Source organism: Halichoerus grypus, chromosome 7 (assembly GCF_964656455.1).
Source record: "Halichoerus grypus chromosome 7, mHalGry1.hap1.1, whole genome shotgun sequence".
NCBI classification, from domain to species: Eukaryota; Metazoa; Chordata; class Mammalia; order Carnivora; family Phocidae; genus Halichoerus; species Halichoerus grypus.
The window spans coordinates 87,441,610-87,549,605 of record NC_135718.1 but is presented as its reverse complement, the minus strand read 5'-3'; the positions used below and the strand labels follow the sequence as shown (position 1 = coordinate 87,549,605).

The following is a 107,996-nucleotide window of genomic DNA, read 5'->3' as shown; positions in this document are numbered from 1 at the left end:
ACCCTGGAGCTCTGCTGGTTTGGAGGTCTAAGGCCCTGAGGGAGAAATGTCTCCCCTTGGGGACAAACACTAGGTCTGCTGAATTGGAAGAAGAGGCCACCACCTGGCTGTCTGCGTTCCTTAGAGGCTGCTGTCCCCATGGCAGAGAAAGGGGGTTAGTCCACTGACCACCAAGGGGGAGGCTGTGTCATTGGGGTGAGCACCTCCTAGACTCAGGAGCACCACCTACACTTAGGACCACCTCCTAGACTCAGGACCATCTCCTAGACTCCGGAGCACCTCCTAGCACTCAGGACCACCTCCTAGCACTCAGGACCACCTCCTAGCACTCAGGACCACCTCCTAGACTCAGGACCACCTCCTAGCACTCAGGACCACCTCCTAGCACTCAGGATCACCTCCTAGACTCCATGGCACCTCCTAGCGCTCAGGACCACCTCCTAGCACTCAGGACCACCTCCTAGCACTCAGGATCTCCTCCTAGCACTCAGGATCTCTTCCTAGCACTCAGGAGCACCTCCTAGACTCAGGACCACCTCCTAGGCTTGGGAGCACCTCCTAGCACTCAGGACCACCTCCTATACTCAGGATCATCTCCTAGCACTCAGGACCACCTCCTAGGCTCAGGAGCACCTCCTAGCACTCAGAAGCACCTCCTAGACTCAGGACTACCTCCTAGCACTCAGGACCACCTCCTGGCACTCAGGACCACCTCCTAACACTCAGGACCACCTCCTAGACTCAGGACCACCTCCTAGACTCAGGACCACCGCCTAGACTCAGGACCACCTCCTAGCGCTCAGGAGCACCTCCTAGCGCTCAGGACTACCTGCTAGACTCAGGACCACCTCCTAGCGCTCAGGAGCACCTCCTAGCGCTCAGGACTACCTGCTAGACTCAGCACCACCTCCTAGCGCTCAGGAGCACCTCCTGGCACTCAGGAGCACGTCCTAGACTCAGGACCACCTCCTGACACTCACTCAGGACCACCTCCTAGCACTCAGGACCACCTCCTAGACTCAGGACCACCTCCTAGACTCAGGATCACCTCCTAGACTCAGGACCACCTCCTAGTGCTCAGGACCACCTCCAAGCACTCAGGACCACCTCCAAGCACTCAGGAGCAACTCCTAGACTCAGGAGCACCTCCTAGCACACAGGATCTCCTAGCACTCAGGATCTCCTCCTAGCACTCAGGAGCACCTCCTAGACTCAGGACCACCTCCTAGCGCTCAGGATTTCCTCCTAGACTCAGGACCACTCCCTAGCACTCAGGATCTCCTCCTAGCGCTCAGGAGTACCTCCTAGACTCAGGACCACCTCCTGGGCTTGGGAGCACCTCCTAGCACTCAGGACCACCCCCTATACTCAGGACCACCTCCTAGACTCGGGAGCACCTCCTAGCACTCAGGATCTCCTTCTAGCACTCAGGAGCACCTCCTAGCGCTCAGAAGCACCTCCTAGATTGAGGACCACCTCCTAGACTCAGGACCACCTCCTAGCACTCAGGACCACCTCCTAGCACTCAGGACCACCTCCTAGACTCGGGAGCACCTTCTAGCACTACTGTGTCCAATAGGAACCAGCCGCCCCCAGCAGTGACATGCAGGACCATTGAGGACTCGGGCCCTCAGCGGTGAAGGACAGATCAGTGGAAGTCCTGACCGAGGGCAAGGAAACAGGGAATTGATCGTGGGAAGGAGTTGTAGGCTAGCAGGTTCTCTGACCAGCTGTGGGAATGAGGACTGAAGCAGCCCATCGGGACCTGAGTCTGGCATGTGTGATAAAGGGTTCCAGTGGCTGCGAATATAAAACTGGACTCTTGTCTGTGGAATATCTATAAATGTCTAGGTTAGGGCACCTGGGGGGCTCAGTTGGTTACGGGTCTGCCTTCAGCTTGGGTCATGGTCTCAGGGTCCTGGGATCAGGTCCCACATCGGGCTCCCTGCTCCACAGGGAGTCTGTTTCTCCCTCTGCCCCTCCCCAGTCGTTCTTTCTCTCTCTCTCTCAAATAAATATTTTTAAAAATGTGTAGCTTATGGGTGCCTGGGTGGCTCAGTTGGTTAAGCAACTGCCTTCGGCTCGGGTCGTGATCCTTGAGTCCCAGGATCAAGTCCCACGTCGGGCTCCCCGCTCAGTGGGGAGTCTGCTTCTCCCTCTGACCCTTTTCCCTCTCATGCTCTCTCTCATTCTCTCTCTCTCAAATAAATAAATAAAATCTTAAAAAAAAAAGTGTGTAGCTTATGTGCATACCCCCAGATTGCTCCCATCCCAGCTCAGTGCATTCTGAACTTGGAGGGCTACTATTGCAGAACCAGTACTGCACTCTGCATGGGAGAAGAGGTCGGGGCCCAAAGCAGATGAGACCCATACCCCTGGGGTCTCCCGATCCCTGGCCCCTGTCTGGCCCTTTCAACCAGGCCTCTTCCTCATTGACCAAAAAGATGAATCGAGCCACTCAAAATCCCTGAAATCTTTTGGTACCTACCTCTTTGAGTTGTCTGTCTGTTTGAAGATTTTATTTTGAAGTCATCTCTACACCCAGTGTGGGGCTGGAACTCATAACCCCGAGATCAAGAGCCACGTGCTCTCCCGACTGAGCCAGCTGGGCGCCCCACTTTGAGTTGTTTTGAGAATGTGTGTGCTAATCCCTGCGAAATACTTCGTGTGGCCCCTGACCTTGATATGCCCTCAATAAATCTCAGCCATTACCGCTGAAGTCCCAGAAAACATTTAGCTGGGGTATGAGTCCAAAGAGGAAGCCCCAGATGAAAAAGGGGAGACCAAGAACCAGGACAAAGACACCAATCTTGTGCTTGGGACAGGGGAGCTGGATGGTCTCAGGAGGAAGAGTCCAAGGCTGAAAAGGGGCCACATACTCCCTGCAATCCCTCATGAGACCTCACCAGGACACTGGCCTTCCCGCTTAGTGTGGCCTCGTCCTCCCATGCCCTCCCCCCCGCCCTGTCATCCATTTGGCCCAAAGGGACCAGACTCCAGCGCTGCCCCCGCCAAGGCCCGGCCCCACTTCCAGGAGGGCCTGCTGGGGCTCAGAATAGCCCAGCTGCTGCCTCAGCAGATGGCCGGGCTAATTTTAGCCACGCGGTGCTCACCCAGGGACCAGGCTGGGCCTTTTAGATTTGAATAAGCTAGTGTGCAGCTTTGGTTTGGAGCCAACAACAAAGCTCTGAGCTGTTGTGATCTGTGTGTCTGCCTAGCACGTTACAGGCATTCCAGAAACACACTGCTTAGACGATTTCGTTTCTCTGAACCAGCAAGAGCCCAAACTACAGAGCTAGCAGGTGGTGAAGCCTGTGGGGGTGCCGGGGATGAACCGGGAGACGGAGTGCTGACGGGCAAGTGGCAGGTCCTCGGTGTTCCCGGGCATCCTGGCTCTCTTGCTGTCTTGGCCGAAATGAAAGAAGCAAGCCGGCTTCTTAGCTCCCCGGCTCCTTGTCGGGACCACTCCTGCATTTTGATGCTGGGGGAGGACAGATCCGGAAGTCATCAGCCACACGTGCCAGCAAGGACCTGGGGACAACCCAGTGTGAAGTCGGCAGATGTGGGACCTGAGGCTCACGGAAGCAGCAGACTCCACCCTAGGGCCCTACACAGGTTAGCATTGAGCTGGTCTGGGGACGCCTGGGTGGCTCAGTCGGTGAAGCGTCTGCCTTCGGGTCAGGTCATGATCCCAGGGTCCTGGGATCGAGCCCCGCATCGGGCTGCCTGCTCGGCGGGAAGCCTGCTTCTCCCTCTCCCACTCCCCCTGCTTGCATTCCCTCTCTTGCTGTGTCTCTGTCAAAAAAAATAATAAAAAATTAAATTAAATTAAATTTAAATTAAAAAATAAATAGTTCAGCGAGGGCATCTTTCTCCTGCCCCCATTAGAACATCTTTCTCCTGCCCCCAGGCAGGCCCTGTGCCTCTTCCATAAAGACAGATGGCCTTTCACACCCCACGATGACTCAGATATTCACACAGTTTCAACTTCTCTCCACGCACTGAGCCCGGACATGGCTGGAGGTTCTAAGAGTCATAGAACTCTTCTCAGACTGTTTCCTCTGCATGCCCGTAGTGTTGTGAAGTCTCCCTTGTAACTTCAATCCGACTGCACACCATTTAATTTTACCCTCACACCAATCCTGGGAAACTGAGGCACAGTGTGGTGGAGTGACTTGCCCAAGGCCATACAGCTAAGTACATGACTCGGCTAAGTTCTAGACATGACTTTCGTTGCCTGACCCCTACACAGATCCTGCTGGGTGGGGGACCAAGTGAGAACCCTCCTCACCCAACCCAAGGCCAGCAACGGATGACCACTGCTCAGTCACTTGTACAAAGAATATCACACCTGCAAGGAAGCTTCTGGGGGTGATGGAGACGCTACGGATCCTGGTTGTGGCATCATAATCACTGAGTTGCACACTTTATTTTTTTTTTTTTAAGATTTTATTTATCTATTTGACAGAGAGATAGAAGAGTACAAGCAGAAGGAATGGCAGAGGCAGAGGGAGAAGCAGGCTCCGCACTGAGCAGGGAGCCCAATGCGGGACTCGATCCCAGGACCCTGGGATCATGACCTGAGCCGAAGGCAGACACTCAACCATCCAAGCCACCCAGGCGCCCCTGAGTTGCACACTTTAAATAGATGCAGTTCATCGTAATTAAGTGACCCTTCAATACAGTTGATTTTTAATCTTTTTGATTTTTTTTTTAAGTAGGCTCCACACCCAGCATGGAGCCCAACGCGGGACTTGAACTCAGGACCCTGGGATCAAGACCTGAGTTCAGATCAAGAGTCAGACGCTCAATGGGCTGAGCACCCCCAGGCGCCCCTACAGTTGGTTTTTAAATACCAGTGGGTTAAGTAGTCATAATGGCCTCTGTCCTCAGTGGCAAAACCAGAGCGGCATCGGCGGCTGGACTGGACTCTGTGTGATGAGCTCGTGGGAGTCACCAAAGGGGACAGAGGTGTCTGGCAGATTTCCAGAGAAGCCACGTGACCCTCCCCAAGGGGGAGAGAAGCCCAGCTCCTGACCCTGCCTCCCCCTCCCTGTTTCCCACAGAGCCCGAGCCCCTCTGTTTCCTTCCCCGTGAACTCCCACACACTGGCTTTGAGCCCCCAAGCCGATGCCTGGGGCTGAGCGTGGTCCCCGCCGGCTGCCAGGGCTCAAATCCTGGCTCGACCATCTGTGAGCCCCAGGGCTGCTCACTGACCTCTGTGCACCCCCTCTTCTTCATCTGGAAAGTGGGGCCCGCGGCACCTGCTCACGGGGCTGTTCCAAGGACGGACAGGTCTCTTTTATCTCGTTTTCGCGAGTTAATGGGCGTGAAGTTCTTAGATCGGTGCCTGGTACACGCTTGTTGGCGTGTGGCCACGGCAGCGAGGACCACGTCCCCCCACACTCAGTGGCCACGGCACGATTCTGCCCCCCCCCGGAGGGGGTTCAAACATTTCTTTTTTTTTTTTAAACATTTTATTTATTTATTCAACAGAGAGAGAGACACAGCGAGAGAGGGAACACAAGCAGGGGGAGTGGGAGAAGGAGAAGCAGGCTTCCCGCTGAGCGGGGAGCCCGATGCAGGGCTCGATCCCAGGACGCTGGGGTCACAACCTGAGCCGAGGGCAGACGCCCCACCGACTGAGCCACCCAGGCGCCCCGGGTTCAAACATTTCAACCATTGCACTTGCTTATCACCCCATCGACGTGTATTAGTTTTATTAAAATTGAAATTTGTTTTAAAATTTCTTCGATGCTGTGTCTTACATTTTCGAAACCTGTATCATGCAGCATAATGCAATTCTGTGAGGGAAAAAAATTAAAAGATACACGCCTAGAAAAAATGCTTAAGAAGAAAACTGCAAGATGTAAAAGTAGTAGCGTCTCTAGGTGGTTGGCTCACGGGGGATTTTTCTCTTTTGGGTTTTTCACTTTTTTTTTTTTTCCCATAAGAAGCCTTTACAATCAGGTCATAGAAACGATGAATGTCTTTAATTCGGTTGGGGAGTCTCTGCTTTCCGGCCGCACTCTCCTTATCCCTGCTGCGGACCACAGATGAGCCCTGGTCCCGGGTGCACCCCACCCCTTATCTTTCCCGACTTTTCCCCGGGGGGCCGGCCCCAGAGAACTCACTGTTGGGGGGGCCTGTGGGCACCATGGCGGCTCTCTGCCGGGGTCCCCGGGCCTGGCCTCCACCTGCTGGCCCCCCAGGCGCCTCCGCACCGGTCAGGGCTCCCTGACTCCCCAGAGCACGTGCCTGAAGGCTGGCCGCCAAGCTCGGCGCCCCCAGAACACTTCCTCCGGCCTCACTGCCCACTGGGCAGATTTTCCCGCACTTCCACAGGACCGGTTGGCTTTTCTTTTTTTTTTTTCTTTTTAAAGATTTTATTTTTATTTTATTTTTTTCAAGATTTATTATTTATTTGAGAGAGCGAGAAAGAGAGAGAGAGAGTACATGAGGGGGGGAGGGTCAGAGGGAGAAGCAGGCTCCTCGCTGAGCAGGAAGCCCGACGCGGGACTCGATCCCGGGACTCCGGGATCATGACCTGAGCCGAAGGCAGTCGCTTAACCAACTGAGCCACCCAGGTGCCCCCCGGTTGGCTTTTCTGACTGGGAAGTTGGGTGGACCCCGAGGGGAGGGAATCGGTGAGCTCTTCGGCTGATTTGGGGCTAGGGACAGCTGAGCAGGGGCGGGGGCCCTGCTGTAAGACCTGGCGAGCTTCTGGGGCCGAGGGGACTTCCCCACATAGGCCCTGGCTGTCAATAGGGACCGCTCCCATAAGGATCAGCAGGACACTCGTGTGATGAAGAAGAAAGAGGGGAGCAGGCACGTCTGGGCTAACTCCTCAGCCCCCAAGGGGCCCTAGAGGAGTGGAGACAGGTGGAGGGCCCCAGCCTGGCCAAGGGTGTGCTGGGCCCGAGCAGTAGGGCATCCAGGATGGGGTCCCCAGCAGAGTCCCCGTCCTAAGTGCCCCCCGAGAAGGTGGTTTAAATCCCAGGCCGTCCCCCTTTAGGGGTGCTGCGTGTCCAGTGAGGCTGCCGGGCACGGGGTGCGTGCAGGGAGCGGTGGCTGAGCCCCGCAGTGAGGACACGGGGCTTTGGCTTCTGCTGTGAGAGACAGTATGGCACCTGCATCCCAGCGGTGGGCTCCTTGTCCGTTTTCCGCCGAAAAGGGAGGCCCGGCCACAGCCACACGGCTTTGCCAGCCCTCATGTGGATGCCGGCTCGCTGGGCGGTGCCTGAGCCCGTCCCTTCTCTCCACGGCCCCTGCTGGGGACAAAGGTGACCCGGCGGGCGGCAGACGGTCACCCTGGCACCATCTCCGGGCCAGGAAAGACACCGGGCCCAGTGTGCTTAAACACCTCTGCTCCGTGGGTATCTTGCCCCAGGTGCTCAGCTGAGGCGTTCCAAGGCAGGTAACCAACTCTCTTGGAGGGCTTTCCCCTTGGATCTCTCAAGCCACCAGACTGACAAAGCCTTGTTACCTCCTGAAGCCTCGAAGCACCTGCTTCTCGGTTTTCAAGAGAAAATCGTTAGTAAGAGGTAATTTCAGGTGCGCCCGGCTGCCTCAGTCGGTGGAGCGCGCGACTCTTGATCTCGGGGTCGTGAGTTCGAGCCCCCTGTCGGGTGTGGAGATGACCGAAAAATAAAATCTTTGAAAGAAGTAAAGAAATGATTTTGTAGAAAATCTTGAGGGGCGCCTGGGTGGCTCCATCGGTTAAACGTCTGCCTTCGGCTCAGGTCATGATCCCAGGGTCCTGGGATCGAGCCCCACGTCGGGCTCCCTGCTCTGCGGGGACTCTGCTTCTGCCTTTCCCACTCCCCCTGCTCGTGTCCTCTCTCTTTTCTCAACTAAATAAATAAAATCTTTTTTAAAAATCTTGAAAAACACCTGAGTCAAATATTTAAATATATTCTGTTCTTTGTTATTCCAAGAAACCCTCTTGGAATCACCACTTTGGAAATAGTTGGTATTTAATGGAAAGCAAATCAGTTACCGGGCTGAAATGAAATAAGGCATCAGAGGATGGGTGAGTGGCTCTGGGTCCAGACCCTGAGAACCGCCTCCTAGCCATAGGGGCAGGCCTGCTGGCCCCGTGTCAGCCCAGAGGGCTGTCTGGAAGCCTCAGCCCTCCATCCACAAACGTCAGGGGCTCAGCGCCTCTGCTCTGCTTTAGAAAGAACCCGAGCTATATGGTGAATGGCATGGATCTTGGATGGAAAACACAGAAGGCAGGGAGGGAAGGGAGGCGTGGAAGCCGGGGCCCCAGCTAAGGCTGGAGCCAAGCCCTCAGGTGTTGGTTTTGGTGGTGTTACCTGTCCCTGCAGATTTCCTGATCACAGGTGGTAAGAGCCCATCTGTTGCTGGAGCTGGACGGGGCCTCGGGGTACTTAACGCAGGGATCCCGGGCCATCTCAACTTTGACATGGAAACTTCTGTTGTATGTGGGAGTGTTGGTTTTAAAAGGCGTCCACAAATTCGTTGTGGATTTTCCCCTCGAACGAGAGCTAACTTGTCTTCCCTTCAACGTAGGCGGTATTCGGTGAATTGCTTCTAGAAAAATAGGGCCTAAAAGGCAGTGTGGCTGCCTCCTTGCCCTCTCTCTTAGTTCGCTCTGGGGGAAGCCAGCTGCCAGGTTGTGAGGACACAGGCAGCCTCGGCGGCCGCATGAGAAAACCTCTGAGAAGGAGATCCTCCGGACCCAGGCGGGCCTGTGGATCAGGGTTCTCAGCCTTGGCACTATAAACACTGGGGGCTGGATACTTTTTCTACAGGACAGAGGGTGGCTCTCCTGGGCCCTGCAGGGGGCTGAACAGCACTCCTGGCCTCCACTCACTGATGCCAAGAGCACCTATACACACCCCTCAGTGACAATCACAAATGTCCCCGGCGGGACAAAGTCACCCCCCGTTGAAAGCCACCGCAGCCCTGGTCAAGATCATGACTTCCTGCTCCGTGAATCACCCAGAATCATGAGCCAGAAGCACCCAGCTAACCTGCCCCACAGAAACTGTGAGGTAAGATACTATGTATAATACATAAAATATGTAATACATAATCTATACAATATATAGCATATATATAATATATAAAGTTCTTGGGGGCGGTTTATTGTGCCGCCATAAATAACCAACGGACATAGGAGTTTTTCAGAGGAAAAGAAGGGTCTTTACCTTTCTCCGGGTTCTCAGGGGGCACCTGACCCCAAAAGGTTTAAGGATCCTAGCTCTAGTCCAGCCTCCCCGCCGGTGTAAAAATCCTCTTCACTGCATGCCTTGAGCGCTGGTCAAACTTGGACTGCTCAAATGGTCCCAGTTTTCCTACCTCCTAAGGTCACTCAGCCCGTTGTTAACAAATCTGGCTGTGGCGTACCAAGCCAAAACCTGCTGCCTGAGCTCCGGCCTGGGAGGCCGGCCTGTTTATTCAGGTTTCCTCACCAGCTTCTCAATCCCTATCAAAACGTAGCTTCTCTGTGCCCTTCTATTCTCCTCCTCCTCCTCTCTCTCTCTTCAGACTCTTGTTAACTAGCGAACTAATTCTTGCTACTCGGAAAAGATCAGCTAGCAAGAGAGCGTGCATATCCTGTTTAGCACTCCTGGAAAGAAGAGTGTCAGACCAATCATTTCTGGGAGTGCTCCCTGCTGCGGGAGGTCCCCGCTTGTGTTCAGGGCTGCAATTGCTGGGCCTTTCTCTTCACATCCCCTGAGATCATGGATGTGCGGCAAACAGTTCCTTCCTGCCTGCAGACTTGGGCTGCGGCAATGTTTATGATCTCCTTCGCCGAGTCCGAGGACTCCGGCAGGCATTACTCCCGGACGGCCAGAGGGCCCTTTAGTTTCTGTTGCAATCCAACAGGATACTTCCCCTTTGTCACAGGTCCAGCCCCATGACTTCTAAAGCCAGCCGTTGTGGGTCAGAACCACTTGCCAGAAACAAAACAGATGCAGAAAGAGAAACCACAGAGCAGTGAACCTCTTTCCAGAACACATCCTGCCAAGGAGAATGCAGGATTTTCACTGGCTGAGAGCTCATGCCCATGCTCATTGGCTCAGGGGGCACAGCACGGCCGGCTCTGCTTGGCTAAAAATGCACGCAGGAAGGGGACTCTCGGAGCAGGGGAGAGAAAGTAATGCAATACTGTGAAAATGTGGGTGTGTGTTTGTAAAAGAAAAACATTTCTAAAGACAAGTAACTTTATATTGAGTGCTAGCAGGATGGCATTATGTACGAATATGCACATATATCTGCTCTCCTACTTAGACAATAGACTAACCAAATTAAAAGCATTTGTCTCCTGAAACGCTGTAACGATTTATTCTAATGGTAGAACTTTTAGATGCCCTGTTTTTACTTTGGCCACCTTGGATAAACTTGACAGACTCTCAAAAGCAGTTGGTATGCTTGCCTGTCTCTGTCTCTTTTATTTATTTATTTTTAAGATTTTATTATTTGACAGAGAGAGAGCACAAGTAGGCAGAGTGGCAGGCAGAGGGAGAGGGAGAAGCAGACCCCCCCGCCGAGCAGGGAGCCCAACGCAGGACTCGATCCCAGGACCCTGGGATCATGACCTGAGCCGAAGGCAGACACTTAACCGACTGAGCCATCCAGGCGCCTCTCTGTCTCTTTTAGACTGCGATCCTAGCAGGCACGACCCATGTTCTGTTTGTATTCTTCAGTCCTCCATGTACAGTTAATGAGTTTGTACACTGCACAAGGATGCCCAGCCAGGGCTGAAATCCAGTCTGCTTCTCTAATCAAGCTCCACAACTTGGGGTTGTGTCTGCCCAGAGGACTGTACTTCTCCTATTTTATCTGACCTATAGGTTTTCCTCATTCCCTAATAGTGTCCTTTGATTTCTCATCTCCTTAACATTGTGGGAACCCGATAAATGTTTGCTGAAAGAGGAAATGAATCAAAAAAATAAAAAATTAAAAAAATTAAAAAATTAAAAAAAAGAGGATATGAATCAATGAAAGAATGAATGGACATACTCTGCTTTCAGGGAGGTGATTTTTTTTTTTTTGAACAGTCCAACAATCATCCCCCACTTTCCCTGCCCCACTTTTTTCCCTGCTATCCACCCCTTTCCCATTCCTCTACCCCCATCCCGTACTCAGGGTGAATCCTGAGGAGTCTAAGGCAGTGGTACTGAATCTTGGCTACGCATTAGGGATTTTTACAATCCCTTTGCCCACGGCCCAGCCCAGCCCAGTTGAAGCGGACCGTGAGGAGGTGGGCATCAGGCCTCAGTGGTTTTAAAGCTCCCCAGGTGATTCCACGCACACGAGGCAGACACCACTGATCTAAGCCAGTCGTGGTGGTCCCATTCCCCTCGCTGGCACACAGGTAGGACAAAGCATGCAGCCCAATTCTGGCCCATGAGGCTTGAGGGGAGGCTGCTAGGCTTTCGGAAAAGAGGTCCTCACTGCGGTGGGCTGGAAGAGGTGGCTCCTTCCCTTGGGCTTTCTGCTGTCCGGGTGCGTAGACGCGGTAACCATCAGTCATGGTGAGAAGAGCTCTCTCATTCTCCAGGACAAGCCGATGTGCTGAGGAAGGCGGGCTGAGGAGACGGGAGGGGCCCAGGTCCCTGGTTATGGCCCCAAACTGCACGACCCCCAGCCTGAAGACACGCCATTTCTTTACCGTTCAAAGTCATTTGAGTGAGGTTGTTCTGTTACTTAGAAAGGTACAACTGAGACAGTTAAGAGCTCTCAATATATAAAGGATTTTATTTTATTTTTTTTAAAGATTTTATTTATTTATTTGACAGAGAGAGACACAGCGAGAGAGAGAACACAAGTAGGGGGAGTGGGAGAGGGAGAAGCAGGCTTCCTGCCGAGCTGGGAGCCCAGTGTGGGGCTCAATCCCAGGACCCTGGGATCATGACCTGAGCCAAAGGCAGACACTTAACGACTGAGCCACCCAGGCGCCCCTATATAAAGGACTTTAAAAGATTTATTTCATTGGAAGAAAAGTCCAGTGAGAGTGCGTGTGTCTATGAGAAAGAATGCGGAAGAGAAAGAGAGAGAGACAGAGGGAGAGATCGTGTGTGTGTGTGTGTGTGTGTGTGTGTGTGTGTGTGTGTCGCCCCGGAGGAGAGCACAGGTGAGGAGCAATTGAGACACAACATGAAAGCAGAGGGGGGAGGGAATAAAAAGCCAAGAGCTAAGGGCACCCAGCTGGCTCGGTTGGCACGGGACTCTTGATATCGGGGATGTGAGTTCAGGCCCCAAGTTGGGTGTAGAGATTACTTAAAAATAAAATCTTTAGAGGCGCCTGGGTGGTTCCGTCGGTTAAGGGTCTGCCTTCGGCTCAGGTCATGATCCCGGGGTCCTGGGTTTGAGCCCCGAGTCGGGTTCCCACCTGGCAGGGGGGTCTGCTTCTCCCGCTCTCTCTGCTTTTCCCCCAGCTCGTGCTCTCTCTCTCAAATAAATAAAATCTTAAAAAATAAAATCTTAAAAAAAAAAAAGAAAGCCAAGAGCTATATATAGACAAAAACCCATATACACAGTTTGGGAGGAAATTATGCTTTAAAAGAGGACCTAGAGGGACGCCTGGGTGGCTCAGTTGGTGAAGCTCTGCCTTTGGCTCAGGTCATGATCCCGGGGTCCTGGGATCGAGCCCCGCGTCAGGCTCCCTGCTTGGTGGGAAGCCTGCTTCTCCCTCTCCCACTCCCCTTGCTTGTGTTCCCTCTCTCGCTGTGTCTGTCTCTCTCTCTGTCGAATAAATAAATAAAATATTTAAAAAAAAAAAAGAATAGGAACTAGAATCATAGACGAAGAAGCTGGAGGAGGCGCTAAACAACATGAGGACGTAAAAATGCTGGTGATCAGTACAGTCGCAACATGGTTGCTGAACACATAGGTCCAGGGGGAGGGTTAGAGCCCAGGAGCTAAGGTCGTAGGAGAAAGAACGAGTTCCGGGACCGGGGGTGGGAGCCAGGGAATGCACCAACAGTTAGTTATTAACACCCACTCTGTGTACTCATGCAGCTGACACCACGAATCCAAGAACACTTGCAACCAACGTGCAAGGTTTCCTCTCAAGAAGGCCCTGGAGAGCACTCCATCCTGCACATAAGATGCATATAGTAAATATTAGTTGGGACACCTGGCCCCAGTGGGTTGAGCACCCAGCGCTTGGTTTTGGCTCAGGTCATGATCTCAGGGTCGTGAGATTGAGCCCCAGGTCGGGCTCCCTGCTGGGTGGGGAGTCTGCTTGAGATTCTCTTTCCCCCTGCTCTCTCTCCTCCCCACTCTTTCACCCTCTAAAATAAGTAAATCTTAAATAAATGTATATGGGTTGAATCAACCAGAGACAATATATGATCAAGCAGCAAATTGTTGGATCGAGGCTATTGTGTCTTTGGGATGCAGAGGAAGGGAAATTGGCAGACTCACTGGAGTGATTCTGGAAAGAACCATGGAACGTAGGAGCCCGGTCCTGACATGTACAGAGGCTTTACACGGGCAGAGAAAATGGGCAGAGGCTCGATGACATGAATTCTCAATCACGGATTCCTGGCAGTTGCTACAGGCCAAGTAATTCCTATCATTATGATCCAGAGACAAGTACGCTATCGAGGCAGTCGAATTTGATGTGTGACTAATTGTTTTTTTTAAAGATTTTATTTATTTGAGGGAGAAAGAATGAGACAGAGAGAGAGCATGAGAGCGGGAGGGTCAGAGGGAGAAGCAGACTCCCCGCTGAGCAGGGAGCCCAATGGGGGACTCGATCCCGGGACTCCAGGATCATGACCTGAGCTGAAGGCAGTCACCCAACCGAGCTACCCAGGCGCCCTAATTGTTTTTAATTTGAAAAGGGCAAAGTATTCCATTCAAACAGAAAACTGTATGAAAAAGCTGGGAGTAATTAATAAAATCCTTGTGCCACTCTTTTCAATGTTAGCGGTTTTTACATCTTTACATGAACAAACGGGCACCATGTAGAAGCTGTGCTGAAAGAGCCTTTGTGAAGCTTGGTCCTCCTTCTGTTGACAGACTGGACCCACCACTGTCACTCTGGGGCAAGGGACACCAGCTTACTGGCTGTGAGATCCTGGAAAGTTTCCTAAACTCCTGGAACGTCAGTAAAATGAGGGATAATCACGGTGCTTCTCCCAACAGGTTGTGAGATTAAGGGAGAAAATTGCAGGTAGTGTTACCTAGTGACTAATATGTTGTGGGTATTCTGTAAATGGTAACTACAAGCTATCATATAAATGCAAAATAACCACTACCACGGGCACACAGGTAGTCTAAGGCTTAAAATCGAAGGAAAAAAAATAACCAATAATTACCAAATAATCACCAAATAACCAAAGCGAGCTGCTATTAACATTTTGGCACATTTCCTTCTGGTCTGCTTTCTAGCTAAAATGTTTTGGTTGTAACCCTACAGTAAGGATAATTTTGCATCCTACTCTTCTGAAAGAAATTAAAATAAATAAAATCTTAAGAAAAAAACTAACCCAAAGGTTTTCAATTGAGACAAAACCCCAAAAGTCTGAAAACACGGTTTTTCTTCTAACAGGTTTATTGAGATATAATTTATATACCATGCATGTCACCTATTGAAAATGTACAATTCAGGGGCGCCTGGGTGGCTCAGTCGGTTAAGCATCTGCCTTCAGCTCAGGTCATGATCCCGGGGTCCTGGGATCGAGCCCCGCATTGGGCTCCCTGCTCAGCAGGAAGCCTGCTTCTCCCTCTCCCACTCTCCCCGCTTGTGTTCCCTCTCTCGCTATTTCTCTGTCAAATAAATAAAATAAAATCTTTTAAAATAAATAAATAAATAAATAAAATGTACAATTCAATGGCTTTAGTAGAGTTGTGCAAACATCACTGCAGTCAGGCAATTTTAGAACATTTTCATCCCTCCCAAAAGAAACCTTGTACTCTTCAGCAATCCCACACACCTGCCACACCCCAGCCAACCGACGGTCTACTTTCTGTCTCTATTTGCTTGTTCTGGACATTTCTTATAAATGGAATCATACAATATGTGGTCTTTTGTGACTGGCTTCTTTCACTTAGCATGTTTTCAAGGTTATCTCTGTTGTAGTATGTATTAGTACTTAATTTCTGAAGAATATTCTGTTATGTGGACATCGCTTTTTATTATTTTTTTAAGATTTTATTTATTTATTTGACGGGGGGGGGTGGATATCACAAGTAAGGAGACAGGCAGGCAGAGGGAGAGGGAGAAGCAGGCTCCCCACTGAGCAGGGAGCCCGATGCAGGGGCTCGATCCCAGGACCCTGAGATCATGACCTGAGCTGAAGGCAGATGCTTAACCGACTGAGCCACCCAGGAGTCCCTGGACGTTGCTTTTTAAGAAATAGCTCCTTTTAGGGGCACCTGGGTGGCTCAGTCGGTTGGGCGTCCGACTCTTGGTTTTGGTCAGGGTTGTGAGATCAAGCCCTACATCGGGCTCCACACTAAGTGCAGAGTCTGCTTGAGATCCTCTCTCTCCCTCTGCCCCCTCCCGTTCATGCTCACTCTCTCTAAAATAAATAAATCTCTCTAAAATAAATAAATCTTTTTTTTTTTAAAGATTTTATTTATTTATTTGACAGAGAGAGACACAGCGAGAGAGGGAAACACAGCAGGGGCAGAGGGAGAGGGAGAAGCAGGCTTCCCGCGGAGCAAGGAGCCTGATGTGGGGCTTGATCCCAGGACCCTGGGATCATGACCCGAGCCGAAGGCAGACGCTTAACCGACTGAGCCACCCAGGTGCCCCCATTTTAGCCATTTTTACAAAAGACTTTAAGTCATCTCTACACCGAACATGGGGCTTGAACTTACAACCCGCGAGGCCACAAGTTGCACATCCCACTGACTGAGCCAGCGGATGCCCCCATTTTAAGCATTTTTAAGGGTGGTGTTGGGTGGCATTATGTACATTCGCACTGCTGTGCAGCCACGACCGCCATCCGTCTCCAGAACTGCTCCGTCGTTCTAAACTGAGACTCAGCACCCACTACACACTGACTTCCCCAGGAGCCCTGTTCTATTTTCTGTCTCCATGAATGTGACCACTCTATGTACCTCATACAAGTGAAATCCTTACAATATTTGTCTTTTTGTAACTGGCTTATTTTATTCAGCATAATGTCTTCAAAGTTCATCCACGTTTGGGTGCATATTTCAGAGAATTTCCCTCCCCCCCCTTTTTTTTTGAGAGCGAGGGAGCACGAGAGTGGTGGGGGGAGGGGGAGGGAGAGAGAGAATCTCAAGCAGGCTCCACGCTCAGCACGAAGCCTGACACAGGGCTCGATCTCACAACACAGATCACAATCTGAGCCGAAACCAAGAGTCAGATGCTTAACCAACTGAGCCACCCAGGTGCCCCTCTTATATGTCATTTTAAATTGGAATACACAATTTAAGGGCCTGTGATGGATGTGTTATTGTCATACCACAGAGGGAGAAACTGAGGCAGGGAGAGGGGGCCAGGTTCCTGATTCTCTCACCTGGTCAATGTTGTCTTTGAACAAGTTTCCAGGTTGTTGGGAGAATCGAGTAAGCCAATGACTTAAATTCTCGCTCATAAATATCCAATAAAGAACCTCACTGAAGAGAATAGTTTAGTGCCTTGTTTGCGTTCCCACAGTTAATACATGGTCAATATGGGGCTGGGAGACAGCTTCAGGCTTCAGAGTGTGAGAAGTCTCACATTTAGGGTTTTTGTTTAAAATGCAGATTATCAACTATCTATTAGAAAACCTGAAAGACTCCACCCCAAAATGCTTCAATTGATAAATTCAGCAAAGTCACAGGATAAAAAATCAATGTGCAGAAAGCTGTTGCATTTCTGGACACTAACAAAGAAGCAGCATAAAGAGAAAGTAAGAAAACAATCCCATTTACAAACGCACCAAAAATAATAAAACACCTAGGAATAAACCTAACCAAAGAGGTGAAAGACCTGTGCTCTGAAAACTATAGAACACTGATGAAAGAAATTGAAGATGACACAAAGCAATGGAAAGACATTCCATGCTCATGGATTGGAAGAACAAATATTGTTAAAATGTCTCTACTACCCAAAGCAATCCACACATTAATGCAATCCCTATCAGAATACCAGAGTATTTTTCACAGAAATAGAAGAAACAATCCTAAAATTTGTTTGGAACCACAAAAGACCCCAAAGAGTGAAAGCAATCTTGGAAAAGCAAAGCTGGAGGCATCACGATTCCGGACTTCATGTTATATTACAAAGCTGTCATCATCAAGACAGCATGGTGCTGGCACAGAAACAGACACATAGATCAATGGAACAGAACAGAAAACCCAGAAATGAACCCACAACTCTATGGTCAACTAATCTTCGACAAAGCAGAAAAGAACATCCAATGGGGAAAAGACAGTCTCTTCAGTAAACGGTGTTGAGAAAACTGGGCAGCAACATGCAGAAGAATGAGTCTGGACCACTTTCTTACACCATACACAAAAATAGACTCAAAATGGATTCAAGACCTAAATGTGAGACCTGAAACCATAAAACTCCTAGAAGAGAACACATGGAGGAATGTCTCTGATGTGGACCATAGCAACTTCTTTCTAGATATGTCTCCCGAGGCAAGGGAAATAAAAGCAAAATAAACTGGGGCGCCTGGGTGGCTCAGTCGGTTAAGCGTCTGCCTTTGGCTCGGGTCATGATCCCTGGATCCTGGGATCGAGCCCCACATCCGGCTCCCTGCTCGGTGGAGAGCCTGCTTCTCCCTCTCTCTCTGCCTGCTGCTCTGCCTACTTGTGCTTTCTCTCTCTGTGTCAAATAAATAAATAAAATCTTTATAAAAAAAAGCAAAATAAACTATTGGGACTTCATCAAAATAAAAAGCTTCTGCACAGCAAAGGAAATAACCAACAAAACTAAAAGACAACCTACTAAATGGGAGAAGAGATTTGCAAATAACATATCTATTAAAGGGCTAGTAACCAAAATATATAAAGAACTCACACAACTCAACACCCCAAACCCAAATAATCCTATTAAAATGGGCAGAAGACATTAACAGACATTTCTCCAAAGATGGTCAACAGACACATGAAAACATGCTCAATATCATTCACCATCAGGGAAATGCAAATCAAAACCACAATGAGATATCACCCTACACCTGTCAGAATGGCTAAAATCAACAACAGGTGTTGGCGAGGATGTGGAGAAAGGGGAACCCTCGTGCACTGTTGCTGGGAATGAAAGCTGGTGCAGCCACTCTGGAAAACGGTATGGAGGTTCCTCAAAAAGTTAAAATAGAGGGGGAAAAAAAAGTTAAAATAGAACTAGCCTGCAATTCAGTAATTGCACTCCTGGGTATTTACCCAAAGAATACAAGAACACTAATTCAAAGAGACACATGCACCCCAATATTTACAGCAGCATCTACAATAGCCAAGATATGGAAGCAGCCCACATAATATATCCATTCCCATGTGTGATACATATACACGATGGATTATTATTCAGCCATAAAAAAGAATGAAATCTTGCCATTTGCAACAACATAGATGGACCTAGAGCGTATTATGCTAAGTGAAATAGGTCAGTCAGAGAAAGACAAATACCATATGATTTCACTCATATGTGGACTTTAAGAAACAAAACAAACAAAGGAAAAAAGAAAAAAAGACAAACGAAGAAACAGATTCTTAACTCTAGAGAACACACTGATGGTCACCACAGGGGAGGTTGGTGGGAGGATGGGAGAAACAGGTGATGAGGATGAAGGAGGGCACCTGTCCTGATGAGCACCGGGTGATGTATGGAAGTGCTGAATCACTCTATTGTACACCTGAAACTAATATTACACGGTGCTAACTATACTGGAATTTTTTAAAAAAATAATAAAGTTTAAAAAAACAACAAAAAATAAAAGACAGATTATCAGAAGAGCCTAAAATTACTTAAACAACAGACCTGCTGTTATGTGTGAAATCTGCGTTCAGATAAAAGCTGGTTTGCTTTGGCCTAATGATACTTTGACCACGGGCTACTTTGCCACACTTGACTTATCCCAGTCCTCTATTCTTCCATTCTCAGAGTTGACCTTTTCTGGAACTCTCCGTATTGGTATGACTTACCCCCCACCTGCTGACAGCAGCAGGGATGAGTTGTTTTCGGCTCCTTAGAAGGTAGATCAGGATGTGTCTAGAAGGCACAGGAGGGGTTAAATTAGTGAAGCAAGGGTTACTTTGTAAAACTTAAGTTTTCACCACACTGTTCCCCTTCCTACCTCGGCAAGTGGCACCTAGTTTCCAAGACAGAAGCTGGTGGCACCAGGGAGACCCCTATTGCAAAGTGGTGGCAGCAATAGCTAACATTTGGGCCCAATTGTGTGAGCAACTTTTTTTTTTTTAAGTTTTTTTTTTTAATTTATTTATTTGACAAACAGAGACAGCGAGAAAGGGAACACAAGCAGGGGGAGTGGGAGAGGGAGACGCAGGCTTCCCGCCGAGCAGGGAGCCCCATGCGGGGCTCGATGCGGGGCTCGATCCCAGGACCCTGGGATCATGACCTGAGCCGAAGGCAGACGCTTAACGACTGAGCCACCCAGGCGCCCCATGTGAGCAGCTATTACAAAACCTGTACATCTACCAACTCATCGCATCCTCAAAATCCTCTGTGATTATTTGCACTTTCCACGTGAGAATGTGAGGCACAGAGATTTAAGAAACAAACCTGCGAGGGGCCTTGGGTGGCCCAGTAAGTTAAGCGCCCCGACTCTCTCTCCTTTTCTGATCAGGCGGTGATCTCCTGGTGGTGAGATCGAGCCCCTAAACCCGCCCCACACTGGGCTTCTCGCTCAGCGCAGTCTGCTTGAGATTCTTTCTCCCTCTGCCCCTCCCGCTGGTACTCTCTCTCTAAAATAAATAAACCTTTTTAAAAAAGGAGAAACAAACCTGCATTATAGATTATACAATGGCAGCCAGAACCGCAACCAGGCCTTAGGGCCGTAGAGCGCGCCCTCCGACAGGTGCAGACGTCTCTCCCTTCTTTGGCCTGCCCGCCCCGAGGAGCTTCCCCGCCACCAACCATACGTGTTTCCAGGGCCCGTGGCACCGCAATCCACTGCCCACATTTTTGTTCTGGAGCACAGATGCAAGCAGGCCACCCTGTTATTCAGAACCCGCCTTCTGCCTCGCGCTCAGCAAGTCCCAGTGCTGAGCCCGGCCTCGGCTGCCTGCCCCGTCCGCGCTTCCAGTCCCTGGAATTCACCTGTGTTGTCCTGTCCTTGCCTCACTCTCCCCCCGACCCCCTAAATTCCCGAACAGGAAGGCTCGGGGCTCACTAACGTCTGTTACATGAACTGCTGACAGCCACGGCGGCTTTATCACGGGACAGGGCCATTTCTCCCGCAGCGGGACGAGCTGTCATCGCTGTTCCCGGAACACCTGGGGCAGGGGACCCGCCGCCCCGCCGCTGACTCCGGTCGCCGGGCCGGCAGTGCTCCCGTCCCCCCGTCGCAGCCGCAGCCGCAGCGCCGGCGGCGAGCCCCGGACGGCCGGGCGGGCCTCGGCCGCTCCCCGCGCGCTCCGGCGCCGGGCCTGGCGGCGCGGCCTCCTCCGCCTCGCTCCGGCCCGCGGCCGGCCGGGGGCCGGGGCGGGGGGAGCGGCGCCGGGCCCGCTCGGCCGCACCCCTCCCCGGCGGCCGCGGGCGGAGCCGGCCCGCCTCAGCCGGCCGCGGCGGGAGCGGAGCCGCGCCGCGGGCAGCGAGCTCCGCATTCGAACCTCCCTCGCAAAGACAGTCTCCGCCCCACAATGCACCGCGGCGGGCAGCCTTTGAAAAAGCGGCGCGGCTCGTTCAAGATGGCGGAGCTCGACCAGTTGCCTGACGAGAGTGAGTAGCACCTCAAAGCGCCCCCCGCCTGCCGCCGGCCGCCCGCCCCCGGGCTGCGCCGGCCGGGACGGGCAGCCGTGCTCTCTGCCGGGCGAGGGGGCCGGCTGCCAGCCCCGCCGCGCTCCCACGGTGCTCCCACTCCGGGGTTGCCGCCGCGTCGCCGCCTTTGTTATGGTGTCTGTGTGTTGGTTTCTGGGGTGGTGTGAGCGCCGGGGCCGGAAACCGAAAGCCCGGGGGCCCGGCGCGCGCCCGGCGGAGGCGGGGGCCGCTGTCCCGGCCCGACTCGGGCCCCCGGCCGGGTGGGGGAGGAGCGGCCCCGGGACCGCGGGGGCCGTCCGCGCCGCCTGCCCCGCTCGCCCGGCGCCGAGGGACGCCCGGCGGGGTTATGTAACCCGCCCGGCCGGGGCCGCGCGGGGCGGGGGCCGGGGAGGGGCTGCCTGGGCCCGGCGTAGCGTCCTGTCGCGGCTCCTGCCTCTGCAGGCGCTCGGGATCCCCGCTGTCCTCCCCCCACCCCCCCTCCGGTGTGTCCACCCCTGGAAGTGTTTCCGTGTCAAAGGGCTGGCCCCTTCTCCTGGGACCACAGGTGGCTGTGGACCTTTCCGGGGGGATCCAGGCTGGGCGCCCCAGTGTGCAGGTAGCCCCCAGCCCGCAGACTTCCTGGTGTGCGTTGGTGCCTTCAGAATCATGGGGGTACCTTTCTGCATGGCTGAGAGCATCGCAGCATGCACACACGGTGCCCTGCCTGACACCCACCCCTGCGATCGCCTGCCTTGACGGTGTTTGCTCACCCTGCCGCCTCTGACCTGCACACTCACCCGTGTTTAGTAAGTGCAAGCACCAGTTCCGTAGTTTAAGCACGACAGGGCGGAATTTTGTAATTTACAGTGTTGTATGAAATATGGAAGAAGGCAGGTATTTGAGTTAATTACAGAAGGGTCCTGATCCACACTCACTATTCGGTTTATGTGTGCCTATCGTTTGTGAGAGTCTTAGTGTAACAAAAACAAAAGTCTCAATCACCGCGAAATCCAACTGTGCAAGCTGGAGGCAAATAGACACTCTTAAAATGAGAGCTACATACAGCCAACTCTGTTTTCTTTGTGGGGTCATGTATCCTTAATGTGTTACAAAGTGAAGAGTTCAAGTTACGAAACTGGTGAAAAGAGTTTGTGTTTTAAATTTGTTCTAGACCAGAGCGAGGTTCCAGTAGAATTTTCTGGTTGATGGAAATACTTGATTTTGTAATGTCCAGGAGGGTAGCCACGAGGCACGCGGGGCTATGGAACTCTCCAGATGTGGCTAGAGTGACGGAGGAACAGAATTTTAAATTTTATTTTCATTAGTTGAAATTTACGGGGTCACAGGTGGCTAGTGGCTACGGCATTGGACTGGGCACATCCTTGGACCATCCATGAGTTTTGTTGTTTCTTGTTTGGAGAACACAGTTGTGATTTCAGATGCCCCCAAATAAGGGTGGGCCTACTAAACACAACATGCTTGTCATCTGAAAATCTGTGCTATCTTTAGAATTAAGATGTTTTATCGCAGCTTAGAAGTCACACCCACTAGACCTGTTATTTTGATTACTGTGGTCATTCTGTTGAGATGACAGGCGTTTTAAGTGGCTTTCTTTTAACTGTCATTTGGAATATTTGCTTGTCATCGTTAAACATTTATTGAGGACTTACTTTGGTTCTTTGTAGAGACTTGGGACTCACAGTAGGGTGCAAATTCCAGCTACACTCTCAAACTATATAACTGACATTTATATTACTTTGTGACATTTCTGGTCCATTGGGGTGTATATGGGCATACACCTGTGTTTGTGTGGTGTAGGTCTTGTTTAGCTAGACCACAACTTGTTGAAAGCAGGAATTGCCTTACTTCGTTGGTCACACAGAGCTACATATCGGGTATATATAAAAACTTGATTTATATGGAATCGAAGGTAGGATAAGAAGCATTCCTTATGAACCTGGAGCAGAGTCTTGGAAAGGAAAAGTGATTTCAGTTTGATACTGGAAATAGCTGCATGTTCCTCTGCCAATTTTAGTCAAAGGGGCTAGCTCATGCATTAGCCAATAGCCGGTATAACATTATCAATGATAAAAGTTACCATCTGAGTACTTACTGTGAACCAGATGCTGTGCAAAGCGTATGATACGCATTTGCTCACTGAGTGCTCATTTCAGTCAACTAAGTACTCTTACAAGCTGGATTGTGTGTATGAGGAATCGGAGGCTCTCTTCTGCCCAGGCCTTTCCTCTGACTCCCAGACTCAGTATCCCTTGCCTGTTTCACATCTCCTCTTAGATGCCTCAGCGGCCCCTCAGACTTCACGGGTTCAAGACCTACGTCATAATCCAGGGGTTCCTGTCTTAATGAACGGCTCCACTGTGCGTTCATTGAAACCTGAAGGCTAGCTTTGGCCCTTCCCTGTCTTCCATTGTCCCATATTGAAGCCTTTACTACATCTTGTAACTTTTACTTGCTCCATGTCTCGATCTGCCTACTTCTCACCATCTCCTGCCCCAGCCAGGGTGACGCTCCTGTGCACCAGTCACCATTAACCCACGGCCCGCCCCCACCCCCCAGCCTACATTCGGCCTGAGCCGTCCTTCCAGAATGTGTACATGTCATCCTGCTGCTTGGAACAGTTTAGTAGCCACAAGAGCCTTTGGACTCTGGCCACACTCCACCTCTCCGGCTTCAGTTTGTACCACTCTCATCCTGTCCCTTTGGGCTAAATTTGGCCTTTTTCATTCCCTATACTCCCCAGGCTTTCTTCTTCTTTTTTTTTTTTTTGCAAGGCCTTTGCACATGCTGCTCTCATTCTCTGGAGTGCGCTTCCTTCCCCTCGCTTGCAGTTGACAGCTACTTACCCTTCAGATCCCATTTTAAGCTTCTTTAGAAAGTTATTTTCTGTCCGTGACAAAGATTACATCTTCTTATTAAATCTTTTCCTACCACCATGGAACTCCTTGGTGGCACCTGTCACAGTTGCAGCTTTACATTTGTTCACGTGATTGGCTAGAAGCCTCCTGGAGAAGGTACCATTTCTGTTTTGCTTCATGCTTGCATTTCTTGTTCCATGCATAACACCTGGCTCGCTTCTCTGACCCTTTTCCATGGCCCTCTTCGTTTGCTAGCTACTCCCTAAGCACAGTGCCCTTTCTCCCTGTTCCTTGAATGTTCTAACTGTTCTATCTCAGGTTTTTTTTTTTTTACCTGTTAATTCTTCTGCCCAGACTCGTTGCTTTGACCTCCTGCTCCCTCAAGACTAGTCCTTTTTAGATGTTACCTCCTCAGAGAAGCCTTCCCTCACTCCCCTGTGTAAAATAACCACTGCCCCCACTGAGATCCCCTCATTTGTTTCCTTTATGACAACTGCTACGCATCATTGTCATTTCATGTACTTGTTTCTTGTGTGTCTCCTCCCACTGGAGTGTAAACGCTCAGAGAGCAGAGGCCTTTGTCTCTCTTGGCCTTCAGGTAATCCCAGCCCCTAGAATAGTGCAGTGGCAGGCGTTCAGTGGAGACTTTGTTGTTGTTGATTGATCAAAGTAATGGTAGCAATAAGCATGATCTAAAAGTTAGCCATGTGCTATGTGTACTGTTCTCGAAGCACTTTAACATATGGTAACTTGTCTAATCCCCATTTTACAGACGAAGAATCAGCAGCACAGAGAAGTGAAGTAAATTTCTTTCTTTCTTTTTTTTTTTTTTTAAATGTTTTATTTATTTATTCATGAGAGTCAGAGAGAGAGAGAGAGGCAGAGGCAGAGGGAGAAGCAGGCTCCCCGCTGAGCAGGGAGCCCGATGCGGAACTCGATCCCAGGACCCTGGGATCATGACCTGAGCCGAAGGCAGACGCTTAACCATCCGAGCCACCCAGGCGCCCGTGAAGTAAATTTCTTAAGTAACTCAGCAAAAAGTGGCCGAACAGGGATTCAAACACAGCTAGTCTCCATGTGTGCTTTTGACCGCTATGCTATACAGCCTCTCAGAGAAAGGGTTAAAAGTGGTGGGTCAAAATCCCCAGGACAGAGTCTGGCCTTCATGGAGCAGGAATGGAGATCCTTGCGGCTCACACCTCTTCCTTCAGATCTCTGCTCAAATATCACCTTCAGAGAAACTACTCATGAGCACCTCTTAGAAAAATAGTCTTCCCTCTCCCAGCCCCGGCCTACATTCCTGTTATCCTGCTTTATCCACCCCCCCCCCGCCCCCGCCCCGTGCCCCATAATCACTTGATGTGTGCATTTGTTTGTCTCCCTTCCCTAGAATGTAAACTCCATGGGTGTGGGCACTTTGGCTCTTTGCATGCTGTTGTCTCCCCCGTGCCTACAGCAGGGACTGGGGGTGCGGTCGGCACTCCACATATTCACTGGATGAGTGGATGCTACCACTTTTTCTAAAGTGAGCCGTATTTCTCTGGTAACTACGTGGCCATGTGCCCTGTCCACTAGCTGCTTCCCAGTTGTGTTCTATGTGAGGCCTTTTAGCTAGACTTTATGGCCTCTCTCCCCCACTTCACCCCCACAGTTCTACTTCCACTGGTCATTAAACCACTGTGCCATTTGGAGGCCGGTCAGATGTCCTGTTACCCAGTCTCCCACATCTATGCAAGAGTAGAGTGAGAGCAAGGGTGGCTTTGGTGTTGATGGCTTGTCTGTTCTATAAGCGTCTCGTCCTGCCCTGCAGAGGAAAAGTCAGCTGAAGTTTAGGGATCGGAATGGCATAAAAATATTTCATAGCCAGAACCGCAGTACATTTTCGTTTCTCCTTTAAAGTCTGTTGTCCATTTGTAGGAGTTGTAAATCATGGCTGCTTTTGTTGAACACCAAGGAGAACTAATATGTCTTCTCTGATTTTTTACCTGGTTCATATTCTTCTTTCTTACTTTATCTCCTGGAATCATCATTTATTTATATTTGTGTTTTTATGAAATGCCATGATGGATTGGCTCCTTAGAGTTATTTGCACACATTTTGAACTTGCCATTTAAAAATTTGTCTTTTCTCAGTGCAGGTAAATGACCAGCCTTTCAGATAACAACTACTGCCTGATCTTAGATTATACTCTGTCAAACATAAATGGATGTCACAGTAACTGAGATGAGAACTAGCTGGTTCTAAAATAAAGCAAATTACTTACTTACTTTATTTATTTATTTATTTTAAAGATTTTATTTATTTATTTGACACAGAGAGACACAGCAAGAGAGGGAACACAAGCATGGGGAGTGGGAGAGGGAGAAGCAGGCTTCCCGAGGAGCAGGGAGCCCGACTTGGGGCCTGATCCTAGGACGCTGGGATATGACCTGAGCCAAAGACAGACGCTTAACGACTGAGCCACCCAGGTGCCCCTAAAATAAAGCAACTTTAAAAAATGAGGAATGATACGTAATAATTTGACTATAATAAAAGAAAAAAGTGTTCTAAACTGTTTGGTTTTTTTTCTAAGTTAAAGAGGGAGATTTCACTCAGGTAGAAATCTGTGAATAATTTCTATTTTGAAGCGTAGAAAGGATTTTTTTTTTCTGTTAATTTTTGTTGTTGTTGAGCTATAATTGACATTTAACATTGTATTCGTTTTAGGTGTACAGCATAATGATTTGATGTGTGTGAAATGATTGCCTCACCTGGGTTAGTTAACACCCATCACCACACATGGTTACAATTTTTTTTTCTATGGTGAGCACTTTTTTAAGATCTACTTTCTTAGCACCTTTCATGTATACAATACGGTATTGTTAACTGTGGTCTCTGTGCTCCATGGCACATCTCCGGGATTTATTTATCTTGTAACTGGAAGTTTGTACCTTTTCACTGCTTTTACCCATTTTGTCCACGGCCCCAGCCTCCACCTCTGGCAACACCAGTCCATTCTCTGTATCTAGGAGTTCAGGTTTTGGGTTTTTGTTTTTGTCTTTGTTTTAAGATGCCACATGTAAATGAGAGACATCATCCTTTATTATTTTTCAAATGACTTGGGCTTCTTTGCAATATACATTTTCAATTCTGAGATTTTCAATTTAGTGCTCTCCCTGTCTCATAAAAATGTATTTTCCTGTATTTTCTCCTGCTTCCCCTCACCCCTAGATCCCATCCTTTATTCACACCAGAGCCTGTAGCCCAGTGTGTCTTCAGAGTGCACCTGAGGGCTACCTGCAATGGAACCCCCGAGGACCTTTATTAATAATACAGCTTCTGCATGCGTGAGGTGCTTCCTGGTTATTCTAATATACACTAAGGCTTGTTTTAGGCAGTGAATCCCTCCATCGGTATGCTAGCCCCTCTAGCTCTTCTGAACTCCCTTTTCCAGCTTGGGTCTTGAAGGGTTGCACACATCTGCATTCTAGACTTTCCGAGGCACTTTGTTGCCTGATACCCACAGCGCCCCTGGATGATTTTCACTTTCTCTTCTCTCTGCTCTATTACTGCTTCCGACCTTTGCTTCAATAAACATCAGTCCCTGTCTCTTTTCCTTCTCCAGCACCCGAATACTTCTGGATGTGGATGCAAAATCTCTCTGTGCCTACTCTCCCCCTTCCCTCTCTTGGAGAGGCCTCTGGTTCTCGCTTCAACAGGACTCCCAGGTCTCTCTCTCCAGCTCTTCCTTACCTTATGGGACCTCTGGCCGATAGCTTGAACGGCCCTCTGGTTATCTCTGATTGCACATCCCACCGTCACTTCAGCCTCAGCACCACTAAAACCAGACAGGTCACTCTCACCTGGTAGACAAGTTCTTTTTTTCTCACATTGATTATGAAATAATATTGATTTGTTTTAATTGCAGGCTCTTCAGCAAAAGCCCTTGTCAGTTTAAAAGGTAAGATCATAGCACGATTCTGTAGGTATGGCATAAGCTAGAAATTTAATTCATTAAATTGATTTGGGTATAGTCTTTTCTGTCTAAGTTAGGATTCAGTATAGCTTTTAAGTATTGGTTTTCACTGATGATAATTTTAAATTCATGGGCTGTTTTAGGAGAATTGGTCCTTGGTTGTTGGAAATTAAGAAAATTTTTCCCCGAGAATTATTATTATTATTATTTTTTTTTTTTTTAAGATTTTATTTATTTGACAGAGAGAGAGACAGCGAGAGAGGGAACACAAGTAGGGGGAGTGGGAGAGGGAGAAGCAGGCTTCCTGCTGAGCAGGGAGCCCGATGCGGGGCTCGATCCCAGGACCCTGGGATCATGACCTGAGCCAAAGGCAGACGCTTAACGACTGAGCCACCCAGGCGCCCCTCCCTGAGAATTATTGATTACAGAACTTTTTAAAAAATTTTTTAAGTAAGCTCTTTGCCCAGTGTGGGGCTTGAACTCTTCACCTGGAGATCAAGAGTCGCACGCTCCACCAACTGAGCCAGCCAGGTGCCCCAAGAACTTTTTGTTTTTTTTTTTTTAAGATTTTAAGTAATCGCCACACTGAATGTGGGGCTTGAACTCACCACCCTGAGATCAAGAGTCACACGCTCCCCATGAGCCAGCCAGGTGCCCCAAACCCCAGGAACTTTTTAATTTTTTTAAAGATTTTATTTATCTGTCAGAGAGAGAGAGTACCAGCGGGGAGAGCAGCAGGCAGAGCAGGCAGAGGGAGAAGCAGGCTCCCCGCTGAGCAAGGATCCCGATGTGGGACTCGATCCCAGGGCCCTGGGATCATGACCTGAGCCGAAGGCAGATGCTTCACTGACTGAGCCACCCAGGTGTCCCCCTCCAGGAACTTTTTAACTAAACATTGCAGACATCTTACTAGAGTGAAAGCATTTATTGAACAGCTGTGCTCAGCTATATTTTTGCTTAAGAGTTTATATTTTTAGGGCGCCTGGGTGGCTCAGTTGGTTAAGCGACTGCCTTCGGCTCAGGTCATGATCCTGGAGTCCCTGGATCGAGTCCCGCATCGGGCTCCCTGCTCGGCAGGGAGTCTGCTTCTCCCTCTGACCCTCCCCCCTCTCATGTACTCGCTCTCTCTCATTCTCTCTCTCTCAAATAAATAAATAAAATCTTTAAAAAAAAAAAAAAAAAAAAAAGAGTTTATATTTTTAGCGGGCACCTGGGTGGCTCAGTCAGTTAAGGGGCTGGCTCTTGACCTCAGCTCAGGTCTTAACCTCAGGGTCCTGAGTTTGAGCCCCGCATTGGGTTTCATGCTGGGTGTGGATCCTACTTAAAAAAAAAAAAAAAAAGAGTTTACATTTTTGGGAATTCTGCTTTCTAAGTAATAATGCAAGTCTCTTGATATAAAAGAATGACAGTACTTTTCTTTTCCTGAGAACAGGGTTATACATATTCCTTGATCTTGCTCTTTCTTTCTGCAAGTACATTAGACCAAGCCTCTTACTGTAGTTTGTTTTGATTTTTTGCTTGAGCAGGGTTCTGCTAAATAAGTAAGTCTGGAACCAAGCTATGCTCAAAAGTTCACTAGTACTTTTAGTTTTTAAAGCTACTGTGTTGTGCTTTGGATTGGTGATTTACCAAATCAAGTCCTGGCTTAAGAACACTTACCTTCCAGGACTACCCTAATTTATTTGCCTAGCAGGATCAACCCTGGTCCACCTCTTTTCTTTTGTACTTAAAACGTGCATCTGAAAACGTATTCCATTATTCTTTTCCTCCCAATATAAAAACTCTTTTTTTTAAAAAAAGACTTACACAAGTGATATATTTCTTACAGAAAAAAATTAGGAAATGCTGATGAGCAGCTAGAAGAAATGAAAATAACTATCTTGTGTGTATTCATCCCAGCTTTCTATGTCTTTCTCTACATAAACATACCCTTTTTATAAAAATTAAACTCACCGTTCTGTATTTTTATAATATGTCTAATCAATTACTTGATTGGATTTTTTCTGGTTGCATACAACTCTGAAGATATTTCTTTGAATCAAGGAAAACAGAAACACCCACACATTTTATTTTTGTATATCCACAGCTTCACTTATTGAAGCAGGAAACATTTAGAAATATACTCTAAATTCAAGGTTAGAAGCTTTTTCCATTTTTCCACTGCACTGTTTTCAATCAGATTGTACTTAAGCTCCTTAGCAAATTAGAATAAAGGAATTGCTAAAAACACAGAGAAAGAAACCACACATATTTTAATATGAGAATTTAATACTTTCACGATGCAGTGCCTTGTCAAATTATGTAGAGTTTGACCAAAAAAAATACAGAAGAGATTTTTCATTTGTAATAAATCAAAATTACTGTGGCCAGTATATTTTTTCCATATTCGTAAATATTTCAGATATATTGCTATAAATAAAAAGACAATGTTCATTGTATAAAATCCTTTGAACTAAACTTAAATCTTACTAGTAATAATTACTTATTACAGAGGGAAGTTTATCTAACACATGGAATGAAAAATACAGCTCTTTACAAAAAACACCTGTTTGGAAAGGCCGGAATACGGGCTCCGCTGTGGAGATGGTAAGGAATTAGTTTTTCTTACTCTTTAGAATACGATAGCTAAATTGTTTGTATGATTGTCACGTGCGCAGCTCTTACAGGACAGTAAGAGTTTCCCAAGGTTCTCCCCAACTACAAGCATTTGAGTCTTTTAAGTGTCACTGAGTGTAGTATACGATCATACTTAGTCTGTAGCCTTTGATAATCTGGTCACCAATAAGCATTTGTTAAGTAATTGCAGTTTCTTTAAATAGACAGGATAAAAAAAACTCTAACAACCCCAAATCATGCTTTATTTAGAATATAAAAAATTTCATATGGTTCTGGTCCCTGCAAAAAGATATATAAATAAGTGGTAAGATAATAAAATCTTGTATAGGTCAAGGGTAAGTACATGTAGGGTAGAAGGGTAGAAGGGACTTCTTTCAGGGCTGTGGAGTATTAAGACCCTTGGTTGGTTTAATTTCAAGGGTCAGTACCTCTAGCCTTGACCCGGTTGGATGCTGCCCATATGTTGTTAGCCCTGTGTACCTACCTCCCTTCCAGCTGGGCACGCAAGTCTGTCTGCAGTGATGGAGAAGGATTTGAAACAGGATGTTGGTAGGATTGGGATATTATTATTATTATTTTTTTTTTTTTTTTTTTAAAGATTTTATTTATTTGACACAGAGAGAGAGACAGCGAGAGAGGGAACACAAGCAGGGGGAGTGGGAGAGGGAGAAGCAGGCTCTCCGCCGAGCAGGGAGCCCGATATGGGGCTCGATCCCAGGACCCTGGGATCATGACCTGAGCCAAAGGCAGACGCTTAACGACTGAGCCACCCAGGCGCCCCTGGGATATTATTTCTGTTGTTCTTCTGCCTGAATGAGGCCTCTGAACCTAGGGTGGACTGTAAACTTGTTCATATTACAGACCCTTTAGTGAACAGTGTCCTTTGGGTACTTCAACAAAAGTTAGTTCTGGTTCAGCAGCCTAGTTTAGGCTACAGTCACTTACCAAATACCTGTGACAGGTGTCTTGTACTTTTATTCACAGATAGAAATTCAGTTAACAATTTTTGACAGGGCATCTAGTGCATTATTATACATTGAGATTGACTCTCTAGAGTGATCTAGTAACTTTGTCCAGCCCAGCCCCATGTGGCCAACACAGCATGTGATACACCCAAGTACTATTAATCCAAGCACTAACATAATGAGAACTGGAATTTCCAGAACTTGTTTTCCTCTCGTCACCATTCAAGGATGCTAAGGATACTTGGGTTCCAGTTTTAATCATCAGCTAGGTGTTTCATTTAGTCATCAGCTAGATGTTTTGATTGTAAACAAATTGCATAAATATGTACTACTTTGTAAATCTAAGATTCTTTGTATTCGACGTGTGGTGTACTTTGTATTACCCATCCTTATCCTTCCAGGCTGCTGATAGTCCAGCGTTAGCTGTGTCTCCCAAGTATAGAATTGTATTTTGGAATAAAAATGGGAAGTGTTCAGTCTTTTTATTAACTAAACAAATTTCTACCATAGCCTTTCAGAAATTCAAAACGAAGTCGACTCTTTTCTGATGAAGATGACAGACAGATAAATACAAGGTCACCCAAAAGAAACCAGAGAGTTGCAATGGTCCCACAGGTATGTGTGTCGCCAGCATTTTGTTCCATGTGAAAGGAAGTGAAAAATTGCTCAGCATAATAAGGTTTATTTTTTATTTTTTATTTATTTATTTTTTTAAAGATTTTATTTATTTATCTGACAGAGAGAGAGAGAGAACAAGTAGGCAGAGAGACAGGCAGAGGGAGAGGGAGAAGCAGGCTCCCCGCCAAGCAGGGAGCCCGATGCGGGGCTCGATCCCAGGACCCTGGGATCATGACCTGAGCCGAAGGCAGCCGCTTAACCGGCTGAGCCACCCAGGCGCCCCTATTTTTTATTTTTCTGTTACATTTTGAGTAACAAGTTCTTTTTCTTGAGTCAGTGCTCCAACTCAGCTCCTATATTAGTTACCTAGAAAGGCCATTATTTTATTGATGGACTTTTTCCGGGAGTAGAAAGCCGGTCCTCAGTCTTACAAATGCATACTTTTAAGCACGGAGAGGAGAGTGGACTTTAAGCAGATGGATTTGGCAATAGGGAATCAGTTTGGAGTTTTGCATGGAAATGAGACGGGGGGAAAACATTTTACTTTATCACTGAGGAAAGTGTGTTGAAGACTTCTTATCCAAAAGAAGAAACTATATAGCATGAAGTCATACCTTCTTTTTCATTTTTGGCATTTTTTTTTTTTTCAGTAAAAGATTCATTTATTTGATTTCCTCTCATTAGTTTTTTAACTTTTTTTTAAATTGAAGTATAATTAACAGACAGGGTTATGTTAGTTTCAGTTGTATGGTACAATGATTGAACAATTCTCAGTGCTCATCATGATAAGTGCACTCTTTTTTTTTTTTTAAGATTTATGTATTCATTTGAGAGAGAGAGAGAGAGAGCAGGGTGGGTAGGGACAGAGGGAGAGGGAGAATCTCAAGCAGACTCTGAGCTTAGCATGGAGCCCAACACGGGGGCTCAATCTCACAACCCTGAGATCACGACCTGAGCTGAAACCAAGAGTTGGACTCTTAACTTAGTGTGCCACCCAGGCGCCCCATGATAAGTGTACTCTTAATTCCCTTCACCTATTTCACCTATTCCACCTATTCCCCCACCCACCTTCCTGGTGAACACCTCTGTGTTCAAGAGTCTGGGTTTTTTTGGTCTATTTTTTTTTCTTTGTTTTGTTTCTTAACATCCATGTATGAGTGAAATCATATGGTATTTTTCTGACTAATTTCATTTAGCGTTATATTCTGTGCCATTACAAATGGCAAGATTTCATTCTTTTTTATGGCTGAATAATATTCCATTGTATATATACGCCACATCTTCTTTATCCATTCATCTATGGATGGACACTTGGGCTGCTTCCATATCTTGTCTGTTGTAAATAATGTTGCAGTGAACATAGGTATCTATCTTTTCGAATTAGTGTTTTTGTTTTCTTTGGGTAAATACCCAGTAGTAGGAATTTATTTATTTGTCAGAGAGAGAGAGCATGCAAGCAGGGGGAGCGGCAGGCAGAGGGAGAAGCAGAATCCCCGCTGAGCAGGGAGCTCAATGCGGGGCTCGATCCCAGGACCCTGGGATCATGACCTGAGCTGAAGGCAGACGCTTAACTGACTGAGCCACCCAGGAGCGCCTCCCCTCCAACTATTTATTAGGAAAATTTTCAAACCTACAGAAAACTTGTCTCTATGACTGTGAAACCATCCTGCCCCATCTCTGTCCATTCTCCTTCCCCCAGGCACGTCGTTCCTTCTAGAGCTAGTTTACAAAGTGCTTTCTACTTCTGAGCCATATGGAGCAGATATAAATAAGACAAACATGATATGAGACTCCTTCAAATATGTGAAAAGTTTTTATATCCTATGAGTTTTCTCTTTTCTTCTTTTAATATACCTATTTCTTTCCATTTTTCATTTATGCAACATGGCTTGTTCTGTTCCCCTTCTAGTCTCAATCTGTTGGATTCTCTGGGTTTCTTTAAGGAGCCCTGTCCCGAGCTGACTAATTGTAAAAACAACTTTTACTGAGTACTTAGTGTGTGCCAGATTCTGTTTTAAGCACTGTGTATACATGGCTTTGATTTGGTCTTCAGCAACCCTGATGACCTAGGCTACGGTCCTATTTCCCGTTTTTCAGCTGAAGAAGCAGACACAGGGAAGTATCCTGCTCGCAATCCAAAGCTAGCAAGTGAAGGCTGACACACAAATGACCTGCAGCCTGTCTCTGGGGCCTCCTTTTTTCTGTTGTCCTAACAGCTTTATTTTTATTTATTTATTTTTAAAGATTTATTTATTATAGAGCATGTGGGGGGTGGGGAGAGGCAGAGGGAGAGGGGAAGCAGACACCCCGCTGAGCATGGAGCCTGTTGCGGGGCCTCCATCTCACAACCCTGAGATCATGACCCCAGCCGAAAGCAAGAGACACCCAACTGATTGAGCCACCCAGGCATCCCCTAACAGCTTTATTGAGATATGATTCACATGCCATATGATTCAACTATTTAAAGCGTACCATTCAGTGGTTTTAATATATGTACAGACTTGTGCAACCAATTTTAGGACATCTTCATCACCCCAAAAGAAACCCTGTACCAGTGACTCTTCTGTTTTCCGTCTGTTGAAGAAACCCCTAAAGTGTGATTGCTACAACAAGGATATTTACATTTAAACTTTGGAAGATACTACTATATATTCATAGAAGGGGATCTTTAACACAGTTAAAGATCTTTAACTATATATTCATAGAAGGGGATCTTTAACACAGCGGGGTGTCTGCTTCCCCTCTCCCTCTGCCTCTCCCCACCCCCCACATGCTCTATAATAAATAAATCTTTAAAAATAAATAAATAAAAATAAAGCTGTTAGGACAACAGAAAAAAGGAGGCCCCAGAGACAGGCTGCAGGTCATTTGTGTGTCAGCCTTCACTTGCTAGCTTTGGATTGCGAGCAGGATACACTAATACCCTATTTAAATAAAATCTGGGTCAATAACTCAATAGAAAGAAAAATAGCACTTTTTTCTGATAATAATATTTTATAATAATTTGGTTGTTATTTATGCTACACAACTCCCAGCATACAAACTTTTTTTTTTTTTTTTACATTAAAAAGTTAATTTTTTAAAGTAGCATGTGCTGTCCTGAATTGGATTCTGGGACAGAAAAAGCACGTTAATGGAACAACTGAAGAAATGCACATAAAGTCTGTAATTTAGTTAATGGTATTGTACCAGTGTTGGTTTCTTAGTTTTGACAAACCATGGTTTTTTAAGATGTTTGCATTAGGGAAAGCTGGGTGAAGGGCATATGGGAACTCAGTACTATCTTTGCAACTTTACTATAAATTTAAAATTTTTCCAAAGTTAAAGGCTTTTAATAAAAAAATAAAAAGTTAATTTTTACCTCTACCAATTCTCCACATCTACCTCCCTCATTAACTGGTAACTACTGGAATTAGTTTGATTAGCCTTTTAGATCTTTATAGACCTTTCTTAAAATTTTATATGTGTATTCATAGAAATCATTCTGTAATTCAGTTTTTCATTTAAAAGTCTGGTTTTGAGATTTGGCCATTCTGATTGATTCAGATCGATGACAGATAGACAGACTTCAATATTTTGTTTCTTTTTACTGTTATATATTATTCAGCCTTATGGTACTGTAGTTTATACATTCTTCTACTTATGGGCATTTAAGTGGTGTCTAAGTTTTTACTATTACAGACAATGCTGTAGTGAACACCCCAAGCATGTTTATATAAATTTGCAAGTGTTTTTCTAGGACAAATGCCTGAAGTGTGGAATTGCTGGATCATAGGATATACACATTTAAACATTTTAAATTATTCTCCAAGGACATTGTACTGGTCTATATTTTCTTCCTTTTTTTTTTTTAAAGATTTTGTTTATTTATTTGTCAGAGAGAGGGAACACAAGCAGGGAAAGCGTCAGGCAGAGGGAGAAGCAGGCTCCCTGCTAAGCGTGGAGCCCGATTCAGGACTTGATCCCAGGATCCTGGGATCATCACCTGAGCTAAAGGCAGACGACTAACCGACTGAGCCACCCAGGCATCCCTGGTCCAAATTTTCTACCAGCATTACATCATAGTGCCTGTTTTCCCAAATGCTTGCCAGCTCAGTATATAAACAAACATCTAGATTGTTGCCAATCTGATAATAGCATCACGCTGGTTCTGGGTGGCATTTCATCTATGAGTGACGTTGAGGTACTTTTCATGTATGTTTAAAAACGATTTCTTTCCTGTAAACTGTTTGTCTTTTTTTCTTATTTTCTGTTAGATTCTTGGTCATTTTCTTATTCATTTGTAAGAATTTTATAATATTCTATAATTAAGAATATTAGCCCTTTGACTACTTAAATTGGTTGTTATTTTTTTCAGTTTGTAGTTTGTCTTTTGACTTTATTTCTGTATTTTTACTATGTAGGATTGAAAAGAAATTAAGGGTCAGATAAAACTGTCTTTCCTTTTATGACTTCTTGGGTTTATACTTACTCAGAGAGATCTTCCCTAGTCTAAAATTTATACTTTTTGAATTCACTCAAATTTATTTCTTAATACTTAAATTTTCTATCCATACTGAATTTATTCTGGAATAAGGACTGAGGTAATACTGCAACCTTGTGTCTCCCCCACCCCCCGAAGACTATTTAGTTGTCCTGATAACATTGAGTGAGTAATGCTTTTTTTTTTTTTAAGATTTTATTTATTTATTTGACAGACAGAGAGAGATCACAAGTAGGCAGACAGGCAGGCAGAGGGAGAGGGAGAAGCAGGCTCCCTGCTGAGCACAGAGCCCGATGTGGGGCTCGATCCCAGGACCCTGGGATCATGACCTGAGCCGAAGGCAGATGCTTAACCATCTGAGCCACCCAGGCGTCCCGAGTAATCCATCTTTTATACATTGATTTAAAATGCTGCCTGTATCACAAGCTAAATTCCTGTGCATATTTGGGGTTATTTCTAGACTTTCTATCTATCTATGTCTAATATGTCTCTGTATGTGCTAGTGTCAAATTGTTTTAACATGGCTTTATACAATGTTTTAATGTCTGGTAAGACATTATTACATATCCTTTTTTTAGGTTTTCCTAAGTATTCTTGCACATTTATTTTTCCGTGGGTACTTTAGAATCAACTTGACTAGGAAAAAAATGCTGTTGGGATTTTTCTTGGCATTGCACTAATATTATGAATAAATTTATGCTATGTGACATGTTTGTAGCATTGAGACTCTCTATCCAAGAACTGGTTTTAGTTCCACTTATTCAAGCCTCAGTGTCCCTCTGCAGACTTTAAAATATTTTCCCATGTTGATCTTGAACATTTGTTAAGTGTATTCCTGGGTATTTAATACTTTTGTGCTTGTCACTTTTGCTTTCATAAATAAACAGGATATTTCTTCTGTTTTATTGTCTGTAACTAGTTCCCACTTATACAGAGAAAAGTAGTGATTTTTTGGGCGCCTGGGTGGCTCATTTGGTTAAGCGACTGCCTTTGGCTCAGGTCATGATCCTGGAGTCTCGGGATCGAGTCCCACATCAGGCTCCCTGCTCAGCAGGGAGTCTTCTTCTCCTCTGACCCTCCTCCCTCTCATGCTCTCTGTCTCTCATCCTCTCTCTCGCAAATATATAAAATCTTAAAAAAAAAAAAAAAATTAAAAGTAGGGATTTTTTACGATACTGATTTTTGTATGTTAACTTTGTATTTGCCCACTTTATTAAATTCTGTACTATTTTAAATGGTTATAGTTGTTCTCTTGAGTTTTCGAGGACAGTCATATCACCTTCAAATAATGGTTTTGTTTCCTCCTTTACAGTTTTTATTCCTCTTATTGGATAATTCCATCAAAACGACGTTAAAAAATTGTGGTGATAGTCAACATCTTGGTCACATTCTTCACTTTAATGACAATGTTTTTAGTATTTTAACATTGAATATGATAATGACTTGGATTAGAATGAGGAGAAATAAATTTTACAGGTTAAGAAAGTATCCATCTAGGGGCGCCTGGGCGGCTCAGTCATTAAGTGTCTGCCTTTGGCTCAGGTCATGATCCCAGGGTTCTGGGATCGAGCCCCACATTGGGCTCCCTGCTCAGCAGGAAGCCTGCTTCTCCCTCTCGCACTCCCCCTGCTTGTGTTCCTGCTCTCGCTCTCTCTCTCTGTGAAATAAATAAATTTAAAAACTCTTTAAAAAAAAAAGAAAAGAAAAGAAAGTATCCATCTATTTTTGTTTTCTTGGTCAGTAGAGCTAAAGGTCCATCAGTTGATATTTGCAAAGAACTTTTGGGGGTGCCTGGGTGGCTCAGTCAGTTAAGCATCTGCCTTCAGCTCAGGTCATGATCCCAGGATCCTGGGATCAAGCCCCGTGTCAGGCTCCCTGCTCAGCGGGGCGTCTGCTTCTCCCTCTCCCTTTGCCCCTCCCCCTCCCCCTGCTCTCTCTCGTGCACTCTCGCTCTCTCATATGAATAAAATCTTTTAAAAAAAGAACTTTTGGTTTCATCATTTTGTCTCTCATTTTTCTGTTTCACTTATTTCTGCTTTAATTTTTATTTTCTTCTTTCTGCTTGCTTTGGGTTTTCTTTGCTCTTCTTTTTCTAGCTTAAGGTGGAGGAATAGGTTATTTATTTGAGATCTTTGTCCTTTCCTAATATAGACATTTACCTTATAAATTAACCCCTCTCCTGCCTCCCCTGCCCCAAACACTGCTTTAACTGTATCATTTAACTTTTGGTATATTGTGTACTTTCGGTCATTCTGTCTAATTCTATTGAGAGTTTTTGTTAATGAATATTGAATTTTATCCAGTATCTTTAGCACCAGTAGAGGTGACCACATGATTTTTATTCATTAATAATGACAGACTATATTAATAGTTTTTTTTTTTTTTAAGATTTTATTTATTTATTTGACAGAGAGAGAGCACAAGCAGGGGGAGCGCAGGCAGAGGGAGAGGGAGAAGCAGACTCCCCGCCAGAGCAGGGAGCCCGATACGGAGCTCGATCCCAGGACCCTGGGATCATGACCTGAGCCGAAGGCAGACACTTAACGACTGAGCCACCCAGGCGCCCCTATATTAATAGTTTTCTAATGCTGGACCACCCTTGCATTTTTGACACACATTCCACTTGATTGGGTGGTATTCTTTTGATGGTCCGATGATGTTTATCTGGTACCTTTTTTTTTTTTTTAAAGATTTTATTTACTTATTTGAGGGAGAGAGGGAGAGAGTGTACACGAGAGGAGGTAGGGTCAGAGGGAGAAGTAGACTCCCCACTGAGCAGGGAGCCTGATGTGGGACTTGATCCCAGGACTCCAGGATCATGACCTGAGCCGAACGCAGATGCTTAACTGACTGAGCCCCACAGGTGCCCTGGTACCTTTTTTTTAAGCTTTTAAAAAATTGAGATAATATTGACATATAACATTATATAAGTTTCAGGTGCACAACCTAATGATTTGATATTTGTGTACATGGTGAAATGATCACCACATTAAGTATATAGTTAGCATCTGTCACCACAGTTACAAATTTTTTTTCTTGTGATAAGAACTTTTAAAATCTATTCTGAAAAAAATAAAAAATAAAATCTAGGGGCGCCTGGGTGGCTCAGTCGGTTAAGCGGCTGCCTTCGGCTCGGGTCGTGATCCCAGGGTCCTGGGATCGAGCCCCGCATCGGGCTCCCTGCTCGGCGGAGAGCCTGCTTCTCCCTCTCCCTCTGTCTGCAGCTCTGCCTACTTGTGCTCTCTCTCTCTGTTAAATAAATAAATAAAAATCTTTTAAAAAAAGAATTCTTTAAAAAAAATAAAATAAAATCTATTCTGTTAGCAACTTTTAAATATGCAATACAATATATACTATAGTCACCATGCTGTACATTACGTCCCCACGACATACTGATTTTATAACTGTAAGTCTGTACCTTTTGACCCCTTTCAACCCATTTTACTCCCCCCTTCCCAGCAACCACCAGTCTGCTCTCTCTGTTTGTGTATGCTTTTTTTTTTTTTTGGTCTGTTTTGTTTTTCAGAGGAGTTTTTTTAGATTTCACATTTAGGTGAGATCATTTGGTGTTTGACTTTCTCTGACTTATTTCACTTACCATAATGCCCTCAAGGCCTATCCATGTTATCACAAATGGCAAGATTTCATTCTTTTTTTATAGCTGAATGATATTCCTGTGTGTGTGTGTGTGTGTGTGTGTGTATGAATGTATATATATGTATATATACACCACGTTTTCTTTATCCATTTGTCCATTGATGAACACTTAGGTTGCTTCCATGTCTTGGCTATTATAAATTATACTTCAGTGAACTTTGGGGTGCAGATATCTTTTCAAGTTAGTGTTTTTGTTTGCTTCAGATAAATACCCAGCAGTGGAATTATTGAATTATAAGGTAGTTCTGTTTTAAAAATTTTTTTGAAAAACCTCCATACTGTTGTCCACAGTGGCTGCACCAATTTACATGCCCACCAGTAGTGCATAGGGCTCCCTTTTTTCCACATTTTCACCAACACTTGTTATTTCTTATCTTTTTGATTCTAGTCATTCTAAAAGGTATGAGGTGATAATCCTATTGTGAATTTGCATTTCCCTGATTATGAGTGATGTTGAGCACCTTTTCATGCACCTGTTGGCCATCTATCTGTAGATCTTTGGGAAGATGTCTCTTCAGATCCTCTGCCCATTTTTTAATTGGGTTGGTTTTTTTGCCATTCAGTTGCATGAGTTTTTATATATTTTGGGTATTAACTCTTTATCAAATATACAGTTTGCAAATATTTTCACCTATTCTGTAGATTGCCTTTTCATTTTGTTGATTTCCTTTGCTGTGCAGAAGGATTTTAGTTTGATGTAGCCCCACTTGTTAATTGTTTCTCTCTTTTTTTGATGCCTTTGCTTTTTTTTTTTTTTTTTTTTTTTAAAGATTTTATTTTTATTTATTTGACAGAGAGAGACACAGCGAGAGAGGGAACAGAAGCAGGGGGAGTAGGAGAGGGAGAGGCAGGCTTCCCGTCGAGCAGGGAGCCCGATGCGGGGCTCGATCCCAGGACCCTGGGATCATGACCTGAGCCGAAGGCAGACGCTTAACGACTGAGCCACCCAGGTGCCCCTGATGCCTTTGCTTTTGGTGTCAAATTCAAAAACATCATCACCAAGACCAGTGTCTAGGAGCTTACCACTTACATTTTTTCCTAGGAATTTTATGGTTTCAGGTCTTACATTCGAGTCTTTAATCTATTTTTTTAAATTTATTCTTTTATTACGTTTTTTTAGAGAGGGGGAGGAGCAGAGGGAGAGAGAGAATCTTGTCTTAAGCAGGCTCTGTGCCCAGCATGGAGCCCGATGTAGCACTCGATGTCAATGCCCTGAGATCATGATCTGAGCCAGAATCAAGAGTTGGATGCTTAAGTGACTCATCCACCCAGGGGCCCCAAGTCTTTAATCTATTTTGAGCTAGTTTTCATGTATGGTGTAAGATAGTGGTCCAGTTCATTCTTTTGTATGTGACTGTCCAGTTTTCCCAACACCATTTTTTTTTTAAATGCTGAGATTTTTTTTTTAAATTTTATTTATTTGAGAGAGAGAGTGAGAGAGAGAGAGCACAAGAAGGGGGGAGGGTCAGAGGGAGAAGCAGACTCCCCGCTGAGCAGGGAGCCCGATGCGGGACTCAATCCCGGTACTCCGGGATCATGACCTGAGCGAAGGCAGTCGCTTAACCGACTGAGCCACTCAGGCACCCAACACCATTTTTTGAAGAGACTGTCCTTTCTCCATTGTATATTCTTGCCTCCTTTGTTGTAAATTAATTGACCATATATGCATGCATTTATTTCTGGGCTCTCTATTCTGTTTTATTGACCTGTGTATCTGTTTTTATGCCAATATGATACTATTTTGATTACTATAGTTTATAATATAGTTTGAAATTAGGGAGCTTGATGCCTCCAGCTTTGTTCTTCTTTCTCAACATTCTTTGGCTATTCAGGATCTTTTGTGATTCCATACAAATTTTAGGATTGTTCTACTTCTGTGAAAAATGCCACTGGAATTTTCATAGGGATTGCATTGAATTTTAGATTGTTTTAGATAGTATGGATATTTTTAACAGTATTAATTCTTACAATCCATGAGCACGGAGAATCTTTCCAAGCATTTTCTAAAATTCATGCAGCGGGGCCTGGGTGTGAGGTTCAGTCGGTTAAGTGTCTGACTTCAGCTCAGATCACGACCTCGGGGTCCTGGGATTGAGCCTCTTGTTGGACTCCTTGCTCAGCAGGAAGTCTGCTCCTCCCTCTCCCTCTGCCCCCACCCCCACTCATAGGCGCTCTCGCTCTCTTTCAAACAAAATCTTTAAAAAATAAAAAATAAAATTCATGCAAATGAGTGTTTTTTTGAGATTTTCTTTTATTATACTTTGGTAGATTTTATGTGCTTATGCTGTCTTTATAAAAATAATTGTGAAGCTCTTTTTTTCATTGAATTAAAACATTTTAATAGCATTGGTGCTGTGATTGATACAGAATTCACTGGTGAAACCTCCTGGGCCTAGTGCTTGTTTGCTTGCATTTTCTCTCTCTCTCTCTCTCACAGTTTTCTTCCTACATACCTAAATTGAAATTGTACCTCAGTACAAACATGGAGGCAAATGTTTTCACTTTCCTTGTCAGAATATCTTATGAAACTGGAGACTTTAACTTCGTAAGAAATAATCAGAATGTTTATTTTGTTAAATAATGACAAAAAAATTTTGTGGTATTGAATCTTTTTGAGTACTTAACCATAATCTACCTTTTTACAAATTTATTCGATGTTATAGATGTTCATTTTTGCATGATGGACCTGTAACTAATCTCTATTTTTTTATTGTATAGAAATTTACGGCAACAATGTCTACACCAGATAAGAAAGCCTCACAGAAGATTGGTTTTCGATTACGTAACCTACTCAAGCTTCCCAAAGCACATAAATGGTGCATATACGAATGGTTCTACTCAAATATAGATAAGTATGTATCATGGCTTACATTGCGGATATCACTTGAGCCAGAAATTTAAGTTTTTCAAACATTATAAGCTATTTTCTTTTCTGTAGGTCTGTTTTGATTCTTTTTTTTCCTGATTTCTTTTTTCTGTTCTTCATTCTACTTTGATCCATTTCCATTCCTCATAGTTTGCTTTTCCCCTTCCTCCTTTCAGAAGTGGTTATACATTTTTGTGAAAACTCAAATGAAAGTATAATCTGTATTATAATTTACAAAGACCGTGGAGTGGAGATGCCCTAGAACAAAGCTCCCTTATTTGTAATAAACGAGACATGTTTTTCTCTTTTATTTTTTTTAAGATTTTTATTTATTTATTTTAGAGATAGCATGAGCGGGAAGAGAGGGAGAGGGAGAAGTAGACTCCCCGCTGAGCAGGGAGCCCGATGCCGGGACCCTGGGATCATGACCTAACGCTCTAGAGTCTTCCAATTTTCTTTTTTCTTTTTTTAAGATTTTATTTATTTATTTGACAGAGAGAGAGATAGCGAGAGCAGGAACACAAGCAGGGGGAGTGGGAGAGGGGGAAGCAGCCTTCCCGCTGAGCAGGGGCCCCGACGCAGGGCTCGATCCCAGGACCCTGAGATCATGATCTGAGCCGAAGGCAGCCGCTTAACTGGCTGAGCCACCCAGGTGCCCCGAGTCTTCCAGTTTTCTAAAACTGATTTAATCTGAGGGCGCCTGGGTAGCTCAGTTGGTTAAGCGACTGCCTTCGGCTCAGGTCATGATCCTGGAGTCCCTGGATCGGGTCCCGCATAGGGCTCCCTGCTTGGCAGGGAGTCTGCTTCGCCCTCTGACCCTCCCCCCTCTCATGTGCTCTCTCTCTCATTCTCTCTCTCTCAAATAAATAAATAAATAAAATCTTTAAAAATAAAAAAATAAAAATAAATAAAACTGATTTAATCTGAAAGAGGACTCCTTGGTGTTGGGACAAAGATACATTGTAGCTAACATTGTTCATCCTCACTGGATACAATGACAGTGCTAGGATATACTAGGATATACTCATACATGAGATTTAACAAAAATCAGTGTCTCCTTGAATCTCTAGCACAGACAATATTTCTTGAGTAACTTATACACATTGGTTGTTTCACAAATGCTACTTTTAGTTTTAGCACTTTGAATTTGTGCCTCTTTTGTATATGTTCTGGGTAGAAGTGAAAGAACATTTGATGATTAGTATAATGTTGAAAATTGGAAAGCATATTTTGAAATTTATGCCTCTAAAGTAACTCATTGTGTCTTAACCATTAAAATACCATTTCTGTTTTACAGACCACTTTTTGAAGGCGATAATGACTTCTGTGTATGTCTGAAGGAATCCTTTCCTAATTTAAAAACAAGAAAGTTAACAAGAGTAGAATGGGGAAAAATCAGGCGACTTATGGGAAAACCACGGAGGTAAAAATAATATTTTTATTTAAAATAAAATCAGTAAGTTAATTGTATAATTACCACATTGATTCTTTTTCATCTTCACAAAGACTAGTCCTGAAAGATAACTTTTCAGAATAATTATATGTTAAATATATCCAGTTAACTAGCGTTAATGTAGGTCCTTTTTATACCTATGCATCTTACAATTAAATGTACAGTTCCATTTTTGTTCAAATTACAGGCTTTGCATATAATTTTCTTACATTATCTATGCCCCACTATGTTCCAAAAAATATTTAAGAATGCACTAGAAAATATAGCTGATCCTTTAACAACATGGGGGTTAGGGACACCAACCCTGCACAAAAATCTACATATAACTTTTGACACCCCCAAAACCTAACTACTAGTAGTTTACTATTGACTGGAAGCCTTACTGATAACAGAAACCGTCAATAACACATATTTTGTATGTCATGTGTATTATATACTGTGTTCTTACAATAAAGTAAGCTAGAGAATAGAAAATGGTATTGAGAAAATCATAAGGAATGGAAGATATGTTTACAGTACCGTACTGCATTTGTCAAAAAAAAAAAAAACATACAAGTGGATGTGGGCGGTCATATCCATGTTTTTCAGGAATCAGCTGTATTTAATGAAGCTCTCAGGATATCCCTACATTGTTATTATCTTTTTAAAAGCCGTTTATTACTGCAAAAGCCTTCTTAGAAGTGCGTATTTTACTTTATATAAAAACGGGATAAGGGGGTAGGCGAAATGGGTGAAGGGCATCAAAAGGTACAAACTTGCATTTATAAAGTAAGTCCTGGTGTGTTGCGGATAGTGTGATGACTATAGTTAATAATACTATAGTTGCTGACAGTGGATCTTAAAAGTTCTCATCCCAAGAAAAAAAATGTTTTATCTATATGTGGTGTCAGATGTTAACTAGACTTAGTGTGGTGATCATTTCACAATATATACAAATATTGAATCACACTGTTGTACACCTGAGGGTTACAAAGTGTGTTATATGTCTATTATACTTCAATAAAATAAAAACACACGCTATCTCAGAAAAACAAAACCCCAGAAAGAAAAATCAAGTGAATCTATCCAATGTGTTGTTTTCTGAAAATTACTTTTCATGTGAAATGACTTTTCCTTTTGCAGTGTTATCTTGCTTTCTAACACATTGGAAAACCTTATATTACTCTTGAGTGAAGTTTTGAAATCTGTTAGATTATTTTCATATTATGTCTCTGCCTAGTAAAAGCATATACAAAAATTTTTCACTTTAGATGGTGGGAAAATCCAGGAAAGGCATGGAAATATAGTGACTTGGGCAAGTAGAAACAGAATTTAATTTTAATGATTTCTGTAGATAGTGATGAAATGCAAGGAGAACTTTTAATTGAACTGGTAATATTTTATTTCTCTATTAAAAGATGATGTTGCTGATGATGTTTTGAATATTTCCCTCATTTATAAGAACACTTGCACACACGCGCATGCACACACACACACACACACACATATACAATGAAATACTACTCAGCCATAAAAAAGAGTGAAATCTTGCCATTTGCAACAACATGGATGGACCTCGAGCATATTATGCTAAGTGAAATAAATCAAAGAAAGACAAATACCATATGATTCACTCATGTATGGAAACTAAAAAAAGAAAAAAAAGAGGCACCTGGGTGGCTCAGTTGGTTGAGCGTCTGCCTTCGACTCAGATCCTGGGGTCCTGGGATCAAGCCCCGCATCGGGCTCCCTGCTCAGCGGGGAGCCTGCTTCTCCCTCTCCCTCTGCTCCTCCCCCTGCTTGTGCTCTCTCACTCTCTCTCTGTCAAATAGGTAGATAAAATCTTTAAAAAAAAAAAAGGACAAAAACCCAAAAAAACTCTTAAATACAGAGAACAAACTGGTGGTTACCAGAGGGGAGGTGGGTGAAATAAGTATAGTGAATTAAGAGGTACAGATTTCTAGTTATAAAAAGAACAAGTCATGGAGATGAAAAAAAAAAGTACAGAATAGGGAATATAGTCAATGATATTGTAGTAACGTGGTGACAGGTGTTGAATATACTTATTGTGGTCAACATTGAATAGTGTATAAAATTGTCAGCTCATTATGTTGTACACCTGAAACTAATATAACACTGTATGTCATTTTCATGTCAATGAAAAAAATGCAAAAAAAAAACCCAATTAATAAATTGCTAGATGATTTCAATAGATGCTTCACCAAAGATACAAGGATGTCAAAGAAATACTAGAGAAGATATTCAACATATTAGTCAATAGAAAAATGCAAATGAACCCATAGTGTCTAGAATTTACATGATTAAGCATACCAAGTGTTGGTGAGGCTATGGGGAAACTTGGAATCCTATGTGCTGCTGAGGGGAATTATAAAATGGTGTAACTGCTTTGGAAAACTGATGATTTCTCTCTCTCTTTTTTTTAAGACTATTTTTTTTTTTTAGAGAATTTAGGTTTAGAGCAAAATTGAGAGGAAGATAGATTTCCCATATACTCCCTCCCCCCCCAGATACACAGTGTTCCCCGTAACAATATCTTGTTAAGACAGTGATACATTGTGGTGAGTCTATATCAACACATCATAATCCCCCAAGTCCATAGTTTACATTAGGGTTTACTCTGTGGGTTTTGAAAAATGTGTAATGACATATATTTATCATTATAATGTCATACACAGTATTTTTATTGCTCTAGTAATCTTTTGCGCTCCACTTATTCCTTCCTCTCCCCATGGCCCCAATTCGTGGCAACTGCTGATCTTTTTACTGTCTCCAGAGTTTTGCATTTTCCAGAATGTCATATGTTGGAATCATACCATATGTAGCCTTTTCAGATTGGCTTCTTTCACTTAGTAATATGCATTTCAGGTTCCCCTGTATCTTTTCATGGTTCGATAGTTCATCCTTTTAATGCTGAATAATATTCCATTGTCTGAATATACTACTATATTTTTTATCCTTTTACTTACTAAGGGACATCTTGGTTGCTTCCAAGTTTTGGCAATTATGAGTAAAACTGATGTAAACATCCATGTTAAGGTTTTGGTGTGGACATAAGTTTTCAGCTCATCTGGGTAAATACCAAGGAGTGTGGTTGCTGGATTGTATGATAAGACTTGTTTAGTTTTGTAAGAAACCACCAAACTATCTTCCAAAGTGTCCATGCCATTTTTACATTCCCACCAGAATGAACGAGAGTTTCTGTTGTTCCACATCTTGCCAGCATTTGGTGTTGTCTGTGTTCTAGATTTTGGTCATTCTAATAGATGTTAGTAGTGTCTCACTTAATTTGCATTTCCCTGATGACATATGATATGGAGCATCAAAGTGGCTTATTTGTCATCTGTATATCTTCTTTGGTAATATTTGGCTTCTTTGGTTTCTTAAAAGGTTAAATATACACTGATCATATGACCCAGCCATTCTATTCCTAGGTATTTAGTTAAGAGAAATTAAAGCATAGATTATACAAAAACATTTCTATACAGAAATGTTCGTATCAACTTTGTTGTAATAACCCCAAACTGGAAACAATGCAAATGTCCACCAATAGGTGAATGGATAAACAAATTACAACACATTCAAAGAAAAGGATACTGTTCTCCAATAAAAAGAATGATCCATTGAGGGACGCCTGGTGGCTCAGTCGGTTAAGCATCTGCCTTCAGCTCAGGTCATGATCCCAGGGTCCTGGGGTTGAGTCCCGCATTGGGCTCCCTGTTCAGTGGGGAGTCTGCTTCCCCCTCTCCTTCCCGCTTGTGCTCTCTCTCACTGTCTCACTATCTCATTCTTAAATACATTATTCAAGAGAAAGAGGAAAAGAGGGAACGGTGAGATGGATCGTCTGATTTCAAGTTGTTTTTTTTTTTTTTAATGTTTATTTGAGAGAGAGAGCATGAGCAGGGGAGGAGCAGAGGGAAAGAGAGAAGCAGACGCCCCACTGAGCAGGGAGCCAGACGTGGGCCTCAATCCTCTGTCACTATCTCTGTCTCTCTCTCTCAAATAAATAAATAAAATCTTAAAAAAAAAAAAAAAAAGAACCATTGATACATGTAACAACATGGATTAATCTTGGCATAATTATGCTGAGTGAAAGAAGCCTGACAGAAGAATTCATACTAGATGATCTCGTTTATATAAAATTTTAGAAGATAGAAACTATAATGACAGAAAGCAACTTAGTGATTGCTTGAGAAGTGGGGGTACGGAAGTGGGAGGGATGCAAAGGAGGGATAATCGAGTGCCACAAGGAAACTCTGGGGAGTGATTGATGTCTTCAGATGTTCATTATCTTGTCTGTGATGGTGGTTTTATGGATATATATTTTGTGGCACGAAAGCTATGTTTAAGTTACTTTGGTTCATCCCAGTATTTGAAAATAGAAGTAAGATAGGCCCTAAAGATAAGGGTAAATTCAGTATTTATGCTTTAAGGCAGGAAGTATGATTAAACATTTACACAGTGGTAAGCCTTGTCTTTAGTTCTATATTGGCGTGCTCTCTGGGTCACAGGGAAAATATCATGTTCTTCTAAATAGAATATTATAGTTGAACTTTGTCCCAGGAGGAGACCTGGCATCCAGATGCAGTGTTGTCAAAGGATGGTGAACAAATCCTCCTGCTTTGTAGGGAAGGATAATGTAGACTTGCTTATAACCCTTTAAGTCTTGCAAAGTCCTATTTTTAAAAAGATATAATTTACTTTGAAGAGAAACAATTATTATTTCTAAGAACTCAAATACATTATTCAAGAGAAAGAGGAAAAGAGGGAATGGTAAGATAGATGGTCTGATTTCAAGGTTTTTTTTTAAATTTATTTTTTAAAAATGTTTTATTTATTTATTTGAGAGAGAGAGCATGAGCAGGGGGAGGAGCAGACGGAGAGAGAGAAGCAGACTCCCCACTGAGCAGGGAGCCAGACGTGGGGCTCAATCCTGGGACTCCAGGATCACGACCTGAGCCAAAGGTAGACGCTCAACCGACTGAGCCACCCAGGCACCCCTGTTTGTTTTGATTTTAAAGATTTATTCACTTGAGAGAGAGAGTGTGAGTGAGCATCGGATAGGGCAGAGGGAGAGGGAGAGAGAAACTTTAGCAGACTCCTTGCTGAGCTTAAGCACAACCTGGGCCTTGATCTCAGGACCCTGAGATCATGACCTGAGCCGAAACTAAAAGTCAGATGCTCAACTGACTGTGCCACCTAGGGGCCCCGTGATTTCAAGTTTTTGTATAGGATAGTTATCAGTTTATATGATTTTTATAATTTATTCTAGATGTTCTTCTGCATTTTTTGAGGAAGAGAGATCAGCATTAAAACAGAAACGACAGAAAATAAGGCTCTTACAACAAAGGAAAGTTGCAGATGTTTCCCAGTTCAAAGATCTCCCAGATGAAATTCCTTTGCCCCTGGTTATTGGAACCAAAGTTACAGGTAAGTAAGTGAACATAAGCTCATTCATTTTGCTTTATAATTTTTCACCAAGATAACTACTAGGTAACCACTAGACAAATGGCTTTTAAATTTTAAAAGCTTAAACTCTAGTTCTACAGCAATGTACTACAGAAGTTATTATTTGTTCTTCTGTGGCATCTGGTTTTTAAACTACTTGGGAAAAAGTGTAGTAGTTCAAAGCAATGTCTACTACAACATAAACTAAAGTAAACTGCCACAAAGATGAAATTTAAAATTCACTGGAATAAGCATAGCTAGACATTGTTTAAATTTCTAAAATTTTAAATTGTTCTGTCTTTTGCTTTCACATCATTTATTTTCCTTCCTAACCAATCTTAAATGGTTAGTTCACAAGTACCATTGTTTTTGTGCTCTTTGGGTTTGGGATAGTCCATTTCTAATGACTGAATAGTAGGTAGTTTGCTCAGAATTTTATTTTAAGGGTGTAAATTCTGTCAACTCATAGGTGTGAGTCTGTGTGTTCTGTTCAGTTATGACATGGAAGGAAAGTACCACCAAAACCTCAAGTTTAAATTAATCCTTAATAATTTGGTAAACTAAAATTACAATTTATGTAACACAGGAAATAATAAGGTGTTAAGTGAGTAGGTAAATTAGTAACTGTATTGAAAGGGATTAAAAAATGGTTGGATTAAAAAAATGGATTTATCAAAGAATATTTTCTGGAGGAAAGGTAACCTTGAGTTACATATTAATATCACTTTTTCTGGTTATAAAAGTGGTACATGTTTCCATTATATTATTAAAAATGGGTAATTAAACGGAAAGGTAGATTAGAGAGAGGAGACTGTATCGTGCGTATAAAATGCAGGTAGAAAAGAGAAGAGTTGATTTGGTCATAACTTACCATGACAACTTAACCATGTACAGAAGTTATAGATGATCTCTCTCTCAACAAAATTAGTCTGCGGGTGAGATTGGAGATGAAGTGAGGGGGAGATTGTAGTCTTGAAAAAATACATTAGTTCTAAAACACCATATAAATAAGTACAGATATAAAGTCTGCAGTACCACTACAAATCAGAGAAGTGTTGGAATGCATAGAGTGACATAAAAGTTAATTGTTTCAAAATTTTAAGGACTGGCAGTTTTATGGAGGGTCTATAAGTAGGTTATTCTTGTTACAATGGAGAATAGGTTGGACAGGATGTATCAAGATATGAGAAAAGGGGGTGCCTGGGTGGCTCAGTCGGTTAAGCATCTGCCTTTGGCTCAGGTCATGATCCTGGAGTCCCAGGATCGAGCCCTGCGTCTGGCTCCCCACTCGGTGGAGAGCCTGCTTCTTCTTCTGCCCCTTACCTGGCTTGTTGCTCTCTCTCTCTCTCTCTCTCTCTCGTGCTCTCTCAAATAAAATCTTTAAAAAAAAATATGAGAAAAGTTTGGGGTGCCTGGGTGGCTCAGTCGGTTAAGCGTCTGCCTTTGGCTTGGGTCATGCTCTCAGGGTCCTGAGATTGAGCCTCACATTGGGCTCCCTGCTCAGTGGGGAGCCTGCTTCTCCCTCTCCCTCTGCCCCACCCCCTGCTCATGCACACACACGCTCTCTCAAATAAATAAATAAAATCTTTAAAAAAAAATGATTTTTACATTTTAATTTTTATTTTAAAGATTTTATTTATTTATTTAGAGAGAGAGCATGAGCAGGGAGGAGAGGGAGAAGCAGGTTCCCTGCGAGCAGGGAGCCCAACTTGGGCCTCGATCCAGACCCTGAGATCATGACCTGAGCCGAAGGCAAACGCTTAACCAACTGAGCCACCGAGGTACCCTGAGTTTTACATCTTTAAATGGCTGAAAAAAATCCCAGTAATAATATTTTGTGACACATGAAAATTATATGAAATTCAAAGACTTCATTAAGGAGGAAAGATGGTTCATAACTGAAACACTAATAAGAGGAAGCAGGGCAGGGCCAAAAAAAGTCTGCCAATAATTTTTTGTTTACCATACTGTCCAGTATGCAATAACAAAATTACTAAACCTATGAAGAAACATGAACACCGGTTCTGTAGTCAAAAGAAAAAGCCATCAGTAGAATTAGCTGAGATGGCTTAGATACTGGAATTAGCAGTGGCTTCAAAATGTTTGTTATAAACTTAATGTAAATGTCATAATGAGTGGGGAAATCTGAGAGATAAAGAGGAATTATTTAGGTCTAACAAATTTAGAAGTAAAAAGTACAGTATCTGAAAAGAAAAAAAATTTTTTTTTTTTTTAGAGATTTTATTTATTTATTTGACAGAGAGTGAGAGAGCAGGAAAGAGTGAGCATGAGCAGCAGAGGGAGAGGGAGAAGCAGGCTCTCTGCTGAGCAAGGAGCCCAATGCGGGACTCGATCCCAGGACCCTGGGATTATGAACTGAGCTGAAGGCAGACGCTTAACTGACTGAGCCACCAGGCGCCCCAATAATGAACTTTCTATAGAAAATGGCAAATATGGGGGCGCCTGGGTGGCTCAGTCGTTGGGCATCTGCCTTCGGCTCGGGTCATGGTCCCGGGGCCCTGGGATCGAGCCCCGCATCGGGCTCCCTGCTCCGCGGGAAGCCTGCTTCTCCCTCTCCCGCCCCCCCTGCTTGTGTTCTCTCTCTCGTTGTGTCTCTCTCTGTCAAATAAATAAATAAAATCTTTAAAAAAAAAAAAAAAGAAAATGGCAAATATGTGTAAAATGGAACAATCATGTTGCAAGCTTCTTGAATTTGTTATGAGAGCATACGATGTTGACTATGAGTAGATTGTAGTAAGTAAAGCTTGGGTATTCTGATCTGTAGAGTATTGAGGTTCAAAACCTTCCGGGTGCATCAGAATTACCTGGAGGGCTGGATGAAACAAATTGCCAGACTCCCTTCCACCCTCTGAGTTCTGATTCAGAAGGTCAGGGGTAGGGCCTAAGAATTTGCATTTTAACAAGATTCCAAGTGATGTTAGGGCGCCTGGGTGGCTCAGTCATTAAGCGTCTGCCTTCATTTAGCGGTTAAGCGTCTGCCTTTAGCTCAGGTCATGATCCCAGGGTCCCTGCTCTGCGGGAAGCCTGCTTCTCCCCCCTCACACTCCCCCTGCTTGTGTTCCTGCTCTCACTGTCTCTTTGTCAAATAAATAAATAAAATCTTAAAAAAAAAAAAAAAGATTACAAGTGATGATGCTGCTAGTGTGGGGCTATACTTTGAGAACTAGTAGAAGGACCTACTTTTTTTTTTTTTTTTTTTTTTTTAGAGAGAGAGAGAGTGGGGCGGGGAGGGGCAGAGGGAGAGGGAGAAACAGACTCCCTGCTGAGGGCAGAGCCTGAGGCAGGGCTGGATCTCACAACCCTGAGATCGTGACCTGAGCCAAAATCAAGAGTCTGACGCTTAACCAACTGAGCCATCCAGGCACACCAGGACCTACTTTTTAAAAAATGCTGAGAGGCGCATACCTAAAAAACCAACAGAGAAGTTAATTTTGAAATTCTAGCAAATAATTAAGTGAAAAGATGATGGGAAATAAAGGACAGGGGAACAAAAACCATGGGATAAATAGAAAATAAACAGCAAGATGGTAGACTCAAGTCTGGTCCTATTTTCATTATATTAAATGTCAATGAACTAAGTACAATACTGAAAAAGTAGAGATTATCAGACTGGATTAAAAAAAAAAAAAAAGAAATGTCTGGTGCGTCCGGGTGGCTCAGTCTGTTAAGCATCTGCCTTTGGCACAGGTCATGATCCCGGGGTCCTGGGATCCAGTCCTGCATCAGGTTCTCTGTTCAGCGGGGAGTCTGCTTCTCCCTCTCCCTGCCGCTCCCCCAGCTTATGCTCTCTCTCTGTTAAATAAGTAAATAAAATCTTTTTTAAAAAATGCCTAACAGTATGCTATCTTTAAGAATTATACTTAAAATATAAAATCACCAATAGATTAAAAGCAAAAGGGTGAAAAAGATATGCCATGCAGCTATTGACCATAGAGAGTTGAAGTGGCTGTATTAACATTAGACAAAATAGATTTCAAGACAAGGAGTATTACCAGAGAGAGAGAGAGGAATGTTTGATAATGATGAAAAGGTCAATTCAGCAGAAGAATGCAACAATCCTAATATACATTCATTAGTAAGTCCTTCATAACAGAACTTTAAAATACTTAAAGCAAACACTGAGACAACTAAAGGAAGCATATACAAATCAACAGTCATAGCTGTAGATTTTAACACCTCTCTACCAGTAACTGAGAAGAAAAAAATCAGTACAAATATAGAGAATCTGAAAAACACTGTCAATTATGATGATCCAATTGATATATTTTTTAAAGATTTTATTTATTTGAGAGAGAGAGAGAGGAGGGACAGAGGGACCCTGAGATCATGACCCGAGTTGAAGTCAGAAGCTTAACCAACTGAGCCATCCAGATGCCCAGATCCAATTGATATTTTTTTTTTTTTTTTAAAGATTTTATTTATTTATTTGACAGAGAGAGACATAGCGAGAGCAGGAACACAAGCAGGGGGAGTGGGAGAGGGAGAAGCAGGCTTCCCGCAGAGCGGGGAGCCCGACGTGGGGCTCGATCCCAGGACCCTGGGATCATGACCTGAGCCGAAGGCAGACACTTAACGACTGAGCCACCCAGGCGCCCCCAATTGATATTTTTGAACGCTAAGCCCCAAAACTATAGAATACATATTCCTTGCACATGCACATGATTTGTTTGTCGAAATAGACCATCTGATGGCAATGTCAATAAATTTTAAGAGATTGAAATCATACATAGAATGTCTCTGAACACAACAGAATTTAATTAGAAAGCAAAACAATAAGATCCTGAAGACATTCAAATATTTAGGAATTAAATATTCTACTTGTAAGTAACTCCTAAGTAAAAAGAGAAAGTTCAAGGGAAAATAGCAAATACTTATAATATAAAAATAATAAAAATATAACATAAAAATTTGTGGGGTGCAGCTAAAGCAGTAGTTACAGGAAAATTTAGTTTTAAATGCTTATATCAGAAAAAAATGCTTATATATTTTAAAAAACTGTTTAAATTTGCATTTTAAGAAACCAGAGAATAAACCCACAGCAAACATCATACTCAACAGGGAGTTGAACTAATAAAAACTATTGGAACTAATAAATTCAGTAAAGCTGCAAGGATATAAATTCAATATACAAAAATTGTTGCATTTCTGTATGCTAATGTTCAAAATACTTGAAAAAGAAAATAAGAAAACAATCCCATTTATGATGGCATCAAAAACACTAAAATACTTAGGAATAAAGTTAACCAAAGAAGTGAAAAATCTATACACTGAAAACTATAAGACATTGATGAAACAAACTGAAGACACAAATAAATGGAAAGATATCTCATGCTCATGGATTGGAATACTCAATATTGTTAAACTGTCCATACTTTCCAAAGCCATCTATAGACTCAGTGCAGTCCCTGTGAAAATTCCAGTGGTGGGTGCCTGGGTGGCTCAGTCAGTTAAGCGTCTGCCTTCAGCGCAGGCCATGATCCTGGGGTCCTGGGATCAAGTCCCGAGTTGGGCTTCCTGCTCAGTGGGGAGTCTGCTTCTCCTTCTCCCTCTGCCGCTCCCCCTGCTTGTGCTCTCTCTCTCTGTCAAATAAATAAATAAATGAAATCTAAAAAAAAAGTTCTGCCAAGATTAATCTGTTGAGTCCAAATCACAGCAGACATTTTCTTTTTTTTTAATTAAAATTGATATGCTTATTCTAATATTTATGTGGAAATGGGAAGGGTAGCCTAACTCAGAAGTGGATCCACACATATGTGCAGTTGACTTCCTAAAGGCATCAAAGCATTTCAATGGAAAGGAAGGGCATTCCAACAATGCTGGAGTGATTAGATATCCATATGAACCTTGATGCTTCCTCACACCTCACAAGAAAACTTTATCTAAGATGGACCAAAGGGCTAAACATAAAAGCTAAAATTATAAAGCTTCTATAAGTAAATATAAGAAAATAGCCTTGTGATTTGTAAGTAGGCAGATATTTCTTGGATCTGACAAAATAACAAAAGAAGATGATTTTTAGGTTTAACTTAAAAACTTTTGCTCATTAAAAGTGACCATTAAGGAAATAAATAGGCAGGCCACATATTGGGAATAAATATTTCCAAAATGTATATCTGAAAAAAGACCTGTATCTAGGGCGCCTGGGTGGCTCAGTTGGTTAAGCGACTGCCTTCGGCTCAGGTCATGATCCTGGAGTCCCTGGATCGAGTCCCGCATCGGGCTCCCTGCTCAGCAAGGAGTCTGCTTCTCCCTCTGACCCTCCCCCCTCTCATGTACTCGCTCTCATTCTCTCTCTCTCAAATAAATAAATAAAATCTTTAAAAAAAAAAAAAAAAAAGACCTGTATCTAGAAAATATAAAGAACTCTGTAAGTTAGTAATAAAAAGATAGTCTGTTTCAAATAACTAGATAAAACACTTGAGTAGACACTTCCCAAAGGAAGATATATGAATGGCGAATAAGCACATGAGAAAGTACTCAACATCATCAGTCATCAGGAAAATGCAAATTAAAAGCACAATGAAGTACCACTACACACGCCCCAGAATGGCTAACCCTGAAACAACTAGTAACACCAAGTGTTGCCAAGGATGTGGAGCTACCATAATTCCTGGACTTTTTTGGTGGCGTTGTGAAATGGTCTACTACTTTGGAGAAAAGTGTGCCAATGTTTTACAAAACTAAACTTATGCCTGCCCTATGATCCAGCTCTTCTCCTCCAAAGTATTTCCTTAAGAGAAGTGAAAACAGCTGTCCCAGAAGGATAGCTATGTATAGAATGTTCATAATTTTAAAGCCAAAACCTGGAATCAACAACAGGAAAATGGATAGACATAATATTTTCTTATGATGGAATACAAATTAGCAATTAAGAAAAACTACTGACATATAGATTAACTTCAGACAATATGTTGAGCAAAAGAAGCTGAAAGCTATAGAATGTATATCGTTAGGTTTTCATTTCTATGAAGTAGAACGAGCAAAATTAATTCATGGCAGAAAAATATCAGAAAAGTGGTTCTGCTGAAGAAGAGATTGATTGGGAAGGGGGAACTTTCTGGAATGATAGGAATATTCTGTGACTTGATAAAGGTTTGTTCTACATGGATATTTGCCATAATTTATAGAATTATACACTCACATTTAGATTTCACTATATGTAAATTTTACCTAAAAAAAAAAGTGCTATAAACAAAATTCCACATTCCTTACTGTGAAAAATTTTTTAGTAAACAAGTAGTAGTAGACCAGTTCTTCCCCCAAAACAATGACAAAATGGATTTTATTTTATTATTTTTAAAGATTTATTTATTTGACAGACACAACGAGAGAGGGAACACAAGCAGGGGGAGTGGGAGAGGGAGAAGCAGGCTTCCCGCTGAGCAGGGAGCCCGACACGGGGCTCGATCCCAGGACCCTGGGATCATGACCTAAGCCGAAGGCAGACACTTAACGACTGAACCACCCAGGCGCCCTGACAAAATGAATTCTAAACTATTGAATTCTAAACAATTGGGGGTTTTGCAGTAAGAGCAGAGCAGGCAGGTAAAAAGTGACTGGGCTTTGTAAATGGTTCGTCATGCAGTGGGAAGAGCAGAGGAGTTCTGACAAACACCAGGGTGCTCAAAGTGATGGGAAGTCTGAGTAGTGGAGAAGTTTGGGGGAAATGTCTAGAGAGCACAGTGTAGCCACACTGTACAGGAAAGTGTTCATTAGGTGTCCATTACTCCAAAGGGCTCTAGAGCTAGAACTCTGTGTAGTCAGAGAACTCAGGGTATGAAAAAAGATTTTGAAATCATTTGTTTGTTAGGAAATTGTAAGAATCTGAAGTGTCCCAAAGGTAATGTAGTTTGTCTAAGTCAAAGGGGTAAAGGGAAAGAGACCGCCACGAAGATAGGGAAGATGTGATTTATAGAAATAAATAGAGTTAAGATTTGACAGCTTCTTGTTAACCGAAACTCGAGTGCTAGCCCATAGCCGAGGCTCTGACCCATAATCTTTAAAGCTCCCTTGATGGCTAATGAAATTACTTTCTAGACTTTCGGGATGCCATTAGGTATATTCACCACATTACCAGCAAACCATCTGCTGTGCTTAAAGAACTGCCCCTTGGGGTGACTGGGTGGCTCAGTCGGTTGAGCATCTGCCTTCAGCTCAGGTCATGATCCCCCAGGGCATTGGGATCCAGCCCAGCATCGGGCTCTCTGCTCTGCAGGGAGTCTGCTTCTCCCTCTCCCTCTGCCCCTCCTCCCACTTGTGTGGTCGCTCGCTCTTTTTTAAAGATTTTATTTTTTTGAGAGAGAGAGGTGAGGGACAGAGGGACAAGCTGAGCAGGGAGCCAATGTGGGGATCCATCCTGAGACTCCGAGATCATGATCTGAGCCAAAGGCAGATGCTTAACCATCTAAGCCACCCAGGCACCCCTTTCTCTTAAATAAATAAATAAAATCTTAAAAAACAAAAACAAAAACAAAAACCCTGCATTTGGCCGTACACAAATCCAAAGGAGCAGAGTGACCATGTAATTTATTACCCGAATGGGCATACTTCTGAATGTTGTTAATAACTGAACTAGGATAACAGGTGTGAATGAACCAATGTTCAGGGCTAACCAGCTAATAGGGTCATTCTCCTTAAAGGATGTATTTGAAAATTTTTCTTATTATTAAATAATCTCAGAAGCCGTAGGATAATGCTGATAATCACAATAACATGTTTTTTCTTATATTCCTGAACTTGGCATTCTGACCTAGAGTCTACTTTTTCCCCTGAGTGATCATGTATACTAATGTAGGTTGCTGCTCTTGTTTTTTAATTTTTTAGCTTTGCATTGTCAGCACAGTGATCCCATACAGAAATGACTGTTAAGGGGGCCCCTGGGTGGCTCAGTCGGTTAAGTGTCCAACTCTTGGTTTCGGCTCAGGTCGTGATCACATGGTGGTGGGATCGAGCCCCGAGTCAGGCTGTGTACTCAATGCAGAGTCTGCTTGAGATTCTCTCTCCCTCTCTCTTGTTTGTGTGTGTGTGCTCTTTCTCTCTAAAATAAATAAATCTTAAATAAGAAATGACTGTTAAGGAGAAAGCTACATTAGAGACGAAGTTTATTTATTTATTTTTAAAAGATTTTATCTATTTTTTGACAGAGAGAGACAGCGAGAGAGGGAACACAAGCAAGGGGAGTGGGAGAGGGAGAAGCAGGCTTCCTGCCGAGCAGGGAGCCCGATGCAGGGCTCAATCCTAGGACCCCAGGATCATGACCTGAGCTGAAGGCAGACGCTTAACCGTCTGAGCCACCCAGGCGCCCCGAGACAGAGAAGTTTAAACCAAAATATTTTTTAAAGTTTTTGAACCAGTTAAGTAGAACTGAATAGAAGTTATCCATCGCTTGAACAGATAGGTACTCCTGTAATAATAGGGGAACCTGACTTGCACTTCAGATGTAGATCTGTGGAAGAGGGGCATAAAGTTCATCTGCAGGGCACCTGGGTGGCTCAATCGGTTAAGCATCTGCTTTAGGCTCAGGCCATGATCTCAGGGTCCTGGGATCGAGCCCCGCATTAGGCTCCCTGCTCAGTGGGGAGTCTGCTTCTTCCCTTTCCTCCCTGCTCGTGCTCTCTCTCACTATCTCTGTCTCTCTCAGATAAATAAATAAAATCTTAAAAAAAATAAATGTTATCTTCAGATAATATATTAAAAATGTGGCAATATCTTTTTTCTTGATTTATGAAAGTAATTAATACATACTCAAAAAAAAAAAAAAATCCCCAGAAGTGCAGAAGTGATACCCTCTTCCCCCAGTTTTATATTTCTCTAAAGTTTGGTGTATTTAGTCCTACAATATATGCCAAAATATAAGCTTGTCCTCCCTCCCAATTTTCCCTTGAGAAAAATATAGTTGCTTTATATTCAAATTCTTATATTTTTCATTTTACAAGTATTCTCTCAGATTATTTTACATACCCAAGCCCAAGGGCTTTTTGGTGAAGACTCACTGATTTCTAACATAATTTTGTTGTGGTTTGAGAATGTACTTTGTATGATTTCAGTTCCTTTAAAGTTATTGAGACTTAGGGACGCCTGGGTGGCTGAGTTGGTTAAGCGTTTGCCTTTGGCTCAGGTCATGATCTCAGGGTCCTGGGATCGAGTCCCACATCAGGCTTCCTGCTCAGCGGGGAGCCTCCTTCTCCCTATGCCTGCCGCTCCCCCTGCTTGTGCACTCACTCTCTCTGTCTCTGACAAATAAATAAAATCTTTAAAAAAATAAAAAATAAAGTTATTGAGACTTGCTTTATAGCCTAGCAGATGGTCTGTCTTACAGAATGTCCCATGTGTGTTTCAGAGGAATGTTTCAATGTTGGGTCGAGTGTTCCATATATGTTAGTTAGACATAGGGTTGAGAGTTTTGTTCATATCTTCTATACTGCACTCTGACCTTCCTTGTTTCTGATGAGATTGTTTCTGATGAGATGTACCTGTTGTGTTGCTGTTCTTCTATATGTCATTTTTCTCTTGATGCTTTCAATATTTTCTCTCTGTCCTTGGATTTTGGAAATTTCACTGTGATGTTTTAGGTATGATCCTCTTTGTATTTCATTGAGCTCCTTGAACATTCAAAGCTTCTTGGATTGGTAGGTTAATTTTTAAATCAAATATGGGAGATTTTTTTACCACTAATTCTTCAAATATTTTTTCTGCTTCTTTCTATCTTTTGGGACTTTCATTACAAGTATGTTGGTAACGTGATATCTTCCCATAGGTGTCTCTCTTCTTTTTCTTCCAATATTTTTTTCTCTCTGTTCTTTGGATTGAATAATTTCTGTTGGTCTCTTCTTAATAGATGATAATCCAGACTTCTACAATACATTATTTGAAACATTCAGTGATTCTTCTGCTATCTCAAATTTGCTCTTTACCTCTAGAGTTTTTCTTTTGTAGGTTCTGTTTGTTGAGATATCCTATCAAGTATTGTCATCTTTCTTTTAATTCTCTGAACATATTTATAGTATCTACTTCTGAAGTCTTTGCTAATCTATCATTTCTGACAATTTCTACTTAATACCTCTTTTATCCTGAGTAAGAGTCATGCCTTTTTATTTCATTACATGTCTAGTAATTTTTGGTAGAAAACTTGACATTTTAGATAATGATCATAGTAACTCTGCCTTCTAATTTTTTTGATAGTTGTGTTTGCTTCAATAACTTGTCTTGTGCAACCACTGATGTCTCTGCTCATTTTTTTTATTCTTATATTTTTAAGCTTGGCTTCCTAGGAGTTGCACCTGTGTCTGTATAACTTAGTGATCAACCAGTGACTTTGGCAGAGGTTGTGCTCAAGCATCTTAATAAGAAAGGCCTCCGATTAATCCTTGTGTGAGTTGGGAAATACAGACAAAGTTGCTGTCAGTTTTCAAGTGAACCTTAGCTTTTACTTTTTGCCAGGCTTGCTTACATCTTCTCTACCCATTCATGTAGTTTTCCAGTTAGCTAGAGATTTATGGAGAGCTTTCAGCCCTTTATGGCTCTTTAGTTTCCAGAATCTCCCTGTTCTGCCACGCCCCTTAGCCAGGACTACACTTTGGGCTTACAAAACTGTGGGCTTCTCTTATTCTCTCCTGATCAAGTTTACCACTTTTAACTGGCAGGGTCACAGGTTTCACCTGTTGGTCCACATTGAGTCTGCCCCCTCTGGCAATCACATTCCTGTTTTCATGACCAGCCATTCACTAGTAAAACAATTCTTACCAACCAAGGTATGGTGATGGCGGGGGTATAAATAGCCTCATGCAAAAGGCCACTGACTTCCCTTGTCCTTACCTGAAGCTTTAGCAGTTTTTTAACAGTAAATATTTATTTTTTCTTTAAATATTTACTTATTTATTTGAGGGAGAGCATGAGGGGAGGGGCAGAGGGAGAGAAGTAGACTCCATGCTGAGCATGGAGCCCGACGCAGGGCTTGATGCCACAACCCTGAGATCATGACCTGAGCCGAAATCAAGAGTTGGACACCCAACCAACTGAGCCACCCAGGCGCCCCAAAAGTAGACGTTTCGTAATTGTTTTTTTGCATTTGGTCCATTTCCAGAGCCCTGAATCGGTTGTCTTCGACAATCACAGTTCAGATGCAGTACATCACCTCTGTTAGTATGGGAACAGTGGGAGCACTCCTGAAATTCTTTTGATAGTTGCTTTGAAAGTCCTCGCAGGCAGCACTTTCTAAGGATCGCAGTCTTAGGCCTGCTGTATTAATCTTTTCTGAACATCATCCTGGTCTTTTTTTGGTAGTTGAACTGCTCCTAGTGTTTCACTTGACTATAATAACCAAAATTCTTCTGTTGACTTTTTTTTTTTTTTTTTTTCAATTTGGGGTTTAAAGCAATGATTTAAAAATATTTTCCCCTTGGGTGCCTACATGGCTCAGTCAGTTAAGTGTCTGCCTTCAGCTCAGGTCATGATCCCAGGGTCCTGGGATTGAGTCCCATGTCAGGCTCCCTGCTTAGCTGGAAGTCTTCTTCTCCTCTGCCCCTCCCCCCTGCTCATGCGCTCCCCCTCTCTCTCTCAAATAAATAAATAAAATCTTTAAAAATAAATTTTCCCCTGGTAGATATATGATTTCATTCGTATATCAAATTAGCAATCATCATTTTTTTTAAAGATTTTCTTTATTTGACAGAGAGAGAGCGAGCACAAGCAGAGGGAGCAGCAGAGGGAGAGAAGCAGGCTCCCTGCTGAGCAGGGAGCCCGATGTGGGGCTCCATCCCAGGACCCTGGGATCATGACCTGAGCCAAAGGCAGAGGCTTAACTGACTGAGCCATCCAAGCACCCCACAATCATCATTTATAGTTGTAGTTTAAAAATTTTGTTGTTTCTCTAAACCTAAAATGAAGTGCATGCTTTTTTTGAGACTAGAATAAACAATAATACTATACTTTCTACATTTTAAATTACATGCTTGGAGCAATTTTGACAATTTGTTATATCTTCCAAATATCTTAATGCCTTTTTGTTTCTTTTTCCCAGCTCGATTACGTGGTGTTCATGATGGTCTCTTCACTGGACAAATAGATGCTGTGGATACTTTTAATGCTACTTATAGAGTAACTTTTGATAGGGCAGGGCTTGGAACCCATACCATCCCTGACTATGAAGTTCTTGTAAGTATTTCATAATACACTTGTGTCTTATGCCTATTAAATATGTTACATGGGGCGCCCGGCTGGCTCAGTCAGTAGAGCATGGGACTCTGGATCTTGAGCTTGTGAGTTCAAGTCCCACGCTGGGTGTGGAGATTACTTAAAAATTAAAAAAAAAACTTTTTTTTTTTTTTTAAGATTTTATTTATTTGTGAGAGAGAGCATAAGCATGGGGAGCAGTAGGCAAAGGGAGGAGCAGGCTCCCCGCTGTGCAGGGAGCCCGATGTAGGGCTCAATCCCAAGACCCTGGAATCATGACCTGAGCCAAAGGCAGATACTTAACTGACTGAGCCACCTACATGCCTCAAAAATTTTAAAAATCTAAAAAAAGAAAAAACCACAAAGCAAAAAATAAAAAACAACTGTGTTGTGTAGAATTTTCTACAGACTGTATTTTGTGATAGAATCAAGACTTCAGGTCATGGAGGAAGAGATCCTTAGGAGTTCGCAGACCTGCCTCCTAGGCCCCTAGACCAGAACTCTACTCAAGTCTTCAACATTGTCTAGACGTGAACATCCCTCCATTGTACCTTACCCACACACCATTTTAGTGTGACAGAGCTGATCACTCCTCACTCAATTACCTTGGGGAATAAGCAAAATGACACTTTTATTCCAACTGTGTTGTTAAAGTATGGTCATCTTGCAAAATGATTTTAGAAGTATGAAGTAACATCTTGCACATTAGCATTTGTTCTCTTGTTTTATCCTCAGAATTATGCAGGGTGGCTTTTAATTACTCTCACTTTTTGCACGATGAAACTTAAGACATAATACATTAAGTGGCTCTAGAGCTGGTTTCCTGGCAGGCTGAGACCAGAATCCGGATATTCTGAATTCTTGAATCAGTCCTTTAAACTACTAGGCCATTATTTCACGATTTCATGTCTGATTTAGCAATGTCATGAGAGTTATGTACCTTTCCAATAAGTCAAAATAATTTTAAGAACTAAGACAACTCTGCAATCTAATAAAGTTTTTAAAAAGTTGAATGATGAACTTTCTTTTTTTTTAAGGTTTTAAAGTAATCTCTGCACCCAACGTGGGGCTCAAACTCACAACCCTGAGATCAAGAGTTGCACACTGTATTGACTGAGCTGGCCAGTGCCTCAATAATGAACTTTGTATTTTTTATTTTTATTTTTAAAATGTTTATTTTTATTTTTCAAAGATTTTATTTATTTGACAGAGAGAGAGAGCACAAGCAGGGGGAGCAGCAGAGGGAGAGGGAGAAGCAGGCTCTCTGTTGAGCAAGGAGCCCGATGCGGGACTCGATCCCAGGACCCTGGGATTATGAACTGAGCCTTTAAAAGTTCAAAAGAAAGATGCTTAACTGACTGAGCCACCCAGGTGCCCCAATAATGAACTTTTTATAACAGAATTGTTTGCCACTAAGCATTATGGAAATTAAATTGTTCGCTTTTAACGTCCCTTTTTTCATTTCTTTGTTATAAACTTGATTTTTAAGGTTTATGACCTTACAATTAAAAATCAAAATTTCTTGAGGCACCTGGGTGGCTCAGTTGGTTAAGTGTCTGCCTTCGGCTCGGGTCATGATGCCGGGGTCCTCGGATTGAGCCCCACATCGGGCTCCCTGCTCAGGGGGGAGCCTGCTTCTCCCTCTCCCTCTGCCTGCGCTCCCCCTGCTTGTGCGCTCTCTCTCTGTCAAATAATAAAATATTTTTTAAAAATAAAAATTTCTTTATCTCCTTAGTGGAAATATAGAAGAATTTTCTTTTTCTGATACATACTTTTTAAAAATTAAGGCTGTTTATTGTGAGGCTTTCCTTTTCAAACATACTTTTTAGAGAGGAGAAATAGAAGAGAAAGAAAATTTGGACTACATTTGTAGAGCAAAGTACACCAACCTTAAGTGTTTTTCCTTAAAGGATGCAACCTTTCAACCTCCCCTGTCAGAAAAGGAAAACTGCTTTTCCAGTTCATTAATGTAATTTCCTTTATGAGATCATCCAGATATTCCTCCCCGGCCAGGTAAGAGTGCACTGTAAGTGCAGTAGGTAATATTGAGCCAGCTTTTAGCACACAGCAAGCACCGGTAGTCCTAGGACACTTGAAGATTAATCTTTCAGGGCGCCTGGGTGGCTCAGTCCGGTAGGCGTCTGCCTTCAGCTCAGGTCATGATCCCAGGGTCCTGGGATGCAGCCCTGCACCGGGCTCCCTGCTCGGCGGGAAGCCTGCTTCTCCCTCTCCCTCTGCCCTTCCCTCCCACTCCTGCTTGTTCTCTCAAATAAATAAATAAAATCTTAAAAAAAAAAGATTAATCTTTGATTTCCTGTTTCGATCCAGTGGTCTTTTTCTTAATTCTTCTGTTTTGTGAGTTCAGCCTTTGATGGCGAAGTAGTATTTCCATATTCTGACTTATGTTTTAGGCCTTTGACCTTTGTAGGATAATAGATTCTGTGATAAATCATAGCTCGTGAGTGGGTACATGTTTCCAGCCTCAGTGTCATGTTTGTAAAGCTCAGATGGTCGGTAAAGTTCTTCAAGACTTGTGGGCTTTCCTCTTTTCTCAAAGAGTAATGAGCCTCATGAGACGATGCCAATTGCTGCCTTTGGACAAAAACAGCGGCCTTCTCGATTCTTCCTGACCCCACCACGGCTACATTACACTCCCCCTCTCCAGTCACCCATTACGGTAAGTGCCATTTTGTAAGTGTCGGCAGTAATGTAAATGAGTATTATGAGCGTGAGTAATGTTTTTATGAAATACACATCTATTACAGCAATTTCAGGAGGTAGCTACATTATTTTAAGTTGTCCGTTACTAAATAAAATAAGTAAATCGTTGTTGCAACTCTGGAAATATTTTCCTTTTTGTAAGATTTTTGATGTAATATTAATTATAATCGGATTTACTTTTTATCTAAAAATAAAATGCTTTCTTTTGAACAGTCAGTGGTTAAATGATTTCCCTCTTATTCCCATAGGATAATGATCCTTTACTAGGACAGTCACCTTGGAGAAGTAAAATTTCTGGCTCTGACACTGAAACGTTAGGTGGTTTTCCAGTAGAATTCCTTATCCAAGTGGTAAGAATTGCTCTATCTTGGCTTGCTTATGAAGAAAACTCAACATCTTTTGTGTTAATTAAAATTGAAAATTTTTCTGACCAAATATTTTTACTTTTTTTTTTTTTTTTAAATCATTGTGTTGGTTTTAAGAACCCTGTTATTTCCAGCAAAGCTTGAAAATAAAAGTCAGGGCGCCTGGGTGGCTCAGTCAGTTGAGCATCTGACTCTTGATTTCAGCTCAGGTCATGATCTCAGGGTTGTGAGATCAAGCCCTGTGTCAGGCTCAGCAAGGAATCTGTTTGATAGTCTCTCTCTCCCTCTGCCCCTCCCATCCACTTGTGCTCACTCACGCTCTCTCTAAAAAAAAAAAAATAATAAAGTAACCTTAAGGAAATAAAAGTTATAACAGCCAAAAAAGACTTAGAGGTCTTTTTCGTTGAGTTCTTCTTGGGTTTGGTTCTTATTTTGCTATGTTAAGGACTCTAACATTACACCATATGCTCTGTCAAACCTGAATGGTTAGCTGTTAATAACTTGTGTAAGTACAAAGGCCTTTATTTAGTGACCTCAGTGCATCCTGCAATTATCAGTCAACTGAGCAGTTACGATGTGTTGGCTTGCTAACTAGTGATAGACACTGAGAAATATAAGCCTCACCTGAAACAAGTGTAGAATTATTATGTAGAACAATATTCCTGAAAAGACTGACTCATCAGAATGTAATGAGCTGTTCACTTTGAAAATTAGATTAAATCAATCATTTACTTTGAATCATAGTCTAATAATGTTTGATTTCTTTTCCTGTTTTGAAGAGAAAAACTGCTTTGGCTTGGGGTAAGAGTATAAATAAAAATATTTCTAATATAATCCATTAAAATCTTCAGTGTTACCACTTGCAATTGATGTTATTTTAAGGAAACATTTTATCATTTAGTTGCAAATGTATAGCATTTTGTATTCCTTGATCATACCTTGGTGGTTATCCTTGCAATGCAGAATTTCTTTTGCCTTTTGGCTTTCAAAGATAGATAAGATATTTTTATACGAAAAGTTGAAATTATGAACAGAGCGAAGCTTTATCCTCTTCACAAATAGGACACTTGTTTTTTAAAGAAATATTTTCTTTTAAGTAATAGAGGTAAAAACAAAGCTAATATGACCTATTTGGGGCTGCGTGTGTGGGTGTGTGTGTGTGACAGAGAGAGGGAGAGAGAGGGCGAGAGGGAGAGAGACACCAGCAGAGGGAGCCAGAAGCTAAAATTACTACTACAGTACCTCTGAAGTACTGATATTTTTACCAATGCTGAAATATTTGGCTTCAGTGCTTAATTTTAACTTCAAAAACTAGGTATAAAGCCTAGTTAAAACACTACTTTCATTATTGTTTCATTGTTCATTAGCTATCTAAGAGGTAAAAATAAAAGTTCTTTTATGTACTTGTCTTTTATAATATGTAAGGTTTTATGAAGCTCAAGTTGCTCTTGTTAATATTAAGCTTTGAAGTAGATGTGTGTGTGTGGTTTATTTTTTTTTAAGTAAGCTCTATACCCAACATGGGACTTAAATTCACTTTTTCGGTTCTTAATATTTTTTTCTTATGACAAAAGAAGTATTAAAAATTTTTTGCAAGTTTCGGGGCGCCTGGGTGGCTGAGTCAGAGAAGTATCAGACTCTTGATTTCTGCTCAGGTCAGGATCTCAGGGTCTTGAGATTGAGCCCTGTGTCTGGCTCTGTGCTCAGCAGGGAGCCTGCTTAAGATTTTCTTCCTCTGCCCTCCCCCACTCCCCCACACCCCCACCCCGCCCCTGCTTGCCCTCAAAAAAAAAATTGCAAATTTCATAATTCATAGTTTACAATGAATTTTCTTTTTGAGGAAACTTTTTATTTCCTGGGATTAGGGATTTTGAGGAATCTAAAGAGACTGATCAGCTTTGTTCAAGACGACTCAGTTTTGAAAAGAATGAAAAGGAAACAGCTGAGATTTTTTATCAGAAACAAGCAACACCACACTTAATAGAAACAAAAAAAGAACAGTTGCCTTCATTCCATCTTTTACTGCTTCCATCTCTAAAGAATGACACATATTTCCATAAAAATCCAACAATTTATAAGAGAAGGGAGACCTGTCCCCAGCTCTGGGCCTGCTGAGCACTAGCTACAGTCTGTTCCATAACAAGTATGGGGCATATCTTACTAACTAGGCCCTCTGCCTGTATCAACTTAGGCCAATTCTTAGGGTTTTTTATTATTGAAAATTTAAAGCACATAAAAGCAGACAGAATTGTTTACTGCTCCTCTGTGTACCCATCATCGAGCTAGAACCTGTTCTCAGCAAACTCCTGGTCAGTCCTATTTCATCTATCCTACCACCTACTTTCTCCCTTTTCATTATTTGGAAGTAAATACCAGACATTGTATCACTTATTTGTAAATATTTTATTACATATCTCCAAGAGATAAGGGCTTTTTTTTTTTTTTTTTTTTTTTAAGAACCATAACTAAGGGATACCTTGCTGGCTCAGTCAGAGGAGCATGCGACTCTTGATCTCGTGTTGTGAGTTCGAGCCCCACGTTGGGTGTAGAGATTACTTAAAAAAAAGAAAAAGAAAAAAGAAACTATAATACCATTATTACATCTAAAAAGTAAACAGAATTGCCTTTTAATATCATCAAATGTTGAGTCAGCATTCAAATTTTCTAGTTGTCTCTTAACCATTGAATGCTCTTTTCCCTGTACAACTTACTTGTTTGAGAAACTGGATTATTTGTCCAAAGAGTCTCCCACAGTGGGTTTTACTGACCGAATCCTTGTGGTATCATTCAATGTGTTCTTTTGTCTTTTGTATTTTATGTAAATTGCTTATTGGATATAGAAGTTTGATTAGATTTGGGGTTTTTATTTTGTTGGTTCATTTATTTTATGTAACTACTTTTGTAGGAGGTTTTGTGTTCTGATAGACCCATGCTATTTTATATTTTTTATATAAACTTAGCTGCCACTGATTATCAGTGCCTAGATCCAGCCATTCATTAGGATTGCGAAATGGCACTGTTCTCGTTCTATCATTCCTCTTCATTTACTAACTGAAATAGTCTCTCTTTTTTTAAGATTTATTTATTTATTTAAATTTTTTTTTTTTTAGAGCGGGAGAGCGGGGGTTGGGGTGCAGAGGGAGAGAGAATCTCAAGCAGACTCTGCCCCGAGCACAGAGCCTGTCTCGGGACTTGATCCCATGACCCCGGCAGAAATCAAGAGTCGGACACTTAACCGACTGAGGCCCCAGGTGCCCCTGAAACAGTTTTATAAAGAAAAGCTTCCCCTAGCCTATTATCTGGTTACCTAATGGTATAGTTTGTGTAGGAAAGGCAGGATAAACACGTGATTCTTTCTCTTTGTCTTCCAGCTTATAAAATAATGAGTTTGGTCACTGGCATTCTCCAATAATGGTTAATTTTTATAAAGTATCTGTATGAACTCATAAATTTTGATATATTTGTACTTCGGTCCATCCCAGTGGTTATTCTTACTGGTCCCTGAATGGTCCCACGTGGGCCAGTGAAAGCTTGTTCAGACTGACTCCTGGGTCCTTTTGACATGTTCTGGTTAGAGTGGATTTTAAGAAAATATTTTTCTGTTAGCCAATCAGATTTATTTTTAAAAATGCATGTGCTATGTTTATTTATATTGAAACACTAAAATCTGCTAAAATATCTTAGTGAAAAATTGGTAATTTGATGTTTGTTATACCTAAAGGCCTCTATTCCAAAACATCTCTTTTTCTTTGTCTGTAGACCAAATTATCAAAAATTCTCATGATTAAAAAGGAACATATCAAAAAATTAAGGGAAATGAACACAGAAGCAGAAAAATTGGTAAGGACATTTCTCTTTTTTCTTTATTTGTCTACTTTTAAAATGGCAGGGACTTCTATATCTAAGGAATTAAAAATACTTTATGGACGAAAACCTTGAGATAAATGAGATAAATCTTATTTTTAAATCCTCATTTGCTATCTTTATCTCTTGTTATACCGAACACATGCTAAGTAAATTAGCAGCGCAGTGCAGTTCATTACCCCAGACCTCATTATGCCACTGACTCTCCGGTTGGATAGGATTAATGAGTGGGCTGGGTTCTTGACAGTTTGCATGAACGTAGAATCCCTAGCACTGGTGCCTTGACTAAGGGAGTCATGTTAACAGAGGTTATTAAAAGTGATTCAGAATAAATAAATCAAGAAATATATAAGTTGACATATTCGGGTTATCTTGACAGTGCTTTATATCCTATTCTATTAATCTAGTCAGTCCAAAAATATGAGCGTCAATTTTAGTCATTGGAGAGAATTATCAGAGTTTTTTTTTTTAATGTAGAAAATATTCACTAAGAAAGTTTTTGAATTGTACTGAAAGTCATAACTTGCTTATGGATTTGTAGGATGGCAAATAGATTTCATCCCAAGTACCGTCTCCAAGTGATTGCAAATGGCCACATGGAGATTTGAAAGTAAGAGAGAACTCAGTCGCTAGACACGGGCAAACGCTGTAGCTCATTACCAACATCTGCCTTGAGCGCAGGACTAGGGAGTCATAGCATCAGTCATCTCTAGTGCGTGTGGGCCAACAGGTGGATAAGGGATGCCTAGCTGAAAGAGGAACAGTCTTCTTTTAGGATGATGGAATTTTATCTGAACTTGACTTTGAATTTTCTAATTTGAACCTCCATTTTATGGAATTGGAAAGTGGAAGACCAAAGATGTCAAGGAATTTCAGTCTAAGATCATCCTGCTATTTAGTAGTACAGATACCAAAACAGCCTTCTTGGGGTGCCTGGGTGGCTCAGTTGGTTAAGCGCCTGACTCTTGATCTCAGGTCTTGATCTCAGAGTCGTGAGTTCAAGCCCCACATAGGGCTCCAAGCTGGGCATGGAGCCTGCTTAAAAACAAACAAAACAGGCTTCTTGGTCCCAGCTCAACTAATTTAGGCACAATATGAAAACAATATTGACAGATACACAGACTATCAAAGATAGCAAAAAGTTAGCCGTAATGTATTGCCATTATACACCCTAAACATAAAAATGTATATATTTGCTTCTTTCCTACTGGACTCTTAATTCCTTTCTTGATTTCCAGCAGTTCTACTTCTACCATTTTCTCTATGCCTTTTCATTGCTCCCCAGCAATGATCTCTTCTGATCATTTTATCATCTCTTTCATCTGTATGCATAGTCTAATTATGTCACTTTCGTATCACTAGCTAGGACTGCTCTGTGTCTGGGTTCCACACCTTAAAGTACTGGGCTTGCCTTAGCCTGGTTAGTATTACCTACTTTGAATAGAGGCCTGATTTGATGTTGGCTCGGCTCTTGGCATGTGAGAATTTTGTAGAAGTCTAGATGGCTTGATATGTTTTATTACTTGTTTTGTTTATGATTAAAAACAATTCCCATTATAAAAATTCAAATATTTTAAGACTGATGACAACAGTTCTTTATAGTGCCTTCCCCATAGATGAATGTTACTTAGCTTAGTATATGCTATAAATGTTTATGTGTTAAGCATATGGACTTCTTCTTCTATGCATGTACTGTCCTATATGGTTTTGAAAATTATTTTCTAAAAAAATTTAATTCTGTCATTATATTAACTTAATACAGTCTTTAAAAATTTCTGTATTGTGCCATAATTTAGTTTATTAATAGGTATTTGAGTTATTTTCATTATTTTTCTAAAATAGTGGTAAAGGGGCACCTGGGTGGCTTAGTTGGTTAAGTGTCTGCCTTTGGCTCGGGTCATGATCTCAGGGTCCTGGGATCAAGCCCTGCATTGGGCTCCCTGCTCAGCGGGGAACCTGCTTCTCCCTCTCCCTCTGCCGCTCCCCCCTGCTTGTGCTCTCTCGCTCTTACTCTCTCTCTCAAATAAATAAATGGAGTCTTAATAAATGAACGAATGAATGAAAGGAGGAAAGAAAAGAAAGAAAGAAACAAAGAGAGAGAAAGAAATAGTGCTAAAATAGGGCACCTGACTAGCTTGATCTCGGGGTCATGAATTTGAGCCCCACACTGGGTGTAGAAATTACTTAAATAAATAAATAAATATTAAAACTAATAAATAAAATGGTGCTATAGTAAATATCCTCATCTGTATAGTTTTGTGCATTTGTCTGTGTCTGTAAGATAGATTTTTTTTTTTTTTAAAGATTTTATTTAATTATTTGACAGAGAGAGACACAGCGAGAGAGGGAATACAAGCAGGGGGAATGGGAGAGGGAGAAGCAGGCTTCCCGCGGAGCAGGGAGCCCGATGCGGGGCTCGATCCCAGGACCCTGGGATCATGACCTGAGCCGAAGGCAGACGCTTAACGACTGAGCCACCCAGGCGCCCCTGTAAGATAGATTCTTAAAAAGTAGAATGGCTGGGTCAAAGTATATGAACATTTTAAAGATTTAATGAAACTTCTAGTTTAAGGTGGTAGGCTGAAAACATGTTTTCTTCCTATCCCCTACAATTTCACATAAAATAAGATGTACAAATAAATAAATAGAATAATGGAAGCAGACTGTTTAATAATGTATGCAAGATTTTAAAAATTGTCCATGTTGGGTGAAACACGGCTGAGATGGAACATGGCTGAGAGTCTGCATGTTGGAATCCTAAAGAGGCTCCAGGCCCAGAGTTGCACATTTGATGGAGGAATGCAGAAGTAAGGTGCACCACTTAGAGGAATTGATTCAATGTCTGTTTCCTCATTCCCCGTTTTCATCCTAATGACAGAACTGGGTAAATGTGACATTTACCCAATATGAAAAGAAGGGAACAGATGCTCCTGTAAAGAATTTGAATATGGAATTTGGGGGAAATTTAAGGCTTCTGCTTTTAGTAATGGTAGACTAGGTAATTTGGATTAACCTTTCTAATCCAAATAGTTGACAACAACTATTTCCTCTGGAATAAAATATAAAAATAACCTGTTTGAAGACACTAGAGCATTAACTAGATCTTAAAGAATTATAGATAGATAGAATCTGGGAAAAGAAGTAAACTCAGAAGGGGAAACCTGGCATTTAGCATTGCTTTTTTCTTGAGGGGCTTTCCACACTTCCAGAAAAGGTAGCTGAGAAACTGAGTGGCATTCCTGAAAGGTATACAAGGGGAGGGAGGACAAAAATTAGAGTCCAGAGACCACCAAGGGTTAGGGGAAGCTGGCAAACCTTCCATGCTCTGAGCTGGAACCCCAAAAGGCAACACTGGCCCACCTTCAAATTCTCTCATCTCTGAAATGGAATTAAGGTGATTATAGAACTTGAGACCCTTAAGTAGCCCACCAGAAGTAAATATTCCTCTTAGTGGAACATAATACTACGCTAGGCTTCAAATTATTTCTAAACTTCTTAATATACAGTGTCTAACACTCAATTTTATTTCTTTTTAAGATTTTATTTATTTGACAGAGAGACAGCAGGAGAGGGAATGCAAGCAGGGGGAATGGGAGAGGGAGAAGCAGGCTTCCTGCTGAGGAGGGAGCCCCCCAGGACCCTGGGATCATGACCCAAGCCGAAGGCAGATGCCCAACAACTGAGCCACCCAGGGCACCTCCTAACACTCAATTTTAAATCTCAGACACAAGAGGAGACAAGATAACCCTAACAAAAACCAAAAGAAAGTATAGACAATTGGCAGATTCTAGATAATGGAATTTTTTAGACATAGATTCTAAGTGCTTAATTTGTTTAAAGAAATGAGACAAAATTGAGAATTTTAGAAGTGAACTGGAAACAACAAAAAGGACCAAATGAAAGCTCTAGAAGTAAACTACAACAATCAAAATTAAGAACTCAGTTGGAAGGTATAACCACAGCAGATTAGGAACAGTTGAAGAGAGCTAGTCATTGAAAATAGATCAGAAAATATCCAGAATGAAGCATAGAGGAAAAACGGATGGAAAATACAGAAGAGAAGAGAAATAAGGGACATAATGAGAGGTCTAACATGTATAATGGAATAACAGAAGGAGAAAAGAGATGATGGGACAGAAGGAGTATTTAAAGGCATAATGACTGAAAACATTCCAAAACTGTCAAAAAATAATAGACCACAGATTCAAGAAGCCCTGTGAATCTCAATGGGATAAATAAAAAGATAAGGACTCTAAGGCGCACAATCGTAAAACTGCTAAAAACTAAACACAAAGTAAAAAATATTTAAAGTACCCAGAGCCAAGGGCACCTGGTTGGCTCAGTCAGTAGAGCATGCGATTCTTGATCATGGGGTCATGAGTTTGAGCTCCACATTGGATGCAGAGATTACTTAAATAAAAAATAAATAGGGACGCCTGGGTGGCTCAGTCGGTTGGGTGTCTGCCTTCGGCTCAGGTCATGATCCCAGGGTCCTGGGATTGAGTCCCACATGGGGCTCCCTGCTCAGCGGGGAGTCTGCTTCTCCCTCTGCCTGCCGCTCCCCCTGCTTGTGCTCTCTCTCTCTCTGTGACAAATAAATAAATAAAATCTTAAATAAATAAATAAATAAATAAAGTACCCAGAGCCAGATGGGTACTGGGCAACAATTTGTTTGACATCTGACTTCTCCACAGAAACAATAGAGAACAGAAAATGGAATGACATCTTCATGGGGCTGAAACAAAATTGCTACCAACCTAGATTTCTATACTCAATGAAAATTCCTTCAAGGTAAAGTAATATAAGGACTATTTGAAGACAAATTTATAGAATTTGTTACCAGAATAACTATACTAAAGGAAATAATAAAGCAAAAGAAAAAACTTGAGGGGCACCTGGGGAGCTCAGTCAAGCGTCTGCCTTGAGCTCAGGTCATGTTCCCAGGGTCCTGGGATGGAGTCCCACATCAGGCTCCCTGCTCAGCAGGGAGTCTGCATCTCCCTCCCTCCCGCCCCTCCCCCCTGTTTGTGTGCGATCTCTCTCTCTCTCTCTCTCTTACTTTATCTCAAATAAATAAATAAATAACTTGAAGTTTCAGAAGGAATGAAGAGAAACAAGGGATAAATATGTGGATTAATCTAAGTGATACTATATAAAATCATACCTCATGACATTTAAAATATAAAGAATTAAAAATACAATCCACCAGGGGCGCCTGGGTGGCTCAGATGGTTAAGCGTCTGCCTTTGGCTCAGGTCATGATCCCAGGGTCCTGGGATCAAGCCCTACATCGGGCTCTCTGCTCAGCGGGAAGCCTGCTTCTCCCTCTCCCACTCCCCCTGCTTACGTTCCCTCTCTTGCTGTGTCTCTGTCAAATAAATAAGTAAAATCTTTAAAAAAAAAAAAAAATCCACCAATTGCTTATTGGTCAGAGAGTGGGGGTGTGTGTATACGTATAGACTTTGATAAATCAAGGATGTACATTTTAATTTCTGAGGCACCTGTTAAAATAATAGTAAAAGATGCATAACTACCAAGCTAATCAGGGTGAGGTGGGTAGGGAAATGGAACAATAAAAATATTCAATCAGTCGGGGTGCCTGGGTGGCTCAGTCATTAAGCATCTGCCTTCGGCTCAGGTCATGATCCCAGGGTCCTGGGATCGAGCCCCACATCGGGCTCCCTGCTCGGCGGGAAGCCTGCTTCTCCCTCTCCCACTCCTCTTGCTTGTATTCCCTCTCTCGCTGTCTCTCTCTCTGTCAAATAATTAAATAAAATCTTTAAAAAAAAAAAATACTGAATCAGTCTTAAAAAAATGACACCAAATGGGGACAAATAGAAGGGAAATAGTAAGATGGTAGATTTAAATCTAAATATATCAGTAATAATATTAAATATAAGTGGACTAAATCTTCTGAATAAAAGGCAAAGATGGCCAAACTGAATGAAAAGTAAAACCCCAACTCTATGATGCATGTAAGAGACACATTTAATATTAAAGGATCCTGAAAATAAAAAATTTTAAATGTATGAAAAGGTATACAGTGCCAAGTTTTTAAAAAGCAGTAGAAGATCTGATAGCTATAGTAATACCTGACAGTGAAAGTCAGGGCAACAGATATTATTGGATATAAAGAAGTGTGCTCCTTAATGATGAAAGGTATCATTTCAAAATAATTTCAAAGTTATATGTACATAATTATGGCTTCCAAATTCATAAAGCAAAAATTGGCAAAATTCAAAGGAAAAAGGCATTTCCACTATATAGATAAAACAACTAGTCAAAAAAATCTAATAAGGAGGGGCTCCTGGCTGACTCTTGATCTTGGGGTCATGAGTTCAAGCCCCATTTTGGGCATAGAGCTTACTAAAAAAAAAAAAAATCAACTGGCTTTAGTAAAAATTTTTAAAAAATCAATGTTTTTTAAAATTTTATTTTATTGTTTAATATTTTATTTACTTATTTTACAGAGAGAGAGAGCACAAGCAGGGAGAGTGGCAGGCAGAGGGAGAGGGAGAAACAGACTCCCCGCAGAGCAGGGAGCCCAACATGGGGCTCGATCCCAGGACCCAGGGATCATGACCTGAGCCGAAGGCAGTTGCTCAACCAGCTGAGCCACCTAGGCGCCCCTGGATGAGTTCTTCAAACCAGTGAATTCAACCAAATAGTTACTATTTCAAAAACTTTCAAACATCCACTTTCAAAAACTTCTTCTAGAGAATGGGGGGGGAAAAAAAAGGAACACTTTCCAATTCATTTTATAATGCTTGAATAATTTATCAAAATCTAATGCATTGCAAGAATCCTAAATAAAATATTAACAAATGGGAATTTCTGTGTTTAGAAAGGTACCCCAGGGTGCCTGGCTGGCTCAGTCGGTTAAGCATCTGACTTCGACAAGATCATGATCCCAGGGTCCTGGGATCGAGTCTCACACCAGGCTCCTTGCTCAGCGGGGAGCCTGCTTCTCCCTCTGCCTGCTCTGCCTGCCGCTCTCCCCGCTGGTGCTCTCTCTCTCTCTCTGACAAATAAATAAAATCTTTTTTAAAAAAAAGAAAGAGGGGCGCCTGGATGGCTCAGTTCGTTGGGTGTCCACCTTTGGCTCAGGTCATGATCCCAGGGTCCTGGGATGGAGCCCCACATCGGGCTCCCTGCTCAGCGGAGAGCCTGCTTCTCCCTGCTTGTGGTCTCTCTCTGTCAAATAAATAAATAAAAAGAAAGATGAAACAGATAGCAATTGATTTTAGGGGATCTCCAGGTTGTCATAAATCAACAACCTTCTACTCATGTTAATATCTTGATTATTACAATGCAAAACATTCAAACATTTAACAAAAGAATTCCAGTTGGTAAACATAACCTGGTCATTGGTAATAAAATATTTAAAACACGCACCCTCACGACATCTGGCTGGCTCAGTTAGAAGAGTGTGCAACTCCTGATCTCAGGGTTGTGTGTTCGTGCCCCATGTTGGGTGTGGAGATTACTAAAAAATAAAGTCTTTTTTTTTTTAAAGATTTTATTTATTTATTTGTCAGAGAGAGAGAGAGCACACAAGCAGGAGGAGAAGCAGACTCCCTGCTGAGCAAGGAGCCCAATGCAGGACTCACTCCCAGGACCCCGAGATCAAACCTGACCCAAAGGCAGATGTTCAGTTGAGCCACTTCCTGCTCCGCGGGAAGCCTGCTTCTCCCTCTCCCACTCCCCCTGCTTGTGTTCCCTCTCTCGCTGTACCTCTCTCTGTCAAATAAATAAATAAAATCTTTAAAAAAAAAAAAATAAATAAATAAATAAATAAAGTAGCAGGTAAGGGGCACCTGGGTGGCTCAGTCGTTGGGTGTCTGCCTTCGGCTCAGGTCATGGTCCCAGGGTCCTGGGATCCAGCCCCTCATCCTCCTTGCTTGGCGGGGAGCCTGCTTCTCCCTCTCCTACTCCCCCTGTTTGTGTTCCCTCTCTCGCTGTCTCTCTCCCTCTCTCTGTCAAATAAATAAATAAAATCTTAAAAAAATAAAATAAAAAATAAAGTAGCAGGTAAAATGAATGCTGTTGCAAATTGTGTTGATTTTTGAAGAGATGCTAGCGACTAGTGGTATCAGAAGTATGTTCAGGAATGTTTTTGATACCTGTATTTATTACAAACAAATGGTGGAGCAGGATGGATTTATTTCAAAGTACCTCCTTTGTATTACATATAACAAACAAACCATACCTTTAAGTGGAATCCTCAAAAAGTAAACAGGTGTATGATCTGTGATTTGGGGATTAGTCTTGGAATGTAAACAAAATGTGGCAAATATCCTTAGAGACTGTGCCAGTTCTAATATATTGATGTAAAATATGTATAGCACCTTGTAGAGTGGTAAAAATCAAATGCTATCTTTTAATCTTTATTTTTAAGATTTTATTTATTTATTTATTTATTTGAAAGCACAAGCAGGGAGAGAGGGAGAGGAAGACTCCCCGCTGAGCAGAGAACCCGATGCGGGGCTCAATCCCAGGACCCTGAGATCATGACCTGAGCCGAAGGCAGACGCTTAACTGACTGAGCCACCCAGGGACCCCACTATCCTTTAATCTTAACATAGCTGTTACTCATCCTGTTTTGTACATTACTTGTGAATTGGAATTTTACAGAGTATTTCAGGGACAAATACAAATGATTCAGTTCCTTCTTTGCAGAAGAAAGAATCCCAGATATTATAATGTGAGATTTTATTTTTAATATTTACAGAACTATTATTTTAAAAAACCTTCAGAAATATAACAATTCTTTCAGATTTATGAATTATAAATTTTCTGGGTATACATTCCATTTATTCCTTATAACTTTCTTCCTTTTTTTTTTATGAAGCTTCAGGTTAATGACAGGAAACTAACTGAACATTTACACTGCTAACCCCTAGTGTTTTTAGCACCAAGGAGGAGTGATTTTATCTACCTTATCTCCACCCAGCCTCCACCCTAACAAATATTCAATTTTATTTAATTAATTTAATTTTGAAGTTGAAAGCTAAATTATGTTCTATTTTTACCAATGTCCTGATAAGTTTATTGTTTCTCGCCTCAAAGGACTGGGCATACCGCTTTGTTCAAAGTTTATTTTCTTATGGAATTTGCAAAGAAAATAAAATATTGGCCTGATGAAGTCTCCTTTGAATTTAGAAAGCTTAATTGTTTATCTTATACTTTACTCAGGAAAAGCAAACTAAAACCAAAGTAGTCAAAATATGAACTCAGATGTTCAAACTTTCTATTTGTAAAGTGAAAGGAGAAATTACGTTAGCTTATATTAAAATGCTTAGTCGGGGCGCCTGGGTGGCTCAGTTGTTAAGCGTCTGCCTTCGGCTCAGGTCATGATCCCGGGGTCCTGGGATCGAGCTCCGCATCGGGCTCCCTGCTCCGCAGGAAGCCTGCTTCTCCCTCTCCCACTCCCCCTGCTTGTGTTCCCTCTCTCGCTGTGTCTCTCTCTGTCAAATAAATAAATAAAAAATGTTTAAAAAATAAAAATAAAAATAAAATAAAATGCTTAGTCACTTTTATAATCCAAAAAAGACAAATTTCTCAATCATACACCTGAGACGTTTTTATGGAGTTCATTGAGAGTTGAAGCTTTGAGCAGACTTTTCTAGGGCAAATTATATAGTATATTAAAGTCAGTGAAAATTTGAGGTTATTCGTTTCAATATGCCAATATGAATATCTTAAAAATACACATACAGAGCATTCACAAACAAATTAATAGTGCATATGGTATTAATTAAAATAGGTTTGAATTGCTTTAGCACTATATAAAAGTAGATATTGAACCAGTAGTCTAATTACTTTCCCACTTTGAAAATATCTCTTGTCATACCTGGAAGTTAGTAATAATTCAAGAGTAGGAAAAAGGATCTGTCCCTGAGAATTCTGTCTTAACCATGTTTAAAACCTCGTATCAGTGGTTCTCTGGGTAATATGGTCTCTGTGCTTCTTCCCACTGTCCTGTCCACCACTTTGTAAGTTGGTTTTCTTGTCCAAAATGTGTTGTCAGAATTGTCCCTGTCATGTTCGGTCCCAGGACCCTGAGATCATGACCTGAGCCAAAGGCAGACGCTTAACTGACTGAGCCACCCAGGCGCCCCTCTAACAGCTTTATTGAGGTATTAGTCACATACCACACAATTCACCCATTTACAGAAAGTGAACCATTCAGTGGTTTTGAGTTTATAGTTCAATTGACGGGTTATACAGCCATCATCACAGTTAGTTTTAGAATATTATCATCATTCCCAAAAGAAACCGCATAGTTTTTAGCAGTCACTCCTCATTTCCCCTCTGACCCCCCACCCCATACCTAGGCAACCACTAATCTAATTTCTGTCCACCTATTCTGGATGTTTGCTGTGAACGAAGTCTTGCAGTACGTGGTCCTTTGTGACTGGGTCCTTCCCTGTGGCGTTGTGTGTGTATCGGTACTTTTCTTGACAAATAACGTGCCAGTGTGCAGACTCACCGCGTTTTTATCCATTCCTCCATCGATGGTGCTTGGGTTGCTTCCACTCATTGGCTCCTAGGAGTTAGGCTATGTGAACATGTGTATATAAGGTTTTATGGAGACATATGTTGTCAGTCCCGTTGGGTCCGTGCCTGAAAGTGGAGTTGCTAAATCATGCGGTAACTTGATGTGCCGGCCTTGGAGGGACTGCCAGGCTATTTCCCAAAAGAACACAGATTTGGATGTGATTTTCCTTTTATCTGTTTGTAAAGTGGACAAGCTTGTAAGAGTGTATTAACCTTTAAATTAACTACAAAAATGCCTTAGATATTTGTTTAAAAGGCTAGCAGGTAAGGGGCGCCTGGGTGGTTCAGTCGATTAAGCATTGACTCTTGATTTCGGCTCAGGTCATGATCTCGGGGTCATGAGATCGAGCCCTGCCTCGGGCTCTGGCCTGAGCATGGAGTCGCTTGAGATTCCCTCTCTCCCTCTGTCCCCCTCTCACACATGCTTTCTCTCTCTCTCTCTCAGAAAGTAAATAAATAAATAAATGACTCTCTCTCTCAAATAAGTAAATTTTTTTTTTAAAGATTTTATTTATTTACACAGCGAGAGAGGGAACACAAGCAGGGGGAGTGGGAGAGGGAGAAGCAGGCTTCCCGCCAAGCAGAGAGCCCGATGTGGGGCTTGATCCCAGGACCCCAGGATCATGACCTGAGCCAAAGGCAGACGCGTAACGACTGAGCCACCCAGGCGCCCCTCAAATAAGTAAATATTTTTTAAAAAGAAAGAAAAAGATAGTTAGCCTAATAGAAAACAGGAAAGAGAATTGAACAGATACATTTTAAAAAGAGGATATTCAGGAGCGTCTGGGTGGCTCAGTCAGTTGAGCATCTACCTTGGGCTCGTGTCATTGTCCCGGAGTCCCAGGATCGAGCCCTGCGTCAGGCTTCCTGCTCAGTGGGGAGTTTGCTTCTCCCTCTGCTCCTCCCCCGCTCGCTCACTCACTCTCTCTCTCAAATAAATAAAATCTTAAAAAAAAAAAAAAGAGGATATTCAGATGTACAAAAAATTTTTGATAAGGTACCCAGCCTCATTAGTAATAGAGAAAATGTGAATTAATACCACAAAGAGATATCGCTCACACCCTCTAAAGTGGCTAATATTCAAACACTTAAAATATCAAAGATCGGAAAATATGTCAAGCGGCCAGAACTTTTTTTTAAGACTTTATTTATTTGAGAGGGGGGGTGGGGGAGGGGCAGAGGGAGAGAGAGAATCCCAAGCAGAGATTGTGCTGAGCGTGGAGCCTGATGTGGGGCTTGATCTTGCCACCCTGAGATCATGACCTGAGCCGAAACCAGGAGTCGGACGTCTAACTGACTGAGCCACCCAGGCATCCCAGCCAGAACTTCCTTATTCCATCACTTTGGGGAACTCTTTGGCTCTGTCTACTAAAACTACACATGTGGGTACCTAAGTACAAAATGTTCTAGAGGCACTATTCATATTGACCAAGAACTAGGTGCAGCCCTATTATCCAATAACAAATGGAACCAATAGAATGGCTGATTATATCATATTTCTACAAAGGAATTTCTACACCACAGTGAATGAACTGTGGATATGCACAGCCATGTGGATGAACCCAAGCCCACCAATAAAGGATAGATTTAGCTTTTTTATTTATTTATTTTTTAAGATTTTTATTTATTTATTTGACAGAGAGAGGGAGCACATGCAGGGGGAGTGGGAGAGGGAGAAGCAGGCCTCCCGCGGAGCAGGGAGCCTGATGTGGGGCTTGATCCCAGGACCTTGGGATCATAACCTGAGCCAAAGGCAGCCGCTTAACAACTGAGCCACCCAGGCACCCCAGATTTAGCTTTTTTAGAGAAAAAAAAAAGTGAATGGTAGATGTCCCAATGCTCCTAAGAATAGTCTCCTAAATAACAATAATACTGTTTTCACACACAAGAAGTAGAACATTGAGGACAGACAACTTCAATAAACTTCTGTTGTTTTAGAATAGTCAGATCTCATGTTAGATCACTGAAAGTGCACTGCTCAAAAAAATCCTTATCGGGGCGCCTGGGTGGCTCAGTCGGTTGAGCATTGAACTCTTGATTTCAGCTCAGATCATGATCTCAGGGTCGTGAGATCGAGCCCCAAGTTGGGCTCCTCACTGAGCGTGGCGTTGGCTTGGGATTCTCCCGCTCCTTCTGCCCCTCCCCCCACCCCGTGTGTGCTGTCTCTAAAAAAAAAATCCTTATCAAAATCTGATTTTGGGGGCGCCTGGGTGGTCCAGTCGGTTAAGCGTCTGCCTTCAGCTCAGGTCAGGATCCCAGAGTCCTGGGATCGAGCCCCACGTCGGGCTCCCTGCTCAGCAGCGGAGTCTGCTTCTCCCCCTCCCCCTGCTCATGCTCTCCCTCTCGCTCACTCTCTCTCTCTTCCAAATAAATAAATAAATAAATCTTTATTTAAAAAATCAGATTTTTTTCCTTGCAGAAATCCTATTCCATGCCGATCGGCATTGAATTTCAGCGGAGATATGCAACAATCGTTCTGGAGCTTGAGCAGCTCAACAAGGACCTCAACAAAGTTTTGCATAAAGTTCAGCAGTACTGCTATGAGGTAGGTGATGTGTATAAATTTCCCCTGAGGGCCTGTGCCCCCCTCCCCCACTCTTTTATTTGAAGCTAAATACTGTTACTTACCTTCACATTTTAGAAAATTCAAACTACACCAACATCTCTATCAGGTCCTTTAGCAGAACCGTATTTTACGTACATTTTTACTCGTTTTAGCATTAGTGTCGAAGAGTGCTTTACACACAGTCAGCTCTCAATTCTGTTGATTTTTGTTTCAATTACAAATGGTACTGCTCTTGAAAAAAATATAGAAAAATCCAGAAAAATGATTACTCTTAAACTCTTAATTCCACAATCCCAAATACTGTATTTTGGTTTATTTCCCCTTAGTATTTTATATAGATAGATAGATAGATAGATAGATAGATAGATAGATAGATAGATATAATGCTTTTTCTCACAAAGTTATGATCATGCTGTGTATACAGTTTTGTTTCCTCTTGCTTTAAATTTTACATTAGAACTATGGATTCTTGAACTTTAAGTATGTAGAGCATAGGGTTATTTGTGAATTATTATCGTGTACATAAAATTATACATATGAAGGCAGTTCAGTGGTTTCACCTCAAATGTGATTTTCTTACAACAAGGTAAGAAGTGACAGATGAGTTTAGAATGCTCCAGCACTTGCATTTTTAGAGGTTTTATGTTTCCTGTGAGCCACGTCCATTTGTGACATGAGGTTCTTCAACAGTTAGCTCTTTATGACACTAACCTCCTAGTTAGTCCCGAAGATCTGCCGTAGGCCATGTTATCAACCTGTCCACCTGGAGCTGAAGGAAATGAACTGTGTTTGCCTGAAACTATACTCAGACTATTTTGCTCATTCCTCTAGCCATCATTATCATTTATTTTTATTTTCCCAGTAGTTGTCCCCTACATAGCAGTAAGCATTGTCCTAGCGATTAGATTTCTCCCTCCGGACCAGCTACTAACCCACGAGAGACACAAACCAAGCAGTCCGAGACCGCGCAGAACAAAGCTGACAACACGCGCAGAAGTGGACTGCTCATCACTCTTGTTGTATAATTTCAGTATGTACACAGGGCCTTTTGTGATAGGCCCATTTCCCCATGAAGTAAAATGATTTCATTTTCACAAAGCTCTTGGGGAAGTACAATATTGATTTGATTTGCTTTTTAAAGATAGATTGATTGATTGATTTGAGAGAGAGAGTACGTGTAAGTAGGGGCAGAGGAAGAGAGAATCTCAAGCAGACTCCCTCCTGAGCAGGGAGCCCAACACGGGGCTCGATCCCAGGACCCTGAGATCATGACCTGAGCCGAAGGCAGATGCTCAACCGACTGAGCCACCCAGGAGCCCCTACAATATTGATTTTAAAATGCGTAAACAGTATGATTAAGCAATTCTATTTCTGATATATACCAAACAGATTTGTGAACTTCTATTTACCACTAGAATGTTCATAGCACCTAAAACTAATAGAATTTTTTTAAAGCGTTAGAGAAAGGTGATTCATTGCAGCATTCCTGGTATTTGCAAAATATTAGAAAAAACATAAATGCCCATATATAGGGAATTGGCTAAGTAACTTATGGTACATCCACGCCGTGGAGTACCTTGCTGCTGTAAGAACGAACAAGGAAGCTCTCCATTTACTGATATGGAGTGATTTCCAGGATGTATTAAGTGAAAAAAATAAAGTACATGGAAGTATATATAGTAATTGTTTCCTTTGGAGTAAGCAGAAATATGTAAAAATAAAATACACATATATCCTCTTAGTTTTTCAAGAATAAACACAGGAAGGATAAACTAGAACTAATTTGGGGATGGGGCAGGGATCGGGGAGTGAGGGGAGTGACATTTCTCTGAATGTTTGTTTTCTCAATAAATACAGATGAACTCCAAAATGGAGTATAAATAGAAGTAAACAAACCTAACTCTGTGTCAAAGGAATAACATAAAGGAGACAAAAATGAATCCAAATAACCTGAACTTAGTATTTTGACCCTATACCCTTAGTCTGAAGATAAATCGAACTTTAAATAAATAATGAACTCTAGTTAGTAAGGTTTTCACTCCTGGTGGTATGGATTCGCAGTTCTGAAACTCTGCATTCTAGGATGGAGCACATGAGTAAGTATATCGCAGATCGGGGAGGCCTGCCCTCTCACCTCTGGAGAAGGCAGTTATGAAGATGGGAGACTACACCAAACCCTGTGGTGTTGGGTTAGAATAGGGAGAATCGGTCTGATTTCGTGATTCATTTTATTTTTATGACGTAGCTACGTGGGTGTGTGTGCGCGCGGGTGCACGCACACGCTGAGAGAGCCCAGAAGCCCAGAAGCACACACCTGACGGCACTGAGCACGCCCAGCACTCGATCGTGGTTTCCAAATGCTGCTCTCCAATAAAAGGAAGCAGGGCTCCTTGAAAAAGAGACTTGATTCCAGAGGCTGGACCGTCTCACTGTGCCCCCCAGCTTACAGGAGCGTGTCCAACAGGACCGGCTGGACACCATCCCCACTGACTAGATCTGGGGCAGTTTGGGTGTCAGCATAAGTGACTACACTCAGAGATTAGAACCCTTTGAGTAAAGTAAGAATCCATGAGTCCATACTAATATTAACCACTTAACCAATTAATTTTTAAGGGAAAGTTCTTAGAGTAAAATGCCAGCTAGCAACTGTAGGAGGAATGGTAGAGTGAGAGGAATGGCGCCTGGCAGCCATCACCGCAGAAACTGGTAAAGGCAGGGTGCTCAGTAAAACTTGAGGGTCAAAGGGTGAGGACGAGGAGCCTCCAAATCTCTCTTCACAAATTCTTACTCGTTCCAAAGGGGAAAATCCCATCCCGTGGGGAAATCTGGCCGACACCTGACTCCCTTAACCGAGTGATCAGAGATACCGCAACCAGTAATGGGACAGATCAGCATCAGGGGCCTCCTGACCAAGATGCCCTGAGCAAGAACTCAGCATCACTCTTGTATTCCTCCCCAAAATGCATGACTTCAGTCTAATCACAAGGAAACAGCCAAACCCATGTTGAAGGACAGTAGACAAAATAATTGGCTGGTACTCTTCCAGAATATCATGATATTTCATGAAAGAGGAGCTGTTCCAGAATAAAAGAATCTACAGAGACATGACAACCAGATGTCTCTGGCGGGGGGTGGGGCGTGGGGGGGACTTACGTGTTGGGATGGTTGATGGACTGTGCACATGCCCTTTTAGAAGAATATGGTCTCCTATCGGTGGGAAATTTCCCAGTTGTGACAGTTGCCCTGTGGGAATGTACTTCGGAAATGCAGACTAGAGTGTTTAGGGGGAAAGAGGCACAGTGTTTGCAGCTTATTGTCAAATAGTTAAGGGGAAAACATTATATCTGTTATACAGAGAGAGATCAAATGTTGCCACACGGAATAAACAAGAAACTGAATCTGGGTAAAAGATTTTTAGGAGTATTTTTTCTATTCCTTTTTAGCAGTTTGAAATTATATCAAAATTAAAAGTTGCCAAAAATATAAAATCAAGAAAAGAAAACCAAGAAGAAACATTTCTTCTGGTGTGAGGCCCATTTTCGTTATAAAGGCTAGTTTTGTAAACACCCACATCTGAAGACAGGGCACGAACACACAGACATCGTCTGGCCTGGTGACCGTCCATCTCATGTTGGAATCCTCTGTTTCCAGCTCGCTCCAGACCAGGGCCTGCAGCCTGCGGACCAGCCCACGGATATGAGACGGAGGTGTGAGGAGGAAGCCCAGGAGATTGTCCGGCACGCCAACTCCTCCACTGGACAGCCCTGTGTTGAGAACGAAAATCTCACAGACTTAATCTCCAGGCTCACCGCTATTTTATTACAAATTAAGGTACATCTCCGAGACAACATTCTCTTCATTTTGATACCTACACAAACTGCACTAATTTGTTGATAAATGATTATAATACACAGATTGTATCAGGTATTTTGTGTCTGTATTTGAACTATAATTCAATTAAAATTTGAAATATTTTTTCCTTTAGTGTCTGGCAGAAGGAGGAGACCTGAATTCCTTTGAGTTCAAATCACTTACAGATTCATTAAATGATATCAAGAGTACAATAGATGCTTCTAATATCAGGTAATTCGTTAGGTGGACTCTAATCATTTTTCTAAGTTCATGGGGATTTCCAGTAAAGTTTTAAGAATTATGCATATTTGTGAAGCATTCCTATAATTTTTACCCTGTAAATAAATTCCAAAAGAACTTTTCAGTTATATCCCGTCTATTGACAGAATAGAAAGTTCACATGGATTTGGTTTATGTAAAGGAATCCGAAGACCTACGGTATTTGGGTTTGGGTTGGTGTGGGGGCTCCACTGAGTAGTTTCCCCAGAGAGACACTCTCACCCTCGCCCGCACCCCCACAGCTCCTTTGCCCCCTCCAGCAGCCCTTCCCGTCACGGCTGCAGCCGGGGGGTAGCTGGTGTGATGGGGGGCTTTAGTCCTTCCTCGGGTCATTATCTTCGCTGCTTTTTGGACTAAAATTCGGCTCTTCCTTTGTTAACAAGTATTTTCCTAACGTCACGAAATAAGGGAGTGAACCGTGTTTCTTCTTCAGTTGCTTTCAGAATAACGTAGAAATCCACGTTGCACACATTCAGAGTGGCCTGAGCCAGATGGGAAACCTGCACGCCTTCGCAGCCAACGACACCAACAGGGACTGAGGGGGAGCCTCCACTGTTCGCGCTGCACAGGGCACGGCGCTCCCTGCACTGAGGCTTCCAGCACCAGATAACCAGATAACCCAAGCGCTGGAAAGCAAGGGAAATGTAAATCTCCAACTAGGGCGTTTTAATATACTATACTGCTTCGTAAACCAGCATTGCTGACCAGCATTCTATTTATTTTTCTTTTTATTATTCAGCTGCAGTAGCATCGCTTATGTTACATGTTTATAAGCAAGTATTTTTAAACTGAAACTGAACGTAATAGGCTTTCACGGAAGAGTATGCTGACCCTTTTTTGAACGTGCATGAATTCAGCCCAGCACGCGCAGACAGCTGCAGTGGGGGGGGGGGTGTGGGCACGCGCAGACACGGGCTCCTTGCGCTGCCAGGGGGCAGTCCGGAACTCCGGCCAGAGGACTGCGGCGCGGGCTCCGTTAGCTCCTCACCCTGCCAGTCTCTGGAAGAGAGCGCCCTCGAGAGATGGGCAGGCATGTGTGCAGGAAGCCTCTGGAATAGCAATGGGAGATGCGGACTTGACAAGTATGCGGGACGGATACTTGCAGTGTGACACGGCTTGAGAGATCATTTTATAATAATAACTATTTTAATTTATCATAATTTATAAAAGAAACCTTTGTTGTTTGTCTGTTGAAAGAAAATGAAGGAGCAGGAAAAAAATAAATTACTTGCAAAATGCTACATTTCAGCAAGTGGATTTGGCATGACTTTTCCCGTCAATTCAGGACAAAAAGTGCTATTGTTAGACTTATTTAAAAAGACTGATAACACACTATTTTCATATTTTGTTTATTTGCACAACTTTTGAACCAGATGACTGGTTAAAATCCAACCGTATACAATTTATAAAGTCAAAAGATTTTATAAGGAAAACAAATAAAATAACCAGTGCTGTGAAATGCAGAAAAAAAGGTTTGTATTTGGTTGTGGGGTTTTTTTGTTGTTTTTTGGTTTTTTAAAGGAAAAACCCTGCCTAAAATGTTAATCTTGTAAAAAGTGTGTATTTGGAATTTTCTTTGTTTTAATATAGAATATTATAAAGTCAAAATATAATAAAATTGTTTTCAGATTTGGAGTTTAAGATATAGCTGTAGAAGTGGCTTTGATTCTTTTAGATGTCTCATAAAATGGGACTTTTTATATGTTAATGTATTATAAAACTAAAACGAGATTATTTTCCATTTGAAATTTTTGTATAGTTTAAAAATGCTTCCATATTCTTTGTTGGTCTTGTGCCACTGCAGAACTTTAGTGCAGAGTTTATATTTAGCTAAACTGTTACGTTAATTAAGAAATGCATAAATCCTCTATTCTTAATATTTGTAATTCTAAATAAATTGATCTATGAAAAGTAATACTGCCTACCATTCTCATTTAATTAATACACTTGGTAAGTATTCCTTGTTTGAAAAGTTTTAAGGAACTGTAATTTCCACTGTATTTTATATATACATATGAATATATGTATATTTTAAGATTTTATTTATTAGAGAGAGAGAGTGTGTGAGCGAGAGAGCAGGAGCACGGGGGTGGAGAGGAGAGGCAGGAGCAGGCTCCTCGCCGAGCAGGGAGCCTGATGTGGGGCTCAATCCCAGGACCCCGGGATCACGACCTGAGCCGAAGGCAGATGCTCAACCAACTGAGCCACCCATGTGCCCCTTCCACTGATTTATATTTTTAGGGGAAACAATACAGATTAATCACCAAGTCATCTTGAATTACGATATCATCCAATATGACTTTAAGGGAGGGGGTTTTTCCATCTGTACAAATCACAGTGAAAAAACACTTCACCAGTTCTTGGCTTACTGTAGACCCAGTGAGAGGTTGGTTTTAATACAGTCCGCCTAGGGGCACCTGGGTCACCATGCTGCCACGGCCCAGCACATTTCGCAAGTTCTAAAGAGCCATCAATGCCACATGCTGTGTAGGTTTGGTTCTGAAAGACTTTCGCTAAGTCCCCCAAAACCAGATTCGCTTGCCACCGTTGAGAATCTACCAAAAGATTTGCCTGTTCAATTCTTTCTCTTAAATTCAGGCACTTTCTGAGCCTGTGTCGTTACCACCTCTCTCGCTCGGCCCGGCCACCATCCCCGCCAGTCTGGAAGTCTTCGGTCATCCCTACCTTCTCTGCAGTGTCCACTCTGCCCCCTCAACTGCAACATTCGGGGAGTGATAGTCTTAAACTGCAGAATAGGTCATGTTCTCTCCATCTAAGGCCTTAGGGCTCTCAGAACAAACTCAGAACGTTTCCACAAGACCCAGAAAGCCACGTATGGTCTGACATCCTCAATTTCTCCGTCCTGCTTCTTCCGCCACGGGGCCTTTGCACGTGCACTTTCCTCGCCTCACCTTGGTGACTCCTGACCATCCTACACGTCAGTTTCTCAGCTAAGCTTTCCTTGACCACACCACACCGTCTCCAGGTCCTCCTGTATCTCTCTGTGCAGCGCGCACCACATTTGCAATTTTACATTTCTTCTTGGGTCTGCCTGCTGGCCTCTCTACTCCTGGCTTGGCTCACCATTTTATCTCCAGGCTGTGATAGAGTGCCTGTTCATAGGCAGCAAATGTTTGTGCAGTGAGCAAACAAGAGTTTCAAAAGAGCTCGAACCAACATCAGTGTCACTAGAACCAGCATGGGGTTTTCCATGATGATTGCTTTGCAAGATGAGACTACTCCCTTGGATGCAGAAATTCTGCTTTGGGGGGTTGCCTTTAAGCATTATCACTCATCCTGGTCCTGACTAAAAAGGCCAGGCCAATACAGGAGGCATTATTTGCTGGTGGAGAGATGGGTGGACGGAGTCCCAGGTTTGAGTCACTTGTGATCTGAACCATACAGTTTCTTGTTCTTTAGAACAATAATAGCCCCTACCTTATACGGCATGGTAAGGATTAAACACACAGTGCCTGTAACACATTTAGCAGTTACGGTCTCTTGAGAGTTCAAGGGAGGTGCAGACTAATGTTCCTGGAGGGTCCCACAATTTTTTTAAAAATTAAAAATAAGATTTAAACATTTATAGATTTTGTAGGTATTCGCTAGGGAAAACACAATGTAAGGGCAATAATCCAATTAATTAATAAGCTCTTTGGGCGCCTGGGTGGCTCAGTTGGTTAAGCGACTGCCTTTGGCTCAGGTCATGATCCTGGAGTCCCTGGATCGAGTCCCGCATCGGGCTCCCTGCTCTGCAGGGAGTCTGCTTCTCCCTCTGACCCTCCCCCCTCTCATGTGCTCTCTCTCATTCTCTCTCTCTCAAATAAATAAATAAATAAATAAATCTTTAAAAAAAAAAAAAAAATTAATAAGCTCTTTGCAAGATTTACCTCTACGTGTGACCCTTAGTGGACTCTAAGTTCCGAGTGTCAGGTTTTCAGTCTTGTGGGTGTGAATGTCTGTAGTCTCGCACCTGTCCGGGTCACCTGTCCAAATGCAAAGGGACTGCGGAGCAGGACGCAGGGCACACCGCAAGCACTTCAATAACCGCAGCTAATGTTTACCATCTTGTGTTTGGTTTCAGACCATTTTCAAGGGTTCGGTAGCCAGGTCTGCCACTAAAGCCCGAACTGTCTCCCGCTGCTTCTCGCAATGCATTTGCTACGCTGAAAACTGCAAGTCACTTGAATAACACCTCTGCGAAAATGAGGGCAACCGGCCTGTGCGATCTCGAAGACATTCCAGGGCGCTCAGACTGTTCCAGTAACATCGGGACAGGAGTCCTGGCCTTAGCCACGGCTCCTGCGGGCCTCCTCCAAGGCGCCGCGTACAGAGACACCCCCCCTATGGCCACCCCCCGTAGACAAAAGTCTCCCTTGGCCCTCAGGAGTTTGAAAACCCTCAAAATATCAACACAGGATTTTAATGGATCTCAGGCTAACTTACACCCTAATTTGCATATATTCTAATGTGTACATTGGGAGAGAGAAATCGGAAGCCAGCACTCATGCGACTAATTTGAACAAGCTCTCAGCATAGCGGCCTAATGACCGAAGGCGAAGGACCACATTTGCAGAGACTGTTCTTTCACAAGCGGTGGAGGATGGCGCCGCACGACGTGCTGTCCAAAGGACCGAACTCATTTCAACAGAATGACAGTGGAGCATCTGTGGAAAGCATTTAATAACCCACTCAAGTTGCACCAAGTACAATTACAAGTGCTAAGGGTAATGTGGGAGTGACTGGAGTAAAAGGTACAAAATCAGGATTCGAGGAAGGTTCAGACTCCGGGGGAGGGGGACCTCAAGTGTCTGAGACAGAGTGGTATTCATTTGGTCCTCGACGATGGACAGGAGGGGCTCGGGGACAGGACCACGCTGTGCACGGGTGACCTCAAGAAGATTTGCATGGCCGCCCCTTTGGCTGGAGATGTTGGAAGGGTAACCCAAAGCTTTTTCCATCTGGTGGCCACGGGAGGCTACCACAGATTTCTAGAGAGCGATGTGTGAAAATCTGAGAAGCCAGAGGCAGGGGGTTCTAGAAATAATCTGCATGCAGAATCACCGCGACGAATGAGTGTAAAGACGATGGGCCACACACACAGAAAAGGAGTGGATCTCGGGGACAGGGTGAGGACTGCGTCCTGGTGAGTTCAAGGTCACACGAGCCTTGGAGGAAGGCGAGAAGCCGGCAGCTGGGGCGCGCAAGGGGAGGGTGAGCCTGGCCGCCGTGTTCTTGGGAAGGGGAGAGGGAGTTCTGACAAAGCAGTGCGGAAGGGAAGAGGGGGACCGGCCACATGGAGCGGGATGCAGATGGAATTGGAGGTGCGGGTTTGGAGGCACCCGGGTCAAAGGACCGTGAGACTCCCGGGGAGGGGCCCGCGGAGGGAGGAGAAGGGGTGAAAGGCTCACAGGCGAAGGGGAGGGAGCATCACAGGGGAGGGCACCGGCGACACCCTCACCGAAGTTAATGGGCGAGTGTCCCTCGCCCCGGAGCCAGAAAGGACAGCCTTCTGATGTGTGTGTCCTCGCCTTCAGGGGCACGGGGCTCCTCGGAGCTTACCCTGACCTCGCCCAGATTCCTCAAGAGTTACCAAAGGCAGAGAAGATGTGTTCCTCCCACGAGTCCAGCTTTGAACCAGTGTCCTCAGAGACGGGAGAGTAGGCTTTGAAGCGCTGACCCTGGCAGCTCGGGTGGGGGATGCCCTCCCCAACCCTGTTGGGATCGGGCAGGCAGTTCACGTCTACTTCAAGAGGCGACTGGGGCTTCAAACATTTCACTTCGGGTCCCCGCACGGCATGGTGGAGGAAAAGCTGGGATCTGGCCGAGGGCTGAAAGGCTTTCCCGCTCTGCCGCCTTGACTTGGCCCGCCGGTTCTGGAACCACACCTGGAAGAGGGCAGAGAAGCAGCTTTGGGTTGAAGTCCTTAACGCTAGTTCACCGTTCCCGAGTTCCCGGTCAACGTGCCCTGCTTCCCTGTCTGGAGCTTCCCCTTTCCAGAAAGCACTTGGGCCAATGGGCCGCCAGGAGTTCAGAGGCCCTGGCTCTCTCTGCCTTACCATTTCCAGGTGCCAAATGGGGAACCCGCCTTGTTCTACCTGGGCATCATATAGGGATATCTACAATGAAAAGTGGGGTGGCAGAATGAGAAGCACTTAGCATTTGAGGATAAAAGGCTTCTAGCCTTGGAGATGACAGGCGGCAAGAGAATTTAGAAAATCGATTTCTGGAAGTGTGGTCCCTTGTCAAATCAATCAAGAAGGGGTTTTTGCTCCGCGGACTTCACTTCTGTGAATACATTTTTCTGCTCACCGTCTCCCAACAAATAGCGAGGGTGTCCTGCTTAGGAAGCCTGTGCGCCACCGGTTGGGGCCGACGGAAGGATTCCACCAGGGACGCAGGTAAACAAGCCCGCTCCTCCCAGGGGTAAAGTGAGGGCTCCTACTTAAAACTGCATGTGGACGCAGACCATGTACAAAAAGGCAGGCTCTTCGTCACCAGCAAGCTCTCGAATTCCGATCTCAATCCCTTTGCAATAAACGCGCCTGGCACGGGGTTTTTCAAACTGTGACAAGAAGCCCCACGTGCTTCAGGCTTTACCCCGAGATGCTACACCCCTTCGAACCCAATACCCGCCAAGAAAGGGGCCTTAGGGGCGCTGGGGGCCACTCGGAGACTCAGCCAGCCCTGCTCTCTCCCAGAGACCGGGGTCCCACCGGTGGAAGCCTCAACCGTGCCTCATCTGTCCCTTCCTGGATCGAGAAAAAGTGTGAAAGTGCTCCTTCTCACCCTCCTGCTCGGGATGGACTTTCTGACCCTTTCAAGGGGCCGGCGGGCGTCCTCGGAGGGGCCCCGATCGTACTGGACGCCGACGGAGGGAAACGGCTGCGTGCGCCCCACCCCATCGCCCCAGCGACGGGTCCCGACACCACCGCCCGGGGGCAGCCCCTGCCCAGCGCGGGGCTCACCTGGATCCTGGACTCGGGCAGCAGGGTGAGCGCGGCCAGGCGTTCGCGCAGGTGGATGTCGGGGTACATGGTCCGGCGGAAGACGAGCTCCAGCAGCTGCAGCTGTTCAGCGCTGAACGACGTGCGCTTGCGGCGCTGGGACGCCGACGGGGCGGGCGCGCCTGCGGGGGGCGCGGGAGGCGCGCGGGGCGGCGCGGGGGGCGGCGCGGCGGGCCCGGGGCCCGCGCCCAGGAAGCCGGCGAAGGGGCCGGGGCCCGGGGCCGGCGGGGCGGCGGCGGGGCCGGGCGGGGGCGCGGGCGGCGCGGGCAGCGCGGGAGCGGCCCCGAAGCCGAGCTGCTGGGACCGAGCCGCGGCCATCGCTGCGCGAGCCAGTGCGCCACCCAAGGGGCGCGGGCCCCCGGTTATAGGGCGCGGGCCGAGGGAGGGGGGCGGCGCGCTCAAAGGGCCGGGCGCGCGGAGACCCGTGTCCCCTCCGGGGGCCGGCCCGCCCCCAGCTCCGCCAGACGCCGTGGGAACTGCCGCTTCCGCCGCCGGGGGCGAGAGGAGGGGAGGCGTGAACTTGGGCCGCACCCCCCCACACACACACCGCCCACCCTCGGCGACCCCCGCCCGCCCGGCCCGCCGGCCGCAATCCACATCCCCAGGCGGGCCTCCCGCTCGGCGGCGCGCCGGGCGGGGGCAGCGACCCTTGCCCGCGTCCTCGGAGCTATTTACTTACCCCCCCCGCCCGCCGGCTACGTGCCAGACCAGGTACCAGGTTGGTCAAACAGCCCGGCCCCTGCCCTCCGCGAGCCGCCGCCGCACATCCTGAATCGGAAGGGGGTGCAGATTAAGGGGCGGCAGAGGGAGGCAGCGGCCTCACCGGGAGCGAGGCGCGGACCCTTTGGAATGCCCGCGGGCGGAGGAACAAGGGTCCCCTGGGCGCGGCGGGCCTGAAAGCGCGCCCACGTTTACAGACGCGTGCCCGGGCCTTTCCGGGGGGTTCCAGCGATGTTCACGGGCCGTCTGACGGACGGGGCCCCGGGAAGTCTCCGCGCCGGCCTGCCTCTGCCCCGGGGGGCCCCATTCCAGGTTCCCGTTTGGTCCTGACGTGTGCTCTGGCCCTGGTTTGCGTCTCTGCCTCCCCTCCTAGACTGTAAGGTCTGAGAGCGCAGGCACCCATTTCTCCTTCTCCTTCAAGTCGGACATCCACTGTGCGTGAGGCACCGTGCCGGACCTTCCCTGCACGCCCCTTGCACTGGGTGCCTCTGAATTCACTTTATGGGGAGAGAAACGCAGGGTCCCGTGTGGGAACCGCTCCGCCCAAGAGAGGAGTCGGAGGCCCCGGGCTTCCTGCTCCCAGAACCTGAGCCCCGACTTGGCCAGGACGGTGCAAGGTTGCTCTCTGTCGGGAGGGTCCTTCAGGGCGGTGTCCCTGCCTGTCTGTCCATCCTGGAATACTGTAAGACCACCCCAGGAAGGCCTTGGATGTTTCCGTCCTGGAAGGACGTCCTGGGTGTCAAAGCAGAAAGCCTGCTGGGGACAGGAGCTCAGTGCTTGATTGGCTCCTGGTGGGTGGCTGGGGTGTCAGGGACTGTTTCAAACCCCTGAGGCTCTTCCGGACAGCCTGCTTCTCCATCTCCCCACCCTCACGCCTTCTCTCTCTCTCTCCTGCCCCCCTCCTCTCTCTCTTCCTTTGCTGGGTCATCAGAGTCTTCAAGCAGAAGGCATATGGGATGGGAGGTCAGACCCTCTATTTTGCTATGCTCCGTCATTCTTTCATTAACCCAAAAACCTTTTTTTTTTTTTTAAGACTTCATTTATTTATTTGAGAGAGACAGAGAACGAGAGAGAGAGCATGAGTGGGGAGAGGGGCAGAGGCAGAGGGAGAAGCAGACTCCCCGCTGAGCAGGAGCCCAACGCAGGGCTCCATCCCAGGACCCCGAGATCATGACCTGAGCCAAAGGCAGACACTTAACCCACTGAGCCACCCAGGCGCCCCCAGCCCCAAAACTGTGAAGCTTCTGTGGGCAAGGCCATGCTACACATGTGTTTCTATGAAGCGGGTACTCTCATCCCAGTCTTACAGGTCTGGGATAGTTCCACAATCCAGACGAGGCCCAGAGGTCAGAGCCACTGTGCCAAGCCGGCCTCCAGACGAAACTCCTGTGCTCACCGCTCACTTCCCCTGCACCCTCAGGAGGAGGCAAAACCCCTGTCCCCTCCATTCTTGCGGGTTGTCTTTCAGGCCCAGTGGGCTCATTAGGGTCCCAGCCGCAGGCAGCGGTGATAGAACCAGATCCATGCAGACCCAAGTTCCCTAGCTGTAGCTGAGCTACCGGAACCAGAAGGCCAGCCTCCGAGGGAGGCAGAGGTTTCCCGGCTGCTAGCCGCCACTTGAGGTTTAACAGCCGGAGACAGCCCAGGGAGCCAGAAACTGCCCAGGGCCAGGAGTCACAGGAATTCTCCGGCTGTGTGGACACCCCACCTCCCCCCACACACACACAGCCCTACATCCCAGCCCCGTTCCTCAGCGGGGGCCCGGCAGGCCAGCAGGGGGACCTGCCCTGAGGAATGAGGTGCCTGGTCATGGGTGCAACCGGGGAGGGTTTGATGAAGCCGCCTACACAGGCTGCTTTTGACCTGGCAGTGAGCGATGCCAGCACTCGGTGTGGCCACGTCACCCAGCAGACCGACTAAACACGCGTTATCCTTCCTGACTTTTCTGGAGAGCTTGTGGCATCATAATCCTCCGCAGTAGAGTAAGATTTCAGCCTTTCCCCCTCTCGACTCCTTTTGCTCTAAATGACGTTTTCACGGTGTGTGCCTGCGCGTACCGAAGGCATCACCTCGGTGGGGCCACGGCGGAAACCCAGGACTGCAATCCCGAGCGAGGGCTTGGAGAGGGAGACTTTATCTTACACTCACCGGGGCTGCTTTATTATGATTTTTTTAATCATGTGCCTGATGGTTCTGTGCAATGTGGTATTCTGGGTTGGATCTTTTTCTTTTTTTTTTTTTAAGTAAAGTCTACACCCAGTGGGGCTGGAACTCACGACCCAGAGATCAAGAGTCGCATGCCAGGCGCCCTGGGTTGGGTCCTTAGGAAAGAAAAAAGGACATGAGCGGGAACACTTAAAATTGAATGTTTTTATAAAACTAACGTTACAACACTGAGGCAGAGGATGCAAGTAATGTGTCTGGAAAGAGATACTGCTTTGCTGGGAATGGAATTCCCATGTCCGCGGTGCACGCGGACCCAGGTTAGGAAGTTCTAAGCTTCCACAGGTCTCTTCAGAAGCTCTCCTGTGTCCACTCACTCAAAATCACAGGTACTTTCCGCTCCTCTTGGGTGTGACAGACACCTCTAAAATCATAAGTGGTTTCCACAAAACCCAAGTTCTGGATGCCTTACTCCGTTATCCTGCTGTAAGCCTACAGCAAATATTTTTGTGAATTCTTCTATACCTGTTTCCTCAAATGGAAAACGGAAAGAGCCCGATCCTTGACAAGAGCTTAAAAAATAATTATGGCAAGTTATTTTCCCAAAATACACAATCTGTGAAATTTAAGTGCTTTTAAGAAATGTATTTATTTTTTTGATAGAGAGAGAGAGAATGAGCACGGAGAGAGCGGCAGAGGAAGAGGGAGAAGCAGGCTCTCCGCTGAGCAGGGAGCCCGATGCGGGGCTCGATCCCAGGACCCCGGGATCACGACCTGAGCCGAAGGCAGACGCTTAACCATCTGAGCCACCCAGGTGCCCCTGCTAAGTACATTTTTAATAGGCTCCAGAAGGTACTTTCCTGTACCAAAGCTAGTCAGGTTACCAGTTTCAGAATCCACACTGAAGTTCAGGGTTAGCCGAAGGCAAGGGTCACTGAGGTCAGCAACTCTTGTCCACACCTGGGCTCCGCTCACTCACCACCTGACTTGCTCAGGGCTTTGGTCCTTATTTGCATTTGTTCTGTTGGTAACAGCTGGTGAAAGAGATAGAAAGGGAGAGCAGGTGACCCAGAAGACAGTCCTCAGAGAGACACACCCTGTATCCTGCGGGAAGGCCGGTAGGGACGCGGTAGAAAAAGCAACAAGCTTAAAAAAAAAAAAAAGTATCATTTTTTGGAGCAGCCCCAGTGGGGAGGCGGGAGCCACTCGGGGTGACCGGTGACCGTCCTGCTCTGCATCCTCGACATTTCCCAGCAGGGCTCCCATCCCCCCCCCCCCCGGCTCCCCCAAACATCACAGACACCTGCCTTTCCTCACCAAGTGCTAAGTACCCTCTTCCCGGCTTTGTTGTTCAAGTCGGGCGTCCGACCTGTGACCTGCGCTGAGACCTGGCCCTCGCTCCGGGGCCGGGTGTTTATTGACCAGAGAACCAGGAAAAGGAGAGTTGATGGCTCCACTCCCACCCGGAGCCCCGAGCTGTTTGCCCCTTTGATCCTGCCTTTGACTTCCTCTCCTCTAACCCGGGCCTCCTGAGTTTCTGAAATGTATTCCAGAAGCAGAGGTTACAAGAGATTGAGAGGCGACATCCCCCAAAAGGTATTAATGCACCAGGAAAGTGATAAAAGGTGAAGGAGCCTCTTTTGTTGTTTGGTTAACACCAAATAAGTTCCAATAACAAACGCGAAATACATTTGGAACCCAACACAGTGAGTTTTTTAAAAGGCCGATTCCTTTTCTTCTTTCAGTTATTTCTTTCCAAAGCCTCTGGGCAGTGTCTTTCACCACCCAGACTCACACAAGCGAGGAAGTCAAAGGAACATCTCAACTTCAGAGAGAGAAAACCATAGAATCTCCAAGTTCGTGTCCACACGCTTGATAACCGAATCGACCAGCAATGGGGCTAGTGCCCCTGAACTGGGTTTTTGGGGGGTTTGTTTTCTTTTGTTTTTTTACTTTATTTCATGTTAACTGATTTAAATTTAAGCAGCTGAGTATGGCCAGTGGCCACGGGATTGCAACAGGAAAGCTCCGGGTCACCATCCAGCAAATTCCTCTTCTTTGATCGTTGCTTATATGCAGATCCAAGGAGGTATTTAGTCGGCTCAGATTCGTACACTAGATTTGAATTCTGCACTCTCGTTTTGAGTTGCTTAAACAGAGCTCTGGATCCTCAAAATGACGATCCCGCCTTCATACCGAACAGTCCCCCAGAGATGCGGCCACCCATCAGTGCGTTAAATGTTGCCGTGGTCTTTCTTCAAAGATGTCCATGCTGGTGAGAGCTTTGTGATGCTACGGGTTTCTTTAACATGGTCATTGGGCTCAAACCCCGAGTCGTTCTGATCATTTTGTTCTCTTCCAACCATAGCGTGAAACTTTGGTCGCCTACCCTGAGTGCGGCCACACTGGACAAGGACAAATAGAGAGGCATTGGGAGAACACAGAATCTGCCAACACCTGTCTTTTCTACTCCCAAATAATTTTTTCTAAAGATTTTATTTATTTATTTGACAGAATGAGAGAGGGGGAACACGAGCAGGGGGAGAGGGAGAAGGAAACTCCCCACTGAGCAGAAAGCCCGACGTGGGGACCCTGGGATCATGACCTGAGCTGAAGGCAGATGCTTAGTCAACTGAGCCACCCAGGCGCCCCTCTACTCCCAAATAATTTGTTAAAGCGTTAGCAGATGCCCAGGGTAACCTAAGATCAATTCCGGACTTGGAGTTCCGGCCAGCAAGTAGTGGGAGTGTATGTCCAAAATACTTCCTTTTACTGCATATTATTGCCCACAGTAGATGAGAGACATCTGAGCGAGTAAAATGCCACTCTAAGTTGGTCCCATCAGACGGAGACTCTCGGATATAGGAGAGAAGGCACTTCCAAGTAGATACTATTCCATTTTAATTTGCACCAGGATGTATGGTTTTCAATAAATGGTTCCACTCTGGGCCTCCTTCAGATTGCACTCAATGTGCTCTCAGGGCCAACTCCGTGCATGGCACCCGGCTCTGAGACCACGAAGGGGGTCCCCTTACCACTGGGCCTTCTGCTCAGCAGCCTGGCTTCTTGGGTGAGCGGCCATCCTGCATCTGTGGAGGCCCCCGCGCCCCCCGCCCATGCATCTGACCCATGACTCCGGGGAGCGGGCGGACGTAGACCCAGACTCAGCCCACTCCCTTGTGATGCCCCAAATACGCTTTCGCTTTGGGTGTATCGCTTGAACAATGCCAGAGAGGGCCCTGCTTTTAACTTGGTTGATTATTCTGGGATTATTTAAACTCGTTCACTGCAGACTGTGGTCTCTCCGCACCATTTCCAGTACAAAGGAGGGAAAAATGCTCCTTTGAGAAATGGCTCATTCTAGGTCAGGGGCAGCAAATGCATGAGTCTGGAGTATTCAGTCACATCTGCAGAGGACAAAACTATGAAACACCACTGAGCCAGCCTCTCAGGAAATAAGATGAAGAGGCTCCCACTGGCCAAACAGGACAATTTGAGCACCAATAAGAATAATGAAAGCAATAGGTTGAGACACATCAAATATATTAAAGTCGGGGTGCCTGGGTGGCTCAGTCGGTTAAGTGTCCGACTCTTGGGTTCCGCTCAGGTCTTGATCTCAGGGTCCTGAGATCCAGCCCCACATAGGGCTCTGTGCTGGGTGTGGCACCTGCTTGGGATTCTCGGATTTTCTCTTTCCCTCTCCCTCTGCCCACCTCCCTGCTCACATGTGCTCTCTCTCTCTCTCTCTCAAAAAAAAAAAAAAATATATATATATATATATAAATCCATTATTTCATAATGCTCATAAAAAACAAAAATTGATCACATTTGAACAGTTCTAGAGAACAAATCCTGTATACTAAGAACTGGAAAACGAAGAAGCAAATATTTATCCTGCCTTTTCTGTATGACTGTAGCGCCAGGTAAACAAATTGTTGATGAAGAAAAGTTTCTCCTTATGGACGTGTTCTGCTGATAAACGGAGAAGGAATGATAGAGTTAGAAGACCCTCATTTTGCAACGTCTGATGACGTAATGAGCCCTGTGATCGTCGCGGCTGCTAACTCTCCATCCTTGTAGAAACACACATCACCGCCGATGAATGAGTCGTTCTCCCCAAAATACAGAACCAGAATGTGAGCCCACGACTGGAACTCACTCCGGGTTCACAGAAGTGCAGGGAAGAGTAGGAGGGCGCGGGGCGCAACAGCGGTGCAATCAACGAAAGCCAGACCGCAGGGGAATTCAGGGCAAACGCCCGCTGCTTCATCAAATCGATGACGAGAGAGACAGGGAGACAGAGAGGGAACCATCTGTAGACTAAAAGGGACCAAAGAGCCCTATCAACTCGATGCGGTGTTTGGATCCTGATGAGAAAAAACCACCTGTGAAAATTCACTCCCGGGGCGCCTGGCTGGCCCGGTCGGTAGAGCATGTGACTCTTGATGTCTGGGGTTGTGAGTTCGAGCCCCATGTTGGACAAAGAGATAACGTAAAAAAAGAAAACTTCATTTCTTTTTTTCTTTTTAGGATTTTATTTATTTATTTGAGAAAGCTAGAGTACAGGTGGGGGTGGGCAGAGGGAAAAACAGACTCCCCGCTGAGCGCAGAGCCAGAAGTGGGCTTGAAGCAGAAGCTGGGCTCGATCCCAGGACCCCGAGATCATGACCTGAGCCCAAGTCGGATGCGTCACCGACTGAGCCACCCAGGCGCCTCAAGAAAAATTCATTTCTAAGACCAGTTGGGACCTTTGAACCTTAGCTATGAGATGATATTAGGGAACCGTGGTTAATTTTTTTTACTTATGATCGTGATTTTGTGCTATGTTTTTATTGTCTTTCAGAGATACATAGAAACGTTGGCAGATGAAATAATACAATGTTTGGGATTTGCTCCACAATAATCTAGTTTGGGGGCAGGGGGATACAGAAGAAGCAAGACTGGATATGAATTGACAACAGCTGAAGCTGGGTCGGGACCATGGACTATACCATTCTCTCTACTTTTGTGTGTGTTTGAGATTTTTCCAGAACGAAAAGTGAAAAAAAAAAGAAAGAAAAGCAAGAGTGAGTGTCTTTGAAATTCGTGGAAGAAGATACTGAACGTGAGGACAAGAGCATCACTCCGGGAAGGTAGGGTCTGCTGCTTTGTGAACCGGGCAGAGGAGGAGGGGAGCGACAGGTCAGTGTTGAGTGTGCACCGGGTACGCTCCCTGGACAAGGGGCAGAGGTGGGGTGTGGGTGCGCTGGAACAAAGCCATGGGGAGAAGAGCTTAGAAACAAAGGTACAAAGGCAGGAATATTGCAGGACTATGGGGGCCAAGGCAGTGGGGCCAGCAAAGGCCCTGAGTGCTGACCTGCACCTCATCCCTGGCTGCGCGCTTGGCCCTGGGCCTCTGGACCCACCAGAGGTGAGGTATGGGGCCTCTTCCGGCTGTGCGGGGCTGAGGAGCCCACTTCAGGAACTTTCCAGAAGAGGCAAGGCTGCCCTTGGTTCATGGCCGCCAGAGAACCTGTTGTAGGTTCTGCACGTGTTGCCCCCTGCAGGCCTCATGCTGCCCAGCATGGGGGTCCTGGGTGGGGCTCCCCTTCCCAGATTTGGGCTAAGGGTGCTGGGTTCCTCCTCCCAGGACTCAGGCTCCTTCCAAATCCGCCCGCCTTGCAGGCCCGGTTCCAGCCCTCCTTCCGTGAACCCAGTCTCTCCTGGGCCTTCCCTCTGCTGCCCACCCCCCCAGTTCCTGGTGTGAGTCCTCCTCCCTTAGAAATCAAATGCAGCCACAGGGAAAGGGAGAGACCCGTAACCTATCTGGGGGCGGCCGCTATCAGTCCTTTCGTGGAAAACTGTTTTCACGTGTGGGCGTGTGTAAGGTTTTCATACCTATAGCTCTACAAGAAAACCGTACATGCATAGTTTTTACACACACATCTTGTTTACCTAACCTGAGAATAATTTCTCTGTGAGCATGAAGGTGTGTTATTATTTTGTGCCTAGCACACCATCAAATCTGGAAGAGGCTCTCGATATGTATTTGATTGATTTGCTCAAAGACATCTCAGAGCCCACAGTCCAGACTTGGTGGGCAGGCTCGCCTGCAGGGGGAGGGGTTGAAAATGGGGAGAGGGGCTTTCACGCTTTACCTTACGTGTGTTTAAAATATCTGTATTTCAGGACGCCTGGGGGGCTCAGTCGTTAAGTGGCTGCCTTCGGCTCAGGTCATGATCCTAGTGTCCTGGGATCGAGCCCCACATTGGGCTCCCTGCTCAGCCGGGAAGCCTGCTTCTCCCTCTGCCACTGCCCCTCTCTCACTCTCTCTCCCTTAAATAAATAAAGAAAATCTTAAAACATAATAATAAATAAATAAAATTGTTAAAAAGAAATAAATAAAATATCTGTATTTCTCGTACAGCAACCACTCAGACTCTTGTGTGTGTTCTAGGTTTGGGAGGACTGGGGCCACGTGCAGGATGCCGCAGGGGAAATCCCTGGATGCTCCCATCCTGGGAAGACCCTGCCTGACCGGAACCAGCCCTGCTTTGAAACCACCGGACTCTGGCTCTGCAGGTGGGCCAAGAGCACGATGCCCTTCACCCAGAGCCTGAGAGTCTGAGCTGGGGCCTTGGGGATGGCCTTTGTCTTAACCCCAAGATGTTTCGAAAGCCTTTAGTGCCGGAGAGGATGAGAAATGTGAACCTCCTGATCGGGGGAGGGCTTGCTTCGCTGACGAGTTTGCATCTCCTACTCGGGGTCCATGGGACCCCTTGAATCTGAGGGCTGGGGGTGTCGTCCAGGGCTGGCTGAGGAGGGGCTGGCTGGGCCGTTTGGCGAGCCTCCGTCGTAGACTCTGGAAGTCCCCTCCCTGTTCTGGCCCCACAGCTGTTCCTCAAAGCCGGAGTTTGTTCAGGAACAATATTGAGCCTTGAGCCAGACAGGGCGGCCTCCTCCAGCGCACAGCCTCATCCAAGGGACACTCGTCCTCCCACGCAGTCGCCAAATCTCCTGGCCTGGGAGGGATGGCTTGGGGCTCCGTCCCACATGGAAGTGTGGGAGCGAACACCCAGCAGGAGTCCTGGCCCCAAGACCCAGTCAGGGTCTTCTGCAGTTAGGGGCGGGGTGGGGGAGGAAGGGTCCTCTCCCAGCCCCCCTGCCTGCCTGCCCCCCTCCCCTGACCACTGCCTTCCCTGCGGACTGTCAGGAGCTGGGTCTGGCTTGTTCTCCACCCCCCACACCAGCCCGGTACCGGCTACCTCACGAAGGCTCAGGGAACGTTTCCTTATGAATAAGCATTCGGGGGCCAGGGTGCCGCCATGCTCCACGAGCTTGGGCAGACCCCTCCCAGACTTCCACACCAGGAAGGGTGCAGATGGTGACACTTGTCTTCCCTCTAGTCCCTTCTCCATTGTCAGAGTGCAGGCAGGTCCCCTAACCTCTCAGCTTTGCTTTTCTCCTCTGCCAGATGGGCTTCCGGGGAGCAGAGCAGCTGACCTAAGAGAGGGCTCACCTGGCCGGATAGTCAGGCCAAGTGCACACCATGGCCGACCTGCGCGTGGGAATGAACGCGCTCCAGAACACCGCCCCAGGGGCCCTGCCGATCCTGACCGTGGCATTGGCGGCGCTGTCGATCGGGTGAGGTGGAGGGGTCCTGTGCACGCTCTTTGGCTCTGCCTGTGCCCCCTCCCCACCCTCTGTGGCCTGGCCAGGCTCCCCCGGCGCCCATCCTGCACGTCTGTCACATCCCCCTTGCGGCTTTGTAGTGTTTTCCCAGGTGGGTTCATCTGGGCGCCAACCTGGCCTGCGAGCTCCCCGGGGGAGGGGGGGAGGGCAGCTCCCCAGGGGTGCATGGAACTCTGGGTCCTGCTCAAATTGTGCCTGAGGGCTGCGAGCTCCTGAGCGTGCAGGAGTAAGGAGCATGGCCGCCGTGCAGGGTGCTGAGACAGCGGACACGGGAGGGTGTCCATGCACGAGCAACCCTGGGCTTCACGGGCTCTTTCTGGAAGACCCAGTGGGGTCTCTGTCAGTCCCTGCAGATTTCCATCAACTGCTTTATTCAAGAGGAACTGGGGGTGGGGTCTCAGCGGGGGTGACTGACAGCTTCCCCCAGAGCCTCGGTTTTGCCAGCAGAGAAATGGGCAAAGTGGTACCTGCCTCCCACCTTCTTCCTGGAGGTTCTCTGACAGTTGAAGCTTTTTCAGGTCACTTTAAAAGGCTCAGATGAAAGGCGTGGATGGGATGAAAGGTTCTTGGGGCCATATTAAGTTCCTCGCAGTTTTGAAGCCTCAGAGGAGGCTGGAGGAAGTGGTCAGCTGACAGGTACTTGTGAAGCCCCAGAGGGTGATGCGGTGGAGAATTAGCATGCCAATCAGCCACACCTAGGGTGGGAGGGGGTGGGGGACCTGGGGGCCCTTATCTGGAGTGAAAACCTGTCATTTCTCGGAGGAGAGGGGCTTGGGGTAAGGTGCTGAGGACACTGGGCCCAGGGGTGGAGGCCAGAAAGGCAGGGGCCTTGGACAAGGACTTCTCTTCCCTTGGGCCTCAGTTTCCCCACGTGGGAAAGAAGGAAGCCAAGCAGAGGAATGTTCCCCCAACTTGGCTGCACACCGCAATCACCTAGGAAGATTTTCTTTTGCTTCTTTTATTTCTTCTTTTCACCTAGGAAGATTTTAAAACCCCGACTCCCGGCTGCACCCCAGATGGAATAAAGCTGAGCCTCAAGGGGGTGGGACCCTGGCGTCAGAAGCTTTTAGGGCTCCCGGGGTGATTCCAGTGTGCAGGCTGGTGTGAGGACTGGACCAGATTTCTAGAAGTATGTGATCATAATGCACTTTCCCACCACGTGAGGAGTCTCAGGTGAGGGGCATTGGTGGGGGGGTTCGGAAATTTAACCTGTCTGAGTGCCCTCTCAATGGAAAGGCAGAACAGGGCCGCGCCGAAATCCACCCCCCCCCGAAATCCTTTTAGAACTCTTGTCAGTTGGGTTTCGTTCTCCTCCCTGACCTATTCCTTTTTTAAAACATGGCTGCGAGTAGATAATCCCATCAGCCCGTGTTGGGTCCTCACTTGCCTCTTTTCTACTGACCCTCCTTGGTGGGAACCCCGCTGGGCAGTGGGAGGGGACCCCAAACCAGCGGCCAGGAGCCTGGAGGTGCGGGAATCTGCCACCGAGCGCAGGTGGTCCACAGTGGGAGGGGCTTCAGCCTGGGGCCTGACTCCTCTCCTCTCTCTGCCCGGGAGACCCCACGTCAGGCTTCCATCCCCGCCCAGAAGAGCTTGGAGCGGCGTGGGCTTCAGATTTTCTCCGCCTCCCACGAGGGGCTCTGGACCTGCCCCAGGACCCTGCGCACAGAAAGAGAACAGCAGCGCCTACAGGCAACACGGCTTCTGTGGTTGGCCAAACTTTAGTCGGGCTCCTGGATCTTCTCCGAGGCCCATCTGTGCACTTCCCTGTAAAATCCAGTTTTGGGGGGGCGCCTGGGTGTCTCAATCGGTGAAGCGTCTGCCTTCAGCTCAGGTCCTGCGATCGAGCCCTGCATCGGGCTCCTCGCTCAGTAGAGAGTCTGCCTCTCCCTCTGCCGCTCCCCCTGCTTGTGTTCTCTCTCTGTCAAATGGATAAATAAAATCTTTAATAATAAACAAATAAATAAATAATAAAATAAAATCCAGTTTTGGCAAGGACCCTGCTGGGTCGGTTTGGCAAGAACATGCCCTCCCTCCCCCCAGTATCCGACCCCAGTGTTCTCCACTGTCCCCAGGTGATGTCCCACCCCCTTGGCCTGTCTTCAGCGAGGATCCTGTTGGGTCGGTTCAGCCAGAATCCCCTTCCCCCACATAATTTACTGTAATTTTAGGACTGCCCTCTTAGTGACCTCCTAGGCGCTGCTCCTTGGCTGTTCCCCCGACTTGCCGAGGCTGTGTTCACAGCTGAGACCAATCCCTGTCCCTCCCCTGCAAAATGCTATTGTATCCAGACTGTCCTGAATAAGGTCTGCCTATCTATTTTTAACAAGTGTCATGCATCATGTTTCTTTTTTTTTTATGATTTATTTATTTATTTTAGAGAAAGAGAGAGAGTGGGGGAAGGGGCAGAGGGAGAGAGAATCTCAAGTGGACTCCGGGCTCAGCGCAGAGCCCAACGTGGGCTCTGAGATCATGACCTGAGCCGAAACCAGGAGTCAGACACTTAACTGACTGAGCCACCAGGCACCCCCATAATTTTTTCTTTAACCCAGAGGCCACTTGTGAGAGTCTGGCCATTTCGAGCACTCCATGCTGGGGCCTCCGGACCCAGAGCGGCCCTCAGGCCGTCTGTCCCCACGGCTAAAGGGACATGGGAAAAGAGTGAGTGCTGTGTTTGGAGTTGCAGGGACAGAGGGGGCAGACAGAGGTAGCCCAATACCCAGCGGGCTTTTCTTTTGTACCAAGTTCTTTGGTCCTATTGCTAGGAGCACTGTCTGCCCCTCCTGGCTATTCCAGAATTTCCCCCACCCTCCACGTGTGAGGCTCTGTAGCAGGCCCTGGGGGACAGCCCCGGCCTATTGTCACATCATACAACAAGGCTCTGGTGGACCGAAGCTGGCCCTCGGCTGTCCAGGCAGCCCCCTCCTTGCCACGTCTGTTGGGACATGGAGCTGCGTTGCCGACTGCTAAAAACCCTTAGGACACCAGACATGGAGCTTTTACTCCAAAATCTTCTCCTGAACTCTGACCTATAGCGTGCTTCACCGCAGACCTGCGTAGGTGACTTAGCTCCCTGCACATCTGTCTAGAAACCGGTGTGGCCAGGCCCCAGGCTGAAGCCCCTCCCACTGTGGACCACCTGCGCTCGGTGGCGGATTCCCACACCTCCAGGCTCCTGGCCGCTGGTTTGGGGTCCCCTCCCACTGCCCAGCAGGGTTCCCACCAAGGAGGGTC

General features: G+C 44.7%; 2 protein-coding genes and 1 long non-coding RNA gene across 6 annotated transcripts; 1 reads left to right on the top strand and 2 right to left on the bottom strand.

The window, feature by feature from the left end:
- Nucleotides 1-10,582: 10,582 nt before the first annotated feature.
- On the bottom strand, nucleotides 10,583-20,567 carry LOC118551941 (uncharacterized). Of its 2 annotated transcripts, none has more exons than XR_004925302.2 (3): nucleotides 19,915-20,567; nucleotides 19,096-19,162; nucleotides 10,583-11,564 (listed from the first exon to the last, which is right to left on the bottom strand). It is a non-coding gene; the product is annotated as an uncharacterized LOC118551941 (long non-coding RNA). The 2 variants fall into 2 exon arrangements; XR_013449473.1 differs by having other exon boundaries at nucleotides 20,308-20,567.
- A 205-nt stretch (nucleotides 20,568-20,772) lies between these two features.
- On the top strand, nucleotides 20,773-89,116 carry LIN9 (lin-9 DREAM MuvB core complex component). 3 transcript variants are annotated; one of them, XM_036118062.2, is made up of 16 exons: nucleotides 20,796-20,851; nucleotides 26,452-26,547; nucleotides 27,653-27,685; nucleotides 30,192-30,286; nucleotides 31,792-31,896; nucleotides 42,758-42,891; nucleotides 44,203-44,328; nucleotides 49,628-49,785; nucleotides 62,843-62,976; nucleotides 65,552-65,671; nucleotides 65,964-66,065; nucleotides 69,840-69,920; nucleotides 82,924-83,049; nucleotides 86,722-86,901; nucleotides 87,056-87,153; nucleotides 87,635-89,116. In XM_036118062.2, the coding sequence occupies exons 4-16, from the start codon at nucleotides 30,284-30,286 to the stop codon at nucleotides 87,738-87,740; spliced, it is 1,473 nt and encodes a 490-aa protein (XP_035973955.1). In that variant the 5' UTR covers nucleotides 20,796-20,851; nucleotides 26,452-26,547; nucleotides 27,653-27,685; nucleotides 30,192-30,283; the 3' UTR covers nucleotides 87,741-89,116. The 3 variants fall into 3 exon arrangements, with proteins under 3 accessions (XP_035973954.1, XP_035973955.1, XP_035973956.1); XM_036118061.2 differs by lacking the exon at nucleotides 26,452-26,547 and having other exon boundaries at nucleotides 20,773-20,851; XM_036118063.2 differs by lacking the exons at nucleotides 20,796-20,851; nucleotides 26,452-26,547 and adding an exon at nucleotides 21,463-21,675.
- Nucleotides 89,117-92,783: 3,667 nt separating this feature from the next.
- MIXL1 (Mix paired-like homeobox) lies at nucleotides 92,784-94,526 on the bottom strand. Its single transcript, XM_036118076.2, has 2 exons — nucleotides 94,170-94,526; nucleotides 92,784-93,089 (listed from the first exon to the last, which is right to left on the bottom strand). Exons 1-2 carry the CDS (start codon nucleotides 94,524-94,526, stop codon nucleotides 92,784-92,786), a joined length of 663 nt encoding a protein of 220 aa, XP_035973969.2.
- Between the last annotated feature and the right edge of the window lie 13,470 nt (nucleotides 94,527-107,996).

What these genes read in the sequence shown, in the direction of transcription:
- LIN9 (XM_036118061.2), top strand. Translation starts at nt 20,773, where the DNA reads ATGCACCGCGGCGGGCAGCCTTTGAAAAAGCGGCGCGGCTCGTTCAAG. An exon ending in CTCTCCAGTCACCCATTACG is followed by an intron (nt 65,672 to 65,963) that starts GTAAGTGCCATT and finishes TTATTCCCATAG; the next exon opens with GATAATGATCCTTTACTAGG. An exon ending in CTATTTTATTACAAATTAAG is followed by an intron (nt 86,902 to 87,055) that starts GTACATCTCCGA and finishes TTTTTCCTTTAG; the next exon opens with TGTCTGGCAGAAGGAGGAGA.
- MIXL1 (XM_036118076.2), bottom strand. Translation starts at nt 94,526, where the DNA reads ATGGCCGCGGCTCGGTCCCAGCAGCTCGGCTTCGGGGCCGCTCCCGCG. An exon ending in TGCCCGAGTCCAGGATCCAG is followed by an intron (nt 93,090 to 94,169) that starts GTGAGCCCCGCG and finishes GCCCTCTTCCAG; the next exon opens with GTGTGGTTCCAGAACCGGCG.